At 42.4% G+C, this 142410-nt stretch overlaps 8 protein-coding genes, 1 long non-coding RNA gene and 1 other non-coding gene across 14 annotated transcripts; 4 read left to right on the top strand and 6 right to left on the bottom strand.

The window, feature by feature from the left end:
- Nucleotides 1-23764: 23764 nt before the first annotated feature.
- On the bottom strand, nucleotides 23765-36752 carry tspan11 (tetraspanin 11). Of its 3 annotated transcripts, none has more exons than XM_046379352.1 (9): nucleotides 36598-36752; nucleotides 34620-34727; nucleotides 32509-32700; nucleotides 30866-30940; nucleotides 29162-29266; nucleotides 28493-28651; nucleotides 28041-28127; nucleotides 26798-26918; nucleotides 23765-25230 (listed from the first exon to the last, which is right to left on the bottom strand). In XM_046379352.1, the coding sequence occupies exons 2-8, from the start codon at nucleotides 34704-34706 to the stop codon at nucleotides 26844-26846; spliced, it is 780 nt and encodes a 259-aa protein (XP_046235308.1). In that variant the 5' UTR covers nucleotides 34707-34727; nucleotides 36598-36752; the 3' UTR covers nucleotides 23765-25230; nucleotides 26798-26843. The 3 variants fall into 3 exon arrangements, with proteins under 3 accessions (XP_046235308.1, XP_046235309.1, XP_046235310.1); XM_046379353.1 differs by lacking the exon at nucleotides 36598-36752 and adding an exon at nucleotides 36543-36572; XM_046379354.1 differs by lacking the exon at nucleotides 26798-26918.
- Nucleotides 36753-39921: 3169 nt separating this feature from the next.
- Nucleotides 39922-42428, top strand: LOC124053922 (zinc finger protein RFP-like). Its single transcript, XM_046379516.1, has 2 exons — nucleotides 39922-40081; nucleotides 40434-42428. The coding sequence occupies exon 2, from the start codon at nucleotides 40436-40438 to the stop codon at nucleotides 42065-42067; it is 1632 nt and encodes a 543-aa protein (XP_046235472.1). The 5' UTR covers nucleotides 39922-40081; nucleotides 40434-40435; the 3' UTR covers nucleotides 42068-42428.
- Nucleotides 42429-44493: 2065 nt separating this feature from the next.
- On the top strand, nucleotides 44494-56494 carry prmt8b (protein arginine methyltransferase 8b). The gene is made up of 10 exons (XM_046379009.1): nucleotides 44494-45368; nucleotides 46123-46347; nucleotides 47483-47638; nucleotides 48347-48410; nucleotides 49496-49638; nucleotides 49954-50041; nucleotides 51786-51901; nucleotides 53438-53588; nucleotides 54855-54976; nucleotides 55696-56494. Exons 1-10 carry the CDS (start codon nucleotides 45300-45302, stop codon nucleotides 55777-55779), a joined length of 1218 nt encoding a protein of 405 aa, XP_046234965.1. The 5' UTR covers nucleotides 44494-45299; the 3' UTR covers nucleotides 55780-56494.
- Nucleotides 48816-54601, bottom strand: LOC124053651. The gene is made up of 2 exons (XR_006842198.1): nucleotides 54224-54601; nucleotides 48816-49537 (listed from the first exon to the last, which is right to left on the bottom strand). It is a non-coding gene; the product is annotated as an uncharacterized LOC124053651 (long non-coding RNA).
- Nucleotides 56095-66379, bottom strand: cracr2ab (calcium release activated channel regulator 2Ab). 2 transcript variants are annotated; one of them, XM_046379005.1, is made up of 18 exons: nucleotides 66094-66379; nucleotides 64943-65326; nucleotides 63822-63933; nucleotides 63059-63248; nucleotides 62757-62903; nucleotides 61638-61728; nucleotides 61274-61369; nucleotides 60787-60974; nucleotides 60508-60579; nucleotides 60244-60292; nucleotides 60053-60135; nucleotides 59157-59799; nucleotides 58866-59004; nucleotides 58305-58386; nucleotides 57632-57746; nucleotides 57410-57511; nucleotides 57198-57274; nucleotides 56095-57029 (listed from the first exon to the last, which is right to left on the bottom strand). In XM_046379005.1, exons 2-18 carry the CDS (start codon nucleotides 65096-65098, stop codon nucleotides 56942-56944), a joined length of 2430 nt encoding a protein of 809 aa, XP_046234961.1. In that variant the 5' UTR covers nucleotides 65099-65326; nucleotides 66094-66379; the 3' UTR covers nucleotides 56095-56941. The 2 variants fall into 2 exon arrangements, with proteins under 2 accessions (XP_046234961.1, XP_046234962.1); XM_046379006.1 differs by having other exon boundaries at nucleotides 59157-59706; nucleotides 66094-66369.
- A 192-nt stretch (nucleotides 66380-66571) lies between these two features.
- On the bottom strand, nucleotides 66572-68446 carry ccdc59 (coiled-coil domain containing 59). The gene is made up of 4 exons (XM_046379010.1): nucleotides 68211-68446; nucleotides 67523-67883; nucleotides 67169-67277; nucleotides 66572-67025 (listed from the first exon to the last, which is right to left on the bottom strand). The coding sequence occupies exons 1-4, from the start codon at nucleotides 68356-68358 to the stop codon at nucleotides 66861-66863; spliced, it is 783 nt and encodes a 260-aa protein (XP_046234966.1). The 5' UTR covers nucleotides 68359-68446; the 3' UTR covers nucleotides 66572-66860.
- Nucleotides 68447-68587: 141 nt separating this feature from the next.
- mettl25 (methyltransferase like 25) lies at nucleotides 68588-79066 on the top strand. Of its 2 annotated transcripts, none has more exons than XM_046379008.1 (12): nucleotides 68588-68951; nucleotides 69404-69565; nucleotides 69693-69799; nucleotides 69941-70522; nucleotides 70747-70894; nucleotides 72820-72914; nucleotides 73178-73207; nucleotides 73677-73750; nucleotides 75113-75206; nucleotides 75552-75626; nucleotides 76106-76177; nucleotides 78232-79066. In XM_046379008.1, the coding sequence occupies exons 1-12, from the start codon at nucleotides 68735-68737 to the stop codon at nucleotides 78337-78339; spliced, it is 1764 nt and encodes a 587-aa protein (XP_046234964.1). In that variant the 5' UTR covers nucleotides 68588-68734; the 3' UTR covers nucleotides 78340-79066. The 2 variants fall into 2 exon arrangements, with proteins under 2 accessions (XP_046234964.1, XP_046234963.1); XM_046379007.1 differs by having other exon boundaries at nucleotides 69401-69565.
- A 4749-nt stretch (nucleotides 79067-83815) lies between these two features.
- On the top strand, nucleotides 83816-134443 carry tmtc2a (transmembrane O-mannosyltransferase targeting cadherins 2a). The gene is given in 13 exon segments (XM_046378929.1): nucleotides 83816-84282; nucleotides 107515-108115; nucleotides 118021-118855; nucleotides 119598-119712; nucleotides 120299-120384; nucleotides 120976-121160; nucleotides 121465-121543; nucleotides 122837-122958; nucleotides 125833-125914; nucleotides 127746-127860; nucleotides 130164-130227; nucleotides 133078-133243; nucleotides 133246-134443. Coding segments are annotated over 13 exon segments (2562 nt in total). The 5' UTR covers nucleotides 83816-84199; the 3' UTR covers nucleotides 133275-134443.
- Nucleotides 134444-137674: 3231 nt separating this feature from the next.
- On the bottom strand, nucleotides 137675-137747 carry trnaf-gaa. Its single transcript has one exon. It is a non-coding gene; the product is annotated as a tRNA-Phe (tRNA).
- Nucleotides 137748-137837: 90 nt separating this feature from the next.
- On the bottom strand, nucleotides 137838-142055 carry LOC124053356 (apoptosis facilitator Bcl-2-like protein 14). Its single transcript, XM_046378433.1, has 7 exons — nucleotides 141898-142055; nucleotides 140351-140775; nucleotides 139820-139927; nucleotides 139464-139525; nucleotides 139006-139164; nucleotides 138779-138892; nucleotides 137838-138691 (listed from the first exon to the last, which is right to left on the bottom strand). Exons 2-7 carry the CDS (start codon nucleotides 140757-140759, stop codon nucleotides 138650-138652), a joined length of 894 nt encoding a protein of 297 aa, XP_046234389.1. The 5' UTR covers nucleotides 140760-140775; nucleotides 141898-142055; the 3' UTR covers nucleotides 137838-138649.
- Between the last annotated feature and the right edge of the window lie 355 nt (nucleotides 142056-142410).

The raw sequence follows: 142410 nt of genomic DNA, 5'->3' as shown, positions 1-142410 counted from the left end.
GCCAATAACTGAATTCTCTAATACCACCCATGGTTGGTTACACATGGGTGTGCGTGTGTGTGTGTGTGTGTGTTTCAATCACCCCCTCAAGGGTGATCAAACAGGGATGCACCAATTTTATAATCAAGCAAAGAGCAAACAGAAAAAGCTTTCAACATCTTGGACAAAATGAGGATAAATCAAACAATACTCTTGCATTTTACCCGAGGACATGTGGAATAAAAGTGAAAAATGAATCTGACTGAAACACAGAGCAGACAGAAAATTAATTAGTACAGTTAAAACATTGTCTCAGTGTTGCTTTCACGCCATAATGTGGTAGAATACAGTACTGTCACCTCAGCAGCTCTTCCTCACATTTTCAAGTCTGTAACCCACTTTTGTTTCACAGCTAGCGGTGACTCTGCGGGCATTATCAGCTCCTTTTAGCACCAACACTCGCAGCACTAGAATCAGCACTGCAGGCACTTATTTTCACATGCTGGAGAGTAATTACAGAACACTCGCAACTCATTGGCGTTCTCCCTGTGCCATAGTGACTATAATTATCTATTCATGCAATGCATTCCTGGGGAAAAGTATATCGATTCCAGCTGTGATGGGGGCTCTCCACGGCTCAGAGCAATTAGGACCCAGCACAAGGAGACAGCGTGTTTTTATATTTGATTAACAGACTCATCATTAACCATTAAAGTCACTCAAACTATTTATGATCATCTTTGCATGAAATGTAAAACAAGCCATCAAAACAAGTGATTTAAATGCTTTCTTTTAATGAGTCTTTATTTACTTTTATAAAGTTTCAGAAGGCCGAATGAAGGTACCAAAGCAGGCGCACAAGTCCTGCAAAAGTTGTTCCATTCTGATTTCTCTTAAATATTTTTGATAATAACCTATATAGACAAAAGTTTCCAGACACACCTCCTTCTGCTGTTTTTCAGGGGTTGGGCTCGGACCCTGACTTCCGGTGAAGGGAAATCTTAATGCTTCAGCATATCAAAACATTTTGGACCATGCTGTGCTTCTAACTTCATCTATGTAGTGTATATGATAAAGGAATTGCATTTTTATTGAAGACTGGTTAGCTTCACTTATGTAACAGACACCAGAGACCAGAGGTTTGGTGAATTAGCATTTGAATTACTATACTTTCACAGTATACCATATTTTGAGCCATTGCAAACACATTGATCTTAAATTCTTTATTGAACTAGCTATTTTATAAATTACCGTTTGAGTGTTTGGAGCTTTGCAGATGGTGAGAGGGGATGCAGAGAGTCTGGAGAAGAGCCAGAAACAAAGATGATTTTTGTGATTATGTTCACTGTGCTACATTAATGAATTATTTATCAGAATCTGTATGTTTGTGAGCATGTATTCTTTGCTTTCTGTGTATCTGTGAGTGTAATTTATTATGTTATACTGTCTTGATCCCACCTAAACGGTGCCTTCCAACAACAGCAGAAAAAGTGTAAAATTCATCTCCAAATTCAGCTTTCAGCTCTTTGTACTCAGGATTTTCACAGCTTTGTTTCCTTTTGCCAATATAACAGATGATTCGTAGGTAATAATAGATATCAGATTAAAAGCTCTGTTAATATTTTCCAGTTTAAATATAGCAACAATCTGAACATGTTAAAGGTGAACTTTTTATCCAACATAAACTACTCATGATGTCAGAATAGTTTGTGCTTGGAATTAGATTAAACACGATCTGACAGGAGGAAACGATTTAAAGTTCTGGCTTAGAAGTTGTCTTGTTGTATAAAAGCAATGTGTTTACTTTTTCCATGGCTCATCACTGACTGTGATTGGTGAATCACACGAGGGGCATGAAATCAAACATTGGACGTCTCTGCTTCCAAATACCAAATCTCACCAACTGGAGACGTTATTCCGGGGCTGCCACAAGATTATTTGGATGCTCGTCAAGGCTTTAAATTGAAAACCGCAAGCATTCAGATTGCTTAGCCCAAAGCCTTGACTAATTAGTACAGTGAATGGTTTTCTCACAGGTACCGGAGCAGCATGAACCCCCCATAGTGGGTTTAACTCATTTCGAATTGGTCCTTTGCTACAAAATCAAACATCTGCCAAGAAGTATTCCAGTCACTGGCTTTCTGAATTTTTCCATACCATACTGTGCTGAAAATGAAGCCTTTTTGCCCAGTGTGGATGTGTTGCAAGTTTAGACTGACCACTGTGTGGCTGCTTAACTATGTTAAGAGAGTGATAAAAGAGAAAAGTCTGTCTTTGCAAGAGCAGCTCTACCCACACATAAAAACATCCACAAAAATGTTATGGGGTTATTGGGATGTCACATCGAAATATCAAATCATAACCTAGAAATAACTGTTGGATAATAAATAGAACTTATCATCTCCACTAATGTATCTAAAGATGGTCACAACAGACCAGATAAGCTTGTGAAGGCAAACAATGGACCTATAATAAGATCTGTGGGGACTTGTTTTATGTGTTTTAGGGAAGAAATGTTTACTCAGGCCAGAGAAGAAACATCCGGCTGACAGATGATTTGTGAAAACCACCAGTTCCAGTACTTGCTAGAACACTCCTGAGAAGTACCATGTAGTAACCATCCATTATATCAATAAAAAGGATGACCAACATGTAAACAAAAGGTAATAAATTCTGGACTTTGAAAACAGTTAAATAAATTAAGCCATTTTTGAAAATCAGCTAAACTTGAGTGCACGTCAACCCAGGCTACACAATGAAACTCTTTAAATATACTCTGATTTGCATTTATAAGTAGAGCATGTTCCTATGAATTCTTTTCTCTTGGTACTGCCGTAACCAAAGTGTTATAAATGAGTGAAGATTGACGTTCTCTGTGTTCTTGACATCTTGCTTGGTGTTCTTAATATGTGAAAATGAGCATTCTGCTATAATAGCATGGAAAGAGGAAATGACAAGGAAAGAGCTCTTACTGCAAAATCAGCCCAAAGTAGTTTTTTAAAAAATGCAGCCTTAAGGGAACACTGCATATTCTTTCCAGTGACAGAAACTGGAAATAATGATGATCATATGTGATACAGTTCAAGCTGAGCGCCTACTGCCCTTCACAGTTTAAATTGATAATGTGTCCTTTCAGGATAACGTAAGAAGTCCACAGACAAAATCTAGAATCAAAGACAAAACTAAGATAATAAATAATAAGCAGCATCTGCACAAGTGATTGTTGCAGGAACTCAGGCCGAGATCTCAGTTGATGCTGGCTTTTCTGTTTCTGCTATCTGGGCAGGAAATTTTCATGGCATCCAGCTGCACTGAGCCTGAAGGACAAACTGTGTCCCTTCGTTAAGTACATTGAAAATGAGCATGAATTACATCTTAAAATGTCTTTATCTTCTACTGGTTATCTTGTGTCTTAGATGTTGAAGCACGAAGCCCATTATTGTACTGCACTAACTAACACTGATCCTCCTGCCTCATCAGCCAAAACCACTAATTGGGCTACAACAGACACTCTTGCCAACATCCCAAAAACTAGCAATGAGCTGAACCCCCGAGAGTAATTCTGCCAAACAAGGACAACAGCCAACAATGTGTAGCTGCTGTCAGAGGTCATTGAAATTATCTGTCTACAAATTACTTTGTGGGCTCATGGTAATGTGAAGCCTCGAGCAGAGGGGGTGGGGCGCGGCAAATTCAAGTCTCATGGATAATGTCGAGTTGGTCTGAGCCCAGGAAAGCATCATCAGAGTTCAGATGATCTCTCTGCGATCCTAACCGCTGACATAGAGGAAAGACGCATCATTGCAAAACACCGGATACACAGCCACAGCTCTCGTATCAGATTCCTTACATAGTTTGTATTATTGAAACAAGGCCAGATGGAAATGATACAGCTGGTTCTTTTGTCATGTTGTGATTTAGGATAGATTTACACAAATTTTTGATTTATTTTCAAGCTGTGAACATCCAGGCAGCACTCACATGAACATTTAATGGCCTCCTACTGACAATATTTTGTCCTTGCGGCTTTATCAAACTGACACAGTAAAAAGTTTCTAAATCTGAACCTGTGGGTCTAACAAGTATTAATGTAGAAATCTACGCTATGTGATGTGCTCACTGACATGTCAGCACCTGTGTCATCGGCAAGTCGGCAGGTGTTTGCCCCATCTGTTCCCTGCATAACAAGACCAGCACTATTCTCCCACCAAAGACACTGACCTACAGTGAAAGTTCAACCATCCTAAGGCCTTAAGGCAGTTAAGGTCGCTGAAGTAGGGCACAAGTGGCAAAGTAATCACTATAAAGCAAGAACGGAGTCGGGAGGGGGAGGGCAGACGCAAGAGAAGAAGAACCAGTTTCTCCTCAGACAAACAGGGTCATTAGCACTTTCAGGGGGAGTCCCAGCAAGGGGTCGGCACTTTGGGAGTTTGATCTCAGTGAGAGTGTCTGAACCTATGAAATGCGAGGGCAAACCAAAACCATGGGGAAGGGCACAAATGGTAGAGCGATCACAGGATTGCAAGCGGAGCTCCTCTTTAAAAAGGGGTCAGATGGCTTTTTCATCTCCGGTAAAGGCGCTCGGCAAAAGTGACGTGATGCACAAAGGACGGGCGCTGTGTTGATTGACAGACACTAGAGGAACGGGGTTAACGCTATTCTACATACATTCATACAGCCTGAACAAAAGCGCAACAAAGCAGAAATAACAAGAGAAAGTAGAGTGGCCAGACTGAGTTCTGCCTGAGACAGGAGGATGAGAAATTGGAGACATTAAGTGATGGATGCTAAACTGTCAGTTCTAATAGGCAGCAGCGCAGTACTGTACTGCTGCTTCAGGAGTCCAGGAGAGAAAAGTCCAATGATCAACACAAGGGAGCCAATTAAAAACCAGACTTTGGCAGTAAACTGCATTACACCGACCCTCATGTGACGCTGGAAACACATCAGAATCCACAGAGAGGGCTTTTTATTTTAATTTTACTTTCTGCAAAAACCTACCCAGCATTTTCAGTCTTCACACTACAGGCTATTATCGATCTGTGGTCTTGTGTTAAATCACAGATCCTCCACTTTAATTATATCTAACTGACTGACTGCAGGAGAGTCTGGTTTCACCCCTTGTTATGGTGAAAAGGGATGAGCGCTGACATCATTCTCTCCTCTGATAAGCTGGAGAGCCAAATGACAAGGTCACTGAGGTGGAGGAGGTGAGGCTGCAGTCTATTCTAAAGATAACATGTTTCAGCAAAGCTTTCTTTATAGTGTTGCCTGCAGAGATCAAACACAGAGGCTGCTTTTTTTCTCTCTACGACTGAATTTGTCTCAGCTCTCTGAGTTAGGTTGTTTTTCTCTCACTAATTGGAGAGAAGACTCACAGGCGAATGCAGGAGATAGCTGGAGCTGAGGAAGGTCACTCACATGAAGTTCCGCTTCTTCTTTCAAATACTTTGAAAATTGTTTCAAAAGCGGCGTGTTTTGTTTAAAGACAAATCCCACAAGATAGCGAGGCATTATTGGACTGGGAGAAATCTGCCAGGTGACCATACGTAAGCAGCAAACATGCTGGCAAAAGAGATGTGTTCTAAATAGAGTGCAGTTATTTCTGTATGGGAACTTCGACACCAAAAGAGTAATTATGCTGGAAACAACTAATTATGTGTTGAGCAATCAATCTTGAGCCAATAAAAGCAAAGTAACAGCAAACAAACAGCTTTTTTGTATTTACAGTGCTTTACAGAGCAAAGGGAGTTAATCAAATTCAAACAATTACTGCAGCTTCATTAATTTATGAGAGGATATCACTAATGAAAAACACATCAGAGATAATGCTACACATATGGATGAGTGCTTGCGGAGCCTTGACAGAAATGCTGTCCTCACAACTCCTGCACTCACTCACTCTGAAATAAACCTGAACAAAACCTGACTCTGACTCTGAGCGTACCTGGGACAAATTGTGATGTCTGAGCAGCACACAAGAAACATTAGCAGACTTGGTGACAGAGATGATGAGTGCAGAGTGTCAAACATGTTCAAGGGTGTCCACCCGACCCTACATCGTAACCGCCAAGGAGGGCGAGGCCATCTGGAAATAGCACTTCTCAATAAGCCTTCGGTGGCTCCTCTTTTTACACTCATATGACCAACGGTTCCACCTGACTGACTTTCACAGACTGCTAATGTACACTAACTGAAAACAAATAAAAACTCAATGAGCTATTGAGTGGGTCAATGGTTTAAGGTCTTGTGGTTTTTACCATAAGGTGCCACAGTCAGTCATCCTTGACTTCTGGCAGAGGTGATTCCCTGCATTTCTGTGGTTTGTCAGCCAGGGAAAGCAGACAGTACATCTATCACCATCCCAATCCAATGGGCTTCCACTGTCGTGCCGTAACATCTGTCATGCAGTATGCCAAATATCTTAAAGAATTATAATATGTCATATGCAGCATTCATAATGACTATAACTCATCTGTTTGAAGATCAGCATGTGAAACATATGTCTGCCATTCAGCCCCCAGAGATGAAGAGAGTTACAACCTGTTGCCAAGGAGCTGGGATCAGCTGAGCTAAAATGCTGCTTCAATGAACACCTCCTGAAACTGAATGAAAAATACCAGTCTGCCCAAAAAAGGCAGCCAATGCTACTAAACCTAGTGATGTGGGAGGAGGAGGTCAAGGGCCAAAAGGTTGACGGGTCACTGTCAATCAACACATCTGTCAGGAAACGTTTTCGGTCTTTTACATCTTCATCTGGTGTTCTGAGTTACGAGGGTCTCTGGTACAGTGGAAACACAAACAAAGCCCACGTGCAACTCATTGGAATCCGAACAAAGGTTAGACTGGTTGTCGTGCCATTAAAGAGACTCTCAATCACCAGTCATAGAGATCAAAAATTTGGTAGTAAACATGCATGCAAATTTGTCCAGCAGACCCTTTCAAATGTTGACTACGCAGGACTGAAATGTTGGGTGTGTCTGAACCAAATTCCAACCTTGCAGTCCAGCTAAATCAAACACTGCTATGCAGCTGATTGGTGACCTTGTGCTTGTGGTCAAAACAGGACATGGTTTTAATCATGTGTATTAGTCTAAGTCTGGTTGAAGTTTTAGACTTATGGTCTGTAGATGGCGAGAAATGCCTGACCACACACTATTTTAGGATTGGTCTAAGATACCGTGCAGACAGAGTCATCTTTCCAGTTGTGGGAATGTCAGCCCGCTTGGGTGAATTCCATTCCCCCAGTTTGGCGGATGACTCCTTGCCCCTTGCACCACAAATCTTCGGATCCACAGGTCTTTAACTGTTGGGGTCCAAAATGGCCGTCCACTGGCGTCATGCCCCATTACAAGAGACAAAAAGGAGGCCCTACATTTTTCAGTCACATTCAAGTGTGATTTTTTTTTTTTTTTTTTTTTAAACTGTAACCTGTTGTTGTGCCAGTGAGGCACCTGTTTGTCATTATACCCCCTACTGGCCACCACAAAGAATTACAGGGTTTAAACATTTCAAATTTAATCACATGGGTCAAAATCAGCCTACATTTCTTAAAAAATATATCTAATGCAAACTATATAAAGCATATATTTTGCTCCAAAGTGAGTCCACCAGCTCCAGGAACAGCCATCAAAGCTGCCAACATCTACTGTTTTTTCCCTTGTTTCCTTTGGAGATGTCATCAAGGGTTGCAACTAATGATTATTTTCATTATTGAATTATCAAATGTCAGTGACCGTATTTGATTAATTGAGTAACTGCTTCTAAACTGTCAGAAAATGCCCTGTGAAAGTACAAAATGCCAATCAGACCCTGACAGAACCCAGGGCATCTTTGAATTGCTTCATTTGGCTGAACAACAAATGCTCACTTTTAAGATGCTAAACAAAATACACAGCAACCGTTAAAAAGTACTGAAACTGCTGATGAATTTATCTTTTTTCTTCTTTTAGGAACTCATAAATTGTTTGAGTGCTACATGGAAGTAACCTGTGAACCATCTGAATTGTTCTCTCTTATTTTAGTGTTGGTGCAGAGCCCCGAGTAGGCTCAATAAATCATGTGAGGAAAAAATAGCAACAAATACAGACAGAAAACAACCTGGTGGAAATACATCACACAACGGTACACTTTTGTGCAGAAATGATCTCTGCTTTGCTTTGTCAGTGTTGCCTCCTTTCACTTTTGTTGACATTTACATTTATCACTCCCAGTCTTTGGCTTTTTGTTCATACCTCTTACTCTCCCTCTCAATTTACCTCCTGCAATCCCTCCCACTCACACCCACTCATTCTATCAGTGTCTCCTCTCTCGCTGTCCCTCACATGCTGCTGCAGTCAAGAGGATGAAATCACTCCATCAGTGAGTGTAGCCTCCACTGTCACCGTCATCAGGCAGCTCCCGAGAAGGCCGTAATTAAACAACTCCTCAAGCTCTGGTAATTACCCTACAGTGGCTCTAATTACCCCATTCTCAGCGTGACTACAGCCTACAGGAGGAGGGGACCAACTACAAAAAGCCCTCCCTATCTGAGTGAAGGGGGGGTAGGGGACGACGGTAGTGCAGAAATCATGGGCCTTTAATCCTGTGTCATTGTGGAAATGGAGGAAATGAGGCAGTACCTTTAGACAAAAGGACTATCTTGTTCTTGAAGGGTTGAGGTGACGGAACAGTATGCGCACAGGAAAGGAAGCTGTGATTCATATTGGAGAGCAGGTAGAGTCAAAATAAACCACAGAATCCTTGAGAGTGTAAAAATGGCAGCAGGATGCAGCTGCAGAATAGAGGCTTTGTGCCCTCCACACAAAGATTACAACTGCAACAAGAGCCACACAACAAGATCGAAAGATGTTCACACTGATGTACCCGACACCTTGAAACTTTGCCAAAAGGTTACAGTCTATCGCGTCCATCATGCAGTGCTCAGGAGTGTATCTTACACAGATCAGCGCATCTCCTCTCTGTCTCAGCATTTTTAGTACAAGAGGGGCTATGCTGCTCTAAGCATATCGCGTTCTTCCCTCTCTCCTTTTCCCCCTGAGGACGTGCTGACTGGGAGAGGGATCGATGCTCCGCTCCAACAGACACTGGTGTGTCGATTCAGCACCTGGCCAGAGGGACAAGGTAAAAGGGAAAGAATAAAGTGACATCTCAACTAACTCTGAGGAACTTGTGGCCTCCTTTGTGAAGGTGAGTCATTTCGGTGCTTACACGGACCCTTGGGACCACCACATACTGGCCCACATCCTTTAGTGGAACAATGCAGTAAGGTGAGCCTTGTGTAGATACACGCTGCGCCACACAGACAAATGTATCTTAGCCTTCGGACGTTGACTTAGACTAAGCATAAATCTGCCGTTTAAGATGTATTGTACAAGATATTTGGAATAACTAATGATTACTCACAAATACAAAGTATGCCGAATGTTTGCCTACTCACCAACAACCCTCCAATTCTCAACAATCTGAGAACATGATTTGCATGGTCTTATTTGCCATAAGAGATGTAATAAAGCAAATTATTGTTTAAGGTACCTGGTGCAGGCATTTCACACTATTTCCTGATTTACCGGTGGCAAGGACACGCCAATGAATGCAGCAAGGTGCAAACAAGGCAAGATGAAGAGGACCGAATTCTTGAGTTCTTGTTAAACAGCAATGAACAGGATACAAGAACACGCCCAACACCTTGTAGCCATAAATCGGATTAGTTTTGTGAAAGCAACAGAGCAATGTCATTTGCATGCATTTGGCATTATATATGTCATATTCTGGAGGATCAGACTGGGACATCTGCTATGTGTTGAGTGAGTAAGGAGGGCCATTTGAGTGAGCACGCTGAGGACCCTGATTGATGTCACACACAGCAGAATGTCCCGGCGGTCCCATTAGCAGCTACAGTCTGCATTACTGTCACACCCATCAGCCAAGATGGAGGACTGCTCTGACACCGCAGCCATCAGTAACCTGCCCTGTCTGTGAAACAACACACAGGGACAAATGAATCGAATGCAACACTTCCCAAATGAACACTGGTTGAAACCAGAGACACGCAGTGCTTTAACACAGCCCTCAGCGCTTGTGAAATTGCTCCCATTTCCAGCGGCGTGCATTTGGAATTCATCAAAATCGATATCAGCTTTCATGCTCGTTGTTGTCTCTGTGGCCGGTACTCAGTCATAACAATTCACTTGGGATTAATATAAAAGTAATACTGTCGGATTACATGAAAATATTTACATGACAACACAATGTGGTATTATGTACGTGCAGCAGGCTCTGTGCTTTGTTTTGCAAAAATGGTCCAGATGCAGGTTTTCATTGCTTCCTTTTTCTCTTGAGTGAGTGATGACATTGGCCTTATACACAGGTGCAACATAGATAAGATATGAATCACCATGCTTCAAAGGTCACTGCAACATATATGTCATACAACAGTATGCCTCCCTGACTAGAAAAAAGTTCCATAGAGAAAATATGTCAGTGCTGAACATTCCTGATTGGCAATTCCCATAACCTCGGGCATGTCTGAATTACCCACAAAGCCCCGAGGATCATGCCATATGTCATACAAGTACATTTAAACTCAAATCAAATGTCTCTGGCTGTTTGACTAGCCCCATGTTGGACTAAACGAGACAATACTCTAAGCTTCTTGTAGCCAAGTAGTACGTCTCCTGCCCCCAAAACAATTACCGTCACACACGACAACAGCAGTCTGATGTGTTTGCAGAAAAATAATTTACCCTTTCAATCTAATTACCCTGATCCCTCCTGCCCCAGAGGTTTCCAACTCACAACAGAGCTGTTTGTAGAAAGCTGAACAGGGATTGTAGATGGCATAATTGTGATGCACTCAACCAGGACAAACAAGCATGGATATTTAGGATTCCACAATAACTGAATTAAGATATGATAAGATGCATCTTGTGTGTGGGCGTGTCTGATTACAGAAGCTCCAGTTATTGAAAATCAACAGACCAGGCTTCATAATGTGCATGCATGTGCACACGTGTGCACGACGCTGGTGTTTTATTTGCATCTGAACATCTGCAGGCTATACGAAGCCTTTTGTGTATATCCATATGTTCCTGGTCTGTGTGTATGCTGGGTGTATGTGGCTGTGCATGCATGCATGTGTACATCATAAGCAATTACTCACTATGTGACACAAATGACTTCATGGAATCTCTGGAAAACAGAATTTAATCAGCGCAACTCTGCTTACTTCAGACAACTTCAAAGAAGAAGAGGGAATGTTTGTTGTAGAGGGGATGATGATAATCTGAACTCCACAGGACTTCGCTGTGGAAGCACAAAAGGCCACTGAAGTCATGCCATTCATGCTCCTCTGCATGTTTTGGATGGAATTGCATACCCTGTCCTTCAAGTTTGCCCTGGTTTTCCAACACTCCTCTAAATGTAAACAGTTTGCAGAGACTGTGCAGCAATAACACAAAGACCTTCTTATAGTTAATGCATCATGCACAACACATATTTGGAAATGAACAGGCAATGGAAATGTGTCCTAGAATTAGTACAGTGAAAAGAAATGTACTGTAACAGGGACAAAGTTTTTATCCACAGTGATGCTTGTGCAAACACGAGTGCACAGGTTCATCATTACTTAAGTTCAGCCAAAGGCCGCACACTAAAAGTCCTAATCCCAATGCAAACAACATGGCAACTTAAAGCCTTCCTTCAACACTACTGCAAATCCACTCCACCAACGCTTCTAACTGCCTCCCGCCCTCAGCCTCTGGCGGACACAGAGGAAGTAGCAGCAGCAATGGACAACGACGTCAGTAATGAGAATGGATAGCAGCTCGGCTACGCTGCCTCGGCCCCATTGATAACATGACTGTGAAGAGTGATGGAGCACGGCGCGACGAGAGAACCGTGTGCGTGTTTCTTATTCTTGGCAGATCCATTCTAATTTGGCCCTATATTGATAACATCTCTCCCAGAATGCTTTGTGGCAATGTGCTGTGCATGTTAGTGAGCAGAAGAGAGTAAACACCCTTTAAAAGATATTGAGCAGTATTCATCATTCTGTGGAAGGCCGATTTAATTGGAGACATTTATGGATGCATTCATGACTGCCGTGTGTGTGCGCGTATGCACAGTGATCACTTCTAACTCAACTGAAGTCTATGTCGATACATGCTTTTAATGGTTACTCTGGGCAAAGGGCTGAGAAATGAATTATTTGATTAAGTTATTTGAACACTCGGCTGGCTTGGAGTTTGTCGTCATCGATCAGAATGCCCACCAACAAATGCAAGCGTTGCTCTTTGTGATGGTGACTTCATTTTACGCCCAGATGTGGCCTCTTTCTGCGTCCACCAAGCACCCTTTAGGCCTCATTATGTCTCTGAAAAGCCTTCTTTCTGAAGTGTGCGTCAGCAAAGGGTCGCATTTGCTATGACACCATTACCCAGTACCATTTTCCTTCTTCTATCCTCTTCTCCAGTCCATGCCTCATAAATGTCACCCCAGTCTGTCTCAGCATTAATCTCTATGAGGCTGGGGCCCAGTGACTCTTCAAAACAAACCAGTTTTGTTGAACCGCTCCCCTGCTGAACAGTAGAAGCTTGGCAGAGGGAGAGGAAATGGAGAAGTATGGATGATGTGGGGGGGGGGGGGGTCCGCCATCTCTCTCTCTCTCTTTTTTTTTTTTTTTTTTTTTAAACGGATGCTGGGGAGTGCAGCAGCAGCAACAGCAGCAACAGTGGGGTCTCCAGTGGGAAAAATTTCTGCAGCATTATGGAGTGGAGTTGAGCCTGCCATCACTATCAATGAGAGGAAGAGGCCTGTCAGAGCACACAAAGGGGAAAAAGACACAATTCCAAAGACAAAGACGAACAGGAGGGATGGAGGGAAGGAGAGAGGAAAAGAGGAAGAGAGGAAGAGAGGGTAACAATACACAAGGAGCCGAGGGAAGGACAAAGGGAAGGATTAAAAAGCATTCCAATTAGAGATGGAGGAGACAGGAAAGAACTAAAGAAAGCACTGATGAGAGACTTAGATAAACCACCACAAACATGCTGGCAAATTGAAAGAGATAGAGGAAAGATAAAGGGAGGAGAGGAAGACAAAGAGAGAAAGACAAAGAACAAGCAAGAGTGGAAAAAAAAAAAAACACAGGCCAAAAAGAAATTAATTAATGACTTTAAAGGATGAGGCGAAGAGGTACAACGGGGAAAAACAGACAATAGGAGACAAAATTAGATGAAAGGGAGAAAAACGTCCTGTCACAATGGCACATCAGAGCCCGCATGTGGCACCACTCGATAAGACGCCTTCCATGCTGGCACCCAAGTCCCCCCCTCCCTCCTCCTCCTCCTCCTGCTCCTCCTCCTTGCCCATCCCCAACCATCTGTGCCATACAAACACACCAAGCTGTCCGTCAGCGGCTCGAGCTCACGACAACGCCAGTTTTGTGACATCAGCCCGGAGTCCGGCTCTCGATGACAACGAGGGGCCCCCGGATCCATGGCATCACCAACCCACAAGTGAGAGGTGCCAAACGGTTAGCTCCCACAGAGGAGCATTTGAGTCATGTGAGCTGCAACTCCAACCACAGCGGCCTAATGGTTATTCTACAGAGAGAGAGAGAGAGAGACAGACAGAGAGACAGAAAGACGAAGAGAGGGCTTGAGGGGACTTTTGAGAAGCCAATTGATTGTCAAATTCCGCTCTCCTTTCTCTTTCCTCTCCCTCCACTTTTCCATCTAAAACGGCTGCGAACAGCTGTGGGCATTCGAGTTCAGCTTACACACCACCCAGCAGGGCATCGCAAGCTGGCCAGGAATGACTGACATCTGACAAAGAAGAGACAGGCATGGAACACAGCGTGGCAAAGTTCAACACGAGGATGAATGACAAGTAGAAATCCGCTCACCAAGAATAGAACTTTGAGCCCTCAGTGTTGCCCACGGACGCTTCGAAGGAAATGTGTGAACTTCTCACAAAGAACGGCGTTGTGTTACAGTCATTCAGTTCAGTAATGTAATTGCGGGCTGCAACACGGCCTTCGAGTTGAAAATCCAAAAATCTGATTATTTTCAAAAATCCAAAGATCTCCAGATTCTCACATTTAAGAAGCTGAAATTTTTATTTATTTATTTTTTTTTTGGGGGGGGGGGCGATGACACATTTCTGTCTATTAACTTGTCAATTAAATTACTAATTATTTCAGCCATGTCATCAAATGTGCCATTTATCCATATTTATTATGAAGAAATAATCTCAAACTCATTATTACAAGAGATTAATACAAGATACAAGAGAATACAGATGCAAGCATCACAACAGCTATTTATGCTCTATGATTTCAGTTCAACTAGCAGATGACTTGACACTCTCATCGAATCAGCCCTCAGCTGTATAATCATCCATCCTGAGAGAGTGAGAAAACACATTTTCAAAAAGTAAAAAGGGACAGAAAGCACTTTAATATCCACAGCAACAAGTCAATTACACGAAATGAAGAGCGAAAGGGGCGACAGGTAATGGAATAAGATTAAATGTCTACAAGATGTCCTCAATTGGCCAGAGTGACAGAGAATGACTACGCTTTGTCTTTCTCCCTCACACACACACACACACACACACACACACATTACATGACCTATCACTATGTTTCGATGTCTGCCGAAGTGGAGAGAGTTTGTGCACGGCCTGGCAGTATATAGGAGAAGCTGTAACAGTTCTTCCTTAGCCCGGGCATGTTTCCAAACAGCCTCTGCAGGCTTTGATGAAGTGTCCTGTCATGATGTCAGCCTCCATCGGTCTGTAGCTCACCTGGGACCTCCCTCACTCCTAACAACTTCTGGCTAAGAGGAGAGAAGGGAGAAAATGGGGGTATATAACTGGCCTCTTCATCTAAAGTCTCTGCTTCTCGCAGCTCCTTCATATACGTTCACTACAGCCAAATAACATTAAAAACCCAAGATATGGATTCATTAACCTCATATCTTTACTCCCCGTCATCTTCCTCTCCTTCCTCCTCCTCCTCCTCCTGCTTGCTGGCTGTCAGCAGGTTAAAAAATGGCTCGGCACAAGCGAGGGAGAAACAATTACTCATGGCGCAGGCTGCATAGACGTTAGAAGCTCTGTACTCCTCTGCGATCTCAGGGCCATGTGTTTCTAATTAAATTGTGCACTGGAGGAATTATCAAAGCTTAGGATTGCATAATGAGCACTGGCAGAAATCTGCAGCAGGCTGTGACACTCTTTGTCTCAAGAGGCTCACTGTGGTTATATTGAATTAAAATGGAAGCGTGTCTATAAGTGTCTGGGAGAAGCAATAGTTTTTTGGGGGGTTTTTTGCGAGAGGATTCCCAGATTGTATCTTAGATATGTTTGTCACTGAGTCGTCAGTTGGTAGAATCAGTTCAATACGAGTGGTCACAAACAACAAGCTTAAGGAATCGATTCAAGGGAGCTTTTGCGAGGCTGTTGCTATTCATGAAGACAATTCTGCCTTCAGATCTCATCTCTGTGCTTGCCTGATGATCACTAACACCTACCCTGTTTTTCTCCTCACCAGTGTTCTTCTATCATCACACAACACCAGTTGGCCAGAGACGCACATCGTTGATTTTAGCTCACCAAATGGAGGCATGTTAAGCAGAGAGACGCTTCTGTAATAGACAACGGGTCAGTTTTTGCGAAACATCACACATGTGCCTGTACATGCATGTGCTTACCACACAAAGCACACACACACACACACACTGAAATCCTGGTCTCCATGGTGATTGTTTTAGTGCCCATGTGAACTTGCCCCCTGCATCTGTTTCTGTTTGTTCCTTGTGGGAAAAAAAACCCACAATTACTTATTCATAACCACATGATTATTTTCATTTTCTACAGAGCATTCTCTGAGCACCATAAATGAGCACAATAAATACCATGGCCAGAAAAATCAAGTACAGAGAACAAACAGCTTCTAATTTCTTTAGATGCACAGGATGTTATGTGAAAGTCTGTTCTTGTTATATTGAGGACCGCTGAAGACATAATTCACATGTTTGCAAACGATGCACACTATCATCACAGCCATCAGTCCAAGTTGAAGGTTTGCACTTCCGACAGGGAGGGAGTCCTGCCTGCTCTATGCCAAAGCGGCCAATTTGAGCACAGAGTCCATCTGGTGGATAAAGGGAGAATTGCATGTGGGTTATGTTCAAGCCTTCAGCGTGTCAATTTACCGTATGTTAATCCTGTTATTTTAATGTCTAATGCTGTCTCCATCCGGCACTTTAGTCTAAGTAGCAAAGCAAATCGTATTCTCAGGGGATACGTCTCTCATGTGTGGACATGTGGATAGATAAGCCTGGAAACACAAAAACTTACACAACTCGCTATGAAAAGCAAGGAAGACGCCAGGAGTAATGCGAGGCATGTGTGTTCTGTGTTACGTGTAGTGTGGATCCTATTTTGGCAGAGGACAACAAGTGTGTATCTTTCTGTCTGAGTGTCTGTGCGATGGTTTAGAGTTTCCTTTACACGGACACACACACACACACACTCATCTGTGGTCACAGCATTGGTGAAACTTTCCTTGCCGCACAGAAGACACAGCTTACAAATGTCTGCTGAACTGTCTGTACACCAAACCACACACAAAGTTCAGACTGTCACCGATAAATCTTTTGCCCGTGTAGCTTACAAATCACCTGAGAGGGCAAACCAAAAGGAAGAGTCAACATCCAAAGGTCTTCGCTTTGAAACGTCTTCAGGTTTCAAAGATCAGCTCCATTAAGGCATGAAAGCTCAGACCATATTTTCTTATTATGATGTTCAAATAAAACATAAGGCAAACTACAGTGAGCATCAGATACAACATTTTGTGCAAATCAAAATGTAGGTAAAGAATGGGAATTTTATTATTTAAACCAAAGTCTTTTGAACTGAACAAAACCAGCTCTAGTGCAATACAGTACAAAGAATCACCACTCTTTATGAAATCAGGACAAATAATGTTGTTTTAGGATCACTAGAGTGTTGGCAGTGCAGATTTTACTAACATTTGTAAGACTTAATGGTGCATGCAGCTGAACGTTAGCCAACGTATTTTTCCTGCTCCCAACTGTCAGGTGGGTAAACTCAAAGTTCCCGACAGCCCTTCAGTAGTTGAATAAGGTATCCAGTACTGAGTTTCTTCATGCAGGCGTACTGGGGAGTTTTTTTTTTCCTTTACATGAGAACCGTGAACCTGAATCTATCTTTGCTTACAAATGACATCAGCTTGTAATCATTTTCTTCCCAGGCCTGTTTCACAGATGGGATGCAGCAGCCACGAAGACAGACGACTGCAACATTCAAAATCATGTTCGCTGGATAACTGGACAAATGTTGATTCATTGAGACATGTTTCATCCTAGCCTGTGTTGAAAAGGGTATCCGGATGTAAAGACTGTACAGCTGCACACCTTAAAGCCTGACATGCGCCTTCGGCTCCACAGTGAAGAAAAGTACGGTTGGTGCTTCTATAGCTGCATAAACGTCACACTCCCGTGAAATACAACACAGTGTTTATGTTTCCAAAACAGCTTCATAAATGTCAAAATTATACACACATTAAGGTTAACATAAAAATAAACACCCCAAGTGCACTGTTGCCATGAAACCGTCAATTAGAATATTAGCTTTAGTAAACACGTAATTTCCTGCTGAACCACGACAGGAGGAGATCCATATGCTTGGTTTACATTCTTCTGATTGGATCAGCTGGTAATTCACACAGTAATGGCTGATATGAGTGATGACAGATGCTGCAGAAGCTGAATGGATGAGATGGATGTGATGCACATCTGTATTAGGATTAACATAACAGGCAAAAGCTTTATGTGTCAAAATCTGACACAGACAGAAATTCAAACTAAGTGACACGATTTCATGACTTGCACAACACATTTAGATTTTGGTACGACTGGCAGAAGAGATTCCAGGTGATGTGAGACCTCACCAAGAAGTGTCTCGCCTCAGCAAGAAAACAAAAGTTTTAAAGTTCTGTACACCACAGAAAACAAGTAATAAACTTAGCAGGAATCTGGAAAACGGTTTCACAAGCTGCCTACAGTTTTGTGAAAACACCATTCGGCAAATGAGTCTGTTTTTCTGAAACAAAGAATGTGCATCACAGTATGATGCCTGTGCTCATTTAGTCTCAATCCTCTGTTGAATTTTGCACATTTCAAAGTCCAAACATCTTTCTCCTCCCTTTCATCCAATTTGCCATCTGTCTTCATTGCTTCTTTCTTACTTCTCAAGGCCTTGCGCTGTAATGGCACAGCACCACATTGTTTAAGTGTTTACTTCCCAAAGGGCACTGAGAGAGCCTGTTTACTGATTGCAAACTCTCTCTCTCGGATTCTTCCTCCGAGCTCACGCCACTCTCACGACCAAGTCAAGGTCGCTCCCATGCTCCCCTCCGTGCCATCAATCTCAGGAGAAGCAAAACTTCCTCTCACGCTATTTTCTTCTACCCTCTGCCTTTTCTTTGACTGTGATAAATACACTTTCCCTCCACATATCATATCCGCTTCTTCCTCTCCTATTCATCTTACAGCGTAAACAAACACAAATCGACAGGCTAATCTGCTTTCGTGCTAAAGTTGCATCCTTTCCAGCTCACAGCTCTGTGATTAAACCAACACCGCTGCTCTTCATTTCTGAAAAACTCTCATGTTTTCCACTGGACGGAAAGGTAGATGTTACTGATATCATGTGGAATTCTCACGAGCAAACGCAAGACTGCATACGTGGGTTGGATGTGTACACACACACACACACCACTTCCAAAAAGTGCATAAGCCAAACACATACAAACACAAAATACAGTCTTTTGTAATAAAACTATTTTTGCAAACAAATTGTTGCAGCTGTGCTCTGTTTAAGAGGCTTTTTAATGCGTAAAACTCTACAAAGCAGAGTATGTTTGTCTTTTGTTTGTGCATGCTAACCACCTGACAGGACAATCTAAAGGCTGTAGGGACAGACTGCAGCCGGCCTGTAAAAGTTTACAGACTCCAACCGTCGCTTTGAACAGAAACACAACACAGCCCACACAGATTAAAGTTTAACATCGCCATAGAAGCCACGTTTAAGTCCGGGGCTCCTGACATACTTGAAGCATGAAACTTCATAGCCTTGTTGGCCCACTTTACCACATATAAGCAACACCACATCCATCACTTTGAAACACATTCTTTTGACCCGACAGACACTTCTCGTTGACTCACGCTGGGGAAACAAGCACAGCCGTAATGTAAGCAAATCTGATCACGTACCACAAATCGCAATTTATCCAGCACAAAGAATGGGTGTTACACAAACACACTGATACACAAACTGAGATTATGTAAGCACGCTAATTTAACTGTCAGTATCTATCAAAGTGGTTGATGCTGGTCAAGTACACAATATGACATCACTCCTGACTTCATATTTCACAAGAGGTTTCAGTCAGAGGGCACAGACAGGGGACATCATTCTCACATTTCCATTTCTATACAAATTCCTGCTTTATCGCCGTTTCACCAGGTACCGTTACGGTACCTGCGCAATACATCACAAAGCGGTTGTGTAATTTTGCCATCACTCGACCATCTGCTCAGTATCAGTCAACACCCTCATCAACATGACACTCATCATCATTATCAGACAGCAGGCTTTTGACACGCTGCCTTGAAACACTTTCCGAACACTTTTGTTTCCATCTAAACTCATTCTCCCATGGACAAAGACCCTCCCACACACACACACACACACACACACACAAACACACACACAGACCTCAGAAACCACAGCTTTCTCAACTGTGGGGGTACTGGAAATTAGTGAGAAACATTTAAGGGTCTGGGCGATGCACTCTCAGGCGTCATTTCAAATCACGAGGTGACATGATGTGGTTCACAACTGGGACTGGGTCTTATTAAATTAACATGTTCTCCATCTTAAGCAAGACAAGCGTTAAACTTAAAGTTGTCATGTCTTCTTTCCACACCCTTAAGTTTTAAAGGGGACATTTAATAAACTGCCAAACAATGGGTTTAGTTGACCAATTGGCATTCATCACAGCAGATCAGTCATTCAAGACAAACACAGTCAAACATATACTCCGCTTCAAGACAGCAGCTCCCAACTCTTTTGGCTTATGACCCCTTAAAGTTTTGTCTGCTTTCAGCCGCTAGTCACAGATAGCATGATACATCAAGTATATAGACAAAAGTATCCAGACACACATCTTTATGGGGCTGTTTTTCAGGGGTTGGCCTCGGCCCCTGACTTCCACTGAAGGGAAATCTTAATGCTTCAGTATCCCAAGACATTATGGACAATGCTATGCTTCCAACTTTGTGGCAACAGTTTGGGGAAGGTCATTTTTTTATTATAGCATGATAGTGAACAAAGCAAGGCTCCATAAAGACTTATTTGGATCAGGTTGGTGTGGAAGAACTTGACTGGCCCACACAGAGTCCTGACCTGAACCCCATCCAACACCTTTGGGATGAACTGAAACAGAGATTGTGAGCCAGGCCTTTTGGTCCAACATCAGTGCCTGACCTCACAAGTGCTCCACTGCATGAATGGATAAAAATTCCCACAGAAACATTCTAAAATCTTGTGGAAAGCCTTTCTGGAAGAGTAGAAGCTGCTATAGCTGCAAAACTGTCTGTGTATTTAGAATGTGATGTCACTCAAGTCCCTGATGGTGTCATAGTCAGCTCCAAGGTTGGAAACTACTGCTTTAAGATTTAAAGTTCTCCTGAAACAACTATCAAAACACACACTGGAAGAAATCAGCTACTGGCACCCTAACTTAACGTGGAACAGCAGTGTTGGCTGCATTTGCAGGGGTTTCCAGTTGATTTAGTGCATAATGAGACCTTTGCATCTGAAGGCACGGACACACATACAGATACTGAATGGATGGACAGACAGAGTACTTTATTAATCCCAAAGGGAACTTGAACTAGAACAAAGTCACACAAAATGCCACAAATCTTAGGAGGTAGATGGGCAATTAAACGCAGAATAAAACACCCATGTTGGTAAATACGTTCATTTCTACATGCCAAAAGTATGGACAGATATTACGTTTCAATTTATGCCGGCATGCAGGTCTTAAGGCTCTTGAGCCTGGACGTCCAGTGCTGAGGCTGCTGCTGATGCCTACGCACGCCACCTCCTTCCAAACACCTTTGATCCACGTAGAAATCTGTCAAACACATTTATGGCCAGAGCTAATGCTTTGCAGGCCAGACTCCAACTGGTTGAGTGGTGAAACAGAGCATGAAGGTAATTAAGGTATTTCAAAAATAGTTCTGATGAACTATTTGTTCTGCTTTGGACCAAACACAGCCTGGACTTGAATTACCACATTTTTGGAGCTACTAGATGTGTGAGCAGTTAAATGTTGGCAACACTGGACAGATAATCTCTGTCATAGTGTTAATTTAAATTCAGCTATTGTGTAATTCTGTAGCTTTGTTTTTTCCTAGCAAATGCAGCTGAACTTTGCATACAAAATTCAGCCACTCTGAGACCTTGGATGACTGTCACGTTGCTTTGAAGTTCATTTCCAGACCCCCTTTAATAGATGACAAATGCTAAGTGACGTTGAACCTAATCTGGCCCACCTTTGTAGCGGAGTCTGTAATTGTGATGGACTTAACTTCAAAGTCATTCTGCACTAAGTGTTTACATGCACGCAGGTGTAGTCAGCTCCAATGGCCAAACAAAAACACAATGCTCGGACACTGATGTAATCCTGGTTTCAGAACAACACACTTATTGTCCTCCTGATCTCAACACAAGATGTGTGGACTGAAGCGCTTTCAAGAACCATGCTGACACAGTTTCTTAACCACACTTGTGAACCTTCAGGCTTGTTACATTCAGCACAAAATGTCTTACAAAATCCTTTCCCATACATCTATTTGGCTACAAGCACTGCACTATTCCATCACCACAACTGAAGCCTTAAGTATTACTGCGCATATTAAATACAGGTGCACTTACTGAGACAATAGCGTGTTGCTATGCCAGAATCCGTTTTATGAGAGCTAAACATATGCCTTATAGACACAGAAAACCCATAACTCAAGTGTATGATAGCACACTGACATGCAAAGGGAAATATACAGCGCTGTACAGAAGTAAACGGCTTCATTTAGAATTTAGAGGAACCTTTAGTACATTTTGTTTCTGCTCAGTCATGGAACAAGTTGTGCAGTCCTTCGGGTAAATCTGCACGAATTCCTGTGTGTTGTACCTGGTGTCTGCACATGCAAACAGACGTTCACAGTCAACAGATAAATGATACTCTAACATGTGTTCTTGTGTTGTCCTATTGAAATAGTACCCTTACGGCTAGAATGTGATGAGAAAGGAGGGTGTTAAGCAGTGTGTGTTTGTGTGTGTGTGAGAGGCCTCCACACATGGGAGTGCTGAATCTCCAGCTGCTCCTAATTCTCCCTCATTGGTTTCCTCTGGCAAAGGGTGTTAACCGCATGCTAATGTGCGCAACCTGTGTGTGTCTCTGTCTTGTCAATGTCAGTGTGCCCTTTTTCTGGCTCCTAACATGGGTGACATCTGCAGGAAATGAGAGCCATCCTCCTATAGCTGATGAAGACAAAGGGACTGACAGACTCTGCAGCCTCGCTCAAGCCGAAATGCTGGAAAACATCCAAACTCTTTTAAAACTTTCTGCCTTTTTCCCTAAATGGGTGACTATGATAGATCGCTCTGAACCGACACATTGTCTTGTAAGTAATCTGGAGATGCGGGGAAACAAAGAAGAAGGGAAAAAGTTGTGCTTCAAAGACAAATAGTTAGGTCATATGGGAACAATACAGCACAAACAGTCAAGCACAATCTATGTGCATGGCATAGTATTTGATATATAGAGGCTCTGCCTCAACAAGACCCTAAAACCACACAAAACTCCACTGCATCATGAATAAGTGTGGTTTGAACTGGGAGCCCTACAAGATTTTCCGATGTGGAACTGTGGGGAGACCCCACACATAACAAGAGCTTTCAAAATGTTCTCCCAAACTGGAGCCCACACACTCCATGAAAATGCAACCAGTATCTGTCAAGACTTTGACACTGCTTATTCTGTACTGAGTAAATACAGGGCGAGACAGCTTAAAAAAAAGAGATTTACATGAAACTTGAGCCGTAAACACGGGTCGAGAATAGTTATTTCAAAGAGCAAACTGATTTTAACACGTGTGTGCAATCAGAAGGCAAAGTTTATCAAGAACAGACAAGTGAATTGCTTTTATCAAATAAATCATTTCAGTTGAAGTGCAATGCTAAGCTTGTCTTACAGTAAGTAGAAGAGCAGAGTTTGGTTCTAAAAGGTAAAAAGAAGACACATGCAGGTTATCTGAGACAGGATCTCTAAACACATCAGCTGTTTCAAAACTGATCCTTTACAAACATGACAAAACAATCAGGCTCCTTCTGCTGTTAGTGAATGTCACCATTAACTGGTTTCCAAGCCTACACTGCTGCAAAAGGCAAATCACTGTCTCCCTCTAGTGGTTCACTTCGCAAGCTGTAGAGATGTCACATGCCGCACGAGCTGTGAAGCCCTCTGGGACAAACTTGTGATGCTGGCCGTGATACAAAAACTGACTTGACATAAAGCCCCCCCCCAAACAAAAGGATTATAATCTCATCAGATAGAGCCCTGACAAACAGCAATCGCAACATCATAGCAAACTGTTTCATTATCACAGTGAAATTTTCTTAGTCCAGCAATGTTTTAATACATTTATTTATGAAGTTTCATATCAATAAATTGAACAGCAGTAGTCAGTAGTTGGAGCACATGTCCATGTTACATCAGTATCTCATCAAAAACCATCAACATACTTTAGCACCCTTCATTAGTAACTTAATCAGTGAGGGGAGAAAAAAAACATAAACTCTAAGTCCCTTTACAGCATACCGAGTTTTGGCAATGATTTTGTATTGTTTCAAAGGATTTCAAAAATGTCAAATGGATCATTCACTTTATGATCTTTGAAACAGAACCAAGCGTATCCAGAGAAAATGTATTCCTCTTAATGATAAACAACAGCCAAGGCAAGAATTATCACCTCTACAGCGTCCATATTTTAATGTCTACGGGGAAAACCTATTGCAGTTGATGAATTAGGCCATGAAAACAGCAGTTTTCTTTGGCTCTCACAGATGTCAGTTTCTTCCCTGTAGAGGATTAAACCTCAGTATGTCAAGGAAAGTGAGAAAATAAAACTAAAATTCACAGGAGGTAATGTGTATCTTTAATGTCTTTTGTGAGGCATATACTGTAGTTAAAGCACACTTTGTATGGTATGTGACCAGTGCCAGCCACTAGGTGGAGTTACAAATTCAGGGATTTGGCAACCATTTGAGAAAATGGCATTCACTTCTTCCTTTACTTATTAGAATGCCTGTATTAATATTTTGATGTTTGCAGACATATGGTTGAGTATTACCACTGGTGTTCAGTTCAACATTCAGTGATGCTATTTTCTGGAACAGACATAAACATAAATATAAATATAAATACAGTAGATTACAAATGCTGCTGTTTGTCAAAGTGTATTGTCAGCTCCCTGTTAAGCATTTCAGGCATAGAATTAATACATAATCATTTACCAGCAGAGGTGTGAAAGAGGCACATTGTGTTCATATTACCATAAATTAACTTTCTTCATTGTCAACGGTGACACCAGCGTGTGTCAGCTTACTCAGGTAATGCAATGACCAAAAACAGTTTAAACATGTCAAATAATTTAGGATCATTATGTATGAATGTCCCCTTTTTAATCCTGCCCAAACTGAAGCATGCATCTAAGCCAAGGCAATGATGCAAACAAATAAGACATGTGGTCTCAGTAGATTAGAGTCATTTATCAGAGATGAGATAAGCCTGGGTCAAAGCACATCGTAACATATGTGCAACACAGTACAACAGAACCAAAAATCAGCCTAGCTGGTCAAAAGCACAATTTCACTTCATAAATCTGACTTCTGTAGACCTAAAATGTGTCTGTGCGCTTGGCTTAGATCGCCAGGTCAGAGTTCAGACTCAGATTCAGAGGTTGAAATTTAGCTGTCAGTAGGTCAATGCTCCATGTGACTGTTGAGGGTGGTGTGTTGGGGGGCCCGGCGTGCTCAGTAAGGGTCCATCTTGATCCTTCTGTACAAGCAGCTGGTGAACACCATCCCACAGATCTGAAAACAGGAAGTGTTAGGTCAAAAAGCACTGCTTAGTCACCATGGGAGGCTGCAGGAACCCTGAATGCTACTGACTGTGTGGACAGAGAGGGGTTAAAGCTGATGGGGTGTGGAGCTGGTTACCATGGGAGTGTCAGGGGTCACACAGCAGTTACTGCAGCAGTATGTGTGTGCGCACAGGCTTGCTCAAGCAGATGCAAAATGCGGTGATGATAATGGGTTAAAAAAGAAAACACACGCACGAATACCAACATTAACAACAAAACTAAAAAAAGGGGTCAAGTCTTTAACGTCTAAATGAGTTTCCAATATGAGGTCCTATTAAACAAAACAGTGTCAGTTATATAAACTGACACTGCTGTTTTAAATTCATCTGGTGGTTTCTACGTCTCTAAAGGCAAATGATCTAATGCTGTAATCTCTTGGCACCAGGGTGTGTTCATAGATGTACGCCAAACCTGACAGAACCAACAAAACATGATTTACAGAAGCAGTCTGCTCTGCACTACTATAGAAAGGGAGGAAAATAAAGTAAGAACAGCAGGGATAGGTATTGACTTCAGCCACTGGGCCTGCACGGCTTGATGGATCAACAGGCAAGTGCCCAGATTCAATCTTTGAGTCTCTAAAAGCCCTGTGAGAAAGCATTATCGAGCCATAGCGTATCGACTCGTCACAATCTCCTGGCAGGTTTTTAAATCCCCCCCCCCTCTCCAGCACAACCAGTGACAGATATGTAGAAGCACAACATTTTGGCTCAAGAACCATGATATGAGAGGAAAGGTGAGAAAAAAAACAGCGTGAATTTCTGCTTTCTTGAAGCCTAATTTCAGAGGACATTGATACAAAAGTGAGTGATGTAACCGTGTAAAACAAGAGAGAAAATACTTTTTCTCCCCAGATGGATGGCAGGTGTCTATTAAAATTGCATATGTGGGCAACGGAGCTCCAGTCAATCATTTCTCCTCGAATCACTCTTCATAAGACACAATGATCACCATAGCCTAATTTATCATTGATGCACGTAACTATAGCAACAACACCAATGCTATTCGTGAAGGATAAACTATGAGGAGGTGTATGTTATACCCCCACTTACCATCTTACTACAAAAATGCAGAGAATCCTGATGTTAATGTTAATTTAAAGGAAAACTTCCATTAGGAATATAAAGCAAAAGCTTTATATATATATTGTAAAAGAACATCTCATTGTGGTCGTTTTCTTGCCAGCATAGGTGTTTCACAGAATGAAGCACTGCTGTATAAAAGATACAGAACTGGACTCTTGCTCAACATCATTGTGCAGAAGCAGTTTTGATTAATCAAGACTTTCCCGTGATGCGTTTCACCGTTATCACAGCCCATTATCACAGCATGCAGAGCAACAATCTGCAATATGCAGCCAAAGCCAGGCAGTTGCATGCTTCACACCAGGCAAAAGATAATGTCAGAACTGGAAAATGTTCATTTAGCACACATGCAGCCCACAGAGTTCACAGAGCAGACAGTTACACAAGGACAAACATGCAGTCAGATATGAAATTTCCACAGGGCTCTCCAACCTTGTCTCTCCAGGTGATTAAACCACAAAGCTGCTCTAGAGCTAAATCACAACGTACTGAAGTCCTCCTCTTCTTTATAGAGCAGATAGATAAAGCAGGCTGTCAAGACTGCCCCGACCAGCTACAGTGACACCATATACACATATACACACACACACACACACACACACACACACACACACACACACACACACACACACACACACACACACACACACACACACAGACAAAAAGACATACAGTGCAGTTCACCATAGATTGGTTAGTGTGGTATACAAGACACACATGTAATCTTGTAATTTGTGCCATACATTAATGAAGAAAACTACAACTAGTCTGAGTTAATATGAATTTCAACAAATCAAATCTACATTATTTCAGTGAGTTAAAGTTACTAGAGACAGGAAAGCATACTAGCATCAAAACAGACTGGAATAGTTGACAAAGACAAGACATAAAGTGCACCTACAGTACTAAAGGAAAGGAAACATATGCTGGAGTAGGGGCAACCTGATGATTTCACATCGTGATTGAATGTGTCCACAATTTACTTTTCAGGTGAGTCGTAAAGACTGAGAAATTTAATGGTCTCTTATTTTTATTTCCCAAACTTTACATGACTTCAGTGTCGAGCAGATCACGCCATGAGAACAAAACAGTACAGTGATGCAGCCAACGAAACTGTTACGCTGCTGAAAGCTGCTCAGTTTGGCCAGCATGTGAAATGGTTTGTATTAAAGGGGATATCTGGCTTACAAACACTGCTGAGATGAATCAATGCTGGTCTGGTTGGTTTCAAGTTTCCCTCAAGTTAATTTACAAAGAGGTGGTGCAGAGCTGTAAGAGGACTGTCATCCAGCACAGAACTGTAGAAAAGCAACCCTTTAAAAAGGCTTAAAAGCTCCGGTCCATCTCAGACTGGGATGAATCAAATAACAGTAATGAAAAAAAAAAAATCTGATAATGACAACAGAAAGACTATGGTGAGATGAAAAGAAGGGTACATTTAGAGGTTGCTGACCTGCAGCTATGGTACATTTTCAGTAATGGAAGTATAAAAACTCATCTGTCTGGGGTTTAGTAAGGTTTTAATCAACAAAAGGGCAGCTTTTCATTCAAAACGGTACAAGCAGTATCTCATTTTTAGATAAAATGATTATTGGGCTTATATACAGTACAGTTTACTCAGGATGAAGACAGCAGAATAGCATGCTGCTTCTTCAACAACTAATATTTTACTTACCTGCAGACAAGCCACTCCGATTCCCACAGCTCCAATGACCAACAGGTGGTCAGCCAGAAACTGCTCCAGCTTTGTGATGCAACCACCCTGCAGCAGAGCGAAAGGCTGAAAGTTAGAATATAATAGACCATACGTACCACTACAGATGTCCATCAGCCTCACCATATCCAGCATGGCTAATTTTAAAACTGCAAACATCCGGCAGGCAACATGTGGGTTTATTATAGCTGGTATACTCCAACCTCATGAAGAAATGTTTTTGCTCTGAGGGTGTATCCTCATCATTACACAGGTGGTGCACTGTGAGCAACAAGAAGAAACCGAGGGGCTTCTAAAACTCCACCTAAGCGTTCAAAGCTATACAAGTGATATTGTCTCATGGTGGCAATCAGACTGACTATGGTGCTCGTCATTTAGCGTTTCTACTTCCCAGCAGCGTGCAGTTCACTGACCTCCACCTTGTAGATGTTGGAGGGGTGGTCCCTCTTGCCACAGTGAGGGGTGATGGTTTTGCAGCAGGTGTCGGGCACCACCCTGCCTTCTGCTGAACCTGATGAAATGTACGTGCTCGCCATCCAGTCGTGGGAGTTGTTGCTGCCACAGCATTTGAACTGGGAGACAGAAAGAGGAAAGCAAATGGGTTTGGATACATGATGTCATGCACTTATCATGCATTGTCATGCGTTAGAAAAGCACAAATCTCGCTTTTTTTCATAATGGCTAGGCCAGTTTTGAAAAGTTTGAAAACTCAGATTAATATACTGGGCTCAAACCACCTCCTCATTAGTATTCTGTAAACTTTGACAATTCTTGCACCTCAACCGAGTGCCGTTCATTCCTCTCAGGGACATTTGCAAAATTACTTGAGCTGTGGCTATTTAACCAGTCATTTCTGGAACAATACTTTGAGCAAACCCCAACGGATCACACAGAGCTATGAGCAATTTCTCCTCCTGAATTTCAGCATAATTTAAAAACTACTTCACATATGGTAGCTGCAGACTGAGCTGTGGAGGGAAACTTTATAACACCAACTCTACTTGAACATACAAGCTGAAGAAAACCTCAGCATATAATCTTACATAAACCAAACAAGAGGCTTTTGTAAATACAGTCCATACATCCTGTTGTAGTCTGTCCACAGCTACTGTGATGGCCTCCTTCCCTGGTTGGTTGTAGTTGTCTGTCATAGTCTGGTTGAGATGCTGCTTCAGCTCCTCACTCAGCTGGATGTGAAGAACAAAGAGAAAGACAGCAGACACACAGTTAGGAACAGAGAAGGTGGGGGGCTGTTTATAGGAAAGAACAGAATTTGTTTTCTAGCCACGAACTGCTTCGTTTATCACACATCAAATACCTAAAGAATAGAAATGAAAAATGCACAGGGGCAGGGACTATAAGGTGAGGCAGTCTTGAAGTGATAAGCTGATAAGATAAAGAAAAAGACTGGAGGATCAGGGCAAGACAGACAGATAGCGACTCCCACGCACCTGTGAGTGTTGTGACTGAAAACACACTGCAAAAAATAGACTTTAAATACGGCTTTTCATGTGTGTGTATATGTCTGCGCACACACATGCGCACACGCAGAAGAGACAAGACGCAGAGAGAAAATGAGTAGTCTTATCTTTAAAGTGATTCTATCCTGTTGAGAGCCCTTTTCCATCACAATAACTCTCTGAGCTTGCCCACAGATAGCAAGGTGCTCTTTGCAGTCTTAGCTGACGGTAGGACGTTTGTGAGATAACAAGATCCTAAGAACTGTGTGTGTGTGTGTGTATGTGTTAGATGAACTCCAGATGCTGAACATAATGCTTAGTGCAGGTGGCAAACAGTGACAACACACATTCACAGAGAAAAAGGAAAAGGAAAAGCAAAGCTAAAAGATCTACTGTAGATTCTCCTGTGACTCATCGTCCATGTCCTATGAGACAGAACAAAGGCCACTGGGGAGAAAAGAAAAAATGATGAATGGCAATGAATCTACCACTAGTGGACAAATGGCATTGCCAACATCCTCAGAGAATATAATGATGGCTCTGAGGTCCGTGTCCAAGCAGCTTGATGAATTCAGTCATCAAAAAAAATCACAGACAGATTACAAGGTAATCGAGAGGCAATTTAACACCTGCCTGAAGAAGAGCAGCGAGGTGGCTGAAGAACAGTGGAAATCAAACATCTTAGCTGATCATCAGCCTCAGTGTGATTTTTAAGCATAAGCACCAAAATAAGTGAGTCGGAGAGATACCACACATTCAGAGCATGCACCCAGGGAGAGCATACAAAAAGAAGAAAAAAAACAGGAAAAATGACTGTATTATAAGGATTTTTCAGAAATCATTATGCGTATTACTTTCGAGGATAAACTTCTTTCTTGCCCCGGTCTGATTTCTCTAGTATCTGCCATCTTGTCAAATGAGTATGTTCAGAAGTATCTTCACTGCAGGGCCTTGAACTTGCAATTTTTAACAAAGTGTTGGTCTTCGATGCGAACCAAGAGGCCAAACACAATCCGTAACACTCAAACCTGAAATGCAATTACATCCTTTCAGGAAAACACACTCGCTGCACATTTATTGTGATGTGACTGCACACTGCAAGTCACATCACAATAAATTGGTCCGACGGCTGCATATGGACAGCAACATTAAGGTTTTTAACTCTTTCATCCAGTGCAGTAAACCACGAAACAAGTAAATCAAAAAAATGTAAGTGAGTTAATATTAAAAAATGCTGCAGGTAAACACTCAGGTGCACAGGTAAATACAGTGATCATCGTTCATCATTCCAAACTAATAGTTTTAACCTAAGCAGTGACCACTTACCCTCTGGTAGTAGACATAAGCCAGTACGCCAGCCACCAGTTCAATCAAGAAGATCAACAGCAGGAAGCAGAAATACTGTGGATAAGAGGACAGAGTCAGTGAGAGTAGTATAACCCATCTGAAGCTGTCTACACTCGTGACGGCTCAATAAAAACTTTTCATCAACTGCCATTGTGCTGCATCTGTTACTTCTAACACAGATGGCGATGTCACACAATAAACACAACCAGAAATCTATTTGACAGGCCGTGGAATCAGATTTCTCTCGGGTATCAAAGAAGTCTCCATGCTGCTTTAAAGCAGCTCTGCTTTGGATCATAATTAACTTCAAAACACCATCTTGGCAAAACACTGAATTACGGTGATTCAAGTATTAATCATCCCAAACTGCATAAACATTCATTTTAAAACAAGGAATATAACGAAACAGATCAGTGTAATTGACTAAAACTACAAACAAATCAGCAGCTAAAAACAAAAATGACAATAAAAAAAAATAAACACTGGTGGCTCTAATTGTAGGCCTTGCCCGCAATGGTATAATAAGCACTATTGTATGTACCGAAATGCAGAGCACAGTTATATAAACTGTGCAGTCAACAGATCACCCACACATTCAGAGTGCTCACACACACAGCTGCGGAATAAGCAAGATCATAGCTACACTTTTCTCAGCTTAAAATAACACGAGCACAAACTTGTGACTTTTCATAAAATGATTCAGATCCCCCCCACAAACATGCTGCGTAATGCAAACACACACACACAGCTAATTGGCCCCACCTGTCGCAGAGCGGGACACGACATTGTGACAGCGACAACAGTGCTGCTTCACTCAAGATCATTATGGAGAGACACATGCTGCAACGCACTCAGCGCGACACGGGAAACCGACAAACCACTGGTCAAACAAACAGCCGCAGGGGAGCAACGATCTCACAGAATGAATATGACACTTAGGCAAACATTCTCTTTTGTTTTGCAGTTATCACAGTAATAACAGGCAGAAACACAGACTGCTCTGTATCTCCTGGTTACAAAATTAAATAAAAAAAAAATCCAGTTAGTGAGCCTGCTGCCCACACAAAATGCTAACTTCACCCCTTCTCTAGCATCTCTCATTAATCTCCCAGAACTAATCTATAAATATATACAGCTGATCATCCAAAATGGACGACAGATTCTGAATCCTCTACGCATCTACCTCGTCACTCCTGCAAGCCTGTTTCTTTTTCCTATTGCTCCATCCATCAACAGTAGATAGATAGACCTATAAATAGTACTGCGGCAGTGAAGGTTCACCTCCTGCCTGCCTCTCTCCCGCTGGGCCCTGTCTCTGTAAAATAATGAGGACAGTAAGGGTCCTGTCAGAGCCATTTGTCAGCATCCAGGGACAGAACTTCAGACCAGGGAGAGAACAGATGAATTCCACGTTGTGAGGTTGTATGTAGTTGTGCACAGAAAGCAAAGAAGTCTTCAAGCATCGAGCTTCTCAGCACGGACGCAAAAATCTAGGACCAGAAAATCTGATTTTAAATACGCACTCTTGCTAAAACTGTGCTAAAATTCACATTCCTTCATCACGTACAAACACAAAGGTGGAGACCTGAGTACAAATCCCCTCCACGAGTCCCCGGTCTCACCGTGGACAGACAGCTTCTCTGCTCCCGGATGACAGCACAGCACCCCAAGAAGCCCGTAACCACCACCAGGCCGCCGGCCAGGATGAGGATGTATGCAGAGATGGCGAAAGTGCTGGATGCCAGCAGACTCAAGTAGTCACTCTTCTCCACCAGTGTCCAGACTCCTACACCCAAAACAGCTGCTCCACCCACCTAAAAGAAAGGGATGAGAAGAGGTGGAGGGGTAAAAAAAATATATATATATACACATTAGAGTACAAGTGTAAACAAACAATGTGAAACTAAATACGGGTGTAGCAGAGGGATTCAAAGAATAAAAACAGATGCAAAGACCCGATAAAAGCTTGGTGAAAAGGTTATACGAGAAAGGATCGATAGATGACTTGAACTTATTGTGAAAACATTGAGTGTGTCCAATTTGTCCGCTCAATCTTACAGAAAAACAAATACCAGACAAAAACAAAAAAAAAGCATAGCACTTCGAAGGACAGGAAGTGTCAAGTGAGGAAGTGAGTTTAATGCTACTGGATGAGTCACAAAAAGGCAACAATACAAGAGGACAACAGTGGGAGGGAGTGAAAAGGGGCACAAGATGGGGCCGAAAGAAAAGACAGGAAACAGAAAGAGAAACAGGGACAAGTGGCCGGACACAAACACACATAACAGCTACAGCAGGGGTGTAACGTCAGAGGTCGAATCAGGGCATAATGACCACTTCCTTACAAGCAGTCCTGGATAACAGACCAAGGGTGGCGTCCAGATCTGTTCCTCTCATCAGTTTCAAAGGCACACAGATAGGAAATGCCTCACAGAGCGTCTCCTCCTTCATCCTCCCATTCCATTTCCGTCAAAAACGACATTCACAAACTCACAACGACACACGGCCAACCAAAGAGGCACCAGTTGGATACACGCAGGGCCAACAGGGAGACGACTGTGCCCAAATGACAGCATATTTAAGACTTAAGTAGACTTCAGTAAGATTAAAACATAAGTGCAACTGGATTATAAAAACCTCAATTTATACTTAAACTGTTTTAAACTATTGCGCCAAGCGTGGGCCACGGTGTTCGCAAAAATGTGTTTTAAACTAACATGGCTTTGGAAAAGCTTGGGGCTCAATAGTAACTTATTCAATCTGAATCCAGTATCAACATTTACTGAATACATATCCCTTACAATCCCCGACACAAGCTATTTACCAGGGCTGCATCAATCTCATCCACAGCGTCCATACCAAAGTGGATAGTTTTGATATTTTTAGATAGATTTGTTTATTTATTTATAGATTTGACATTTTTGATGATGAACTAAATGTTTTTGCACAAAAAGCCAGCAACATTTTGCAAAAGATGCTCTTAAAACTTAAGTCTAAATAGGTGATGTGATGAAAAACATGCCAAAGGAGTGTGTTAGATCATTTGAAGGTGGTCAGCGTTAACCCCGAGCCTGATGATAAAGCTTGCTCCTCTCTCACACACAGATCTGTGTCTCTGGCTCTCTCACACTTTAAAAATGTTTCAAAGTGACCGCAGACACTCTTTTTGCAGTGAATTTCAGTATCATAAAGTGTGGTGCCAGAGAGCAGGTGTGACACACTGTTCCCCACGGCACACTCACAAGCCCTAAATAATCTATGACTCACTTTGGGCCAAGTCCATAAGTCAGCCATTTCAGAGAATCAGAGCTCTGCTTAATCTTCTCCCTCTTCCTACACAGCTCCTACAATGTCTCTCCGTCTGCAGCTTCAAAAGGAGCATTAAAGCGTTTTTACTATGTCTGAAAGTAAACAAAAATATGATTTCTCATGTTCTAAAGCATATCTAGTGAAAATTAACTGGAACTACTCTCTTTTAGTTCTTTAAAAACTTGATTACACATGATACTTAGTCATTTTGAGACCTGAGGAATGAATTCACGGGTATATTCACACTTGGCTTGGAGCAGTTGTTTCAAAACTGGGAGCGTTTGGAATATCAATGTGAACATCATGCATGTGTGTTGCACTCAGATAAAGTCCTGTGCTGATTGCCCTCACATGGGTCCTGCATGATGATAACTGCCAAAATTATCCAGTCAACAAGAGGGCAACATTTACCGCTCTCACTTACCCAGAAGAGAAAGTTGAAAACAAAGAGCAGGTACTTGAGACACACGGTCAGCCAGTCCTCCTGGTCATCTTTATAAACCGCCGACATCTTCTTTGCTCCAGATCAGCTCTGAAAGGACAGGATTTATTTTCCTCAATGTAAGAAGAGGAAACAAAATTTTAATCCTATGCTGCTAAGCAAAAACAAAGAAAAATACTGTCTCAGTTTGGTTTCCGCAAACCAAATGCAATAGATCCAAGGAAAATGAGAGGATAATGCAGCTGACACACAAATACTGAGACTGACAGGTAACTGGTGCAGGTCCAAATTAGTTCAGCACGACAAACCCACACATGTCAAGGCTCAGCTTATTGTCTTTTGACAGCTCTGCTTAAAATGTGTGCCACAGAAAGTGAGAGCAATCACGGTGACTGTGTTTGCAAAGGGATACAGCTGCCTATCAAATGTCACAACATGAACTACATCTCAGCTGCAACGTCGAGTCCCCTTTCCAGCACGTGCAGTTTGTATACTTTACCTTTTCAAATAAGCTACAAATACACAGCTGATCACACAGTAGTACACCTGAGTATGACAGAAAAAAAAAACTTACTAGCAAGCTAAAAATCACATTTCTGTCACAACACTGCAAATTCAGACTTTTAATTTGAACAATTTGCTCACTGAAACGTCTTCTGCAAGACTTCATTCAAGTTCATCTTAGCAGTCGTTCAGTGATGCATCATCCGAGTTCACAATATCATCTCCTCTTGTTATATCCACAAACCACATCTTTAAATTATTCATCACTCTGAACAGACCATAAAGCTCTGAATCGTCAATTGAGCTGAGCACAGTTCCAGTTCTGTAAATAAAAGGCCATGAGGTGGGAAGCACTTAGACCCATAAAACTGATCCGCACAGTATCCCTCTGTGGATAAGCACCAAAGCAAACAGTGCAGGTTTAATGTTTGTTGACCAGGGACTGTCATATTTGGGTCACATTTGTCTGGGCAGAAAAATGTTGAATTACTCATAACATTTAACCAGGCTTAAACATCAGCATTGAACATAAACAACCTAGAGACCTTGTTATTGTTGAGTACTGAAGCCCTATTTCTACAAAGACACATTATTGCTGACCTTTAAAATACAATTTCCCAATGTGGTAAATAACCAGAAAATAAATAAGATTACAAAACTAATTTAAAAGGAGTAAAAGCAGAAACTTCAGAGATGGATGTCTCCAGACCCTGACACATAAAGCCAAGCTATTTGCACTGTTAATGTGAAAGGAAATGCTTTTAATTTGTTGTGATTTGGGTAGACCCACAATTTTAATTTATTTTCATAATAATAATAACTCCATATCTCCAAGATCAAAACCCATGCATATGAGCATTTAGACTGAGGGAGAAGAATTGAAAAATTACACTTAAATAAATGCTATACAGGACATCCCACTAACTCATACATGAACTGTCAATATGAAAGTTACAGCTAATAGCTTCTCGTCTTGTCCTCACCTAATTAAATTCACCTGTGACAGCTCCTAGCTTCTTTAAATGTGCAATTATAGTGGAATATGTGCAATTTAAATATAACCTACATCTTTTAAACCACGTAGCTAATGTAGCTAAGATAAGCTAGCGGTTTACTTGGGATGTCCACTTCTCTTAATTCATGTGTCGACTGCCAACGTCAGATACCCGCTAAAATGCTTCCTTCTGGGATGAAATGCTCTGCCTCGGAGATTTCGGGCTGTAACCACTGCGGGTCTCCACAACCGTAAGAACCAGGACATAAAATCAAGCACATTACGCCCGTAAGCCAAACTTTCTTGCCTCCCTTTTGCAGGACAGGGTGTAACGTTAAGCTAGAGCATCCCCAAAAACAAAAAACACCTGCGTGGCTGATGCGCAGGACAAAGTTTCACTGAATTACCTTGCCGTTGCATCGACAAACCAACGTTTTCGTGTCCAGCCAAGAACATACTCACCAGAAGGCCGTTTAATGAGGACAAACAACCCCCGTTTGGGTGCTACGTTCCCGTCAGATCACAGTGTACGGCACTGCACCAGTGAGCGTCTCGTCCAGCCGAGCTTGTTGCTTTCAGGGTGTCCGGCAGGAGGTTTGTGCTGATGCTGCCTTCGAGTGAGGCTCGAATTTCTGAAGTTCATGAGTTTTATCTGACTTTTATATGTTTATATTCAGCTCAAAAATAATACCCTGACAAAGACCCAAGAGAAAACCTGTTTCAGATAAGACAATAGTATGTCTTTATTAGATGTATTTCTGTGGAAACGCGCATACCATTGTCATTCAAAAAGAAGATATGCTTTGATTTTCTTTCTACCTACCAGATCTATTCAGGTCTGCTACTGTTATGAAACTTTCCTTTTGCAGCCACTGTGCAGGTGGACACAAGCACTATTAAAACAATCAATACAAGGTCAAAACGTAATAGATATTAACAGTAATGTACATCGAGTTCCATTTAAATGCCTTATGCAACATAAACATGCTTCTCTCTCCCTGTGTGTCTCTCTTTCTCACTCACACACTCAAAATAACTTCATGAAGGTAGACAGACAAAGTTGTGGTACATTTTGCGGTTATAAAAAAATATAAATGCTGACACTGTGTTCTATTTTAATTGTAAATGTATTAACTATCAATAAGATGTACAATTATTGGGCTATATACAATACTGAAAACAATACAATTGTTCGTTTTAACATTTCTGAAATTCCTTGAAGGCAGCGCAGTGTGAACTTGTGGAAAGGGTCACACTTGACAGAGTCAACCACAAGATAGGCTGAATAGCAGCGTGCCATTAACGGCACAACCTTGGTTACAGTGTAACCACATATCCCCTGAAGAATTTCACAATGAGGTGGTCATGAATGAACAAAGGTAAAGAAGGAAAAAGCACAGACTGCAGTGAACATAGCCTCAAACTTAGTGTGAAACCGTTTTCTTTGCAAGGCCAGTGAATGGATGTTCGTGCAGCAGAAGCTTTTGCTGTTGACTTGGATACATCTTATTGTGGATTCCAGTCAAGCAAGTGAGACTAACAATTCGTTTTCTGGTTGCTCTTCTTTATGTAAAGACTACGAAATGACAGAACAGAGCGCCTCTGGGACCCCAAAGGAGAAGATGGTAATGTGGTATTTCAGCAGTGAGCAGATCAACACTAGATGTATTCACTTTTTTTTTTTCTTAAGTCAAACATCATTTAATCACCAAAAAAATGCAGCTATATATGAAACTCATAATACTTTAGGTGATTTTAAAAAATGGAAAGAACAAGAACAAAACATACAGACATCATACTCTTGAGAAATAATGAATCATGACAGACATGTGTATTCATGACATTAAAGCCAAAAATGTCTTATAAAGTAACTGATCTCTGGTCAGTGTCCCTCAACCATCCCCAGCCAAATGTGCTCAGCGAATCTTTTTCACGTATTCATGGTTTTTCATCACAAGCAAGACCCTCTCTCTTAGAACAGACTCTTCACCATGTATTCACCTCTTTTTCCACTTCAGTAATTCAATAAGCTTGCAGCCTGTTAGGAGTAAAATGATGGCTGCAGGGGGAGGAACTCTGCAGCGGCCACCTGGACTGGCGACAAGCAGTCTACCAAAGCAACATTACTTAGCAGAGGATGTCTTCCGTTGGGTCAAGTTTTCCTCGACGAACCAGAACGTAAAAATACTACAGGACACCATCGTAGGAGTGCGTGTCCGTTTGCCATTTTCCTCATATTAACACAGGTGACACATGGTAGAACAAAGAAAAATGTGGTTTTCCCTGAAAGCCAGCTCATTTCTATGCCTGGCCAGTGTCTCTGTGTCCAGTCTCATTCTGCTGTAGTTTGTTTATCGTCACTCATCCTTTGTAGTCTGCTAAGCCCTCTAATGCTTTCTCCCACTGGGGGTTAGAAGCAGGGCATGACTGAGCATGCATGTCAAACACAAACTGATTAAGGCGAAAGCAAACATAATGTGCATTGGTGTGTGGATATGCAGTTGTATGAGTGACAAAGAGGAAAGAGGTTTAGAGAGAGAGAGAAAGTAGCAGGAAGACTACTTGCTACTGCAGTGTTATGCATCCATTCATTTAAATTTCACATTATGTTTGCCAAGTTTGGTCATCTGTTTGTTTGGATGTGTGCCTGTTCAGTTTGGTAGACAGCTGGGTGTTTGTCCCACGGTTAAACTGCGCACAGAGAAGATGACAATTGCTTAAGATGTGCGAACATAATGAGCGAATACAAGAAAATTAATATGAATAGGTGGAGAAAAAAAAAGTCTCGCTTGAGAGATATTTTTAAATGACGAATGAGACTAAGTTACACAGAGGATTAATACCATTTTGAAGCATTTTGTTTGTTCTTTGCATACTTTAGTGAGTAGTTTGATATAGTTTTGTGTAGGCCAAAGGTTCAGTTCACAGCAGTGCCCTGTAAAAGTGCATTGGAGCAAAGACTGAGCCACTCAACCTGCTTGTCGTGCCTGACCTCTTGTGGTCAGACTCACCTGGAAGCCACATGGCCTCTTCAAAGAGAGAGAGACAAGTTCTAGTTTTCAAAATACATAACAGACACCTTCAAGAACCTTGAGAACTATCAGACTGTGCTTTCTCTTTTGTTTGCTGGAGCAGGAAAAGCCAGGATGGATTTCTTGGAAGTGAACCAACAGCCCTTTTTACCAGGAAAGCAGGAAATTGCCACAGTAAAAGCTCACGGGCATCGTGTCAAGAAAACCCTTCTGTTTTCATTCTTTTAAGGTTCATTGTAACTGATAGTGATCATATTAATAGTGTAATGCCATATACCGTGATACCCTGAAAAACGTGATATTTTCTCAGATGGCTGGCTCTGGAAATCTTATTGGCTACTATTGCAACCTTGTCTCCAGAATTAGTGACATTAGCTTAGACACTAACATATCTACAAGAGGAAACGCAAGAAACACACTCTGCATGACTACTTCTGACGCTTTAAGTAGCCTACATTTTGCTCATAACACTTACATACTTTAAAGATAAAAGTTTGAAGGACTTTTATCTGTAACACAGCATTTTCTTTTCATTGTGTTTCAGCAGGTCTCACAGGATCTTCAACCACTGCATGTGTTCGCATCAAAGGAGTTAAAGTAGGTTTTCTTTTTTAACCAGGAAGTGTAACTTAAAGAGGCTATCGGGGCTCACGCAGCAGCTATAGGTGTGTCGTGTAATGGAGTGGGCGTGCCTTACAGTCAAGTGACGCCTGCGAGACTGCAGCTGGATGAGACCCTCCTGCTCGCAGCCGCAGAGCGCGCGCGCGGAGGGGGGCGTGGTCTGTCGTGACGTGTTCCGTGCGACAACACGCTGAAACGAAACTCAGTCAAGAAAACTTCTGAACCAGGCGCCTTCAAGCTCCAAGTGTAGTTTGCGTTGGGTTTTTTTTCTCATAAAAGTTGATACATTACAGGTAAGAATGATAATATAGTTCAGTTGTTCGCTTTTCTTTATGTGTGTCTTTTCAGAATCAGAATCAGATTTGTCTTTATTGCCATGTAAGTGAAGAGGTTTCACAATACTAGGAATTTCTCCTGGTGATTGGTACATACGTAGAACATAAGAACGAGTAACATATAATAATAGAATAAAATAAAATAGAATAAGGTAAAACAAAATAAAATAAGATAAGTAAAATAAATATGGTTCTGGAGGTAGTACAAAAGTGAGGTACATATGATAAAAACAAAACGCTTTTTTCACCCTTTACAGTTGTATTGTATGAGTTGTTGTAAGTGTAATTTTACTTATTAATTCTTGCCCAGATATGGCATCTGCCAGCAGTCTGCTGTCAGAGGAGAAGTTCCTGTGTCCCATCTGTCTGGAAGTGTTCACTGAGCCAGTCTCAACGCCATGTGGACATAACTTCTGCAGCGCATGTATCCAGAAGTATTGGGACAGCAGTGACGTTTGCCAGTGTCCATTTTGCAAAAAGACGTTTTCTCCGAGGCCCGAGCTGCAAGTCAACACTGTCCTCTCTGAGTTAGCTGCTGGGTTCAAGACGTTAGTTCAAGTCAAAGCCTCAACTCCAGACCCAGAACTTCTTGAAACAGCAGCTGTTCTTTGTGATATCTGCTCTGAGATAAAGGAAAAGGCCGTTAAGTCTTGCCTGACGTGCCTGGTGTCTTTCTGTGAAGTGCACTTTGAACCACATCGCAGAGTTGCTATTCTCAAAAGCCACACATTATTAGACCCGGTGAAGGATCTTGATGACAGGATGTGCAAGACCCATAACAAGATAACAGAACTGTACTGTACGACTGACCGGGCCTGCATTTGTGCCCTGTGTTTCAAAACCGATCACAAGGGTCACTGCATTGTCCCACTTGAGGAAGAATATGAATCAATGATGGCAAAAAAAGATGATACAGTAGCAAATATCTTAAAGATGATACAGTCGCGGTCTGAGAAGATTGTCGAAATTGAAAACGTTGTTGATGTCAAGCAGAGAGAAGCTGAGAAAGAAAAAGAAGCCAGTGTGCAGGTCTTCACTGACTTGATCAACTTCATTCAGAGAAACCAGGCCGAGCTTGTTGAGGTGATTGACGAGAGGTACAGAGCAGAAAAACAAAAGGCTGAAGGTTTTCTCACCGAACTGAAGGCAGAAATTGCTGAGCTTGAAAGCAGAAGCAACCAGCTGGAGCGGCTGTCGCAGTCAGAGGATCACCATCTTTTTCTCAAGAGTTTCCCAACCTTGTGCGCTCCTTTGAACAAGGACTGGACCAGCACTCATGTTCACAGTAATCTGTCTTTTGAGGAAGTCAGAGATGATGTTAATCAGCTCAAACAGAGAATTGACGAAATAATGGAAAAGCTTCCTGAGATCAAAATGAAAAGGATGAGAGAACATGCGGTGGACTTGTCTCTTGACCCTGACACAGCATACTGCTCACTTGTCATTAGCCAGGATGGAAAACAAGTACAATGTGGAGAAAAAAAACAGAATCTTTCCCCTAATCCAAAGAGGTTTGAAATATATTCAGATGTTTTGGCAAAAGAGGGGTTCACAGCAGGGAAGTTTTACTATGAGGTGCAAGTGAAAGGAAAGACTGACTGGATGGTTGGACTGGTCAGAGAGTCAGTCGAAAGAAAGAAGGACACACGTCTCTCACCGAAGACTGGTGCCTGGATCATCGGGCTTGATGATGGTATATATAGCGCATATGCAAATCCAAGTGTTAAAATCACAGTGAAAGAAAAGCTTGAGAAGGTGGGCATCTTTGTGGACTATGAAAAGGGAATCGTTTCTTTCTATGATGTGAATTCTAAATCACATATCTATTCTTTCACTTGCTGCTACTTTAGAGAGAAAATTTATCCATACTTTGGCCTTCAGGATAACATAAGTGGAAAAAACTCTGCACCTCTCATCATAATGCCTGTACCTCAAACACAATGAGCTTGTTCCTTGACCTTTGGCACTTCTTTGAACGCCAGGGAAAAATTAACTTTCTCCTAATACGCTTAGCAAGCCTGCTTGAAGTCTTCACAGCAAATACCAAATGGTGTATTGTAGTCAAACAGATTCTTTAGTATCTGAAATGTTTTCTATGACATTTTGTGCATTTGATCCTTTGTCAAGATATTCTCTTGCTCTGCCATGCTACAGTATGTGTCATGTTCATGAAGATAAATCGCAGTCAGGGTGTATCAGGTGGAGATCTGCAGAGAGAGAAAGCTGTTCTTGTAATTCACAGTGGCTTGAAAATGAAGAGCTTTTTTTTTATGAGTGTGTATAAATAAACTACACATCTATACGACTTCATCGTGTCATTCCTACACAGAATCTCTTCCACAATGTTAAACACACAGCTGTGAAGTGTCTGAGCAACTCTGGTATGTAGAATGTGGGCGGAACAATAAAGTAAAGAGGACTCTGACTCCCTCCCTGGGCCATTTTTGAAAATGAAGTAAAAAAAATAATACATTGCTGATTTTTCACAAGACTTAAGGCATTTGATTGCTCCAACTCCTCTCTTTTCTACACTTTTTAAACCAATGTAATGCCTGTACACATATCACTACACGATGTCCAAGACAAATACACATCAAAGTCTGTGAAATTGTGATATTTAGGTCTCCTAAGCTACATTTCACTGCAAGACCACCGTTATAAGTCAGTCTCGGTGAACCCTGGCTCTTTGCATTATTCGGCATTTTAGGTGGATGATGGAAGTCAACGCCTCTTTAAGTCTTGGTCATGTTACCTGCTTTGTGAGGCTTCTAAATCATCAATCAATAGTGGTCTGCCCACTGCTTTCACTCCTCGCTCCTGCCTATGGGCTCCTGCCCCCACAATGATTATGTGTGTGTGTGTACATGTGATAGAGGAGATGCACACATTATCCTCAAGTGTGATGCGTGGGCCGATGTTCTTGAGCACCACTGATGGAGCTCATCCATAACTGTGACTAAAACCTGCTGTGTTTCATTGTACTTGGATTTCATTAATGGGACACGAGCCCATTTTTCTTTAGTGACAGATATCTTGCAGTATTATTCAAAGTACCTTCTACTACTACTGAATTTGATAAGAGTATGGGGGGGTAGCCTTGGTTAATGAAAGAGGTATGGATGCAGACATTAGTATGGAGTATGAAATCTAACTTCCCATGAAAATCGTTTGTCATGTCTTAAATCTTTTTCTTCCAGTGATACAGGCTATTGAGAGTCAGCAGGAATCAGCTGGAAAATTGAGTGTTTTAGACTCAACCTAATATAAGGTTGATTTTAAATATGAGTGAAAGTGAGGGTTCCCTGGTAACTCACCTGACAGAGTGTGTACGTCATGTACTCAGTCCTCAGTACCTGGCTTGAAGGGAATAGGGGATATTGGGAAAAGTGTCAATCATCACGACTCCCTCCGTGGATCCAAAATACAAGCATGTTGTTGTCACAGGCGCACCACAATCAGTGCCGACACAGCAGGTGTTATGCCTTTAGCAGCCAATGAAAAGCACCTGCTGTGACTTCACTGATTGGGATGCGGAAAAGAGGGAAAGAGGCCTGAAAGATTCAAGAGGAGTGATACACTTTCAACAAGTTGTCAGGGTGTATAGTTACTTTATTTTAGTGATTATGTTTTTTTGGGGGGGGGGGTACAGGTTAAAGTTATGTGGATGAACACTGTAAAAGTAAAAAAAAATATATATAAAGGTATAAGCAACAGAATGTAGCCTTCTTAAAGTATCAAGAATAAAAGTACTCCTTATGCAGAATGGCCCCTGTCAGTGTTATATTGTTATAACATTGGGTCAGGACTGTTGTTGCATTAATAGCAACTGAAATGCTACATTTAGCCTGCTGCTACGTAATCTATAATAATGCATTAAATCTTAATCTGATGTATACGTGTATTAGAGGAAAAAGAAATATTCATTCTCACTGATATAGTAAGTAGCCTGGAATTTTATTTATATTTACTGTGTTTTTTGTATTTATAGTTACTTTTCACCACTGGGCAAATTACAGTTAAGCTTTAACAACCGCTGTGTTTACATCCACATAGTGAACAGTAAGTTACATAGAAACTAGTTAATAAAGCAATTGAACAATTGTACAATGCTGTCAAAATGTCTGCTCTTCAAGTTACTGTAGCCTACCACAATTTACTTTCTGTAATTCTCGCTGGTTCTTGACGTTGTCCAGATAATCCTGGTAAAGGGGGTTTCTTCTGATTGGCTGAGAACAGCACACCTTACAGCCTTACATTTGATTTAAATATTAATGTACCACCGGAAACGCTCAGCAGTGGATACTGTAGGCTAAATGTTCGAAGACTATAGCCTACTTCATTTATACATGGCTCAAAAACAGTATCACCAGTCAGAAATAACTGTGGAGTATGAAACACCTGTGTTACATAAGCGCGCGGCTGAGGAGCGGACTGGTTGCCAGAGAGCTGGGAATCTGCTTCTGTGGGAAAGCCGGGTGTTAGGAGGCATCCGGCTTTGAGAAGCACAAATTTAGTCACGATTCTTTTCAGGGTTTCGCGTGTAACGAGAGCACAGTGTCACAGTTTGAACCCCCTTGAACTTTTTCGCTCCGGGAACCCCTTCGGGATTACGCAAAGGACTTTCCACAGCGCGAACGGAAGCAGGATAAGCGACTTTCTGTCTGCGAGTCCCAAATGCTGAGGATGTTTCCAGGACAAGCGGAGTGAGAAGAAGCTCTTCTAAGGAGTTTTAGTTATACTGCGCAACTGAGTACCCTTTTTTATATATTCGTGGGCGACACTTTACATTTTCTCTGGATTTAAAACGCCTAAACGTTCATGGACACAGTGACTCCTACCGGGATCAAACCTGCAACCTTTCAGTCGCAGCGCAGCCTCTCCAACCAATAGACGGCTCTGCCACCCAGAGTCCTCCCACTAAAACAACCTGTTATCACATCTACAGTATGGACAACTGTACGTTGCACCTCCAGCAAACCCATCTAACAACTTTTCCCGGGGAATGGATTTAATTGTGTCAAAACGGGGATGCCTGCGTCTCCCATCATGACTGTCGTCTTTACACATTTTCCTGCCATACATCCAGTGGCTTACTGTTATTTTTGACACGTTTCTATTAAGAATTCAGATCCTCCGTACACTTAAAAGAGTTGTAGCCTAAATCTCGCCGGCTCTCATGGGACTGAGGCATTCGTCGCGTTGTTTGCTGCTACGGCGGAAGATGGCGGAGGCGGACAGCTCGGAGGTAGGGACCTTGTGGTGTCCTGCAGCCGGTGATAGCGGGACCGGGACACTCTCAGCATGGTTATTTTGATGGCGTGACAACACTTATGACTTAAATACTTTGTGTGCATCTGTTGTTTTTTCTTATCACCGTCGCATCCGCATTTAAGAATCGGCGTTGCACTACGGTGGCGTGCAAGCTAAGGAAAAGTGCATTTTCTCAGAGTCCTGCAGATGTTACGGACGATCTGAGCCCCGACCCCCTGTATTTACAATAATGGTGATAATGCATGCAGATGGTTTGCAGTTAGGTTAAGATCCGCTCCGGATGCATGGACGTCTTAAACGTCCCCTTGTCCGCTGTCCTTGGTGCTGAAACGGAACCTGCGTCTTCTGCCGGCTCTTCTGAGTCTGCTGTCTGTGTGGTATTATATTAATAGCTTGTGTTTTTAAGAATTTTTGACCGCTTATTATATAATTTGTCTTTGGCTTGAAGTTGATGGACTATGAATCTGTATCTGCCGCCGTATTAAAGTACAGGCAGGTCCAGTAAGTTAGCATTTTGCCGAAAACGCCAGGCTAAATAAATACAGTGCACCTGGTGCTTGTGTTTAATTGTATTTTGCAGTTCGAATGCTGCTCTGTTACATGCATGTCAAATGAACTTAAATTCGTGGTTCTGTTATTTCCTTCCATGAAATTCTTAAACCCTTTTTGACTCCTTCTTGTAAATCCTTGTAAATCCCTCCCCTTTTTTTCTTATTCCTCCTTAACAGCGGCAACAGTCTGTCTCGTCCCCCCTCTCCCAGTCAGCCCAGCCCTCCCCACTGCCTAAACCAGTGCCTACTGCCCACCATGTGCCCTGCATCCCCCATACGCCTCATGTAGCGGCCCTGGCCACCTGTCCTGGCCGAGGCAAGATTGCCAAGTTCATCAGCCCAGAGGAAATGACATCACGGGACTACTACTTCGACTCGTACGCCCACTTTGGCATCCATGAGGTAGGCAGGCCTGGCTGACAAATGGCAGCTTGGTATGGCCAGGGTGAAGGAATGACACCAGTGACTTCTGTCTAACCTGATACTCCTCAGCTTGCCAAAAAGTTTCAGTCCTGTTGGTCAGGTCTTCTGGCAGTAGGATGTGTCAAAAACTTTGGCTGAGTTAACACCAACAAATTTCCATGGGTGGACATGCTTTGGTTTTGGTAGCGATAGTAAGAGTAAAGTAAGTACAAAATAAGAGGAATCCCCTCCTCTAGTACTACATGAGTTTTAAGAAATTATGAAACCAAACACAATCAAAAACCTAAAGTTTAAAGCAAAACTGGGCTCAAACATAAACTTCAGAGCCACTGTCTGCTTACAAACAACCTAACTTAAAGTTTTAAGAATGATATGTTGCAAGGAGATTGAAAGTTCCTGAATTATCAGCGTTGATGGATGGTGTCACCATGCTGGAAAAAGAACAGCCTGTTCCGTTACCATCTGGCACAGAAGGCACCAGATGCATGTTAACAGTCTACACGCAGAGCTCCATAAATGTAAACAATCTGTGTCTTGTCTTTTACAGTCATCTACACTGAACTGCTGAATAAGGTTGTCGAGCTGCATCCCAGCTAGTGACCTTGATGTGCGGCTATGGTGGAAAAGTTCGGGGACATATAGACCTTCTTTAAATGTTCATATTTAGCATGTGGGTCAGGGTTTTGTCTCCTCCCAGACAAAGAGAGTGTCCTGATTAGAAAGCAAAGCAAGAAAGACCAGAAGTGGGATGTGTGAATGGGCTCAGGGAGATGGATATCAGTCGGTCCCCAAAGGCTTTGTGTTGTACTCCTGTCTATTTCAAGAAGCTCTTCCACTGTCACAGAGGCTTTTGGCCTAAATACTGCTACAGCTACCTCATTATACATGAGAAAATGTAAATGTATAATATAACTCACAGGATGAGGAAAATAGGCAACTGCCCATTTTTAATATAATGCATACACATATATTTGTTATGTAACATTATGTGTTTTATGTATTCCTTTGAGCTTTGGTCTATACCAGTTCCATATAGAAACTATAGCGGTTTGCGTGTTATTCAAGACCACAAAAATTATGCATCACAGCTTTACTTTATCTCTAATTTACACAGGAGATGCTGAAAGACGAGGTGCGGACGCTGACCTACAGGAACGCCATGTACCACAACAAGCATGTGTTCAAAGATAAAATCGTCCTGGATGTGGGTAGTGGCACTGGGATCCTTTCTATGTTTGCTGCCAATGCCGGCGCTAAACACGTGTATGGGGTGAGGCAGATAGATGTGCCCTTTGACCACAACCAAAGCCCGGACAGTGTAAAATTCTCATCATAATCGTCTAACAGCTTCTGTTTGTGTCAGAATGTGTGCATTTTCACTGGCCAATTTCATATCATATCTGGCTTCATTATCTTTCATACGTAGCCCCACTCCCTGTCCTCTTCCACCCTCCCCCACAGTCATGCACACACATACCCTGTCTTTTTAAAATTCATCTGAAGTAGCTAGCATCTTGTGTTTGGTCTAGAAAGGGGTAATCTCTCTCAAACAATCTTACACGTAGCAGCGAGGGAAACTGGCTTCCCACAGAGCCAGTCTGTAAGTCACAGGTTATACATTATCAACAGTGTCTCCCCAGTTATGTATGATTCATACACTGTATTACACTTATGGGATGGGAGAGAAAAGGATGTATTAGTTTTCATGCTGCTCGAGGTCTAAGATAAGCAACCAGGCACATTACAATTTAGATGGATTAGCAGTGTTTGATTAAATTTGTCTTTCCAATATCACCCCAAAGGTTAACCTACTGTGCATGTTAAGGGAAAACCACACTGATGAAGAAATAATGGGGTTTTTTTTCCAATTAAGGAAGATTAAATATTTTTTCTGCATTCTTAAAATAATGAAATGTCATGTTGTGTCATTGTGACAAACAACAAATAGTTTCTTGTGGTTTTATCCTCGTGTCCGCAGATTGAATGTTCGAGTATATCCGAATATTCAGAGAAGATCATCAAGTCAAATCACCTACACAACGGTGAGTTGAAGTGGTTTTTCTATTGCTGTAAAATGTGTTATATCTATCTGTCTGAGTGCCCGACAGTGTGATGACATCTGGATTAGAAGTAGTGTGAAAAATCTGCATATTTCCATCACTGCCTTCACACTTGACAATATTAGTCACAGTTTCGACGGTTAACTGGCAGCTCGCCTCTAATGTCAAATAGCCCTAATCTCTGCCATCAATCAGAATCCCCTCAGTGGTGCTGATTACCATTGTAAAATGCCACCATGAACTTCACAGATGGAGGACTGACAACAGATGGTGGCTTTCGTATCCTGTACATTTGATACAGAGCCGGTTTTTGTTTCATCTGTTTGCATTTCAGGCATTTCAACCTGATGTTCTTAGTTATGCATACATGAATGAACACCAGTGTATGTTAATAGTAAGTCTTTATTGTGTATTTATACAGTGATGGCTGCAAATAGTAATCATTGATAAGTATCCAAAGAAATTCTGTGCAGTAGTGGTTATTAATAATGATAAAAAAAAACATTGGAAAACACAGTTATTGCATCAACTAAAATACAATTTCCCACATTTTTTTAAGGTGTTGCAGTTTAAGAAAGAGTTTACAAAGAAAGCGTCTGCACATTATTCATCTTTAAGGCAGAAGAAATTATATGTGACACAAGCCAAACCCATCTGAGCATATTACACATTTTTTCTTTACAAGTTAGTTCATCATTTTCCTTACAGTCCTTTTCTAAGTTTCCAAAAATACGCAGTAGCTCCATTTATTTCACACAGTTACAGACTCTGTACTGCGTTACATCCATTTTACTTTGCCATGTAGTACATCCATATCATGGGTCAAAAGGGCACAAATGGAAAACAAACAAGACAAATCAAATTCATGCATGAATCACAGAGGCATGTGATGAGAGTTGTAATTAAGCTGTGCTCATTTGTACCAAAGGGTAAGGCAAAGAATAAAAAAGGAAAAGAAAAAAAACAATGTCATCTGAGAAGAGAATCATTGTTCGATTTGTATTAATGTGATGAAGATGCCGTGTGTTCATTTGTTGCCTGCTGTTTTGTGGCTCTCCGTACCGCAGTCATTACCATCTTCAAGGGCAAGGTGGAGGAGGTGGAGCTGCCTGTGGAGAAGGTGGACATTATCATCTCAGAGTGGATGGGCTATTGCCTCTTCTATGAATCCATGCTCAACACTGTCATCTTCGCCAGGGACAAGTGGCTGGTAAGATGGTGCTGCTGGAGGCTTGAGGCCGGTGGGCTGGACTTGTGTGTGTGTCCGGCTGGACAAATAAGGCTTTGACACATACAGTAAACACACCAGACAATGATGAAGTAGAGGGTTTACTGCACACTTGTGTCTGGTGCTCAGATGCTGAAGTCATATGCGAACAGGCTGAAGTCTTACTTCGGTAGCTGCCTGCAAGCTTGAAACTCGGCACGTGATGTCATATTACATGCCGGGTGTGAGAATAATAAAGATGATGGATGGCCCTGTGCGTGTGTGTGCAGTGATTCCTGAAGCTTTTCTCGTATTCAGAAACCTGGAGGCCTGATGTTTCCTGACAGAGCTGCACTCTATGTTGTGGCCATCGAAGACCGGCAGTACAAGGACTTCAAGATTCATTGTGAGTAACCATGGCAAATCTGTTCACTTTTTCTCTCACGTTTTTGCTAAGTCATTGCTTTTTCTCTGTCTCTCTGTACAGAGGGTAATTAATAACCACTGAGCAGATGAAGTGAAATCACATTCACACTTAGTTAAAACTTAACCAAAAGATTGCATTAATTGGCATGTTTTTGCCTCCCAGGGACAGCTGACATATGATAAGCATATGAAGTTAAAGTTAGCATGGCAGTTTACACATACAGAGGAGACACAGAGCAGCATTAGCATTTATTTGAAGTTGTGTTTCTGTTCACCTCATACATATTACAAGTCCAGTATTTACTCTCCTATTAGCTCTGTTTTTCTCTCCACAACTCCTGAAGGAAAACGAAGCTCTTCAGCTAAATGCTAAATGCTCCAATAAGTTCATTTGCTAGTCACAAAAATCTGTCTGCTGTTTCGTGTGATGTGAGCATTGAGACTAATTAAAACAATACAGCTGCATGATGTAAAATCAAAACTGAAAGTCAAAAATGCTCCGTAGAGCTGAAAGGAACTGCAGAATGAGTTCATGACTGTGTTCCATTACGTTACACACAGTCATTTAATCCATTGTTAATATGAAAATATCAATTAGAGCAGCATGAGCATAAACAAAAGGTCTTGGGTTTGTCACATTTTAATGAACCATCGGGTCTGTAATTATAATTATTAGTTAGTCATTAATAAGGAATTTCTCCACCACAGAGCCCATCAGGTTGGAGTCTGAAGCGTTGATCAATGGATTTAAGTCAGCAGTTTTTTTATAGACGTGGTCAATATGTCAACTTAAGCTCACTGAGTTAAAGTTAGAAAGTTATGTTATGCATTTGTGCAGCCTAGCATATATTTTAGCATAAAGTTAAAGCAAGTTATGCTGAATTATACAACAGTATAAAGGATTTTCCTAAACCTGGCAACCCGCTTTATATGTACAAATGGCTTTTTACTGATTACTAATCAAAAGTATTGATTAGCCATTATTAAAGCCATTACTTCCAATATAGAAACACTATTTAAAATGTGCCTTAGGCTATTAGAAAGTAGTACCAAAGGTATTTCACCCTGCGTGGGGCGTTTAGCTCACAATACATTCTCTGCTCTAGTTGTGTTTCAATAACTATCATAGCAGGAGTTCTGAGCTTAACATTGTGATTGAGATGAAAGCACCAATATTAAAAGGCACCATTCGCACTTGTACTTAGACACCAAATCTGGGTTAATAACTCCTACAGAGTTTCCTTTTAGTGCACAGGTGGTCTTGTCTGTTTTATTACATACATACTTTCACATAAATCCCAAAAGAATTCAGTCAACCCAAACCCTCGCACTCTTATTTATAGTTTCTCTCTGCGTTGGTGGCACATTCCACCTTCTCGTCATTCAGATTTAGTGTTTGGCCCCCTGACAAAGAAAGGTGGAGTGAAGGGACAGAGGGAATGGGGGAGGAAAATGCCTGCTTGGTGTGTTTTCTGTCCAAATTATTATAATAATAATAAAAAAAGACTGCCAGACATGGTGGAGGAGGTGGAGGAGGAGGCCCGAGTCTATTTTCAGGAGGGCTTGTCTTTCTCAGCATAGGGCTGGATAGACAGAAAGACAGTGTCAAAGCTGGACTGTCTCTGTCTGTCTCGCTTTAGTCTTACTTTCTCTGCTACCTTTTTTCCCCTGATAATAAGTGTATGAAAATTCAGAAATGATTTTTATGTTGTGTTTATGCACAGGGTGGGAGAACGTGTATGGCTTCGACATGAGCTGCATTCGCAATGTGGCCATCAAAGAGCCTCTGGTGGATGTGGTAGACCCCAAGCAGGTGGTGACTAATGCCTGCCTCCTGAAGGTTAGTCCATGTCATTTGTCTCTCATGCCACATTGTTTTGTACTTTGAAAAAAAAAACAGCGTGTTCAAGGCACACATCCCAGCAAGCAAAGTTTTTAAATCTGTTTTGTCTGAGACAGCTATCAATACCTGAGCCAACCTGAACATCCAGCTGAGACTGTTTTCTAGCACACTATACAGGTTCCTGGAGAGCTGTAATAGACTGTGGCCCTGTTTTCAATCTTGAAGATACAACAGTGGCTTGTCTTTCATCTCGCAAATGAACAGAGGATAAGAGCATTCAGAGAGGCAATAGTCTCTTTCTTTGTCCCCTTCACCTTTCTTTTCATTGCCTTTCCTCTTTCACTGTTCCTTGTCTGCTTCAGTTTTTTCTTCCAATTCTGAGCATCCAATATCTTCAGTCCTATTTCTCCCTCTTTTTTTGTCTCATATCATGTTGTAGTCTCATTTCTCCTTCTGTCGTTCCTCCACACTTCCTCTTACCCTTCATCTTCTGTCACATTCTCTGATTTAAACAATGTCAGGCCTCACTAGTCTGAGTGAATAGGGAGGTCTCGCTCCGGCTCTCCCTCAGTGCGATGGTGAAATGTCACACAAGAGCAGGCATTGAGTCACCGGTGGGGCTGAGACAGGCTCTCCCATCACTTGAATAAGCACCAGCCCTCCTTTTGTGTTCAAGAAGGTGATTTATGTGTCAGGTTGGAGGGTGGTTAGTAGTCAGTGACATGCTGGTCTGAAGATTAATTCTCACCGTCTGTATCTCTTTCACATGCATGTATTCACCCCAAGCCCATCTTAAATCAAACTGCCACTCATTCCTCACACGCTAAAATTACAAAGTTGCTCCCAGGGACTCCCCCCAACTCCTCCGCCTCCTCCCACAATTTGCTGTATATGAACAATGATTGTATCATTGGAAAGGACAGAGGTGTTAAATCGTAATCTGTCATGCTGACGCCACATGGCCGGGCGATCCGTAGCCCAGTAGGCTGGGCAAGATGAACACATCCTCTTAAATACAACATCATCTACATGCAAAGCAGACACACCTGCTCCACTCCTATTTTCAGACCCACAGTGATGCCTGCCAGGTAACAAAATGTGATAGTTGAATTTGTGACCATATTCATAAGGCAATGCTTGATATAGATGCACACACACACACACACACACACACGCACAGCCTCCCTCTCTTGTGGACTTGAGGGAGCACACCCACACAGCATGTGTACTGTGAGCAGGCTTCGTTTGCCAGCCGTGATTCAACCTGTGGGCTTTCACAAACATGCACTCACTCACACATGCACAACGATGGTGAATAATCAAGAAAGATTGACATATACATGATCCACAAGTGTGTGTGAAGTGGCAGGTGGGTGTGACAACTTGTGTGTGTGTGCCTGCGCTTGTGCACGTGGTGTCCTGTTGCTGCTACTCACTCATGACATTTAATGAACTGAATAGTGATATCTCTTGAAAGCAGTATTTGAAAAAGTATGTTTTTCTTTTTTTTTTTTTTTTTTTGAATACCCACAGGAAGTGGACATCTACACTGTGAAGCCAGAGGACCTGTCCTTCACGTCCGCCTTCTGTCTCCAGATCCAGCGCAACGATTACGTCCACGCTTTGGTCACCTATTTCAACATCGAATTCACCAAATGTCACAAGAAGACTGGCTTCTCCACCGGTGAGCGTGATTAGTTCATAGTGCTATGTTGCAGCACAGTTTCATTGGCTCACATCTTGACATTTTCTGACTCCACCAGAGGCAGAAGAAAATTTGTGGTTTATATAGGATTTAAAAATTACTTTTACTGTTCTGTTAATGTCTGTTTGAACAGACATTAACAGAACAGTAAAAGTAAGGTGGAGTGAAGCTCATATACATACATACGTAATACTAAAAGAATAAAGAAAGGTCTAAGCGTGGACAACTGTAAAATAAGGCTAGAGGTAAATAAGAAAATATTTCTATTATTTGCGTTGAGTCGTGCTTTAAGCTTTTGGTTAAAATGCAAGAAGTCAGAAAATACTTCATAAAAGTTGATGAGGTTTTCGCACTCCATCTGCCCTACACTGAAATAACCAACAAGCATTCCTAAAGCTGTTTTGAGCAGTAAAGTCAATGTAACGAAGCTACTGCATGTCAGCATCGCAGCTCTTGGCTACACTCTGCTGGTGTTGCATGAGCTGACCCGCTGTTTGCACCAGTGGACTCACCGAGCACTCGTGGTAACGTGGCGTCGAGGATGCCTGTTATAGAGAGGGTGGCTAAGCTGTTATGTAAGCTTATGTTAATACATTCATGCATCCAGTACTTACATAATGCTGTGTAGAGGAGGTTCTATGTTTGGCTGAGTCTGTCGGGCCTGAGGCTCGGCATGACTGAAGGAGCTCCTCTCCTGTTGTCCACTGGATTTTCTCCCACAGGGAGAGTGAGTTTCTGCCGCTTTCCTGTTAAAAATCCTCCGAGGGAGCCGAGTACCCATTGGAACCAGTGCATTTTGTAAAATTTAATAATGTCTCATGCTGTCCTTAACTCCTCTTCCCTGCCTCTGCTTTAACTGTTTCCTCATCAACCTCCAGATGCTTTACCTTCCTTCCCCTCTATATCACATTCTTGTTACTTTCAGTTAAAAAAATAAAAAAATAAAAAAAAGGTTCCAAAATTCATATATGGGCACCAGGGGTAAAATTAGAAGAGGACTAAATCCACTAAGGAGGGAGAGCAAATGAGGACCAGGTGAAACTCATCAGGGCAACACAAAGACAAAGACAGGAAATGTGCAGGAATACGTGACACAAGAGGTGAAAACTACAAAATAAAACAGGAACTAACTGTACTGAATCTTCAAACCATGACAGTTCTTCTTTTTTCATTCCTTGTCCTGTTTCCCCTTTTTGTTCATGTGCGTATATTCTTCACTTCCACTCTTCCTTTCCACTACCTCAGCTCCAGATGCTGCCAGCACACACTGGAAGCAGACTGTGTTTTACTTAGAGGACTACCTAACTGTCAAGAAGGGAGAGGAGATCTTTGGAAGCATTGCTGTCAGGCCCAATGAGAAGAACGTGGTAAGGCTCAGGAGAAATAAGCACTGAATAGTCTGGGATTTTGTCACCTTTACACAGCAAGGCTAGCACATTCCCTGGTTGTTAGTGGGAAGTTCATATTTAGCTACAGGCATGAGAGAAAGGGTTGCTAGCAGAATATACACTATATGGAAGAATTATTGGGACACCAGCAGGGACTTTAATGACATTACTTTCTAAATACATCAACAGCTTTGCAGCTGTAACAGCTTCAACTCCCCTGAGAAGGCCTTCCACAAGATTTTAGAGTGTGTCTGTTTCTGCCTATTTGTGCAGTACAGCATTTGTGAGGTCAGACACTGATGTTGGACCAAAAGGCCTGGCTCACAATCTCCATTCCAGTTCATCCCAAAGGTGTTGGATGGGGTTGAGGTCAGGACTCTGTGTGGGCCAGTCAAGTTCTTCCACACCAACCTCATCATCTATGTCTTTATGGAGCTTTGCTTTGTGCACTGGGGCACAGTCACACTTGAATAGAAAAGGGCCTTCAACAAACTGTTGCCACAAAGTTGGAAGCATACCCCTGAAAAACAGCCCCATGTGAATACTTTAGTCTATATAGTGGACCTTTAAAGAGCATTTTTGTATGTGTGTGTGCATGTGTGTGTGAAAGTCTTGTGTGGCTGCTTTCTTACCAAGTGTTTATTCTTTGCCTTTAATTTCTCAATTAATTGATTAAAAAAATCTGTTATGTTCTGCAGCGGGACCTGGAGTTCACCCTGGAGCTGGACTTCAAAGGACAGCTGTGTGAGGCTGCCATTTCCCACGACTATAAAATGCGTTAGGAACAGCCTCCGACCTAACAGCGACCCTCGGCCCTTCGAGACCCACTTGGAGAAGAGAGGGGGAGGGCAGGGCACAGGCTCTCCAACAAGGAGTCCAGTTGACCAGCGAGGGCGACCAGACGCATCGGATTGGATGCCATCATGCCAGCGCCTAAGTGATGTCATCAGAGCAGTCTATCAGCAATAGTGCCATCTTCTCCTGTACCAACTTGACCAACTCGGGCACATCGTTGAATGTAACATCCCAAATGAACTTGATTTTTTTCTTCTTTCACTGGTTTCTGGAGATTTTTGTTATTCTGAGTGTAAAGTGAAGAGTGTTTTTAATATTAGTGCAGCTAATTGAAAAGCATTGATCTGCGTGATGTGGAGAGGGTTACAGCACAGTCACCATCAGTCTTTCCTTTAGTCATTTGTTAAGATTTATAATAGAGGGTACCGTAACTGATTGTGTCTTACTTTATTATTTATTGTTTGCATGTAAAAGTTTTTTGCTTCATTGATTTCAGAAAGATGTGAAATGTTATTTATTTGTTTATAGGAGGATAATCCAGAGCAACTGTACTTTGGTGCAGGAATAAGACAGAGCCTCAGAACAGTAACAAACACGATGCAATATGTCAAAATGTACCATTTTGTTTTGGAGATCAGACAAACACAGAGTATGGAAAAAAAAAAGATGAACACGATGATGAATAAAATGTCAAAGAATCAAGTCTGATTTTCATCACATGATTTTACCGCCACTGTAATGAATTCCAAATAATTTCACTTTCAGCTTCAACACAGAACACGACTATATTAAAAATCACTACCCCAGACAAACAGAGAGAAATCAAGACTTGAAAGCTAACATTCAGTTTTGAAAAAGCTATGATTTATCTCTTGGGTGACGGTTATCGAAAGTTATTATGATACAGTTTCTGGTTTAAAACTTGCAGACAGATCTACTGTGATCTGGCCACATTATTTACAGGAAATGACACAGCAGTTTATCATTTGAGCTTGACAACATGTGGTGCATTTCTGGGCCAAAATAAACTCTGCTTGTTAAAAGACACCATTTTACTCTATAATAAAGGCCCAAGGGTGATTTCGCTGTTGTCTTTGAAACACCACATATTCAATGTCCAAGAGGAACTCAGTGAATCGAGTGTACACTTCACTTGCAGCAGGCTTTCTTCTTTATGGGCTGAGCACTGAGGATGACTGTTGTGTCTCTCACCGTGTCTTCCTGTTCCATTAACACTCTGAGTAAAGACAGACAGAGAACACAGTGTGAGCCGGTTAGATCAATCTCCTGACAGAGTAAGCACAAAAGGCCATCTGCTCCTCACTCGTTACAACATACATATGATGACTGGTGTGTGTGTGTTGGGGGGTGTTGTTACTCATTTGATTCATAGACTTGATCTTACCTGGCCAGGTGTGTCAGCGACTCTGTCACATTCTTGGAGGTGTAGGCACTGACCTCGAAGAACATCACCTTGTTTTCCTACAGGATATTGAGAGGATGGTAACAGTATGAGCGGTTTAAGTGGGGTTGCAGTCACTTTTCTTTTTGAGAATGAACATGGAGCTGCCTCAGTGCACAAAAATAAATGATAGATGAACTTTGAATTCAGCTCACATAAGCCAGCTGCTCGGCTTCTTTGAATGACACCTCCCTGTCTCCATCCATATCCATCTTGTTGCCCAAAAGGAGGATGGGGATCCCTTCTCCTGCTGCTTCCTAAAAAAAGCCATCCACAGCTTTTTCTTATATGGGAGGTTGTGACATATGATTTTCCAAGACAAGCTAAAATTAAACTAAGCTAACACGCAGAGGATTTCCCAGAGTCAAAGGTCGGACCTGAACGTTGGTGAGCCACGGCTTCACAGCCTTGAAGCTCTCCTCCACAGTGACGTCGTACATCACCACCACACCGTCCGCCTTGCGAAAGAACTGCTTGGTTATGCTGCGGAACCTGTGACGATGAGAGGGTTGGACTGTGACTGCGTTTTCCCGAGCGTCCACAATGATTAGTACCTGGATACTACAGTACTTTTGCAATATTATATCAAAAAGATATTTTAAGGAATGTAACAAAACTCAGTCAATCCTAATCAAACTCTACTTTTAAGTAATATGCTAATTGTACACTATTACATTACTGAGGGAAAAATACAATAATGTACTCTTGAAGTAGTATTCCTTATTAGTATACTTAAGTAGTACAGTGAAACACACAAATTCAGGACCAGAAATTTTCAAGTATATTACAATGTACTTAATTGCTATCCAGCACTGCAGAAGGACTTTGAGGTACTATAATAATGTAAAAACTGTCCAAAAAACTGACATATTTTCATACTCAGGTATGGTAAGTAGCAATGGGTAAACAACAACACAAATTTCAATATTATGTCTATTGATTAGATGTTTATTTTGACTTTATTTTCTCACTTGCGAATCCAAGTTGTGCTTTGGATAAAAGTTTTCTTTTGGCTTCACTTTCTTTTGTGCCCAAAAAATAAATACTGACCTTTCTTGACCTGCCGTGTCCCAAAGCTGCACGGCTATCTGCATATTGTCCAGGGTTAGTGTCTTCACGCTGTAGTCAATACCTGATCAGAGGCAACATTGTATAACCAGGATATATAAATCACTTCTTACACTACACCGCTCATGTGAAGTTAAAATTCATTGTTTTTTGCACAGAGCAATAAAGACAAAAAAATGGCCACTAGGGGGTTTTGCGAGGTGTGACAGGTGCCACTGTTCAGAGGAGAAATCGGGGGAACAGAGTGGAGATAACGAGGCTCTAGTGAGGGTTGGGAAAAGATGAAAGGGAAGAAAAATTCATCAGAAGTGACATAATCTGCAGTACAATGTGTGCCGGGGCTCTTAGACAGGCAGTGTGACTTCACAAGCCCTTTCATGTGATGCTAAGGCGCAGTCCGATCTTCTGTATTAGCATCCACAAACACACACATACACACACACACACACACACGTGTCATCTGAATTCGTTCAAAACAGCCTCTGATGCTTTTGTGCATACATACAATATTGTTACAACGTCTCTCTCTCTCTCTCTTCTCACCCACAGTAGCAGTTGTGGAAGGGTGGAAACGGCCCTCGCAGAAGGAGCGTAGCAGGGATGTTTTGCCTACACTCGAGTTGCCAACCAGGACCACTTTGAACAGACGGTCTGGGGCAAACAGAGCTCCTTCTTTTGCCTTCTGAGGATAATAAAACAGCCAAAGGTTAATTAATGTTAATCTCGTTCATTTTATCTGATTCATTACCTCTGCAGGAACTCTATGAGTAGCTTCTACCACATTTTTGCTAAATTAAAAAAGACCTATTTGAAGTTCTTAATCAGAGGACATACTTGCTGGGTCTCCTTCCCAACAGGCTGTCCTCTTGGAGACAATGTGAAGCGGGACTTCCTTGCCAGGGGAGCTTCTCTTGACACAGGGGCTAGTGGGTCGTTGGAGGGTGGGGTGGCAGCCATGGCAACACTTGTTTCAATCTCACTCTGAACTTCCTCTTCCTCCTCATTGTCCAACTCGTCCTCCTCCTCACTGAGCTGGTGCAGCAGAGGTTGAGGCCCTCCTTGGAGCAGGTGGGGAAGGTGGTCCTCCTCGATGGAGATGACTCGACGGAGGGGCCACCCATCTGGCGGGGCATCCAGGACCTCCTCTTCTACCCCTGTCTTCTTCTCAGTTTCCACTTTCTTCACTCTTACCCTGTCTTTCCCTGTCACCCTCTTAGTGGGGGTTGTCTTGCTGGGTGATTTTTTGGCCTTCACCTTCGCATCGTGCACTTTGGATGGAGCAGGGTTGGCGTAACCGTTGGCTAAGTTTTTCTTTGCCGCTGGGCGTTGTTGACATGTGGGCGTTGTGGTAGCGGAGGAAGGGATGGAGGAGGTGTCATCCTCACTGCAGGAGGAGGAAGCAACAAACACGATTTGAAGGTGCTCTATAGGCAAGGCCTCTAGAGACTGGTAGGACCCGTCCACCAACAGTGGGGCTCTTTAAAAAACAAAGGGGAAACAGAGGATATGCTGGATCAGTTCAGATGCAAATCTGGTCTGATTTTAGTCTAAAAACCAAAATGTTAATTTAATTGATTGTTGGAAGCATAAAGAATCAGATATCCTCTGTTTTTCCTCCTTTGATACATGATTTTCCACATCACACTGAGCCTGGAATCCCTCACTGTCACACAGGGAGCACACAGACAGAGGTGATTTGTGTTAAAAGAGTAGGAAGAGAAATGAATCACCTTTTCGCCGGCTGGTTGGTGTCATCGAATATGTTGGCGAGGCCCGCTCTCTGCTTTTGCTTCTTTCTGAGTGAGGTTCGAGGCTTATTTGAACAGAGGGGATGCATGCTTGTGTTACAGAGGTATTTAATCGATCAAGTATTGCCATGACAGACGCTGCCCCACTGCAATCAGGTCAAATGCCTACTCACCACACCACAGCATATGTCTCGCTCGTCTTTTAAATGTTTGTTCATCTCTCTGGGCAGATGGAAAAAGGGATGTTAACGAGAAAGATTTCATCGGCTGCAGAGAAGAATACACTGAAGCTTAAAAAAAGCACCCACCAAAGTCTTTAGCTCACTTTGCAGCCAGATTTGTGAGGTTTGCCAATTAGGACTGAACCAGAAGCCAAAAAGATTAAAACCAACTACTGCACCGGTTTGATATGTTCTCATGGGATGTTCTTATCGTACCTGAGGAGGTCGAGCTGCTTCATGAGACTTTGCTTCTCTCTCTGCAGTCCCTCAGTGACTCTGTACATTTCCCTGAGACGAGAATGACAAACACAAATTCAGTATGTGTGTTCGTAGTCTCGATGTCCTTACTTACTTAACAGTAACTCAAGGTCAGGCTTGGTTTAGGTTAAATAAGACTTAGGCATGTCTTGGGCATAGCTGGAAATTAATTACAGGAAGGAATCGTTCTTAAACAATACTTAAATATGTGTAATAGATGTGTGTGTGTGCGCGCACATCTCTTTCTCCTGGTGAAGACGGGCAGCCTGCTCCTGCAGCATAGCCAGCTGTTCCTGGGCCAGCGCCAGCTCCTGGCTGGTGCTCTCCAGCGCTCGGGACAGCTCGTCGTTGGTCATCTTCAGCTTGACGTTCTCCACGAAGCTCTCCTGCCTCTCACTGTTCAGCTCGTGGCACTGGAGCTCCAACTGGAGGAAGAGGGAAGCACACGCAGGAGTGAAACACACCAATACTGAGCGAGTGTACATGCCCAGTGGAAAGTGACCTCTCTCCCCTTCAAGTATTAATACCATCCACCCACACTGCCATATTCACACACATTCTGAATAAGATTATCTACATTGTGTTGTGTTGTGTTGTTAACTTATAGGTAAATGTGTGAGGAGTTATTTCTTCATTAAATACAGTGTCAATAATTCCAAGCGGATGTTTAACGTCTAAACATTGTGTGAACGAACGCTGTTGATTTGGCTCGGGTCTTGTAAACCTTTTTCTGCTTCTGGAAAAGATGTTCCAGCTCTTTTTCTTTTGAAGACAGTTGGTACTCCAGGTCATGGCTGCGCAGCTGGAGACGCTCAGAGTCCTGCATGGCCACATCAAGCGACATATGATTTCAGGTTAAAGTTCCCCTTCATACATACATATTTTCATATTTTCAGAATAATACTTAAAGTTTTCTATCCTCATGATGCACATTGAACATCCATGTAAAGTAACAAAACAGAAAAAATGCATATTTGAGTGGAAGGGGACAAAAGCAGGAGCAGGAAATGGATTCTCTGACAGCTGTTATTTTGTTGCTCAAAGAGGTGCTGCTTCAGTCGGTTTTGTTTGTGTTGACGCTCTCGTACCTTCAGTAGCAGCCTGTCTTTCTCGTTTTTGATCTGCGCCTCCATCTCTTCATATAAATGACGGATCTCACTGTCGTGTGTTGCAGCTTTCCTGCAAAGAGGAACAATATTGGGTATTCGAGATATTGCAGTCATTAAGGGTAATGGTGAATCAATGAAAGACACAATGACATCATGTAACACCTGGGAACAGAACAGCATTTATTTCTAGGTTTAGCTTAAGGTTGTATTTTTCCCTCTGTAGCTGTTAACACACATGTGCCTGCACACACACAGCAGCTGAGCTTCATTTTCAAAAGAATACAGAGTGGTATTTACATTCCCTCTGACATCTGTTAAGACCCAAACAGCCAATTAGTAAAGTCTAGGGGAATAACAAGCTGTTGTACCATGCAGTGCCATGGGAAAACTACCATGTGCACTAAATCACACTGATTTAAGCTGCAATTTGGCATTCAAACATGTTTCTCTACGTATCGTGGGAGTAAATCTATGAAACATACTGACCAACATATATAGTGCTATATAAGTTTTACTGCTTTTCATGTCCCCATCATGCAAAACATTCATGGTCTTCCACACCAGCAGAAGGTGGTCAGACTGCAGAGTGTGCCTCCAGATTAGTGGTCATTTGACACGGATAAACGGGTTGTTCTATAGAGAATTACAGGTAAATCCATGCAAACACTTGCAGACTGTGGGCCCGGCATGGAGCAGTAATGTAAACACACACACACACACAGTTATGTCACTGTTTCCTTAGATGGCTAATGACACAGAAGAGAAAGAACGTTTGCTTCATGTGGTACATAAAGTACAGCTCTTAACACTTCAAGTGTGGCAACCAATTGAGAAATGTAGCCTTTTTATCCCAAGATCCACACTCACTGCTGCAGCAGCAAATAAACACCACATTTCTTTCATCCCTGCATACCATATGTTAACGTTTCCCTTCCCTATTCGTTCCCTCCCTTCATCTTGTCCTTTGTTTTGCTTTGTTTTTTCTATGTCCCACCCAGGCAAGAAGAATCTTATGAGTGAAACTCCATAGCTGGAGTGAGCACAGTCTCTTTTTCAGCCATCAGTGTGTGTATGTGTGTGTGTGTCCTGTCTGACTACCTCTGGAGGGCAGTCTCCATCTCCTTTTTCTCCTGGTGAGCCTCTTTGATTTGGTGGGTGACCCTGGCCAGGAACTCCTCAAAATTGGACAGGAGGTGAGGCTCATCTCGCCTGAGCTGTGTCCAAAGAGTGCGCACCTCTCCCGGACTGGAGAGAGGGAAGAGCAAAGACACAATGAGGGTGATTAGTCTTATCTTCATCTCAAGTGTGGATTATATCAGTCACACACCATGTTTTCACGTGTAAAACACACCGGAAAAAATCCATATACACACACAAGGGTTTGCAGCGATTACACTCACTCCTCAAACACATTACTGGCCCCCAGGCTGTCCAGCAGCATACAGAAGTGTTTCTCCTCCTCGTCTTCGACTCCTGACAGCTTGGCCTCCCATTGGCTTTGATAAAGGGCCTCCTTTGCCCTAAAGACTGGGCTGAGAGCCTGGTTTTGGTCGTCAGCCACAGAGATCCTCCGGCCATGCAGGAACTGACCTGAGAAAAACACGCAGAGGGTGGCAGCAGCATTTTGTGATGATGCCACCACACATTAGCTTTGGCTAACTTTTCAAAACATAACATGCCATCATCTTTCCCATTTATCACTTGTGCCTGAAAGGTAAAGATAAAGATACTGAATAAAGCAGGAGAGCCAGACTTTGTAACTACTGAAAGAAGAAATAATGCAGTTTTCTTCATACAAATGAAAATGAGAATTCATAAGTATTAAATAATGCGTTTGCTGGGTTCAATACACTCTGGAGTTTTCCTGCCACAGCCTTACTTGCTCCAGTGTGGCTGGTAGCTTGTGATGGCTAACGTTAGAAAACATTTGGCAGAGTGGCCTCTGTTTAGCTAAAATTACATAGTCTAGCTTTAAGCATTTATTGGCTTCAAACAAGCATATTATTTTCCATGAAAGAGTCCATTGTTGCTTTTTTGTACAGATTCTACTCAAAGCCATATTTGTCTGTCATTTGTTCCAGATGTATTAGCTGACAGAATTCAGTTCACATCAGAGTTAGCTGCATGGAGGAAGCCACAGGCCTCCGAAGGCAGGACACCTACTGAAACCAGAGGAGAATGCCTCCAGCGTGAGGTAACCAGTGTGGTCTATATCCAGGGAGTCAAACACATCCTCCAGCTCCTCTGCAGACAGAGGCAGCTCTCTGTGGAGCCTCTGCCAAGAAAACACAAACAGCACACACACAGCACATTTAAACGCCGTTTCATCGAGCTGAACTGAGCAGGGATTATCAGCAATGCCAAACATGGTGCACAGTGTGTTTAGGAGTTAATAAGAAAGAATTTAAAGAAACGATAACTAAAACTGTGGAGCCTTAAATCAGCCATATCTGTCTCTGTATTGCACAAAGGGTCTGTTTTATGTGTCACTGTACACAGCTGTTCTTGGAAACCCTTGACACAAACAGCAGCAACAAAAAGGCACGGCACTGACGAGGGCCCGTCCTAATTAACAGACAGCGCAGCCCGAGCATTGTTGGCGCTTTGAAGAGGCTTGTGTGCATTGTTCCTGCCTGTTTTCCTGTGTTCGGTTTAAGCCAGAGAAACAATGTGTGTGTGTGTGTGTGTGTGTGAGCTGAACCAATACTCCATCAATGGTGCTACTCTGCCACTTCACCAGCTGTTCGAGTGTGCCGAGTAGGTGAAGTGCTTCTTAAACAACGGTGATATAACAAAAAACCCATCTCATTCACTGTCATTACTGCGCCACGTGACGCTGCATATGCCACAGGTAAAAGCGTGTCCTCTTCACCTTTTCTTCTTCTCAGCGGGGGCTTAATGCATTCACTGAGCATGCATGCATTTTAAAAGACAGCGAGACATTAAAGGAGTGTGTGCGGGAAAAACAAACCTCAAGAGGAACAACAAAGACAAAAATACAACAGCAACTATTTTGTTAATAGATTAGAAGAAAATATGAAAATTCCAGACCTTAAAATGTGAACATTCATGCTATTTATGGCCTTACATGACAGTTAACTAAATATCTTTGAGTTTAGCTTGGACAATAAAAGCATTTTCAAGGCTCAAAGAACCTGCGAAGGTCTCCTGATCTCCAGCAGTGTGGAGACTTTACAAATACACTCTTAAGACACTCAGCCTCCACGTCCATCTAATACACACACACTTCAGCAACACACACGCGCACAGCCTCCTTCTCTAACCCTCATATCTGTACGGGTGATGAAGCCTTTGCCCTCCACATCGCAGGTCCGGAAGAACTCCTTGGTCTTGTCCAGCAGGGAGATTGGACCCCAGTCTGACCCTGTCCTCCCCTGGCTCAGTCCACAGCCATTCACCCTGCTGTCCTCCTCCTCCATGTCTGGGGCTCCTCTTTAGGGACACTCCAGCAGGTCTGTGTATAAGTAGCATGTATTTCAGCGGCAGTCAGGAGTGGAATCAGACATCAGCCCTCCTCACTGGCCCTGTCTCCAGTGCTCTGGGGCTCTTACAGTCACCACGACGACAGAGGCAGGAAGTCGCATCAGATGATTAAGTCGCTGATAACTTTGAAGCTTGTGCATAAACTCAGAACTGTTTGCAGGCTCCTGTGAGACAGAGAGAAACAGCATGAATACTAAAGTGTTGGGAAAGGTGTGGGAAAATGTTACATGAGTGATTAATGCAACTTTTGTTACAGCTAAACACTATTTCCCTTTTTTTAAAAAATAAAAAAAGCCAAGAACAAGAAACTCACAAAGGTAAGTAAACACAGTGTAAAGGATTATCTTAATACCCAGCCATACAGAACACATGACAGTGTAATGCCTGCAAGACTGTAAGAGCTGTAATGTTTCCCCTCAACCGTTTCTTTCTTTCAGCTAAACTTTATGACTCAAACAACACTTTTAAATACGAGGGTGTCAGAGATTCTGAGCAAGCAGCAGAAAGTGAAATATGGGAGACAGACATCCGATTTATAAGTCATGATGTGTCAGCGAAACTCCTGTAAAGTAAAAGTTCGTTTTAATTAATGAGTGAGACGTTGGTTTCATGTTTAAAAACTGAAAATCAGACATTAAATACATTAGACTCATTTCAGTATCCCCATGACTTTTAGAACACAAATAAATCCTATTTATCCACAAGTCTCATTTATGTGATCCTCTGCAGTCTAACTGTCAAAAACTCTTCTAGATCTTAAGTATGATGGATTAGAAAATCTTCGGGTTTTTCTTTACAACAAACGCAAACCCTGTAGCAAATTCTCTCTGCTCCTGACCTTAGTTCACACTTTACCACAGCTTTAACATACTTCACAGTGAATCCTGAGTCACACTTCTCAATAGACCAGAACCAGAAGAAAAGCTCTTACCTTTTTCAAATGACATGCACAAGACGCCGAAGCCGCTCTAAGTATCAACGGAGCAGCGGCTGCACTCTGTGTTTAGGAAGTGTTGCCTCACTGATGAATGTTAGAGAAGTCATTCTGCAACCATGTGATGTCATGAGGAAGCAGCCTGAGGCTTTGCAGTCTGCGTCTGCACGCTGACCCCACAGAGCCAGAGAGAGAGGGACAGGGTTGTAAGGTAAACTCTTCGTCTCTCTTCACGCAGCATGTTTACATCAGCTGTAACTATGGCAACAGCAGCCCCTTGACCTCCACTTGGCAAGAGTAGAGGCTGCTTTGCATTATCAAAATAAAACCAGAAAATAAAAGAGTTTGAGTTCATTTTAAAGAGTTTGTAATGGTGAAACTAATTGTTGCAAAATTACCGATAACTGAATGATTGTTTTGTGTCATGGCAATTAGGTACAACTGGGATGTGCTGGTGATTTGAAAATAACACCACTTTACAGGAAACTCCAACATTTATTGACTAAAAATGAGCATCTTTTCACATCTCTTCATATCTCACAGCGCCCTCTTGTGGTTCAGCAATTAAAATAAGCCACAGTATTAGATTTTCAGAAAAAAGGAAAGAAAAAAGAATGTTTTAGTCTGCCACTCTAAATGTAAAACACCACTGAAAAGAGTGGTTTTAATTTGAATAGCACATTCCTGATTGTCCATCAGGTAATCGTTTACAACACAGCACAGTTAGATACAAACACGGTCCAGTAGCAGCTCTGATTTAGGAGTCATTTCCCGGATCCTTCTATCTTTTGAAGCAAATATTCCATTTGGAGGTTCAGATTGGGTTGTCCTTTCTTGGTCTTTTTGCTCAGCATCTGAAACGCCTCCAGCTTTTTCTGTTTGTATTTCCGAATGGCTTCTTCTCTCTGCTGCTTGTTCTTCAGGTACTCCTGGAATTTAACCAAAGAAATAAATGCAAAAGAAGAAGACAAGGCCTGTCAGACGGAAGTCAGACTGCAGTTTCATCTGAAAAAACAACCTTATTTTTTCATGGGTAATAATCAATGATGAAAAAATAAGACTACAATGTCACCTCTTTCTTTTTTCTTCGTTTTTCTCTGACTGCCTCAAACTCCTCTTTTGTCTTCTGATAGGATGTCTTCTTCTGCATTTTTTTCCTCATCCGGTTGCTCATTGGAAGACTGGAAGAGAATATTATGAAGGCAATTTTACTCTGCATTGCCGCGAGCAAAGCAAATATTGAACTAATTTAGACGATTTTCAAGTTTCCAATTAAACTAACAATTTTCTCTCTTTTGATTGAAAACATTTATGGTGCTTTTTACAGTTTTAGCTAGTAATTTATCTTCTCTATTTCCTAAAGGCCAATCTGTTCAGCTCATGTGAGAATTACATTTTAGAGCTGCACGTCCAAGGGTTTCCTCACCTTTCCTTCTCTGAAGCTGCTGCTGGTTCATTGTTTCCAGCAACAGTCTCTGTCAGCTCAGCTCCATCGGTACCTTCTGGCACTGCATCAGCAGCTTCACTCTGGTTTGCAGCAGCATCATTGTCGCCTTCCTCTTCTTCCGTCTCTCGTCCTTTCATCCTCTGCTTACTCCTGTTAATTCTATTGGTCCAGGCCTCTTGCTTCAGTTTCTGTGCCTCTGCAATGTATAGATGTCTGAGGTGTTCGGGGTATTCCTCCTTGTACAGAGCTTTGGGCTCAGCCATCTTCTTCTTCTCCTTGCGCAGCAGCTTGTTGTACTCATGTTTGACTTTTTCCTTCCTTTTAAAAGCAAACCCTTGACCTAAAGACAAAGGCAAACCATGATATAATAAGGTCATATTTTATTTGAACAGCAGGATTTTGATGGACCATTGTAAGCCGAATTTGTGAAAACAGCCAGTTATCTTCTATGATACATGAAAAAGGACTCCGGCTGGGATAAAACTTAGTTACATACGAATGCCAGTTTAAATTGAGAGTTCTGTTAGTTCAGCCTGGCATCACAGATTCATTCTTGGCTGTCTTTAATTGCAGCTGGATAAGTGAACCAAACTCTCATCAACTTTCTAACTGCTGATCATAGCTTCTTAAACAGGGAGGCTTTTGGTTGGGTTGAGCAGAAACTCACCTTCTTTAATATTTCCTTTGAATACTTTGTGCTCGGGGATCCATTTCTTCTTCTTTTTAACACCCTGTACGTTATTTATGGATTTTTTCCTGTTGCCATCTTTGGCTGCAAATTCCCTTTTCTTTGTTTTTTGATCTGTCGGTGCCATTTGAGCCAAACCTTGTATTTACACCGCTCACGCTTGGACCAGCCTGCGTGCCACTTCCGTACAGACGCGGGATGATGACGTAAGCGGGAAGACGTAAAAAGTTGATTATCGAGCATGTAATCTTGAAAAAAATATTTGAAAGTTTCTAGCTTGGTTCATTTAACAAGAAGACATTTACATTCGAAATGCCTCCTACTGTACACATGCTGTCGTATATTTTGTTAACAGCATTATTTTATTTCATTATTCTATTAGTAGCAGAATATATCGTGAATCGAACGGTATTTTCGACTGATAATGCCTATCATCGTACATCAACAGTGGACTGCTTCTTTCATGCCTTTTTTTTCAGGTCCTCTTTAGAGAGCTTTTTAACATGGTATCCCCCTCAAACAGCCTCACAGAAATTCAACGGCGGATAGATGAAGTCAAGGGGTTTCTCTCTATAGCTCTGAGCATCGCCAATGCTCACACTGTGGAGTTTTACACTCACGACGTGTGGAACCGGTTCATGGCCGTGCCACCTCAGGAGGTCCTGTCAACGGTTAGTTCATGTAGTGGCCAGCAGAGGGCGCCAGAGTGCAAAGCAAAAGGTAAATACATTTAGCTCGTCTCGGGGAATGTGACAGTCATATAAGTTTGTTCAGCTGCATTGTCGGTACCTCTTCCTAGTAAGCTATCCTGCATAAAGGTAGTAATTACCAGGATTAAGAAATGATTTTCAGTCCTTTACAGATGAATTAGGAGTTATTAGAACAGCTTTTGGGTGTCTGGGTTGGAAGAAATAAAGCAGTAGAGAATCTGGACCAAAATCCATGTATTTATTAATCGATTACCAAGATTTATTACTGCAGTCTAACCAAATGGAAAGCATAAGTACCTGCCAAAAGCAACTTGCTGGCAACCCAGACGCTGTCCTACTTTATTAAAGTAGTCTCAATGAAAACTGTTCATAGTGAGGTCTGTGGCTTCAGTTTGCTGAATTTTTAAAATGCGATTTGATTGTTTTATGTGCAACTTTGCCATCATTGCTCTTCCCAAGCAGAGAAATCTACAACCACATTCGGGTTTTGTAATGTCACAAACCGGCTGCTTGATACCTGTGAACTGCTGCTGGCGGCCAAGGCCCACTCTCTGCCTGGCCTTGGAGTCTGTATGAGCAGAGATGAGCTACTGCAGGCCTTGAGAGAGAAGAGGGAAGACACAGGTAGGGGAGAAGAAAAGATGATCTTAATGCACTGTTTCATGCTGAGAGTCGGAAACCAGTCAAGGATTGTCTCTGAATGTCCAGCTGAATTAATAAGACATGCGTTTTTTTGTTCCGTCTAACTCAGGTGCTGAGTTGCAATCAGATGAGTTTATGAACTCCAAGAAATCTCATGAGGTCCAGTCCATGTCTGAGGTGGTGGCCTGTCTGGCCCAGCGCTGTGGAGTCAAACAGGTACAGGAACATTTTTGAAGTTGCAGTGAATACCTTGAAGGCTCTATTTAGGAGAGACTTGGTACAACCGTAAACTGAAGGAAATTTGTCCTTCATAAGCTGATTTTGAATTTAATTTTTCCTCCCATCTCTCCCGTCCAGGTGATAGATGTGGGCTCAGGGAAGGGCTACCTGAGCTCCTTCCTGTCGCTGCAGTACGGCCTCCGGGTCTACGGCATCGACTCCTCCAGCACCAACACTCATGGAGCCCAGGAGAGGAACAGGAAGCTAAAGAAGTTCTCCAAGGCTTACCAGAAACACAGCAAGACAGCGAGAGCACAGAGTGGAGCGACGCCTTCACCTCAGGAGGAGTTAGTCGACGTAAAGCCTGGACTGAACAGAGATGAGAATATTTCACATGGTGGTGGAGCAGGAGTTGTGTCACAGGAGGAGGGGGTGTTGATTGGCTTATCAGATGTCGACACTGCAGTGGAAATGCAGTCGGAGGCCAACCCAGATACAGAGGAGCTCTACCTTAGTGCCCTGTCAGTGGATGTGATACAGACCATGTCCCCCAGAGTTCCCCCCAGCCAACTGAGTGCTGAGGAGAGGGAGAGGAGGAAGAGAGAGAACCTGGAGAGGAAAGCTCAGAACAGAACCGATGGCGCCAGCACTGTGTTTTCTCCCCTCACGTCTTACATTACTGCAGAAACAGAGCTCAGAGAGCTCATCAATGAGCTGGAGGTGAGCAAATCCAAATGTTGTAGCGGAGTGCAATTCCCACAGCAGCTCCTGAAAGTCCGTGGCAGCGGCTGGAGTTTGCATTACTGGAGCAAGTGCGAGATGTTATCGCAGCTCCAAATCTGCAGCGCGTCATCATCAATAAATTTTGCCATCGATCTCAAACCCCCTCAGCTTTTTCCCTCCTCTGTTCTCTCTTTTCTCTCCGTGCTTTCTTCGAATTCCAGGATGCGGTCATGGTCGGCCTGCACACATGTGGCGACTTGGCTCCCAGCACCTTGAGGATGTTTGTGGCTAAACCGGAGTTGGCCGCAGTCTGCAGCGTGGGCTGCTGCTATCACCTGCTGTCTGAGGAGTTTGACCCTGCCGGACAGGGTAACCGCACCGGCACACACACGCACTACCTGTTTTTTTCTTCTTTTTTTTTTTGTGAACATATGGTTTTTGTTCTGCCCAGAGCCCACAGTCAGTATCTCTGTTCTTAACTCTTTTTCATTCTCACATGTCCCTTAATCCCACCTCAGACACCTGCAACTTTCACTTCATCACTCTGATCCACATCACCATCTTCCCACATAAAACCACATAAACCCTTATATTCATATTTTATAGTAAACAAGTTAAATGTTCCGCTGAGAGTCTGGAAAACTCGGCCAAGTTACCCTTCTGGAGTCTGCGTTGAGCTCAGAACGCTGCTGTTTGAGCCATTAGAGTGGATTTATGGATTTAGGATGGCTGTTTAAGGCTGCTGAAAGCAGGTCTTTTTTTGACCTTTTAATTTAGCAGGGGATCAATGGGAAGTGATTGATTCTGTAACTAGTGTGTAGTATTAAATCTTGGTTTAGTAAGACTGTGATTTAGACTTTGCACGCTAAGGAGCTTGTATGTGATCCTTTACAACCGCCTCACCTCAGAGGTTAATTCAGGTGAAAAAAAATGCAGGATAACAGACTGATATCATCCTCGTTTCACGCTCCTTCACTGTTCAGTTTATGAGGTATGAAATCGACTACATGTGTCCTCTGCTGTGACTGTATGCTCTGCATATCCATAAGAAAGAGTCTTCGCTACGGTCGATACAGTATCGCGTCATCTCTTGTTAACGGTGTGACCTTCGACCCTCACGTCACGAGGGCCCCGCCTCAGCTTCAGCCAAGAGCGGAAAATGATATCACGGCAGCTGATTGAAAACACTCTTTTCCACGCTTTTTTCTTGAACTTGGTCTTTTAAAGAAGTGAACAAAGGCACACACACACTTCCCTGTTGGGTTACAGTGCAGTCTGGGATGGAGTCCAACTCCTGTGGTGGCCGACCTCACCCTAAAAAGGAGTTAAAGAGCTGAAAAACTTCATTATAGAAGGCAGTTACACATTTGGGAATTCAGCAGTTCCTTAAATGCATCATCCATGTTTAGTATCCTCAGTGACTCACAACAACTGCTCGGAGATGAGTACGTTCAGGCGTCTGGAGTCTGGAGCCGGTGTGTCTCCTCACAGTGTGTTTGCAAAGTGTACAACTGCTCTCCAAGCACATCAGAAATGTTTGTCTGTCTGAATGGCGGTGGCTGTGCGTGGTCACTTCAGATGTGAACTCTGTGGCTAACATAGCTGCTGTAAACAGCTCTGTGTACAGACTGTAATCCACCCTGCTGAAACACAGCAGCGGCCTCCGAGGGCCTCTGTCAGCAGGTCACGTGTTGGACAGAACGAGGCGAACCTGTTTGCTAACATCTTAGCGTGTTTAGCGTCTGCACGGCATTACTGCTTCTTTTGAGCGTATCCCTGTGGATTCACTGGACTGTGGCTTCAGTGTCTGACCCTTTTTGAAATGACATGAAAGTGATGGCAGGCTGTCAAGTCTTCACACTCAGTGCTTTTCCACTGGGAGTCAGTGTGTGTGTGCAGCATGCTAAGCTACTGTTAGCGGTTCTTCTTCTCTCCTCTCTCTCCTCTGCCACAACTCTGACTTTTTCAGACTAAATATATTTTATGTTTTATCTTAATTCATCTGTTCATAGGCCTGCTTTAAAGGAATAGTTTGGGAAATATCTTTACTGACTTTACTGCTTCAACCCGCTCTCAGTCTCTATGCTACGCTAAGCTAACATTCTTATTATTTTACTAGTCATTCAGATCAAGTTTAAATGATCTAAGACAGGCACACAAAATTCAAATGTTTCCTACGCCTGCTAGTATGAAGTTTCCCTGGCAAATACTTAAAATTCATGCCCACTGATTGCACTTGTTTAAAAATCAGTCACTCAGTTTATCTCCATTATCTCTGTGTGTTCCCCTCACAGGGTGTTCGAGCGGTGTGTGTGGTTTCCCTCTGAGTCAGTACCTCCGCGACCAGTCGTGGTTCTGCGGCAGAAACGCCAGGATGTCTGCTTGCCTGGTGAGTTTGAACGACACCAGGAGAAACGTGCACTTGAGCCTCTTTACTGCACAAACCGATGATCCTCAGACTGTAACTGCTATTGTCAGGAATGACTCAGTGTGCAACAAAAACATCTGCATGAACTGACAGTCAAGCATTACTTTTATTTACTGTAGGCTAAAAGCAGGACATGTGGGTGAAGTGGTTTGTAATGAGTATTTTAATAGTGTCAGGAGTTGTTTTTTCTTTACCAAAGAAATACTTTTCCTCTACAAAAACAGGCACTTGAGAGAGTTTCACTCGGCCAAGGGGTAAGTGGAGCAAACCGTCATTACATCACAGCCATCTAAACAAATCTCTCAGTTTATTTCAGTGCACAAATATGTGTGTTCACAGTCACTCACGTTTGTATTATCTTCTTCGTAAATCACTTACATGCGCTCAAACAATCAACTCATTAATTCTTGGTATTGTTGTAAGTCTGTGATTGACTACAGTGTATTTATTTGAAATGTAGAGCTCGGGGCTGCAGGCCAAAGCTGATACACAATACCACCAGCCATTAATGTGGAATGTTTATAAATATTAATGCAATCACGGTAAGATCGATTGCTCGTTAGAACTGGGGCCGGCTTGATTGCTCGCTAGTCTTGCGTCAGGCTTGGAAAGATTCATTCGTACACATGCTGGATGAGTCACAAGAGAATAAAGTTTTTTCATGTGGAATGTACAGTTAATTTGCATTACGCTGAATCAAGTTATGTTTGACCTTTTCTGCAGATTCAGATGGAGTCTCTGTTCTACCGTGCGGTGCTTCACGTCATCCTGAGGGATCATTACAGCTCCTTTAAAAGGTAACACACAGCAGTTTACATCTGGCATCGCTTTAATGGGAGACATTATACAGCAAATGTCTACAAGATTAAATATTTTCTGGGTATTTTTCTTTATTTCACAGAATCCACATACAGTAACACGTGTGCTTTGCAGGCACTTCAGTAGCAGTCTGAAGGGAAAAAAAAAGCTCGCTCTCTGGTCTTTTTTCCTCTGAACCACAGAAAGGTTTTGGTTCTGGTTTATTTAGGTTCTAAATGAACCAAATCCTGCAAACAAACATCACATGGACTCGGTGGTAGACCAGGTTTTGTGTGACACACTGAAACAAAGTGGTCAATTAAGATAAGGATTAGTCTGTCTACAGGTAATTTATTGGATCATTTTAAGTTAAAATTCTAAGTAGATCATCTTTAGTTCTTGTTGTTGTTGTTTTTAGTTTTTTATGTTGTACAATTAAGACACAACTGGAGCAAGAAAAAGAAAAAAGAAAAAAAACTGCGTACAAATGCAGGAGATCCATCCATCCATTTTCTATACCGCTTATCCATCAGGGTCGCGGGGGGGCTGGAGCCTATCCCAGCCGACTACGGGCGAGAGGCGGGGTTCACCCTGGACTGGTCGCCAAGCAGGAGATCAGATTTTGATATTTTATCGACCAAACATTTTTAAGAAAAATAAACAGCACATTCTTGATAATGAAATAAAACCCTAATTGCTACCCTTAATGGACTTGTCAGATTTTTTATTTATAAAAATGAACCATTTCTGCTCATGCGGTACTGAATAACACGAGGAAAAGGCAGAATAGACTTTAGTTTGGCCTGGGATCAGTTTGCTGTACTTTGCTTTCCAAACATGAGTTAACTGTTGGCTCTTAAAAGTCAAAACCTGCTGGTTTACACCCATAAAATCGCAGGTTCTGGGGTCATTTGTGGTTGTTATTTTGCATTCCTAATGACTGAGGATTTTTCAGGCATTTCCAGATCTTTGGTGGATGGTGATCATTGCTCTTCTCTACATAAGTAAACTAAATATGGAAGCAAGTGCTGCACATTTCAATTAGCTTTTATCGAATGTGCTCGCTGCAGACACTGATCAAAGACACTGATCTGTGCCTGGTCCCCGCTGGTCTGTGACCTTCAGTTTAATGACTAACATCAGATCTGGACCACATACCCCTTACTTTTCTCCAAGCATCATCTATTCATCACTGTGTAGACCTTAGGAAGTGTTTAACAGTTTGCTTCTGGTTGCTAAGATGTGCTTTGAAAAAGAAAAACACATGAGACTAAAAGGAGCAAATGTTTATTTCATCGGGCAGAAATGAGATGTTCAGGGACTGAGAACTGATGGATGTACTCTTTGTGTTTGCTCTGCAGCGAAAAGCGAGTTGGAAATGTCTACTCCAAGGCTAAATCATTCGTGGACTATGTTCGTCGAGCTCTGCGCAGGCTGGAGCTGGATGAATCAAAGGTCGGGACCAGAATATTACAGTCGTTTTACAGAACACCTTCCAGAAACAAACTGTGAGAAGTGCAGTGAAAAAAAAAAACCCAGACACAGCACCGTAGGAGAAGTGCTCATGATTTTGGCAGGACTGAAGGGAAAATGTTTCCTCGCGGTGTATTTAAATATTCCATTTCATGTCAGATTAGTGAACCAAACAGGTGGTTGCGATGTTCGTGCTGTTGGCTCAGGATGTTGAGGAGTGGGTATCCTTAGGAATAAGGATGATGCATTTCTGTCACACCTTCCTCCACACTCCCTTGTATCCATATTCAAATCCCTCATAATGTGACGCCTTACTCTCCTTCGCAGCTTTCTGACAGCAAAATCCAGGATTACCACGACACATACTGGCCGCGTATGGACGAGATGCACGCCTTTAACATGGTAGGATCTTCCCAGCATTTGTAATAAATCTTTATCCTTTACGTCTAGCCACAATGACCTGTTTAAACTGTTGAAGCTTTGTGTGAACTGTTTTTACTCCTGTGCAGTGAGGTGCATAAAGCCCATAAATTGCACACCATTAAGCAAGATCATTGCATTCTGTGCGGAAGTAATACAGGAACGATTGTACAGATTGGGAAGAAAACCAGCCTCTAGTTTTAGCTAAGGCCACTAATTGTGGTGTCAGCTAACATACCAATTTTCCTTCATGACATAAAGCAGTAAAATGGTTTTGGGGGATCGCCCACCAGCTACTGGGAAGACTCTAGTCATGGTGGGTTTTCTTGGGAGTAGCCTTCAAGAGACAAGTTGTGACAAAAGTGCCATTTTGCAGCAGACATGTTGGATAGATTCCCTGTGAAAAGCACAAACAAATATAATCTTTAAAGCCATCTCAAATACATCTTTCTTCTGTGTAGTTGAAGGTGACCCTGGCTCCATGTATTGAAGGTTTGATTCTCCTTGATCGCCTCTGCTACCTGAAAGAACAGGTAAAACCCTTTCAGTCTTCAGCCTCATTAATCATTCATTGCGAAAATACTATGAATACATTGCTGAGGTGTGGCTGTGCACCCACAGTGCTTCAGAACACATCAGTTAGATTTATCTGTGAGCTTACAGAACCCCACTGGCAGAGCTTCAAATAAAAAATTTGAATGAAGTTAAGTTGTCAGGAAGCAGGAAGTGGTGTAGCAGCAAAGGTGTGTGAAGAGTTAAAAATGTGGAGTGTGGAGTAATAGAAGGCATATGGAACATTTGACTTAGTTTAAATTTGGACTTTGTTAAAAACTGAACTGAATCATTGTTTTGGCCACATTAGTAAAACAGAAATGGCAATAATAAATATTTATTATATCACATATGATGAATATCTAAGAGGATTAAATGTGAATGGTCTATAAAATATCAGTAAATAGTAAAAATGCCAAAAACCAGCAGATATTCATATTTTCTTTGCTTAAAGACAGTGAAAGTGCATTCGTAGTTCACAGCAATTTAAACCAGCAGCCACGTGACACACACAGGTCGCTGAGCCTCCGGTTTCAGCTGGACTCATCTTCATAATTTGCTTATACAGTTTGTTGATAAGGATTTGAAATTTGCTTCCCCAGATGATGAAAGCTGAAACACAGTTGAGTCTCAGTTGAAATCTGGAAACCTTTTGTTGTCAATAATATAGGTGTCGGCTAAATTAAATCCAGCCTGCAGTTTAACGTCTTGTGCTTCTGCGGCCAAGCACAACACGCTAATCTTTGGTCTGAGTCATGGCGATGAGATATGTACAAGCCATGAGCTTTGAAGCTGTGGTTACATGTGTCAGATGGACTTCCTTAATAGGGTCGTGTAATCAAACTATATAACATCAAGCGTGCTGGTCAGCTTTGCGAGGTCTCCCTGGAGGAGGAGGAGGAAATGGAGAGAGGGGTAATGACTGTATGGGAATATGATCCATATGATGATAAGTGTGCTGAAGCAAGTTCAGCTTTAAAACAGGGATTTAAGACACACACACACACACACACACACACACACATACACACAGATAGATCAAGTTGTTTAGGTTGTGAGTTTGAGCTGCAGTCGTCACCCAGAAACACACTGTGAGTTTGTGTACATTTCCAGAGGGTCTTCAGGACGTGGCTCAAGTGTTGATGGTCAAACAATGAAGTATTTATTAAGCTGCATATACACACTGTGACTCGGCGTGGACTTGGTGTCTGCTGAAAGGCCAAAGGGCCTAAATGTGTACAGTAAAATATGCACTGATGAGTTTGTGTTCCATTCAATTTGATCAATTGCCATGAAATGTTGCATAGTTATTCATGGTCCCCAGGGGAGTGAGCCAGTGTAAAGATTTTCAAACTGGTTTAAGTCTAACTGCAGACTGGATTGGACTGATATACCGAATTTTACCAACAAACACAGTGACCGTGGTAAATATTACACCTGCAAAACATCAGCATGTTAGCGTTGTCTTTTAGTGCATGTTAGCGTGCTAACATTAGCCTGATGCTGCGTTCACATCACAATGATCAGACAGTACTTATGAGAAAAGCCGCAAAATCTAAATAAATATTATGAACCCTGATTTCAGTTGATCCTTCTAATTCACTGGCGGCTTTACACTTGTGTCTGAATTGTGAATGTTTATCACAGCAAAAGTCGCTCATAGGCTCATTTCTGTGACTAAAAGGCTAACATGGAATAACAAGTGAGCCCTCCGTATGAATGCAGCAAAAGTACATCCTCATAAAGCTGCAGACTGAGTCTTCTTTCTGTTTCAAAATTAACCAAACGGCCATCATGGAAGACAAACTTGCTTTACACATGAACAGCAGTCCACCTGACACAATATTTGTACAGATGTTTCTTCTCTGGGGATTTAATAGAGAACTCTTTAATAGTGAGAACATTGTACAGCAAGAGGATGCCAGGGGTCGCAAAGTCCAGACTGGGAGGACAATCAAAATTTCCATCTCCTTGTCTTGTTTTTTTCTTAATTCAGTTTGTGTCTCATTGTTTTGTGTGTCTTTGTGTCCTGCAGGAGGATTTATCTCTCTCTGCACTGGTGCAACTCTTTGATCCCCTGCTGTCACCAAGAAGTTACGCTGTTGTTGGACTGAAGAGTTTCGAAAGCAGAACTTCAAGCTGATGAACTTATACATATGCACATGATTACGACGTGCTGCTCATGATTGTACGTGATTATATCAGCAGTCATACTTCAGGAGTGATTGTATGATGACTGTATTCTTTTATGCTTGTTTTAATTATATGAATGATTTAATCTAAATTTTGTTGGTTTTTTTTTTTTGTATCCTTGCAGTCTCTGCATCACTTTCAGTCACATCTTGTTTTGTTTTATGTAACTGTTTTTGATGAAAAATAAATCTTCAATATTTTATGTCTTGACCTTGTGCCCCTCGTGAAGCTCCATGCTTAAAAACACCTGGAAAAACCGTCAGGCCTGTCTGATTGATCCGGATTCTATCCACCTCAGCGCTTTTTGTCTTTATGTTTAGTGACTCTGGAGAACACTTGTTTTTAAGGGCTGTTCAGGGAGCCAGCGGTATTGTGGGATTTAGAGAAGCTTGGATCCCCTCTGCTGACAGGTCTGGAAACCCCATTTCCAGACTCCCAAACCAGTGTACGTAAGGGAAAAGATAGGCAAGAGCCCTTGCCTTGACCGCCCTTTAATCTTTACTTCTGTTTTCCTCTGTGTTTTGTCATTCAATAAATCACAGTCTTTTTACATGTTTGCTAACAAATGTTTTAGGCCTGAGTGCACAAATGCATTGTAGTAGGAATTAAACTGAAACAGTGTCAGTGAAAGTGAGTGCATGAGCCCATCTGACACAATAAAAGCTTGTGAGCCACTGGCCAAGGTTATATTCTTCATATCAAACTTTATTTCTGTCATATTGGGTGCAGTGTGTCGCACAGGACCCACCCACTGAGTCAGTAAAAGTCACAGTAGCTGCACATGTGAACAACGTTGATTAAAACTCTGCAGGAACAACCATTTCCAAAAATCTACAGACTATCTTGAACAAAAGTGGCATGAAACAATAGTAATATAACTGCTCCTATCACATCTTCCACACGCTTCAATTATCTGTCGCTGAGGCTGCAGCAGCCCGCACATCTGTGGACCATCTATACGTCTGTCAGCGTCGCTGCGGTGAAACCCCATCCCAGAGCTTTATTTTTATCTCGGTAAAGACAGATGGCGAGGCTCTCTGCTGCGTCTGGACCATGTTTGGATCGGGCTCCATGTTTTGTCCTGACTCTAGTTGCCAAACCAGATTGACACGAATGCAAGAAATTCAAGATGTGTGTGAGGTTTGTTTTGGGATACAACAGTTGCTGGGTTTTATTGTGGCCGAGTGAGTCACATCCTGTTAACCTGTCCCGTCCCTGATGCTTGCGCACATCTATGTATATATAAACACACCTTGTCTTTCATGTGCCCACACTGAAGACAAGAAACATGAAAGGCCTGCTTCCAATACACGCAAACAAACACAAATTTGTTGGGAAAAAAAAACATCTAAAGTTATCTGTGCAACAAAGTAGATTAACCACAATCCTTTGATTTTGTACTTAACAGATGACAGGAAAAACACTAACAGGATGTGATGAAGGCTGGGAGACAGAAATAATCTGCGTGGAGAATCGTGCAAGGTAATCCCACCTCGGATGGCTTTTTATTGCGAGGCAGGAATGAGAGGAAATGGCGGGGAAGTGAGGGGAGTGCGTCAAACACTTTGCTCTGATCATTTTCTCACGGTCCTGTTTGGAAATGAGTCAAGTTCCTGCTATCCTCCTTGATTTGAAAAATCATAATGGGGTCCCTCCAACTTCACAGACAGGCAAGGAGCAACATTTGCAGTTTGTACACTTCAACCAGTAATATTTATACAATTAGTTCTCAGTCGGTCAACGTTGTCTCGTGAACTTTCTTGTAAATGACTCCTCATTAAAATTTGGAAGGGACGTGGCAGCATTTATCAAGCATCAACACAATTATTTGAGGTGATCATTTGTTAAACGTCAAGAAGCATTGCAACGGTGAAAAAGCCATTTAAAGACCTGTTAAAGCGTCACATACCCACACATGCACCCAATCCTTAAAGTCTTTTATCTGACCCTAATCATCATGTTGCCCTCTTTTAACCGTCACAAACACAAACTGGGATAATTTTTTTTTCTTTTGCCTGGGCAGATAGCCATCAGGGAGACCAGGGAGTGCCGAGTGCCAGGAAGTGGTTCTGGCTGCCATCGTCATGCCCCTCCAGTGAGGAACAGATGACATTTCTCTGCCAGATACCCTACTTGTGAGAAAGAGTTGGCCGGGCACACACTGCTTGTTTTAGATTAAAATCAATGTTATCACCTCAGGTGATTGCAGATTTATTCTCTGAGGAGCCACATGGACTTAAATGCATTTCACACCTGTCAGAAATGAATCTATAGATGTGTAGTCATTAAGCTGTATAAATGTTTGACTCTGAGCCCAAGTCACCCCCAAGAAACACTTAAGAAACGAACAACTGCTGTTTTCAATCTGAAACAGCCATCACGTATTTACAATAACAAAACCCGTCCCTCTGATTCATCCTTTCCATTCATCTTGCCCATTCTTTTGCAATGTTAGGCAGATTAATATCAAATTAAATCAATCTAAAACATCTGCCAAGTCAGACAAAATGAAACACACTTAATGTGTGGCGTGTAGAAACGCCAGACTGCTTTGTTTGTACGTTTCTTAAACTTAATGATCTATTTGAAGAATTTAATTCCTAACTATCTTAAGTGAGCTGTGATTTCAGGGCTCTTGAGATTCTTACCATAACTTCATATTGTAAAGTACATTCCATAGTATTTACATCGGCACAAACTTCATGGATGTGACACAAGAAAGTTTTTCCTGCCGTGCATTTGTACCATCACCGGATTTAAAGACTTTTCAGAGGGAAGAAAATGCTTTGGCACTTTTGGTACTCAGAAAGCACAGTATCCATAAAGCAGATTTAGTATCATTCCTATTTTATTCCAGCAGTGTCACAGCCCAAAACAAAAGAAAAATCCAACAACCATCACATCCCATTTTTTCCCCCAGTCAGTGATATTTCTGCTCTTCCTGACCAGAATGAGGAGGTGACACCCTTACAAATGTTCCACAAACCAGGGTGGATTTGATTTGGTGTGTGAGATCTCCTGATTTTAGGTTGCTTGGCTTCACTGTTGATATCAATATTATGAATGTGCTATTTCTGTGAGAGCAGGGCTGGGCCCCGGTCCCTCCAGCTGTGATTGTCTGTTTCCTGTGTGATGTTTATCTGCTGGGGTGAAGAAGCAGTAGTTCCGGAGTGTATGGCACAGGGAAATTAACATTACCCTTTGTTCGGCTTAAAGGCGAGCGGAAATCTCTCAATAACAGCATCAAAGCAAGTAGACTTTGGTAGAAAAGACTGTTCTGTTTGGTCAGTTTTTTCTTTTGTCTCTGTCTCTCAAAAAAAAGAAAAAGAAAAAGAAGACTATAACAAATCTTTGCACAACACATAAGGACGCTTAGAAGAATAGTTTACCTTTTCATGAAATATGCATATTTTCACAGGATGGTGCAAACAGATGAGAAGACAAGGTTAAAAACGTTAACATTTTAGTGACAAATTCACATCCCCAGCCTGTTGAATCTGCTTCAAAACATACAAAGATACAAAGACAGACGTTTGGACTGAGCTGGAAGTGGTGTTTCGCTCCGTTTCCAGTCGTTGTGTTGGGCTAAGCTAACTGGCTGCTAATGCTTAGTTAAAGCTCCTGGGCCCATTCTGAAGCCCTCAACAAGGAAGAAGAGTTTGAACACTTGTCAAGTAAAATATGTAAACGTTTGATGTTGACGAGCAGGACAAAATATGGTTTCAATGAGAAACCCCATGTGTCTCAGATTACATGCTCGATTAATGATTGTCACTTCCTGAACAAGAAGAAAGCAGATAGGAAATGCAAGAAAAAAATACATTGATCAAATGTGACAAATATTTGGACTTTTTTCCTGAAATGGAGGAATTAAAGAAACAAACACCGCACACATGCTGAATGATTACTTGTCATCTGTTTGAGCCCTCAGCTGCTGTTTTTATTTAGGACTGCCGCCTGTTTACACCCCAAAGAGCAAGCAGTATATTCATTACGCTCCGTCACAGTGAGGACATAACAGGTAATCAGTCAGAGGGAGTAAACACTTCTTCTCCTGCAATGTGTTTGTTTTGCCCTGGGCCTGTTTACACTCTCTGCAGGAATATTTTCCCCTCTTTTCTTCAGCTAATCCTTTAATCACTTGTGACGACTGCTACAGAGAGCAGCCCTTGTCCCCATGGGGCAGAGTGAGGGCACAGTGTGCATCTTGTAGGCCTTGCCTGTGAGTCAGGGTTTGTTTGGGTATATGCACTCAAGATGTTCTCCTAATATAACATAACTAACAACAAGAAGGTCATATTTTAAAGTTGTCTTATGACATCAAGAGTCAGATGTCTCCCTGCGGTCCAAACACAGATTCTCAAATGGTACCTCTCGACACTAATGAATGTTTCGGAAGAGGAAGAGCTTCGACATAAGTCTCGGGTACGAAAACACAACAGTATGCCTCTCTAAACATTTTGGCAGGTTCCCCAAGGTCAAGGTCAAGTCTTGTTCAGCCTCAGGGTCACCGGGAGCCACTGTCACAAATGTCTCTCTATCATCACCCCGTCATGCTCCGTCACCGTCTCACCCATCATCAGCTGACAACCATACACGCTTTACATCCTTCAACCAACCATCTGCTGTTCTGTCTCCGCTGCTCTGCTCTGGATTTTTGTGCTCAGAGCCCCAACTGAGGGACAGGCGTCGGTCCAGCTGGTAGTCAGCAGGACCAGGCTGCACATTTCCAAACTGACGCCCATATGCATCCTTAACCATAGGGTGAGGTGCACCAGTTCACCAATCATGGCTACTCCCCCAGCTTAGCCTCTTCATGGAGCAAATAAATCAATATTTTTAATTTGATATCAACTCTAGCAGCAGCCTCTTGTCACATGTTTAGCGGGACACCTCAGCTTTCATTTGTAACTGAATATCAAGCTTAAAGTGCCAGCTGTGAAATATCTGACAGAGGGTTTACAGTATAATACTGGGTGCTGGGTGCAATAAAATTACTGTGATACAACAGTCTGTTGCTGCTTAATTACTGTATTCAACAAAAATCAGGGCACCTAAGGTTTTTTTCTAATTTGTTCAGAATTAGACAAACATCTTTTTAAAAGAACTTCAAACTCTGTTCTATGCCTTTTACTGCATAATCACACGCATTTTGTAAATTGTTAATACTACTTTCATTTTTTTCAGTTGAGGCATTGAATCAGTTGCTTTTAAGTTCTTAGACTTTAATTATTTTGTTCATGTCAATGTTTTTATATAAGATGATAAAATACAACAAAAATGTGAAGTTGCTATATTATTTAGTGATAAAAATAAAAGGTGAGTTCGTCTGTAGCTGTTAAAACGTCATCATGAAAACTTCTTGCACACGGCCGATTCGTGTTGTAGTCCAGCAGTGTTGAATAAAGCACACCTCAAACACCAGCTTTTAACTCCACTGCACCGCCAGTGCGCATGCTCAGCCTCCTTGAAAACCACATGCGTCTCCCCGTTCTGCTCTCTCCCGTGCCAAGGCGGAGAGATGCGCACACCGAGGACACCGCAGCACAGAAATGCGCACAGCTCCGAGCCAGAGCCGGCGGTAGCTTCACCTCCCAACACCCCTGACCCGCCTGTCAACGCAGTGGGTTAGAGGGAATATGGCAAACTTTGACACACTTTGCATGTCATGGGAAATGCCCTGCGTTGTCTGGAGAGCTGTGCTGCCGAGCGGCTGAACTGAGAGCACAAAAACACAGAGACTTGATAGAGCTGGGGACCCGATTCCAGTCATTTCCATTCCAGTCCCTCTCCTGCTTTGGCTTTGAGAGATGATCACGGAGCTGGTGTGCACCGCCGTGGCTGTGGGTCTCTATCTGAACACGCTGGACGCAGATTTCTGCTACGATGACAGGTAGGTTTCGCCCACAGAGCACAGCAGCGCCGCTGCCAGCAACATCACCGCCATCCGCTCCTTCCACTTGTCATCTCCTCTTGTTACCTCCGCACGGAAGCGGAGCGGGGTGGGTGGGTTGTGGGAGGCGGGACGGGTCGCTGCGTCTCCCCGCATGTTTAGATGTGCGTTGGTCCGTAGCTTGTAATAAATCACTGCTTATTTTCCAGCTGCAGTTAAAGGCACAAAGACGGAGAGGAGGAGGGTGTGTACTGAAACCGTGACTGTAAAATTGTAGTATTATTACCAGAATTTGCCTGCAGAGGTGTATTCCTATAACTTGGACTAAGCTTGTTCTGCTTATTGAGTTCAAATCGCTGAACTGCTCTTCACTGTCCCGTATCTGACTGGAATATTCATTAAGGGAATGACCCCCCCCCAAAAAAGAATATGATCGACAAAAGAAAGCAACACAACATGCCCCATAATAACAACAAAAGAAGTTCAACACATTGTGAAGTGAGAGCATCCATATGCTGCACACATGAAGTGGCTCAGATGCTCTTTGTGTAGATGAGGCGGCTCATGCCTGTTAGAACAATGCCCTGCACCCGGGGGAGTTCAGGCTAATTTAAACCGGGAGTTTCATTTTGCAAACAGCTGAACAAACATGTCAACACCGTCATGCTGTTGGAGCGTCGATCCGACCTGTGCAGCTCTGCAGACGGGAAGGTACTGCAGAGGTAACGGGAAACACGACTTTAAGAAGAAACTGCAAACAGAAGTCTGTTTGCAGTATCAACTGCTGTGAATACACATCACGAGATGATAAAAGAGAGGAAAAACAAAACAAAGCATGCAGCTGACCATCATTTTCATCATCAGTTCTTTCAATTTGGTGAAACTGCAATTAGAGAATGTTTGGCATTTTTCGCATAAAATCATTAATTGTTGATCAATATTTCTTCTCTCCATAAACTCACCTTTTCATCTACTTTTATCTCTCTCTCATAAGCCTGCTATGTTACACTCAGAAAAAGAAAAAATATGCTGTTAAATAGTTTTTTTAGGTGATCGTGCCTGTCACACATCTGTGCTCGTAAGAATAATCCTCCTTCGTGTAAATGTTCAGTAGCTGCACCACAGCTGGTCCCTTCTTACAGAAGAGCAACAGGACACGTGGTTCTTCACTCACTCTCGCATACTGAAAATGTGCTTCAGGGGTTTTTGGCTGCTGCAAAAGTTCTGTCAAAAGTGATATTAATTAGTCTTCCATTATCAAGTATTAAATCACAGGGCGAAACGACTGATATGCAAGGTATGTGGTAGGTTTCACTGGGAATAAAGACAATGTACAGACAGCTCAGTCGGTGGTTTCTGTCTGGTATGGATCTACAGACACCCCTTAAAGGTCAGACACCCCCCTCCCCACCCACCCACTTTACTTCTCAAGCTCCAGCAGTGACCCCGCTGTGCGTTATGCGTGAGCAAGACAGAGTGTGTGTGCGTGTGGAGGTGAAGGAGGAGGTACATAGAGGTGGTAGAAACGAGCTCCGTATGCCGTCTTCAGTTCATCACACCTCGACATGTATCCCTGTAAAAAGCGCCCGGCGGCTGCTCATCCATCAGTGTCGTCTGTACATGTGACCGTGACACCGCGAGGTTGTCAGAAAAAGCCCTTTGGTGACATATTACCTGCTGCACTGCCCTGCCTGCTGCAGCCTGTATGCACACACGCCATCCCCTCAGTGAAAGTTCAGTATCTACCACCGCTGTGTATCTGTCAACGTCACTGTGGTAATTTGCTCTCTGAGGGTGGGGTGGGGCGGGGGGGCTCACGCTGGCGTTTTGGTTCAGCGCCCTCAGATGGAGGAGGTTGAATACCAATCAGAAGTGTGACCTTCCCTGGTCATTCATCAAACGGCGTCGTCTCTGGGGGTCAAGAGTCGTGTGCTCCCGGTCTCATCCCTTGGGGATTTGAAGAGAATTATGAGCAAAAGGTTAAGGCGAGAGGAGGACTGAAGTGGAGGAGTGTTGTTCTGATCATTCTGGTGTGGAAATGTCTATAAAAGATTGTCTTGGGTGGAGACCAATTTGTTTCTTCCTCATTTGTCTTTTGAATCTGCACTGTTGCGAGCTGAGGTGACGACCTTATCCGACCTTTCACCCTGTAATTAAATTCTGGTTGCACGTCACATGGAAGACGAGATGGCGAGGCAGATAATTCCTCTGTGTGGAGGCCCTCCAAGTTGTGGGGATGTTCTGGGCCCGTCTCTCTGCTTTTTCAATCATGTCAAGTGTTTTTCCTGGGCACTGCTCTGGGCCCAGCCAAGCGCTCTCTTGGCTAATGGTAATCCCAATGAAAAGCCTCTGCGTGTGAAATGACTACGTTTTATGGGAGATGAGAGAGAACTTGAGCCAGGCTACTTTTGATTCGAGGGGGAAAAAAATTCAAGATGGGATCTGTTGGTTCACAGTCAGGATTTTTTTGGGGGTTTAGCCAAATGTTTTCACAACGTTGATAAGTTTGTACAGGCCATTACGCTGATTGTTATGAGGGCTGTGGTTATAGATAGATAAAATATATTTATGCCTAAATATATACCTCTTGACATGACAACAAATGAGGCTCCACGTGATGCAGATATTTCAGTGATACTGGTTTTATTGGTCTTTACTAAGAAGAGAGATAAAGAAAAGCGAAACGAAATGCTTCTTAAGTGGCTTTCAGCATTCAGAGTCATGTATCACAAAACATCTGTGACCCCAGTCGCATCACAGTCCCTCTGACCAGCTCAGAAATGCCTCAGGGAAATGAAGTGAAGACATCTTGTCTCTTTGTTTCAGACGGGTAAAGCAATTTAATCTCCGAGTGAGAGGCTGGGTTTGGTGAGGTTTGGGATTTACTGACTGGCACATTCCCGTTTCCCCCTAATTACAGTTTAATTCTCTACATGAAATATCCTCACCATCAAGACTGAAAATGCTCATCCCACACAACAAACATGCCACAGAAAATAACACAGAGGTGACACAGAGCAGTGACTCTAGAGAGGACAGAAGATCACAGAGTCTGTTGGCTGCAACATCTGTTCCTTTTCTAGCTCGGTTTCTGAGGTTGACAGATAAATGCATCAATATGGGATTGTCTTTAAGAAGTGCCCTTTCATCATGGTTCAAACCACCATGCTTTGAGCTGAACTGCCTTTGTGTGTATTATTGATAGACATATTGTTTAACCCCCTGGATCACCTGGAAATTTGATCGATATATCCGTGGAAAAACATGGAAAGGCATGATTTTTTTTGTTTCCATCTTTTCTTCCTTCATGTAGCTGCCAGTTGTCCCATCTGTGAATCTCTCTGTAGCGAGTATATGGAAGTATGCTGAGTTAATAAGAAGCATTGTGTGTTGTGTCGGGAATGTTCATGTGCTTGTATCAACTGAGATAAGCAGTAAATCCAGTTTCAGGCAGGATGCCAGGTTTCATTATGTGCTACTGGTTGTTTCTTTGCTACTGGCTATTAACTTAGATTTACTGTACCACAACCAGCGTTGGCCAGGTTACATGAGATATCTGATCAATCCGTTATTGCTTACTAAAAAGTCAACTGAACAGTTACTCAGCCATTAAAAAGGGGTCCTCCTAAACTACAATGCCCACATGTTGGCTCTGTTTTTTAATCTGCTCTAATCAATGGTCTTATGTTACATTATGATATTTTAACTATGTGGTTCCCCTCCGCAACTTCTGGATCAGTCTAGAGCTGCAATGATTAGCCAATCAGTCGATTAGTCATACATTGAAGCGTTGGTCGTTTTCCAACACAAGCGGTCGTATCATCTCTGAGTCATCTCTGTTTCTGATAACTGCTCGTAATTTTTTAAACTCTTATGGGTTGGCACTCCCAAGGCTCACTGCACTGCCAGGAATATCTGTTCCCTCTAGTGGAATAATTATCTAAAACACGCGCCCTAGATGTGTTGAGGCTGTTTAAGTTACAGCATGCGCTCGAAGCAGACAAATATTGAGGGAAGATGTGGGCTAATGAAATGAGTGAGCGAAATCTCTTTGACTAAGTTGGAAGTAACACAGCTGAGGTGAAACCGGCTGGTGACTGTCAGGAGGAATTTTCACTGTAAGGGATTTGGAAATGAGTAACATTGCCTAAAGGCAAGTAGAGAGAAAAAAATGTGATGCATAAAACTAATTTGAGATAGTTTTCAGGCCTTTAACTAGATTTGCGTACATAAAGGATTATGTGTTTAACAGGAGAGACAGGAAAACATCATAAAATGTGTGGTTTGGTGCTGGAAAAAAAAAAAGATGTTGCCATCTAATGCACTGTCCCCACGTACTGAAGCGTTAACATTTTTACTCACTGACCATAAAAAAAGAGTTTTGTATGTTTTGTTTTTGCAGCCTGTAGCCTCGTTAGATTTGGTGGTGGAGGACCGGGACTATCAGTCAGACAATAGGAAGGCGGGAGCAGAGGGTCTCATTTTGATTACTAGCAGATTTTATTCACGAAAAGCACTTAGTGGTCAACTCTGCAGATGTTGTGGCTTTGAAACTGCTTTAAAGCCACAAATGAAGGCCTGAATGTAGTATGTCGAATGGGGTGAATTAGAATTTCCTTCGGGTTTATAATGGTGTCCAGTTCAGGGAAGAAATGCCAGCTGATGGGCTGAAGACATGGGGATGAAATGTTAAAGCCTATCATCTTGTGCTGGGATGTGCTCCAGCTTTTACAATCCATAAAGGGGCAGGAAAAACAGACAAGCTTGCATGGCTTGTTCTTTATAATGAAAGGGTGCTGAGGCATGCACGAGGCAGATTTTTTGTTTTTAATAAGAAACATTTTATGAAAGGTTTTGTCATAATAAATAAAATCTCCTTCATCTGCAGTTCTCTTGTCTGCCAAACTAACTTCTGGCTTTAGAACATGCTGGAGAGTGGAGGTTTCCTCCCATCTCAGTGTCCTTGCTGTTTGACATCTTAAGTGATTCAGAGGATGGGCTCTCATTTGATTTGAGGCCACATCTTCTGTAGCACGCAGTGTAGTAAACTTTAGGGAGCTTTAACAGTTTTGAAGCAGTCAGATCATCACAGTACCTGCTTGCCATGTGTCAGAGTTTGGAGCATTTCTCTACAAAAAGGCATGAAAACCCCTGAATTTGTCTGTTCTTGATGGCTGTTAACTCAGTACAAAGCCATGCAGGTTTATTTAAACTCTAAATCACCCATAAATGCGAATGTGAATGTGAATGTTTGGTGCATCCTGCACAGGCCCTGCGCACCTCCAAAGAATAAGGATGGATAGTTTTATTTTATTTGCACGTGATTAATTCAGTCATAGTTTTAGAGAGGCAGTCTGTTAAGTATGCATGCAGTGCATACTTAACAGACTGACAGAAAATTATTCAAGTAATCACTTTGTATATTATGAATTCAACAAAAGTAATACTTGAAGACATCATTGTGGGATTTGGGATCACTATTTTCTGATGTTTTTTTTTTTTAGGCAAATTCCACAATGTTGTAAAGAAAAATAACCAAATATTTCATAATGAGAGTCATTGTTCTTTGCAGCCCCATAATATTAATTTAGACAGATCTTGTCATACAACTGTCAACTTGATGTATGAAAGACAGCATGTACAAAAGACCAGGAATGTCCTAAAACAAATATCATACATAGCTATTCTCTGCAAGTAGCAAGCATACATGACTGGCTTAATAACATTATTACTCATGCCACCATAGCCTCTGGGTCCACCTCTCATGAGACAGGAAGGAGAAACTAGTTTGTTTATTTTTAGGTCGTCCCTCTTGTCCCATTAGGTCCCAGCGATGCATGATGCTGGTTGCTGTTGCTAACCCTTGGATGGCCCTCATGCCTCGCAGGCCACAGTCGACCCGCCCATCTGCCAAGACATGACCGCCAAACCTCAGTCCCACGACCCTCCCTGTATACGCACCATATGTGGATCCCAAAACACTGGTATCCATGGACAACAGGGCTTACAAGTTTGCCAGCACCCGGCAAGATTCACATGGCAAAGCTATGCATTTGTCATGTAACACCCATGCTAGATTTGGGAGGATGACAACCTCAAACCATAGATAAAGGGGTGAAAGCATCTCACAAGCTTCTTATCTGACTAACTGCATGCATGTTCATCATGCTTTTCCCTAACTGCGACCTTTCACAAGTGTTCTCAGCAGCACAGGGTTAAATTTCTACCTCAGCACATTAAACACACTTTGTAAGCAAAGCTTCTCTTTGTGGCGTTAGATTACACTTAGAAGACGGCATCCGCTTTCTCTCTTTAAACCACGAGGTGGACTTCTAAAACAACTTACAGCAGTTGTGGCGTAATACAAAACCAAACCCAAGCAGGGGATCACACAAATCGCAAGCAGTTACCCTTTCTACCTTTTGTAATCAATAGCATTAGGTATCGGTTTTCAGTGACTTGACTTTTTTTTTTTTTTTGTCTGGAGCCTAGAACAGCTGTGAGAACAGAAAATTAGATGTGTGGTGTTTTTTTTGTTTGGGGGAGGGGGGTGCATTTGACAAATTGCTCACATTTCTATACGGCCTATGAAAACATCTCTAAAGTGAGTTTGATTTTCTATCAGTCAGTTCCTCTGAACCTGAAGGGGTCTATTTGTACATGTGGATTGGGGTTTTCAGGTGCACTGACAGCTGTCAGTAGTTGAGGGTGTCAGCGATCAGAGTCATTGCAGCAGTGTTGCCAGACTGGGAGGTTTTCCACCCAATGGGGCTACTATTTATTTAATTGGGTTGGTAAGAATTGATTTTGGCAGGCTTTTATTATTTGGGCTACCAGTTTGAGAGTTTCCATCAGCACATCAGGCCAACAAATATGCCCCTTCTCTCGTCCCAGTAGTAGGATGCCACTATATGAGGAGACAGTGCATGCAGGTTTTTTGAATTCATGGAAGGTGTTAGTTGAAAGGAAGTTGAAAGTTGAAAGGGTCTGAGTTCCTACAGACAGTATCTGACATGTGATGCCGATGTGTTTTCATTAGTTGAACTTGATGTTGTTGAACAGCATGTTAATTAGTAAGCTTTAGATGCAGTATTTATATAATTTATGTAAGTATTTATTTATTTAGTATTTATAGATCAATAAATGTTAATTTGTTAGCTTTGCAGGTGCTGTTATTTAGCCAAGCTAAGTTTTCTTATTCCAGTCTTGATGCTAAGCTAATCTGGTTGTAGCTTTATTTTTTACCATAGATATGACAGTTATGTCCATCTTATGTCAAATAAGGATATTCCCCAAAATCCTGAACCGCTCCTTTAATGTGCAAATGCTTACCATATTCAAAGATTTGCAGATGAAAACCTCAGCTACAGCTACAGCCTTTTGAATTCTTTGAACTCTGGCGTGCCCATAAAGTACACACATAACAGCTGTTAGAAATGAGTGGCTGTAACATTTTAAGCTGCCTGCTGTTATCATCACCTGAAGCAATAACGTTTTCCCCCCAAGCCTCATGCATTTAGCTGAGGTGGGAGAAATTGCTTCTAAAGATCAAGTGAGACGTAAATGTTTGTATGCTGCAGAACAAGATAGTTGTTTGACAAATACCCACAATGTGATGATGTAAAAGTCATTGTGCCGTGCAAGCTGCGATGAAACTCCCATCCATCTCAGCGTGGGACACTAACATTGTGCTGTGCCTTGATTATAATATAAGTGCCGCGCGCTTCACAAAACCAACAGGGATTCATTAGCTCGGCAACCTTGGCACTGAACTCTAAAGCTGAGCACTGCACAAACTCTTTCCATCTTCATGCATGGCTACTCCAAGTAACTCTTGTAAAATAAACTAATATGCATAAGGCTTTCTGGGTCAGGACTGGGCCAACTGCAGGGGAAAATCGGTTTGTGCTTCTCACCTCGTAAAAACCTGAGAAGAGGCAACTGAGAGAGTTGGTGTGAGGGCCTGAGAGATTTAAGGCTCAGGAGAGCTCATATGACCGTCCCGCTACCTTTACTCTAGGACACAGTTATAGTGTTTGGCATTGAGATGTAGGAGGAGTGAAGTGAGGCTTTGTTGCTCAGGTGTGCAACAGTTGGTATTTGTTTGCCTTCAGTGTCTTTGTAGCCTAACATCAGAGACACTGAAGCAACTCAGTATGTAGGAGGTCATCATGAAAGTATTGTAAGGGACTTCACATGGCTATGCAGTAATTTATCAGTGAATTTATGACAGTATATTCATATGTACACGCATAAAACATGTTTCAAGTTTAAATTCCCCATATGACATATATCCTTGTCCTAACCCTATGTCATCCACCCAAATCCAGTTCACACTTCGTGGATTTATAAATGTTTAGAAGGAATAAAGTTTGTTCATATTTCATTCCCATCCACATGATTTACTCTGCGGAAGGAGATACCCTTTCTCCTCTTCCTGTTTCCTTCTGATAAGCGCCTAAAAGTGGAGGCCTCCAGACAGAGGAAGCGTGGAAGCCTCAGTGCAGCTGTGTTGTTTAGAGGTTCTCTCATTGCGACACAAAGGAAGGCTATTTAAAGCAGTGAAGAGTGATGATAATGATTATTGTGGATAGTTGTAGGGCATTGGCGAGTGTGGTTGGAACAATGTTGATTTGTTCAGAAAATGGAAATCTGCGTGGCTTTTTGCTAAGCTGTTCAGAACTGGAAATGATCTTGTAATTTCCTGCTTCACCATATAGTGCTGTGTAATTTCCAGCCCAATCGAAACACCAATCCACTCCGGGTTGGCTCAGTGGGAAGGTAATTATTCCTTGTTTGGATCCATAAAGCACATCATCCTTCAAATTAACCATCCTCCTTAATTTTCTGTGCAGGCTCAGGAAATATTTAAGCCAATTTCCCCATCTTGATGGACTGCCCTTTTAAGCATTGCTCAATAGTCAGCTCGCCCATCTCATGGCGGGGAAGTGAACTCCTCATTTCTGCAGATGGGATCAGCAGCTTGTTTTTCAGGTACTCGGAGCTGGAGATAAGGTGATTCGCTATTTAAGTAAACATGGAAGTCCTGACTGCGAGCAAGCTGTGGTGGAAGGTTGCCTTGATGAATGGGAGAAATCTGAATTTAGTAATGGCTGTTTTCCTACCTCAGCCAGTCTGACATGAACCAGCCACCATATTTATCCTTCTGCAGAGTGTAATTTGTTTGTCACCATCGTTCTGATATTCATGGATCAATGGCTATGGGAAAAACTGTATGGTTATCGTGCTTTCATAATGAGCCATGACAACACTGTAATCTATTTTTGATGTGTTTTGGGGGAAATCTACCACACAGTGCAGATTTATCTCCCCCACAGCTCACCCCTTCAATTTATTATTTTCATCTTTTAATCTGGCGGACTGGACTGAAGGTCACTGAATTATGCATGTTTTTTTCCTGCTAGTTTATATGAGCTCTGTGATGCATTTACACTTTCATTTCGAAGAGACACGCAGCAGGGAGCTTGGCCTCTGTCAATACTTTGATTGGTTGGCCCCTGACTAAAAGAAATTTGGTATCCAAGGCAACCAATCTCTTTTTTCATGTGAATTTGGGCTTCCAAAGGCGCTGTCCTGTTGTAGATGCCTATCTCTGCTCTGTAGATGTGGAGGGAAGACAGATTAGAGGTCACCACTGAGTGAGAAGGTGCCAGTTCATCCACCACGCTGTGCATTTCATCAAGAAACCCACACAGACATTTTCCCCCAAGGCTCACTCATTACCGTGATACCACATCCAGTCAATCCATTACAGAGGCAGCTGACAACGACAGTTTAATCTACACACTGTGGCCTCGCTGGTTTTTCCCTGCTATGACCAGCAGCATCTACTCACTGATAGTGTTATCAGCACTGGAAATATACCATGTGACCTCTCTGTTGCAGGCAGGAAAGATGCTTATCTGGGAAGTGAAAGGAACCCATCCTGGTATATTTTTGTTCTCCCCGATACGCACAGACATGGAGATGCATGCTGTCTTTAGCATCGTGTGTCAGTGCATCAACGGTTTTTTGTGTTTCAGCTGTAGAACAGGAAGGTTTTGGGGAAATATACTCATTTGCGTTCTTGCCAAGAGTCAGATGAGATGCCACTCGCATCTTTTATATGGAGTTACCACCAGAGGCAGCTAAGTTAGCTCAGCACGAAGACTGGAAACAGCTATTGAAGGCAACAAAATACCAGCACCTGTAACCCTCACTAATTAACATTTTATGTCAGGTTTGTTTCATTTGTACAAAACAACAAAGTGTAAAAGAGACAGTTCACTGTTATATCAGGGTGGGGGTGGGGGGTGTACTTGTTGATGTTTAACATTTCCTTTTTCACATGTATTAAACAAACTGTACGACTTAATTGACGAGCTTTAGATGTTCCTCTGGGTGGATTTTATTACCCTCAGACTGAGCCAGTCTATGCTAAGCTAAACTGGCTGTTGAACTGTTCCTTATATGTATGTCAGTCATTTCTAACTGGGGGAAATGAGGGAGAAGTGTTCAGTTTCTTTCCATCAGGGATTTGTATTGTTGCCATTTATATGTATATATTGAATAACAAAAAAGAACAGCTTGGCCGCAGTCACTTGTAACCCAGTCTTCCGCACAAATGTCGTGACGGTGTAGCATGACATCATGTCTGCTTGTCCCTCCAGTCCATCTCAGATGGGAATACGGTACTTTTATGATGTTATACGATGCGTTTTATGGTTTCATAATGGAGTTTCCTGCAGCATTTTAAACAGGACCATATATTATGGAACCCCTGCTGATAGTTTGACAAACTTGGATAATATTAAACCTCCTGTGGGGAAATGAATCTGACATGCTTTATTATTGCACTTAATTCTGCTTCATAATTCAAAGGGCTATATAATTATTTGCCTTCAGAGCATCGATAGAATTTGCAAAGGTGTGTCAAAGATATAGGAAAATGTGGTGGACTTAAAGTACCTTTGAACAACTTTAACTTTTTCTTTGTCTTTTAAGGGTCAAGCAGATGGGGTTTGCACTTCAGCAATGACTTCATTGGTTCCAGTGTGAGTGTGAGTCGAGTTTGGGCAAATGGTTTTGTTGTACCAGCCGTGTTCAACAGATCACAGATCAGGATTTGAAAAGATCTTAGATAATTAGCACAGGTCCTTGAAAAGAAGACAGATTTGGTTGGGGCTGGCCCCTGTGGTACTCCTCTATAGCCACCGTCTCTCTCTTGCTAATGCTGGAATGTGACAACTGGTCACGGCTGAAGAAAGGAAGCCCTATTCTGGATTGGATACAGTCCTGTATGGTCGGTTAGTGTAGCAGGCATACTTGGCTATTACAAATGCTGCATGCGAATCGGACCAGTGAAAGCTGTCAAAGCAGAAAAAAGCCTGACAGTGACACTGCATGGAGTTTTGTTTCCTATATATTAACAACACTCACACATCCTTTACATACATACATTCTCAACATACTCGCATTTTTTAATTTGCAATCAGATTGCACACCAATTCTGATAGATCATTAAAGTGTTTTTTATTTAATCAGAGACAGAAGGCTTTTGAGCAGAAACAGAATGTGGCTTTGTTTCTCCAGCTGCTCCCTTGGCAACACAGCAGCACTCAAATCCTCCATTGGCTCCATGATTTGTCATCAGCAATTAAAGTTGTCTTCATTATAATCTCGACGGCAGATCAAAAATGATCCGGTTCCTTCAAGGAACTCCAAAGTTGGAACAAAAGTTTGGTCTCCACAGAACAGACCTGTAGGACAAACTGTGAACTCAGCTTCAAATCCACGTTTGATCAGCCTCCAAAGCACTTTAAAGTCTTTATTCCTGTGTGATATTTTGTAGGAGTATAAGTGTCAGGGGAACGCAAACGGTCAGTGCTTAAAGTTCCAGTGGTTTTCAGGTTCTGATACAGACTAGAGAAAAAGATTTTTTTTCCTTGGCAAGGGACAGTAGACCAAAATCTGCCAAAGTCTGTCACGCTGTTGATTCTAGTGAATATGCAGCACTTTGGAGAGGGTATGGCTGGGTATTATTGATGCATTGTGTTCACACCTGGTACTCTGCATGCACACATGCAAATCATACAGCTGAACTATAGGTGAAAAGGGAGCCGAGAACATGACCCTTCATGAGCCGTCAACGTTCATCTGCTCCCTGTAGAGACAAATCAGTGCCAGACAACAGATTTGTTCTCCGTGTTCAAATCTCTCTTTTCTATTCAAGAGTGGAAGGGCGGTGAGGAGGGGGGCCTCCATCATGATGTGTTCAGGTGGCTCGAGGTGCACGTTTTTATAGGTCACTGTGCCAACGCCCGCAGCTTTAATGGAAGTAGGCCAGTGGAATTGATTGTAGAAGCAGAAGGTACAATGAATAAAAGAGGTAAGGGAGAAGGAAAAAAAAAGACATGATTACGTGCTGGTGATAGTGAAATAGTCATGCCAAAGGAGATCTAATGGTAACCATAGTAACAGACAGAATATTTGTTCTTTAGTCACAAGAAAATCTAACAAAAGAGAGATAATATGTTTTGAAATTGCTTGCATTAATTCAAACACAACACATGTAACACGATGCTAAACTATGGCTGTGTCCACTCCCAGTTCACTATACAGAGCACTAGAATTATCCGAGTGTGTGAATTATAAGTGACATGTACATTACTTTCTATTAACAATCCCATGATGCAATCTGCTGCATGTAGTAGATTATAGAAACTGCAATTGTGCAAAATGATGGCCATTTCTAATCCAAAGTCTTAATTTAGTGCTTGCTATTAAGTGGACCACTGAGCATCCATTATGCAGGGAGTAGTGAGTGAGTGAATGAGGGAGTGATTTTGTGTCCGTGAACTACATTACTCTAAAAAATTTCAGTCATGTATTTAACTTGATGATAATAATCCTGCAATGCATTTTATGAATGACAAAATGAAGCTGACCGAGTCCAGGAAATTTCCATTTACGCTCACTATAGCGAACATCCATTACCCAGAGAAGATTATTTAAGTTCCCACATGAAATTGCTCACAACAAGGTGTGTGGATTATCTTCAACAACCAGGTCTGAAAAGATGCACGGCCGTTCAGTTTTTCAATTCTATTTTTTGAGCATAACAATCAAAGCGCCGTCTAGTTAGACATCTCTACAGCCAGTCTCTGCCACTCACAAGAAAACAACTTGGATGGATAAATAGAAGTACAGCTAAGGGGAAAAATATGTGTTTTTGATATTGGCACGAACCGTTTCCGAATTAAAATTGGCAAGCAGCAAATAACAGCCCAGTAAAATAGCGTTACTTGTATTAATTGTTGTGAAAGCTACAGTGTTGTAACTGCCACAGAAAACTGCATACAGAAACATCTGTGAGGTGTTTTAAATCACATCCCTGGCTTGCACACTGTCATGATCTGTATATTGTTTGGCTAACTGAGGGAGCAGCACTCAGTTTGTTTTTAATCATGCTTCACATTTATCACTGTGGGTGCAGGCAGCTCGGGGAGGCCACCCTAATTACTCTTCTGCAGTCAGACACTGTAATCAACTGTGTGCTGAATGAAGGACTTGGACAGACTGATTGGCTGCCCGTTTGTGTTCTCGCAACGCGCTGGAGGTGGTTTTTCTGGTTGAACTGAAGGTGTTAAAGTTGGCCACCGTTTCACTGATAAGAGCTCGATGTGTGTGGAAAGCCAAGGACTTTTTAGAAACCCTATAAAACTCTCAGCTGCAGAACTCCTGGACATGGGCTCATTTAAATGTGTTTCTCATTGTGAATACTGTTGGGCACAGTACCATACTGTAGGCATCTGGCATTTATTGGGTGAGATGTTTTTTAAAATGCCTGTGAATTTCACATTAAAAGCTCCTATCTTAATGTGTACAGGAGAAACAAAACTATATAAAGAAGGGAAGTTGCTGGTGGTCTTTGGGGTGTTCATGAAGGTGTGAAATTGTAATTCACTGTTGAACTGAACTGTACACTCCCCAAACACCAGTTTCAAGAGTTTTTCCAATTTGACTGCATTCACACAGTCTGCCTTTACAGTACAAATACTCAATGTGGCAGGTCTGCTTGGCTAAACACGTTTCAGCAAGCTTCTGATCTGCAAGGACTGACAGCTACAAAGACTTCCTGTGAACCTGTAGCTGTACACTGAGTTGTCATCTTCATCATACTGGACAAGAATTCGCTCATTCCACAGCTGTTTTCAGGCATGAGTTTTAACCCCCTTAAATCCCAACCCACTCTTTCCCTACACTGTATTTATACCCTGGGGGAGAGTAAAGCATTAGTTTTATTAGCCATTGATTTCCCATATCCTTTCTCCCTGGTGAGGCAGAGGATCCATCACAGCATTTTATTGACGCCATCACTCAGGGAACGCCGCGGTGGGCTCAGCCTTCTTTTTAGCTGAGGTGGCAGTCGCGGCATTGTTGTCACATCACCTCTGTTTTGTGCGACCAGCGAATGGGAAGTGATCAATCAATCACTTAGATGGAGATAAAGACTCAGCAATCAATCTGCTGAAAAATAGATGAAGGAGTCGCACTTTCAGGGATGAGAAATATAGGCAATTGATGAATTCCTGCGCAATATATGCTCTGATCAAACCAAAGTTGTTTCTGCACTTGTAAGGTATGCAGCCAAGATTCATTTCAGTTGATCAGACAAAATGGCGATGGATGGCATACCTGTGTCTGTCCGTTAAGTATGAAGCTACAGCCAGGAGGCGGTTAGCTTAGATTAACATAAAGACAGCAGGAGGAAGCGTATTTCTGAGGTGGTGTTGTTGTGTTAGAGCCGTGGCAGCTGTTTGTCTGTGCTTCCAGCCTTTTTAAGCAAAGCCTGCACACGTTGTAGTAGCTTTAATGAAGAGTGGTATACTGATTTCAAGCAAATAAGTGTATTTCCCAATATTTCTAACTATTACTTTAAGATTTGTCCTTGCACAACAAGTGTGCAAATTTTGCTTCGCACGAAAGGTTAATATCAGTCATCACTGGGTGTAAAACGGGACTAATTTGCAACTCTGACTTTAACCAAATAACAGATGATTGCAGAGTGCTCTGTTTTTAAAATTTCAAGGCAGACTCTTCCTGAATTTGACAAGATGCACATGCCAACGGATATGCTGATTGTTTGCTTCACATTTTGAAATGGGAAAAACATGGCAACCTTTCTGAAAATCAAGTATCACCAGAAGTTTAACTGTGCCAGATTTTTAGATTTATAATAACTATTTGGACCAGTCATGATAGTTAGAAGTTCAGAGATGTCAGTCAACAGTCATTATAGACTGAAAATACAGCACCAGGTGTCTCCAAACCTTTTTGGCTTCCAGCTGCCAAAACCCACTGGCTCTCAGTCATTGCTTTTGAGACTAATATCCTGAAGATGTCTAAGGTTGTCTGAGGTTGTCTAAGTGAGGCAAAATTTCATATTCTCATAAGGAACATAGCAACTTAGAAATTTGTATATATTGTCAAGTCTATTCATGTGCACATCCATGTTACGAAGAATTTGTTGACCCTGGCCTATTTGGAGTTAGCCGTTTCACCAATCAGGAAACCGACATCACAGGGGACATGAAAGCAAGTCCTTGGCCTGACAAAAGAGAGACTTCCAACTTCCTGACGCTTAGCTCAGACCCTTTCAGCCCCTTTGAAGCTGGACCCCCGGAAGAAATCTGTTTCTCCTGATTGGCTGCTTGGACAGAATGAGGATGTCAGGGACTTTATCTTAATCAGGTATGAATTGACTGTTTGGCCAGCTTGGTGATGAAGCTTAAACAGCTGGACCTCAACACACCAATTAAATTCATGAATACTTACATTACTTTGTTGGCAAATATTGATGTTGGTGGAACATAACAGATTGTGATTATCGTCAGTCTTTCATCGAGATTAAATCTTGCCTTTTTTGGTGCGTTGTTCTTTGTTTGCCTGTGAATTAGTGGGAATGTCAGTCTTTGTCAGTGTTCTTCATAGAACGTGTTTACCGGACTTCATGTCTGTGTTCTAGGGATGTAAACAAATACAAATGTTTGTATAGGAATCAGTACATACCGTACAGATAGGAGCTTTCCCGAATGCAAGAGTGAGTACATGCACATGTGTGTGAATGCGTCAGCTAGCTCAATAAACATTGTCTCAGAGTAAACATACATCCACTGTATGGATTTACTACCAACAAATAAAATAACTAAATATTCACTGCATTACACAGACCGTATTAGTGTAAGACAGACTGCTTTGTGTAATTTGCTGCGCTTTCACATTTATCTCTGCAGGAAATAAGTTGAAATAAGTCATTTAACTGGCTTTTTCATGCCTCCACACTTCTGGCTGGTTATTCTGCACCCTTGGGAAAAGTGCTAGAAGGTACAGGATGGGCTATTTTTAATCAATGAAAAGACAGATCCAGTGAACTGTGCAGGAGAGAAAAAAATGTAGGCTAGTGCCTTGAATACAAAGTAAGCTCCATCCTCTGTGTCTCAGGTTTATTTTCGGTAATGTATTTATAAAAGATGAAAATCTTGCCAGTTTTCTTTTTTCCATCTCTTTTTCACGTCATCAGTGCCCAGCTATTATTGAACACCATCCAGCAGCAGTTTATCACTGTGCGCACATTTCAGATGATGGAAAGAAATATGGAAACATAAAGTATGCCAAATTAAAGTCAAATTTTGTCTTAACAAACCGGGGATGGGAAGAGCCCCCAAAAGCAAAAACCTCTCGCAGCTGGGCCACTGGCTGTCTGAGTATGAATTTCATGAATGCTATCAGGACGTTTATACACTTTCTTTCCTCTCCTCTCATATTTGTGCCAGTTTGGGACGGAGTGTGGGAAAGTAGCAGTGCCACTTCTGGTCACCGTATTGTTCTGCCAGGGGTGTCGTTGACGTATGTTTGAACACACCCTTATTGCATCATATCCTGACCTTTCCGCCTGCAGATATGTAAACTAAACAGTTTTTAGGAGTTGATCAAAGAACAGCCATTTAGTGAGAAGAAATCCAACTGAAATAGGAGAAAGTATCTTTATTAAGGTTGGAAGAATATTCACAGGGAGTTCGATGTAGTGTCTCCCTCCCCCTCAGCATCTTTCATCTTCATTTCTATCTGTGATGTACGTGGCCACATACTGACAGGATTATGGCAGCTGATAATCAGCTAATGAAAGAATCACTCAGGCCCAGCCAGCAAGCGTGATGGCTTTACGCATGATCGTTCAGCCTCACATCGTGATGGATGTCAGGCACCTACAGGATTTAAAGAAAAAAAAGATCACATCACCATCTCCACGTGTTCAGTTGCCACATGTGGTGCGACACAATACGCTCCCCATTGGAGTGACCATTGAGGTAAAATTTATTGGATTTTCATCCCCGACCAGCTGTGGCGCTCGTTGGGAACAAAGACGTGAACAGTGTTTTCCTGCCAACTGTAACACCGCACTGTTTCATATGGATTACATATGGTGTCAGTCTACATGCATGGGTGTGGGGCCTCAAGCACACACACACACACACACACACACACAATCACTCTCTTTAATCAGATTATTGGTTGACCCCCGACCTGCGTGCTTGTCTCAGAAACTCTATGCACTCTATGATCACTTTCTAATCCTGTTAGTGTTTGATTAACACAGAGGTGATCTGGACCATGACACACACACACACACACACACACACACTCTGTAACTCACTGCTTCTTATCCCACTCCAGTGCATGCCAGACTGACAGTCAAACAGAATGTAAATGAAGATAAAATCAATATTCTGTGGTGGATGCAGTGAGAGCCTCATTTTCCAGTGCAAATTGTTTTGAGGACTCAAAAACTTGATGTTTAAATCAATTCATTCGATTTATTGTCAGTAAATTATCCAGCACTTGTTCCTAACTTAATCAGGGTCAATGAAAGCATGATTACAGATTAGCAGGAAGAAACCATAAAGGACAAAGGGGCTGACACATGGCTTTAAATGACACTTTTAAAAAGTCTCCATTTTCTTTTGTATTTGTTTCTATGAACATTTCAGGGCTGCAAAAACAACTATTTTCATTACCAATAAATCTGCAAAATAGAGAGAAAATTTTGTCCAAACAACAAACAACAAAAATTTATTATATTCAGTTTTCAATCATACAGATAAAAGATGCAGAAAACCAACAAATCCTCACATTGGAGAACCTGCGAGAAAAGAATATTTGGTGATGTAAAAGCCTTTACATGATCCTGTTTCAAGTTTTGAGGAAGACAGTGCAGACAGGAAAGCGGCAGCTAATGATCAGTGCTTCGTTTTTGCTGTGTTTTGTGTACAGACACGGACTGTGATCAAGGATTTGTTAGGTTCACATCTCACACTGTGATGTGCAAAAGGACCCGAGAGATCCCTGTTATGGCATCAGACAGGAAACGTGAAGAAAGACAGTTACATGTCGTGCCACAGAAGCAAGCCGGCGACGCTGCTGTTCATGCAAAACAGCCATCAGGACGGCCTTTAACTCTTCATTACTGAGGAGCAAAATGGGCAAATCCATGTTGATCCTGGCATGTTTCTCTTGTTTATAAAAGGTGGCAGCCCCGTAATCACGCTGCTCTTTCATGGCTGCACCTCAACACATATTCCTTTGCGCTGCTGTGATTCGGATTTGTTTTGTCCCCTCAGCACGGGGGCCTTTTCTTCACACACAGTCTCAATCATTTGTGTTACTGCTGCACAAAGACAGCAGCATCAGTGTCGTGTTTACTTCAGCGGTGCGCCAGCCCGAGATTAGCATTGTGTGAATGGGCCTGTATTCTGCAGCTCGCTCTCTGTGTGTTTAATTAGCACGAGAGCCGTGAGTAAAGAGATGGAAATTTAATACATGTTGGCCAGACAAGGGGTACTGAAAAGCTCTTGGTAACAAAGTAGACCAGTTCACAGGAGATGTTAAGGGAGAGCGGAAAAGATATAAACGTTAAAAGGAAGACATGGATGAAATTATGTTAACTTTCAGATAGTAGAAATGAAGATAATAGATGGAGGTGGAGAAGTGGGCGGAAGGAAACATAATGGCTGCAAACGGAAAAGAGAAAAAAAAGAAAATGAAGAAAGGGGTGATGATATCCGTGAAATAATGCCAGACCAGTATCCATTAACAGCGCTGTTTTCATGATGATTGGCCAATCCATCTCATTACTGCCATCAGGGAGCAGGAGGATGCACTCTGCTACAAAAGGCTGTAATTCAGTCCTGATTACGTTAAGTGATGGCAGTTTATACTGCAGATGTTTATTGGAGTGGAGCAGGCCAGTCAGTGCTCATGCTGCAGACAGACAGGCTGGACCAGAGCCCAAATATTTAAAAGAGACTCAAGTGTAGTGCTTTGCAATGCAGCTAATACTGCTGTTTTTGCACATGAAAACAGCAATAGGGAGATGCCAGAGTGTGCTGCGTTTGTGCACAAACTTGTCACCCGAAATGTGTAAACTGAACCTTATGAGGAAGAAGCAGCTCTTTTTACAGGATGCAGTTTCTCACTCTGAGTCACTGAAACTTGTGGCAGGGAGAGGTCAGTTCGCCGAGTTCGGATCCCTCCACAGCCCCCCTGCCTCATGAGAGCTGTTCAGAAAGGATCAGCAGGGCACGAGCGACTGAAACTGGAGCTGGAGTACAGGCTAAATAACTTTGACAGAGAGGCAAGAGGAGATTTTTAGTTCTACACCGATGTTCACTGAGAGACACGTGCACACTTGAATTTATTGGAAAAACAAAAATTAGAAAAGAAGATGGCTGGTATTGTGATTTGACTTTCCACAGATAATGTTAGGGTCAGTTGTTCACATGGAAATGCATGAGTACTGATGGTGGTATTCTCACAAAGAAACATATCTTCTTGCATAGAGTATTTTTTGCAAATGTTTCATGAAAAAGAAAATACATTCCACACAGACATGCGACAAGGCTTGGCTGTCCTGTATGTTTTATTCCTTTGTGCTGACCACAGAAACTAAATACTCCTAATTAAAAAGAGTATTCTGATAGATTAGTGCATCCCAACTCTTTTTATTGTTGCTGCACAGCAAATACTGCAAACTGCTCAAATATCTGTTGATAGTTTCTGCTTGAGCTTAGCTGTATTTTTTGGAAGACGCAACAGTTTCCACTCCTCCCACACATCATGGAGTCATCTTAAAAAAGCAAAAACCCTCTGTAACTCCTCTTCCTCTTTTTACCGTCATGAGTAACGGCTTTCACTTGGATTCACTTCAGCGTACACAAAGTGTCGGTTACATTTTTGCACTTGTGCTGTATCTTAGCCTGCTGTCTGAAAAAGAGGCCTACTGTGTGCGTCTGCAGGCAGCACATGAAAAAGCAAATCGCTGGTGCTCAGATCACTGCTGGGGAGGTGGTGGAGGTCCGCATTTGCATATTTAAAAGACACAAACCCAAACACAGAACGACAGCCTGTTTTCTCTTCACTAAAAGCAGTGGACAGGTGAAAGAAGACCTCAACCTTTTCCAAAAAAATCCTTACCCACCTAATGTCTCTTTTCAGCCCCTGATGGAAATCCCTCAGATTTTATCCCCCCCACCCCACAAAGAAAAAGAAAATTGAAAAGACCAAACCCGTCCTGTACTTTGAGGATTGTGAATAGAGTGCCCCACAGCCTGCCTGCCTGCCTGCCCCACATACGGTGGCTGAATACAAAAGACCCCCACCACCACCACCACCACCACCTCCACCTCCCTGTAAGAGCAATCTCTACAGGAGACCACTCCATCTCCACGGCTGCAGCGACAGGTCTCAATGAAGCCATCAGTGCACGCTCTCATGCATGTGCGCACACTCGTAAACACAAAGACAGACACTTTTGCATGTAGCTGTTTATTCCTTTAGGCCTTAGAGTCTCTCTCTCTCACACACACACACACACACACCAGTGCTTTCAACCCATTCCCAAACCATCATGGCTAATGCATTCTTTTCATCCCCAGTGGTGGGCAGGGGCAGGGAGGGAGGGAGATGAGTGGTTGGCGCTGATTTGAATATTTAAATTATTTATCGCCAGAGAGTACTGAGATCCAAGCCATGCCAAAGGACACGAGGGAGCCTGGTGAGGGCGAATCCGGCCATGTTTGGATTCGACAGTGTGCTGTTAATGCCTGAGAGGGACTGGAAAGTGGGGAGGAACATGCAAGACACAGTCGCTGACTTTGTTGGTCATGTTGCTTATTCTGTTTCAGTAATGTGAGATTTCTGCAGCCCATTTCTGCTCTCAGGACATTAGTGTAATTTGCAGCATCAATAAAACCTTCAGTGTCAATAATCTTTACATTTCAATACATGTTTATTGCTCTGAAATCCTGAGTCCTCCCACTGTTGTACCTCTGCACTGTACTGTGACTGTAAAAGTTTTTAAATATATATATATATAAATAATAGCTCACTGTGGAAGTACAGTGTAAAAAAGGAAGTTAGCTGAGTGATGTAATGCACTGGGTCTTAATATCAGACAAGGGAGAGTTCCACTTTGGCTTGTTGCAGCTCAGAGCCTGAGAAACACACACATGCCTTTCCCTGTCGCAGAACAATCCTGGGAAATGGAGGAATTTACTATACAGCTCACGCGACGACAGAACTGTAGGCTTGAAGGAAAAACACTGAAGTTAGGGTTGACACAATGAGCAGTTTATTGCCTGGACACCGGATTTGTAGGCTGATGTGCCATTCGGACCTTTTAATTTTGCCTCCCCCCTCCCGTTATGATTGAATCTTTTCCCTTTCACCTCGTCTGCTCTGACGCTGCGCAGGCTGGCAGCTCGATCTCCCTCATGCTCTGCCTCCCTCTTCTTTATGCACTCAGCACTAAGTTACAGTCTGCAGACAAAGGAAGTCCTCAGCTGGCCCCCCCACGTCGCTGTCCTCTTCGTTCTCTGGTGCACCACGCACAAGCGCAGAAATGGCTCTCATCGAGCCCCGACAAAGAAGATAGTCAGTAGACATTCATTCTCTCATGTCCCATACTTATCCTTATCACTCTGCTTATTGTCTTATTTTTTTTGATCTTCTGAAGTAATTGCAGTCAATTAAAGGACACGACCTCTGCAATGCACAGGCTAGAATGGGTTTCTTTTATAATTATTTATATACCCTCACCATAAAATAATTTTCTTCTGTCATTTTCTTCATTTGCGCCAGTATTTGAGCCAGCTTGTAGGTATTTGTTCTGACTGATTGTATAACTCAAACAGCCTCCATTCACTTTGCTCAAATAAGCTATGAATTGTTTGAAAGTGCTTAGGGAAAAGGCAGGCTTTAATTGTAACATTTAAAAACAGCATTAATAATTTATAGGAAAGACTGGTGTTACCCCTGTGACCTTCCTTTTGCTTTGTTCTGTTGGTGTTTGTTAGTTTTCTTCTTGGCAACTGCTTCCGACGGGCTGCCCAGAGGCAGGAAAATAAAATTTGTGCAGATATTCTTATTATTCACAGCCTGTGTGTGATTCTGTGCCAGCTTTAACTTTAAAAGCTCAGATATTTTAACATTTTTATCATCCTTTCTTATGTGTGGGGGAAGATTTTCCCTCTCTGAGTTGTTGTGTCCTCCTTCATCACTCATAATCCCTGTGGTGAACCTCATTTGCTGCAGTCTGGGTGTACACAGTTGCAGCTCGTGTCCTCAGTAATGATCCCCTAATTATGGGAATCCACAGCAGCCTCGGGGGTGTGAAACCACCTGCCTGTGTGTGTGTGTGTGTGTGCACGTTTACCTGTGACATATGTACATCCTGTGTGCGAGACACAACGCAACAGTGCACACAAGTCGGAGTATTTAATCAAACACTCTGTGGCGTTTTTATTGTATTTGTCTATTGAATTTCACTGATGACTGGATTTGTCAGCAGTGTGGAAAACATTATTCCACACAAGGGCATCCCGTGTGGAATAATAACAGCATTTGTCTCAAGATGCAGGGGGACGGGTTGAATATTAAGTTCTTTTTCCCCAGAAGTGTCCAACAAAAGCCTTAAATGTTTTATTCATGTTAAAATACTTTTGTTTTTAGTGAGATTAAAGCTATTAGCCATTTTTCATATGAACAAGTAAGTGTGTAAGTATGTGAAAGAGGTCACCTGAAGGGGTGTTTGTAGTAAGTAGATGTTCGATTTTCAAAAAATATGGTATCACCAAAAACGGGGTCAAAAGTAATTATTTCTTCTGCTCCTTTTAGTCGAGCCATCAAGACCAACCAGGACCTTCTTCCAGAGACTCCGTGGACCAACATCCTGTATGATGACTTCTGGGGCACCCTGCTCACTCACAGCGGTAGCCACAAGTCCTTCCGCCCACTCTGCACCCTCTCCTTCCGCCTCAACTACACCCTGCATGGTCTGCATCCCTGGGGCTACCACTTGCTGAACGTGGTACTTCACGGGCTGGTCACCGCCCTCTTCACGGCCTTCAGTCGCCCCCTTCTCGGCCGAGGACTGTGGAGCCTGCTGGCGGGCCTTCTCTTTGCTTCTCATCCGGTTCATACTGAAGCGGTCGCCGGCGTGGTTGGGAGGGCGGATGTTGGCGCTGCCCTGTTTTTCTTGCTGTCTCTTCTCTGCTACACGAGACACTGTGGACTTCGCAGGGACCCATGTGGGACGTTTCAGAGCAGCTCAGTCAGCCGGTGCTGGGGCTGGATGCTGGGCAGCCTGGGGTGTGCAGCAGCCAGCATGCTGTGGAAGGAGCAGGGGGTGACGGTGCTGGCCGTGTCGGCTGTGTATGACCTCTTCGTGTTCCAGAGGCTCCGGTTTCGCCAGGCACTTCTCCTCCTGTTAGGAAAGGTAAATTACTGAATGCCACAGGGGCCGGTGTGTTCGCTGGCTCTTGCCTCGGCGTCTCTACATATCCAGTTTCCTCTTCCTTCCCTCAGAGGCAAACCTCATCCAGCCAGCTGTTAATGGTTCCTGCATGGTGGATTAGGTTGTGTGTGTGTGTGTGGAAATTGTGCGTGTCGCATGCTGTTTGCTTTTCATAAGGAGTGTAATTAGGAGAGCTGTTTGCCGGTGCACAGTTGGTGCATGAAAAGTAAGCTGTTCTCATTTGTCATCTGCTAAACAGGAAGAAACTCAATGCGGAGGAAGAAGTTTTCCACTTCCCTGCAACTTCAGTTTGCTGCAGTAAATAGATACACATTAACGCGAGGAAATTTAGATTAGGATCTCAGCCTCATTGTGTGTGTGTGTGTGTGTTTTGTTTTTTTTGTTTTTTTACAAAGAAGCAGTTGTAGAGGAAAAGCTATTTTCGGGGTGAGTTGGTTTTTTGTTTGTTTTTTTTTTCCCTCCAATTTAAAGTGACAAAAGGTATGTTTAGGGAAACAACACATCCAACTCTGGTCAGTGATTTGGTCCATTTGGTGTGTAAGCTGTACAAACACATGCACAAGATCAGAATGCTTCCTCTGCAAGACTCCATTTTTCCCCTCCAAACTCAAGCTGTCTGACGGGACAACCTTGACGCAGCGACTCATCTGATTATGGGAAGCAGCGTTTGACTGGAAAGCCTGCTCTCACTCTCCATTTGATTAGAGAAACTGCTCCTTAGCCAGCATGATGGCCCTCATAAAACCCATAACTGGCATAATAAAAAATCCCCTTGGGTTTGAGCAGCAAGGGCAGACTGGCTCTCAGTGTGGAGAGTGAGAGTGTGTGAGTGTGTGTGAGAATCTTTTAACGGTGGTTTGTTCTTGAGGAAACGTCTAGAAACACTTCTGTTTGTTGCAAGGTTTGTGATGCAGTCTAGTACATCACAAACGTCTTCTGGAACCTTCTGTCGTATATACAAACTCCAGCCCTTCGCAAGGGCTGACGTGACTGACTGTCTTATTTTACACAGCCAGCGTTCAAATGAAAACATGTTCTGCTCTCGAGTGCGTGAGGCTTTAGCGTACCTGTGGGCCAGCTTCCCTAGTAGTCGTTTCTGGCAGAATGATAACCCACAACTGTTATTAGAGGGCTTGTGGTGAGCAGCCAGGGAGATCAGAGAGAGGAGGGAGGGAATATGATGCTTTTTCTCCGCAGAGCTTGGCAGGAGTGACTTGTGTGTGTGCTTTCATGATTCTTAGACCTTTGCAGATGCAAAACAACACCTGCCTTTCAAATTGGTCATCTATTAAAGCTGCTGAATCATGTTCGAGAGGCAGCAGGAAAGTAGGATGCAGCTCATTTGTAAATGATGAGCAAGTGCAGAGTAACAAAGTACAAAGTACTTTGAGTACATAGCGGAGACGAAAGAGAAAAATAATACAAAGCAAAACAATGCAGACGACGGATTAGCCTCTTAAAATCCATTTTTTTACACTTAACAGCTGACATAAAGCAGTGGAAAAGTCATGACTTACAAGAGGCCACAAATGCATATACGTTTTCAGAATTAGTGTGGTTCAGAGTGCTTTATATACACATTTTCAAACTGTGCTACCAAAAAATACGTTGAAAAACTTTCACAGATCCTCACACTTTTATTCTCTACAATTTCCCCACTGCGGGATCAATAAAGTTCATCCTATCTTATCTTACAACAAAATGTATAAATCAAGATAAAGATTATTAAGTATACAGTAGTGGAGCAGTCAGAGTAAATACTGGTGGAATCCTGCCTTCTTTTGGAGAGCTTTGAGATGAACTTAAAACATCAAAATTAAACCCCCCCCCATGAGATTTTGATCATGTGTACACCAGAAGCGGTTTTGTTGAGCTAATTCATGGCATGTCAGTCGGTCAGTTTTCCTCCGGCCAACCTCAGTGGCCTGAGGAAGTTCTCAGTTGCCAGTTCTCAGCTCTCTAACAAACTTTTGTTTAATTAATGTTCATCTTTACAAACTTTTTCATTTTGGTCAAAAAATGTAAATGCTGTTGCCACAGGGGTCAGTGGGTTTGTTAAAATTAAAAGTTCTTTGAGCCTGAATAAAGTAACTTTGACCTGAAATGATATTTTTTTTTAAAAAAAAAAAGAAAAGAAAGAAATGTTGAAAGAAAAAAAAAATCTGATTTTTGTTAATCTGCTCCTGTATGAAAGGAGACAATGGAAACAGAGCCTTGGAAATGAAACCACCACCTGAAAGACATGGAGCGCTGCTTGTTCCAGTCGGTTGCATTACAGGCTGAAAGATTTCATCACCCTCAGTGTTTGTCAGAAGCCGTTCTGAAAAGCCACATTCTCCTGTGTATTTATCACACAGGAGAGACAGCATCAGCAGCTTCCAGCTCTCTGCCCAGACACAATAGCCCCGTGCCAGCCCGTCTGCTCCTGGTGCCAACTGCCCGCCACCACCAGCACATCTGGCTCGTTTATCACTCTGGCAATGCCCTCCTCTGTTGCCCCAGCCACGGTTATCTTGGCAGGGAGCTCGTTACGTGCTGGGGCCAGCCACAGGGGCTGTCGTTTCCTCGATTATGAGCCAGACGTCTTGGGACGCATGGGAACACAAAAGGGGAGAGGGACAGAGAGAGAATAAGCCAGAGAGAGGGAAACTATGCTCTCACTTCCTGTCCTTTATCTGTTCTCGGTCTTTCTCACCTAAAAATCACTTGGGAATGGACGACTCGCCTTCTGCTACTCAGACACAGTGAATTGGATGGAGGGCACTCGTGGTGGAGAACAATGCAGCGTGTGGTGTTTTCCATTCAATCAAAAGTGTTCAATTTCTTCCACAATGAAGAAATAGATTGAAAAATCCCCCACTTCACCCTGACCGCTGCCTCACACCAGTCACAAACAATGAGGGGATGCAAATCAGCTGCAGTGTGGCAGAGGAGACAGAAACCCTTTGGCCAGAACGCCGTTTCTCATCCTATTAAGTCCCTCATCAGACTGACATGAGACTTCAAATGAGACAAGGTAGGATGGAGGAGGGAGAGTTAGAGAGTGATAGATGGAGACAAAGGAAGGTGTGGTGTTGCCGTTGGGTCTAACAGGCCAGGATCTTATGAACATAATGTCTTTGTTCTTTCCACTCTGTCAGTGGCTAAAACAAACATTTTGAAGAATGGGGCTCCAGGCTGTAGACAGGGAGCAGTGAAATGGTTTGCTTTTGTTGGTCGGAGGAAAAGTCAGGAGATGTCTCAGCTGAGCCTGACGTAAACTGTCAAGCGTTAGCAGACAAGAATGAGGTCATTAAATGTGTCTGTTTAAATGTTTGAAGCATTTACTTGACTGACTAACAAAAGACACCAGTGATTGTATCTTTCAGATGTAAATCAAAGGCATGAAATTAAATGCAGCTCTTTAAATAAGAATGAAGCTGGACTAGATAGGAGGGCTTTTTCTTCATGCTGCCTGACTCTCCACAAGCTGCACCTTCTTCAACGTGTGCACCTACAGTCAAATGGAGACATGTGTTTGTGTCCTTGCATTTGAAGTGTTGCAGCCTCCTCCTCCTCGTTTGTCTCGATGAGCACTGCAGGCTCGCAGATGAAGTTCAGCTGACGGCTTGATTAACGTTGTGTCAATTATCTTGATGGCAGAGCACTCGGCTGCGACATGATGCCTTCTGTTGCGAGTTCTGCAGTTTCTGTTGCTCTTTATTTAATTTCCTTTCATGGGTAACTCAAAAAACAAATTGTGCATGTTTAGATTTTCTGGTACATCTAGTCATTGTACCTCAAGCAAGAACACTTCTTTTTTTTATCCCTTAACCTGTTGGACAATAAAAATAAGACTTGCTCAAATAAGTGATCCTGTGCTGGATTCACAAAGCCACTTAAACTGTCCAAACTTGCTGTAAATTGCTTAGTTCTGTTTGATGAATGACATCTAAAATACTTTGAAATGTTTAATGGAAGAGAGGAGATGGATGAGAACTTTTAAGTTTTTCATTTTAGTTTTATGTAAAATATTTAGCTCCAAATTCGTGTTGATCAAGGAAATATATCCTCATAAGGCTGTACGACAGTCCAGTCATGAATTTAATTTGTCCTAAAGAACAAATTATACTTACCCTCACGCTAAGTTGTGGTAACTAAAACCAAAAGGTTGAAGCTTACAGTTTATTTTTCTTCTGGTGTATTTCCACTGCACCCTCAATTGATTTGCATGAATCGTGATTAAACCAATCCAGATTTCATATAAGATTTCTAGCCAGTGGTGACATTTATGTGGCCAAGTCACATCTTAAATTTGCACATGGATTTAGTCTGGATAAAAGACATTTGAAGTGTAAATGGGGCTTTAAATCACTTGCACTGCACATGTCAATTAAGAACTAATCCACATGAATGATTCTTAATGAGGCCTCTTATATTTCAGTACTGCATTTAAGCTGTCCATAATTATCTTCTCTAGTGCAAATCAGCTGATGAAAGTCTTCAGATTAAATAAGTAAGAAATGGGGCCAACAAGGCTAAATCAGATGCATGACATCCCATCAAGAATCCCTCTGTTGCACTAAATCCCCTTTGACTCTGGTGTCCCGCCGTTACTCTAACATGAAGCTCTTTAAATGTCAGCTTTTGATCAGCTGGTGGGCAGCATGCGAGGCTTCAGACCGTGACCCATCCCATCACAGGTCCGTGCGCCAGCAGCGGCAGCAGCCGAGCTTTCATTGAGAGCACTACGGGGGTAATTAGGTCACTCTATCAAAGTCAGCACCTCTCAATGCCAGCCTCAGTGCAGCTGCCTGACGACTTGGGTGAATTGCGCCAAGTCAGCAGAATCCAGAGCACATTAGAGAACTGGATGCATGCCTCATTGTACCGTTCATCACAGTTTAGCACGTCACTGCCAATGCATCAAATATGAGCGCCATGTGCGTCCAAAACTTTGAAGGTCCTCCCCTGCACATGTCAATGAGAAAGAATTGCTCCACAGTGGGGTGATGAAGCTCCCAGCTCAACTGTTTGAAAACCTTCTGATTCGAAAAATATACCTTCAGTACTTAGGTAGGCTTTCAAAGAATAGCTGGCAAACAAGTGAGTTTAGTTTTGTTTGTGTTTTAGAGAAAACTGAGGTAATTGTGCCAATCGACTTTTTTTTTTTTACCAAAATAGACTTAAAATAACAAGATGACATTTTAATTTACATTTGTCAAACTCGTAGAAGAAGAAAAAAAAACTCATGCATGATCAGTCCAGAGTTATGAGACGTATAAATTGGACATGACTGTAACAAGGTAAGTTCAGAAGATTGATCCTGTGCTGTCTTGCATCAGTCCATGGCAGCTTTAAATGGCGCTCCCATGAAGTCAGCCGTATCCCGCTGTTTCGATGTCAACAGGCAGACCACACCCTTCTGAGATTAATAAAAAAAGAGCTAATAATGAATGGTGCACTTAAAGGATGAAGGCTTGGGAGCTTTAATACTGCTATATTTATGTGCGGCAAGAGAGAGATGGAGAGAATGAGAGGAGGGTTAATTCAGGAAAGAGAGAGGATAGTAAACTGGAAGAGAATAAGGAGGGAAAGCCACTAAAATCAACGCCAAGTTTCCAAATGAAGATCCAGAGTGGAGGAGATATGTAGACGTCAGCTGGGTTCACAGGCTTGGAGTGAGCAGAATGTTACGTCTGACAGTTGGCAGGGGGATTAAACCAGCCGTCCTCCGTGGAGACTCACAGATCTGATGAAGACCAGTCAGTCAGCACCAGAAGCAGTTCCCACGAATTTGAGATACACAGCAGGGAACAATGGAAAAAAAGATGTTAAAAAAAGTATCATCACTAGTCTGTTTTCAGAAGTTACAAGAGTTTGTGGGTTTTAGCAGAAAATATTTTCTCACATGCAGGCATCCAAGACCCTGCACTCATTTGAGACGCATAAAATTCCAGTAAAACAACATGGTTAGCTTCTGCTGTTAGCCACAAAAGCTAATCCAGGGAACTATACTTCCTGTGCTTACTTTTAAGGGCTTCAGAAATCCCTGTGTTGTCTTAAACCCCCTTTCCACCACTGAGGTTGCTGAAACAGGAGACTCTTTAAATGTCAAGTTAACACCACTGGCACCCCCTGCTTTGATCACCGGGCTTCAACAAGCTCATTACTCATTTCAGTGCCAGCAGAAGCTGAATGGGTGATGTTAATTTTGCAGTTTGCCTCGTATGTTGTGGAGGACCTCATAACTTTCCAAATAAAATTTAATTTTGCCAAAAATCCTCTCAAATGCTTGGCTTTGTGTCTAACTTAAAGTAAACAGCTTTTCTGTGTTTGGATTTAAGTCCAAGGCACCATGCCGTGAAGTTTTCTTTGCATGTTTTTGTCATAAGTCATAAATAAGACCAAACGGAAAAAATACCGGGATTTTACTTGACCTGAGTTCTCTCTTTGAAGCCAAGAAATCAGCTTGATCTTATGAGGCCAGTGTGAAAGGATAAGTTGCTATGATGACTTTACAAAAAAGTAGTTTACTGTTTTTTTTATTGAGTTCGTAGAAAAAAAAAACTCAGCTTTGATGGAATTTACTAGATTTTCTTCTTCACACACGCGGAGTAGACCTTTCTTGCAGTGGCTTGTCAACCACAGGTGTAACTCATAACATTAATGAGGTCTGCTCCGGTGTTGAGCAGGCTACCTTACTGGCACACCTGAATGTGGCAGAGCCATCGTCACTGATTAGCTGTGCTTCTCATGCCACCATTAGAATGATTCGGGAATTCATTTTAGGCTATTTCTTACAGAAAAAGGAAGTACAGTTAGAGAAACTTGTAGTTTTAAAATCACAAAACAGCTAATTTTAGGAGCTGTATTAGTCGACCATGACGGTGTAAACTGGAATTGTTAGGAAAGTCAATAAATCAACAGCTAAATCGAGAGGTTAAAGGGCTTTTCAGAGCAATTAGAGAGTGTAGCTGAGGAGGAAGTCATTCAGTTGTTAGAGGGAGATGATGAATTATTGAAGATCTTTTTTTCAACTGACCACAAAAGGCTACTGAGTGGAGAGTGAAGGTCACACCAGACAGTGTTGGTTACCACTCTTACGGGAAACTTCACGCCCTGCTTGAATAACCAGCCTGCAGCCTGTTGCTTCTAAAAAACAGACTAATTAGAGAGCGTGAGTTTTGTTGGCTGGAATCTGCAGTTGTTTGCTGCTGAGTTTGTGAAACCACTCTAGCGTGCTTGCAGTTTGAGTTGTGAGAGTGTGATTGATCGGGAAGTCAATTACAGAACGATTTAGAAACAGACAAGGCAGCGAGGGGTAAAATGAAGCTCATTCACCTAAATACCACAAATGACTCTCTCTCTCCCGCCAGAATTGGCTTATCTTCTGATACCAAGCAGAATTGGATTTCTCAGACATTTTCCTCCCTTGACAGCCAATACGGGCTCATCCATCAATAAGCTCAGTCGTCTTTTTGTGTAAAAGGCACTCTCGCTTATCCTTTGTGTACCACCTTTCAGCATTCAAATCAATATCCATTTTTTCCCCCAACTTCACTTCCTCTCAGAGTGCTCCAAAGTGTTGAACTCCTTGAACTGGCCCTTTTCCATCCTTACTATTGACAAGTGACTTTAGGTAACTAGCTGTGCCTACAGCTCCCTACCTCAGCTAAACTCTTCAAGGGACACGCCTTTCCATTTCAGATCCGGAGAAATAAACTGGAACCAGCAGGTCGGGCGAGTCAAAGCTAAACCTCTTACTCTAATCCTAACATGGGCCTGTTATAGATAACTTGTGTTTTCCATCACAGTTCATGAAGGTGCACACATGAGCTCATTCATGCATGCTGGCTGTAAGAGAGGGTAACAGTTCTCTTTAAAGTTTATAATCACACAAATGAAAGCTCATTTTGTGTAGCTTTTAGAAGGTTTTATGTGCTTGTTGTGCAATTCATTCAGAGTGAACCATACAGAGAGGCTAAATGATTGCTCTAGTGGAGCAAACTCACTTAATAGATAAAAACAAAAGTCCTGTGCAGTAATACTGCACGCTATAAAGAGCTTTAACTGTATGTAAGCATGCACGAGCTCTAATTCCCCACGGACAGGTTCAAATAGAGTTCATACTACAGTGGTGCTCAGAAATAATAAATGGGCTCAGAAAATAGGAAGTGAGCAGCATCTCTGTGGTCATCAATCATGTTGTTATGTCATATTTAGTCCACTAGGTAAAGAGGAACTGGAATAACAAGCTTTTTATCAGGGCTGAGCCAGGCCGTCTCTGTCAATAAGCCTTGGCCTCTGCGACATTCCAGTTTCATCAGTGTTTAATGAAAGACATGAAGTCAGATTGGTCTAATCTTGGCAAAAACACAAAACTAAATCAGATTTGAGCAGTAATTGATTTCAGAGAGCTTCATATCAGAATGTGGCATTGAGGAAAAATGACGTCCGACAGACCAAAAACATCGTCAGTCTTAGAGCTACGCCTTCTCGTTTCTCTCCCTGCTGTCACTGAGGAATAGCATTTAAGAAGCCAGCGATCAAACCGCCAGGAGTTTAAGGGTGTGATCATACAAGCTCGTCACGTCTTAGTAACTGTAACACAACTGTAGACCACTGTGAAGCAACTGAAATGAATTATACTTTGGGCCCTGGGGAGTATCACATAGTTCCTGTCTCTGGATTTGAATCTAATTTATGCATCAAAGACTAATTTCCTGATTTCTAAAGAATCACCAATTAAATGTCAACTCTATTTCCACCCAAGCTAAACATGATTTCAATTTATTTTTTTTTTACCCCCAATTTCAGTTTATAAAGGGACCATTCAGTGTGAGGCTGCAGCGAGCGCCCAGTTGGCGTGTGGCAGTTCATTTAAAGGTGTTGCGTGACAGAGGACCTAATGGTGATCATGGTGCAGAGTTAATGCTCTTATGAGATGTAAACAGCATCTACATACCAACACAATGAGTCCTAAGCTGATTAACGGTCACACTCACTGCAACCCTGACAGGCAACAAGGAAAGACTTTGAGAAAAAGACTCTCGTGCTTCAAATTTACTTCAAAGTTGACCCCAGCTTGGTCAGAACTGAGTGCAGTTTACTCATAAATGGAAATTTATAGAAATAAACTTTACTTCACATCTGTATGTTCACTTCTCATTGATTTGCACTTGTGCATTTGCCCAATATTTTCAATGAAATGTTCTCCACATGTCGCAACAAGACACCTTTCACCCATTTGAATATGACATACTCCATTAAAAATGATCATTTCTTCATTTAAACAGTCACAGTGTAGCTGACCGGCATTGACACGCATTACAGCGCACAGCTGTCCAAATCCCACTGCGTCTTTCACCAGTTTGAATATGTCATATTTCACTATTTTCATGTAAACAGAGCTGTGTTGATTCTGGCTATGGGCTTTTTTTAATTTTGAGAACTATGCTAATGTTACAAAGAACTGTATAATTGTACATGAGTGCGGTTTATGCCCCAGGCAGCTATCAAAAACATTCCAGAGATTGCTTTGCATAGTTTCTCCCTCTGTATGACAGTGGGATAATACAATTTGAAGATTTATGAATCAAACCCTAACAGCTCGTACTGAAAGGCTGGACCTTCTTTCTCAATAACTTTATTGTCCGCAGAGACTACAAATACATGACATACAGGACATTTGTTGCTCTGATTCAGGGCTGACCCAGACCTTGAGTAACTTGACAGGTATTAAAATAGTCTTCTAAAATGAAAACAAATTTAGTTGCTCTGGAACACAGACAAAATATTGTGGCTTTGACCAAGCCCTTCTGGACCAAAATGTTGATTTAGGTGTTTTCCTTTAGCATAAGTACTTTTTTCTCTCTCCCTTTCAGAAAAAGAACATCAGTGTTTTGCTGAGTCTTGGCGCTCTGGCTTCCTGGGGAGTGATTCTTCTGTCAGCTCGCCTCTACTGGATGGGCAATAAGCCTCCCAACTTTTCCAACTCTGACAATCCTGCAGCTGACTCGCCACATTTTCTCACTCGAACACTAACGTTCCTCCACCTGCCCGCTGCCAACGCCTGGCTCTTGTTCTGCCCCGACAAGCTCAGTTTCGATTGGTCCATGGACGCTCTGCCCTTGGTCAGGTCCTTGGCCGACTGGAGGAACCTTCACACTGTTGCCTTTTACGGTGGATTTATCCTCCTGGGTTTGTTTGGCCTTCGTGGCTCTCCATCCAAGGCCAAGGAGACCAATGGGAAAGCCTGTTTCGCCAACGGGAAATCAATCGCTAATGGGAATGGCTACCATGCCCTGGACACAAACCATAACACAGATCAGGGGCACCCAAAGACCAGCCTGAATGGGTCAGCTGGACTCCACCAATGCCCTTCACGGACGTCGCTGCCCCCTACAGAAAACCTTGCTCTGCTTTCATTAGGCATCCTATCGTTGCCTTTCATCCCAGCCACAAACCTATTCTTTTATGTAGGATTTGTAATTGCAGAGAGGGTACTGTACATCCCCAGTATGGGCTTCTGTTTACTGGTCGCTGCTGGTGCCAGAACCTTGTATATCAGACTGAGGACTAGAGGCTGCAAGGCCTTCCTGTTGTGTCTCTGTGCGGGACTCGTGCTGCTAAATGGACTCAGAACCGTTCAGAGAAACAGGGACTGGAGCAATGAAGAGAATCTCTACAAGTCTGGGATTATTGTGAATCCTGCTAAAGGTAAGAGAAGGCCACCAGCCAGCTGTCATCAGTGAAGGGTATTGACAGAAATCTGCACAGCACTGAGTATTAAAAATTGTCAAGCACCAACAGCTGATTTAAGCAAGACAGTTTAAAGCACAACATGATTCACATTCCTGGTGATGGATTTATATTTTTCCACTGACAGTTGGTGGCAGGAACGTGGATAGAAGCAATGACGCACCAACAAAGGCAGGGAAGAAGACTGCTAGCTAGTAAACATACTGTGGATGTGAACAATGTAGAATTTTAGATATTTTAAAAACACCAGCGCTGCAAATGTTATACGAGGAAGGAAATACATTCAATACCTTTTGTTGGACCTAAAGACACACTGAAAGTAAACAAAACTTTTGTGTGTTCTCCTGAAAACTCCACAGAGTACTTTTAAGACTGTATTTTCTTAAAATAACAACAAAGTTTGAGTTATTTTATGAAATGGAAAATGATGTGAGAAGGTATGAGAGAAACTTGTGGAACTGAAGTTAAGCCCACAGAGTAAACAGCAGCGTGACTCTCAGACTTCTTTTTGCATGATTTGGTTTAAATAATTACACTAATTTAGTGAAGTATTTCTAAATCACATCACATCAATGGACATAAGCATTGCACAGCTTATTAGAGCAAATCAATGGCAATGACACAATTTTTAAATGAACGTCAAGTTTCTGGTTTTCCTTTTCTGAAAGCGTAACTTTTGACTGACACGTGTCTCCTGCAGCCTGGGGAAACTTGGGGAACGTACTGAAGAACCAGGGCAAGATTGCAGAGGCGGAGAAGGCGTACAGAAACGCTCTGCACCACCGGGGGAACATGGCAGACATGCTGTATAACCTGTGAGTGTTAAAGATGCCAGTCCTCCCCCCTTCCCTCCCTCCCTCCCTCCCTCCCTTCCTCCCCTCCTCCTCCTCCTCCTCCTCATCCTGTCTGCGAAGCCTTGACACGAACCAGCTCTGATTCCACCCATCCATCACTTGAGATCGCAGCGGCAGAACAAGAAAGGTAGAATGACAGAGAGAGTGACAGACGGGAAGAATTTAAAGAAACTAAAGCAAAAAATAGATCTATTAGAGGAGAAAACGAAAGCAAGTAAGACAAGCGAGACACAGAGCTAAATATGATGCAAGAGTGTAACAAAGAAGAAATAAGTCGGTGTGTCCCCAGCGGCTCCTTGTACCTTCTGCCACTGATTTGATTAGTCGTGGTTTGTAGGACCTGTGGGAGATCATTTCCAATCCTGCAACGCAAAGTGTCAGAGGTGCCAAATCCTCACAGCAGAGCCACCACAGCTCTCACTCTCATGCTGACAGTGTTTTTCTCCCCTCTTCTCTGCTTCCTTCTCAGCTTCCAATGTGAGGAAGCTGGAGGTTAAACGTTTTCTTTACCTGCACAGATTAATTTTTTTTCTCTGTCGTCCTTTAGAGGCTTGCTGCTGCAGGAGAATGAGCGTTTCTCTGAAGCGTTGCATTATTACAGACTGGCCATTGGAAGCCGGCCAACACTGGCATGTAAGTAAAGGAGAGCGTCATTTTGTAGCCGACACATGATGACCAGAGTGGTCGTGATCAGGAGAAGCGTTATCGTTACAGTGATTTAGATGTTCTCATTTTGGCTGAGTCTTTGTTTGGATAAATTAGAGTCCAACTTTAATCTTGAATTGGATTGAATATGAGAGCCATATTCAGGCCACTTCAGCTCCACGGTGAAATGACGAGATTCATTCTCACACTTGAGTGCTCGCTCATGTGATGAGGGTCCTTCTCACTTACTTCTTACTTACTTTTCTTGAGGTAATTTTATCTGCCTTTGACCTCTGTCCTCTCTCCTTTTGACTTTATATATTACTGCTTGTCCTTCGTCCCCAATGAGCTTTGTAGATTCTCCGCATCTCCTCCACTCTTAAATACTGAATGAGTACGTTTTTCACAGTTTTTGATCTTGTTGGTTAGTGTGTCATATGCATGTCAAATTTGTGAATTAATCAGTATTTAAGTTTCTCGTCTGATCATAAATGAAAAGAAGCTTAGTGTAGTCATTGAATGTGTCAGTGACGGCAGGTCCTGTTGTGCTGTTGAATTCATTTTCTCTCCTCTTCGCAGCAGCCTACCTGAACACAGGAATCGTCCTGATGAACCAGGGCAACCTGGAAGAGGCCAAACGCACCTTTCTGACTTGTGCCGACATCCCAGATGAGAACCTGAAGGACCCCCACGCCCACAAGAGCTCCGTCACCAGCTGTCTGTACAACCTGGGCAAACTGCTCCATGAACAGGGCCAGCAGGAGGTCAGTTTGTGCTAAAAGAACCAAAGGAGTATCTTAGGAGCTGAACTGAACAATCAGACTAGGACCACAATGCTTGTTTTACTGCTTTTCAAAGCAACTTTACAATCATTCATGATTTAAACACTTAGCACTTTTCCTTAATGCAGCACTAAAAGCTCAACCGTTTAGAGCTGAACAGGAAACTGCAGTTACTTAATCCTGTTTTCCATCATCAACTACACGGCCTGCATTCTGCTGATCCAGAACAAAAACTGGTCTTGCTCAGTTTAATTTTCCTCCCTCCCGCCACCCCCCCACCCCACAGGAGGCCCTGACTGTTTATAAGGAAGCAGTACAAAAGATGCCGCGACAGTTTGCACCACACAGCCTTTTCAACATGATGGGTAAGTCACTGATTGACCCTGAGTCTTGGACTGAGATTCAGAAACTGAAATTGCAGGATTATAAAGTCTCTACTTTGGCAACACTTGCTTTGAAATATTAATAAGTGTGCTGACGCATGGGATTAAATGTGCATGAAGAGGCTTCATAATTGTTTTAGGACATGAGTTAAACTGTGCATTCGCCTGGCGATGAATTTTACACGTTGTCAGTTGTCCATTTTAGCTGAGCTTTGAGTGGAGTACAACAAGCTGACATTAACTGATTGGCCATAAAAAAACAGCTTTCAGAGGACTTGAACCACCTGTTTGATTCCAGCAGTGTAGCGCATAAGCATGTGTACAGACCCTGTGTCATCTTGCAGCAGACAGCTAATCCGCGAAATAAAACACATCCATCTCTTTGTTAATGTAACACTAATTACATTATTGGAAGCTCATCCTGACAGCATAGTTTAGATTGCAGGGAGATGTCTGCAAAAATTCCTTCCTTGGATAAGCTAAATGAGAACAGGGAGTGTGTTTTGTCAGGTGGAGGGAGGAGTTGTTTTAGTGTCATGTCCTCCAGGGGCTTCTTTGTTAAAACTGATGTCATTTTACTCCAGGGGCCAACAACATGTTCTCCAATCAAACAAAAATCTCATAGTTTTAAACAATGGTGTTTCTTTGAGAGAGTTTTCATGTGCAGGATCTATGGAAGCCATCTGGAATGGAACAATTTGTTGGAGAAGCAGTGTTAAGACTGACGTTTTAGCTCAGGAGTTGCAAATATTAAAAATCAGACGTGCAAGCATGAATAAATCAGACCTGCAAGCAGCAGGTGCACTGGGCAGCAAACACCAGGTTGACCAGGAAGATTAGAGCACTACAGACTGTGATTTAAACAGGTGGTTCAACTCTGCACGCTGTCACGATCTACTCGAGCCTAAAACCACGACGGCTGTTGACTCTGTGTCCCTGCCAAAACTTTTCACAGTAAATCAGTTTTAAATTGATAAAATTGCAGCATAGGCAGAAGAAACTGTTCTGTCAGGACCTGGAGTTCCAATAATAAAAGTAATACAGAATAAAACAGCCATATTTCATTTTAATCAGTCAAAATTAAATCATGTTTTAGATGGAAATGTGTTCGTTTCGTATTTGTTGATACTGTGCTTGAAATATACAGCAGATATGAAATGCATATGCTAAAAAGGCAAATGTTTTGTGTAAGAGGGTTGATACTTTAAATGTTTTTCAGTCACTATTTTTTATAAAATAAACTAACCTTCGCTGCTGATCTGTGTTCTGTCTTAGGAGAGGCTTACATGCGGCTGAACAGGCTGGAGGAAGCGGGTCACTGGTACAGAGAGTCCCTCAGGACCAAGCCTGACCACATCCCTGCCCACCTCACATATGGCAAACTCCTGTCCATCATTGTGAGTCCTTCCACTGGCGCGCGCACACACACACACACACACACACAGGAAGAACCTCAACACGAGCCAAAGCTTTATCTTACTAACGATCGCAGTGGTACCATCAGTGGTAACTACCTGGCACAGTGTAATTAAACGGGACCTGAAGTGGCCGAGTCCAGCGATGAATAATGCATATCGAGTGATTTACGGGACGTTGGACTGAGGTGAACCCACGCTATCGATTCCCCTGCAGAGCCTTAAGAAGTGTGACAATTGTTATGAGGTGTGAGCTTCTGACTCTGCGAGGTGCATCCTAAACACACTCCCCTGATTAGACGTCAACAAGAGGAGCTGAGACGCATTCATGAATATGGCGTTTGACCTCAAGCAGCGCTCGCTGGATGAAAAGAGGATCACGCAGTGTGAAAGATGGAATTAAGACAGAAATGTTATGACAAAAACCTTTCGGTGACCTTGGACTGACCCTGATCCAGGACCGGTGCCAAATAGCTTAAAAAAAAAAACAGCAGTATAGTAGCTGCATAAATTCATGTCTGATGCCTGAAGGTTACAGACGAGGGGAGTCTGGTGTTGATGAAAGCCATCCTTCTGTGACTGGATGAGTTCCAGATTATCTGTGTGATTTCGGTCCCTCGCTGTGAGAGTCATGTGAGAGTTGGAAGACGTCAAGGGCACACAAGTTTGCCCAACTTTTGTTTTTTTTTTTTCTTCTTCCAGGAACTCCACACTTCCTGTCCTCCCACCACGTAAACCAACACACACTTATGCGACAACAGATGTGTTCACAGCTGAGTCAAGTTTAGAGGCTGGGGTCAAGCTGTGTGTGTTCTCTGTAACCCCTCTAGAGATGCTTGACCTCCTCACTTCCACAGCCTTGGGTGCTGATAGAAGACACAACCAACCTGCAGTGCTTGACGCACTTGCAGCTGCAACCCTCACAGGCTTTAAACCTCAGTTCTGATCATTTCCCCTTTTTGTCGAAAGATTTGCAGATATACACAATACACACGCACAAACACACACCTAAAGCACAGGTTCAGATTAGAGTCGCCCACTGTGGCTGGACATCTGCTGTGCTCCCTCAGGCTCAGGGCAGCAGATCCATGCAGGCCCCCCTCCGCCACTACAGAGCTTTAGGAACAGGAGATTGGATGGACCCTGGACAATAGGTCAGTAGACAGGCTTATAATGCAATTACTCTCCTTCCTTATTGAATCACTCCATCAGCTACATTTTTGGCCGTCCTGCCGGAGTCAATCGACAACGCAGACATGGCGAGGAAAGGTCAAACTGAAGTCTTGTACTGTGGTTCACCCCAACATGTGCGGCAGAGTCGTTTTTCCCCTGAAAGCTGATGTATAGCACCATCTCACCCTTCTCTTAAAACCAAGTCTGCACAATTATAAGGCTGGAGCCTGATAATCTTGCACCCACCAGCGTTCCTCAGCGAATAACAAGTGCAACTCCTGAAGCCACTAATCTGCCTCATTCTTCCCAAGGTCAAAGTGCCGTCAAACAAGCCAAGTGTAACTTTAGAGGCCGGCTGTGGTCAGAGATCTCTTGCTGGAGTCAGAAGGGTGTGGTGCGCATTAGAGAAAGTCGCGGTCAGTCAGCGCCGAGCTGATTTATGACTTTAAATCGTGCATTTAGATGCCTTCAGCACTGATGCCAGCCACTTCCTCTCAGAGTGGAGGATCATTCGATAAAGCAGCAACAGATTGCATGCGGTAAAAAGATATTCAGTTATTCAGACTGGAGAAGTGCACAGCAATAAATCAGTTTTTTAAGAAAGCACACCACAAAATTATCGTTTGATAGTTGTTTAAAACTGTACATTTTTTTCCTGACCTGAAACTTTCATAAATCTGCATGATTCTCTCCAACCTTACTGGACTGAACCGCCCCACTTGCAGGTCTGATGGATGACTGTGGAGAAGGTTTAATTGAATGTAAAGAGCTAAGAGCCAAAGAAAATGTGAAATAAGCCATTCAGGCCCGATATTTGCTCCTTCATTTCGAGCGATTGCGGGCATGGGGAAGGAGCTAATGAAGCAAACCTAATACACCCGGTCTTCTCATTTCTTGTTGCATGGCAAGTCCGTTGGCAATATGGAAGCAATCAGTGCTGAAGCCTGAAACAAAAAGAGGTGGAGAAATCGAGCCTCAAACACACAGCAGAAATATCTTTCTCACACTGGCTGCATGCACACACACACTTAAGATTTCTCTTACACACCATGGGATACTGTGTTCTTTATGAGCATTGGTTTCCTGCTGAGACGTAGCAGCAGAGTTACATGCTTCAGCTCATGCATGTTAGAGCTCTAAAACAACAGCAAAATACAAGAGAAGTTTGTGTCATTCGTGTCCAGCTGTACAGCATGGATGTTATATATTTAGCATGTGTATATACATTCTTTCTCATATATTATCACTTTAAACCAATAAATAATATGGTAGTGATGTCACTCAGCTTCAAAAATGTCCCTCAATTTATACATTACACTCCATGATTTTAGTCTGATTTCTGCTCATATTATTTCACAATCACATTTCATTTTGCCCATAATAGAGTGTAATTCTATTTTGGAGACTCTCCATGTTTGAATGGGTTCTTTTTTGGCTTTATTTTTTTTCTTTTTTTATTGCCTGGAACAGTACCTAATGTAGGAGATAGTTAAAATGAGATTTGAGTGAGGCACAAAATGAAATGACTCCATGGTCCTTGTAGTGCACGGCTCAAGCACGCATGCAACCCTGCGTTAAAACTTCTCAGTCAAATTGTGTTTCATGATATTGCAAAAAAAAAATAATAATAATAATCAATCATTAAAAAAAAGCTATTAATATTTGCTTTACTCCTACTATTAGGGGCAGAAGACAGAAGCGGAGAAGTACTATCTGAGAGCTATTCAGCTAGACCCGACCAAAGGAAACTGCTACATGCACTATGGTAAGAAGAGATATCAAAGGTTTCAGTGCTGGGAGTGTTGGAGGTTTTGCAGATGGTGCACACACACACACACACACACACACACACACACACACACACACACAGAGGCACGTATCCTTTGTTTCTCTGAGTGAAGAGACAGGATCAGAATACACTGTTTACCATTCGTAACAGAGAGTAAAACACAATACCATGTTACGCCTGTGCTGCTGTTAATGCAGTATTTCATATCAGCTCGGAGGAACAGTCTCCGTGTCGCTATCTTTAGGATATTCATAGGAAATTAAATCTGGCCTGTCTCGCTGAAAGTGCTGTTGTGCTTAGTCCCTTTCCTCTCCCTTATCTCCCTCCACTCCTCCTGGTGTGTTCTCTGCTCTTCATATCTCGGGGTTCGAGTTTAGTTTGGTCCCTGGCGAGGGGTGCGTTGCTGTCTTTGGACCCAGCCGTTTCCCCTCACGCTCTTTGCTCCGTCTCAGCCTATCGGGCTGTTTGCTTTTTTCCTTTTTTTTCCCCCTCAATGTTATCTTGTAGCTTCTTGCTATAGGTGATGTTTATTTGGGCTTGGCCCTTCCTTTATCACAAATCTGGCCCTCCTGGTTTCACTGGATGAGCTCCAGGTGTGTGTAAGGACTGATGATATCTGGCCACATTATAGCACAACGCCACACCAAGACACGCATATTGGAGAATACAAGGAAGTGAGTAAACAGCGGACGATAGCATAGACAACCTCCCCAACTTCCTGCCATTGTTCACAGTGACACATTTTAATGCAAACTGTCCCTCATGTCCCCGCCACTGTAATGTCCAATAGCTGCTTGTTGGAAGCTGCACTCAGGCAGATTCGGTTAGCTTTGAGCAGCACCTCGGCGGAGCCTCCCCACATTCCCCTCTTCCTAACATCTGTGGCCGTTGATTTATAGCCTCCGCGGCAGGCACTTGTGGGTGCCGCACCAGGTGTCCAGACTCGCACAGGAAAAAGCCCATCTCGTGCGTGTTCTCCGTCGTCGCCAAACACAACAACAATCCTTTCGCCGTCCCACTTTTCTCTCACTGTCTCTGCCTCCTGCTTGCATTTCCTGTGGTGCTCTCTTTCACTGCCTCCATTCATCTTCCTTGGTTTTCCCATCGATCTCTATCTGTTTCTGTCAGAGCTTCGCTACAAGCTTCCTGTGTCTTTTTATTTTTTTTCCTCCCCCCAATACGTCCTCCTTCAGTTTGCCGACAGCAGGTTGCAGAAGCATAAACCAAATACAAGACAGAAAGAACTAATAAATAAAGTCAAACTCTCAGTTTGCAAGCAAACAAAAGAAAGAGTCTTCAGTTGGGATGCGAGACGTATTTTTTTAACCGATACCCATAACCGATCATAACCTGCTCCTAACTGCCAAAATGATGATTGAAATTCAGTGCAGTCAAAAGTCAGGGAATTGCCAAAGTCATGACAGTTCATTTCATCATCAGGGAAACATGAATATCCTTATAAAGCACCAAATAAATAAAAGATTGCCACATTTTGTGTGTATGTAGATAAGTGAAAACTGACTTGCTGGTGGATCACCAGATTTCATAGTAATCCATCACATAGTCACTGAGATATTTCACCAAAAACCAACAATGTCAGCTTGTTGGCCTTAGCGGAAAAAGGTCAACGAATCCCGAAGGTCACTGAGACTCGTCCTCTGGGGGGAGTTGGAGGGGGCGGGGGCCAGAGTCAGTCAGGCCAGAGTGATGACCTGACTGACTCTGACTGACCTATCAGCCAACTACAGAACTTCTACAACCCCTCTTGAAGTAAGTGCACTTCATCTGTCCTTCCCCTCCCCTGCAGGTCAGTTCCTGCTGGAGCAGTCCCGTCTGAGCGAGGCGGCGGAGATGGCGGAGAGAGCGGCGGAGCTGGACAGCTCGGAGTTTGATGTGGTCTTCAGTGCCGCTCACATGCTCAGGTTGGCTTCACTGCTGGCGTACGACAACAAGAGGCACCAAGTGCAGAAAACTGAATGAGCGTACAGATCTCTAGAAATGTTTTTAAAATACTGCATTTGCTGCTGCGCTGCTTCACTGCCTGTGGTTTTGTTTGGTGCTGCTGCCATTTTATAACCATATTTGAAATATAAATTATACGAATGTTATAGAATAGTAAATGTCCTCTCTATGGAAAAAGCTGCCGTAAAAAGCTATTATGTTTATTAATGTTTTACAAACAGCAGCGCAGTTTCAGTCCATCACAGCGAAGTTTCAGTCCAGGGCTTGTAAAGAAGCAATTGGAGAATTTTCCCCTTCAGAGTTTGGCAAGCGTGTGCACAGACGGCGTTATAAGTCTTAAAACGTGTCAAAAGGGACTGCAAAAGTCCTCTACTTCCAGCCACTCAAGGAAATACTGCAGCGATGTGCCCCCATTCCTTTTTTTTTGCTCTACATATCTGGAAAAGTCATCACTGCTCTCCAGCATCCATCTAAATACAACACCACAGAGGGTTTGTAAAAAGTTGAAAGGGTTTGGCAGAGTTTCGCTTTCGGTAAATCTAAATGACAGATCACTCTGCAGTGTTGTGGTCTAACTGGTTATTTTCTGTGACATAAATCCAGTCTGATTAGGATTTAATGATTGCCACACACACACACACACACACACACACACACACACCTGTCATTAGCTGGATGTAAAACTCAAGCTGCTCCGCGGATGCTAAAAAGTGAGCTCTGAATCTTCTCTTCTTTATGCACAAATAATGACTGACCATAACCAGGATAATAATAATAACCCGATAATTCAGTTTGATTGAAGGTCTTGCATATATTAGATCTACATTTCATTGCCGCAAACCACTCTTCAAATAATGGTAGTCTGGTATGTGACCTTGACAGTAGAGCAGTTTTTACATGTTTAAACTCCAAACTATGTCTCTTTGAAAATGGAAACCGATGCTCCTCTTCCTCAACCCAAACTTACTTTCCTTAAAGCCTGAACTTCCTGAGTCTTTATCTGTCTCCTTTAACGACTCTCCAGCACTTGACCAAACAAAACAAAGCACCAAGGTTACAAGATGATCACTGTGATAGTCGCTTATGAACTCCAGTGACCCCTGATAAAGTGTTGCATGTATTCTCAAGGCGTATTTTTTTTTTTTTTAATCGAGTCACAGTCTTATAAATATTAATTGGCCTGTCAGGAAAGAATGGTTTCCTTGATTTTATTAACTTTGGCACAGCGAAGTTCGGCTCATGAACTCTTTGGATAAGACTGGATGTATGGAGCACATTAACTGTTGCTATTTTATAAAGCCAGCAGTAACATGGCAAGCATATATATTTGAAGCATTAATATTCAGAGACAACTGAATGAACAAATGAGTCAGTTTTGAATTTAAACAATTAGCCAATCAGAATTTACTTCACTTACTGCAGTGAAAAGACAAAGTTCAAAGCATTCACAGGGAATTTGGATCCTGTGGAAAGGAGACCCAGGAAGAAAGAGGTGTCAAGATGACAAACAGGAGCCGAAAGCAGAAAAACCACATTTCAGCTACACAGTTATATCTTATAGTTGGTTATCTTTGCTTTTTTTCCTTTGAAATTTGAATTGTAAACTATAAAATTTCTTCATGATATACAACATGAGACGAGGGTTTCTTGTAGACCTTATTCTCGTCTCGGGGGGGTGGGGAACTGCATGGTGTGATCTGTGGTCTACCTGCCTTTTTATTTCACGCAGTCGAATGTTTAAACAGGTGTTCATTAGAAACATTAAAAACACAGATTTTTAGTTTCAGTCTTTGATATTGAAATCTTCCCGAGCTGATCTTCTGTTGCCGATGTTTAAGTGTGACCTGACATTATGATCGCTGCATTTAAATGTGTTTAGAGAGCAGAGGTGGTTAACGATGAACAGCGTGCAGTTTAACAATCCCGCCTTTTCACACGAGACATGATGATGAGTGAGAAGTGTTATCACCCGTGAAGAGGCAACCGGCTTTGAATGAATACACAGTTCTGTGTGATTAATGATGTCAGTAAGGTTAACATAACCCCAACATGGAACGAATCCGACTTTTCCGATGAAAATTACAAGAGAAATCAACGCTGAGGCAATTTCCAGCAATTTAAACAATTAATGAAGGGATGACTCCAATTACGCTAATTCATATGATTAGCTGAGTACAGTTTTAATCAGTAGCTTGTGTTATATATCAATAATATAAACTGTTATGTCACATTTTTACCTCTCCTTTCTCTGTGTGCTCTCCAGACAGGCCAGTCTGAACGAGGCAGCAGAGAGGCAGTACGAGCATGCAGCCAGCCTCAGACCAGATGTGAGTACCTGCACTGGTGGGCCTGTTAGCACTTATCATGGACACACACACAAACACACACACACACGCCTGTTCTGTAAATTCAATTTACAACACACCGTGTGTTGCCCATCATTCTGACATTATGTTACGAGACTGTTGTTCCTGGCAAACAGCAATACAGACGAATAGAAAATGGAAACTGTGTTCTGTTCACGGCTGAAAAGAGCATGTGCAAACACGAAAATCCCAAAGAGAGAAGATCATTGGTTGTTACTGCGGCCTTCTTACTGAATTCACACATTTCTCCTCAGGGTGATCGTCGCAGTGCAGCTAAAACGCGTCTTGTCAGTGTCAGCGCGTGCATTTGAGGAGGTTCAGGGCTGTTATATCCCGTTTCTGTCGAGTATGAATCAGTCACTTCAAAGGAAAAGGGTGCGCGGACCGGACTGCATGAGGGAACCCCGGAGTGTTTAGACCAGACCTCGAAGGAACTTCCTGCAGTCATTTGTCACGTTAGTCTGCTCAGTGACTTGTGTTAAGTTGAGTCGGGAGAGCAGGAGGAGGGTTAGACTTTCATCTTTATGCCCTTCACTGGAGTAACGGTCATATTGTCACAGCCCTTTTAGCAGAGTCTAACCCTAACCCTCACCTTCATTACCAGCAGGTCCTTTTAATTCTCTGAACTGTGTTGCGTTACCCCACCCAACTCAGTCTGACCATTCAGGCCACAGTGTGTAGGATTAAATGGTCCAAATCTGCAGACTGCAGCCACGTGTACTTTAGTATTTTCATCTGTTTCGTCATACGTTTAGCTGACTGCTTCAACAAAGTACTCCTTCTTGCACTACTTTACAAAGTACTTCTAGCTAACTTGTTTCACTCGGTGGAAACACATGTTGTGTCAGGGTCTTCTTTTGTAGATTTTTTTCAAATTAGCTGAACAATTTTCCATTGTAGCCTCTGGCAACTGCAGATCAACCCCACAGGGAACGAGGGCTGGCTGGGAATCACTCCTTTATGCCATCTGCCTCTTTTAAGATAAGGTCTGCCTGTCTGTTTATATCTTTTTTTAAGCCCAAAAAGTCAAATATAACCGCAGTCCATTTTAATTTGGGAAACCGTGCATTTATGTTTTATTCTGTAAAAAAAAAAAAATAACAGTTATCTCAAAGGCACATTCATTGTAATTCAGTCTGGAGGCCTTCATGTGCACATTCAGACATGCTTGAGGGCTTTTCTTGTCATTTGTCTGAAGTAAAGCACTTCTTGTCTCTGACATTTTGCCTGCACACGTCTGCTTAGTGAATGACAGCCTCTCTCAAATATCAGCCTAATCCAGTAGCTCACAGGTCATGGAAGATTCAGCGCTGGCTCTTCGCGCTAAGAAAGACAATGATTGTGTGCCCAAGAGACATTTGCAAAGTGGAGTGTTTTCATTTTGCGCACACGGACTGAACTGCTGTATTTACACTGTAATCCACACACTAAGTGTCAAAAAATATTTCCCAGTACAACAAACATTTGTTTGATTAATTATTATCCAGAACAAGGTATTTTTATGTCTTAAAGCATCTCTGCAGGGGCTCTTTAAAGGATTATCACTGTAGCTCACGGGGACGGATCATAAAAGCTAGAGAGCAAAAGTAGATCTTAAAAATACTGTATATCCAACTTGCTGAAGATTCCATCCTTTTCCTAATTTCAGAAATAATTGTTTCAACACAAAGAAATGCAAAAGGAAGTCATTTCTCTCTGGCTGCGTTTCTGTGCACAGAACACATGAAGCTGGAGCTCACGTTCCAATGATTTAGCCCAGTTTGAGCACTGAATATCACCCAGTTGTTTAGAATGACGGAGGGACCCTCATTTATCTGGCTTAGCGTGTCTCTAGCTGCTCACAGTGTTCCTCAGTGGTACAAAAAGCAGAACAGGAGGTTTGGAGCACTTTGAGATGCGACTGCTTAATACATTCATTTGTTGCGCTAAGTGAGAAAAACAAACCAACTGGAAAAAAAGGGGGTGGCAGCACTGCAGTTGCTAATTAATTCATTTTCAAGCATCTTCCAGGCCAGCACTTGAAACATTCCAGCTCCATAAGCATTCATTTGATGCATTAGGTGAGAAAAACAGGCTCCCACTCCCAACGCTGGTCTTTTAACGCTGCTTGAGAAGTGGAATGTAAACAAGTCGGCGCTGAGGAGAGACAAACATTTGTGTCAGGGAAGAGAAAATCTGAAAACTAATTGCCAAGTTACTAGCAATAAGTCATGCGGGGAGACTGGGAACAAGGCCAGGTCGCGGGGGTGTGAGGATGCCGACCACTTTTATGGTGAGATTTGAGTGTGTTTGTTAGTTATGGCTTGCTGAGAGTCATGTATATGACCTGGACTGTGTGGATATCCTCGACTGGTATACGATTCAGGTCCAGATGGTTTTCCTCCAAAAGATAGTACTTTAATTAAACTGGACTGCAGCAACACACCTCCCACTTGTAGCCACCCATTTTATCACTGTGACACTGTTAAAGGACACGCTTTTGTCTTTGGCCATGCTTGCTACAGTGCTGTGAGATTGCATTAGGGCCAATTTAAATGCATATTTGATTTTCTTAGCCTTAAGCAAATTTGTCCAGCGCCCTCGCCTTAATCCACTTCCATTAAAAAAAAAAAGACCCTGCAAGCTTCTTGTAATTTGTGTTTGGTATCACATATTAAAAACAGCCCTGAGAAAGGCAAAGTTTAAAATACCTTGTTCAAATAAGTGAATCCAAGGTTACTACAAGTTCAGTAATCCTGTAAGTCAACAGGCAATGTGCACCACTTTCTACTGTTTTGACCGTTTTCTCACTGTGTCTTTGCCTTCTTCTAGTACCCGGCTGCTCTGATGAACCTCGGCGCCATCCTCCACCTAAATGGGAAACTCCCCGAAGCGGAGGCCAACTACCTGCGTGCACTAGAGCTCAAACCTGACGATGTTATTACTCAGTCCAACCTGCGCAAGCTGTGGAACATCATGGAGAGGCAAGGACTCAGGACTAGGCATGGGCTCGGGATGCCGAAGAATGACGCGTGAAGTCACTGCACTGTTCCCTTAACGACGACCCAGTGTCCTCCAGAGACCCAAGCGGGACAGGATATGGACGAGCTGGAGGCCAAAGGCTCACTTTATGAGACAGGAAGTCAGACTCTTCAGAGCTGTGGCCTGTGAGGCTGGTGGAAGACGGCATGAGGGCTTGGCATGTCTGGGATGAAGGGCGTTCGGCCCAATAAACGCGTCACCAACAGTGCTGCGTGGTGGCTCGAACGACCAACACTAATGTCACCTTTTATTATTACATCTTATTAAAAGTGATGCTCATTTGCTAAGTGATGCACTGAAGTCAAAAGGCAAATAAGTGCGAATTCCAGGAGAAGAAATCTTGTGCGCAAAGGTCACAAAAATCAGCTTACTATTGTTATTTTGCTGTTATTATTACCTTGGGCATGTTTTAAAGCACTTAATTTGAATAAGGATGTAGCAAAAGTAAATAAATAATTTCAGCCATATGGACTTTAAGTTGTCAGCACTGTCACGAGCATACCAGCACCAAGACGTCATCAGGTTCCACCCTCTAAGACAGTGCTGTATGGTTAAACTGCTCCAACAAATTTAAAACAGGTTAAGTAATCCAACAACGTTAATAATTTACGATAATATTCTGTTGTTTGACTGTTTGCACCTCTCGTGACTGTAAAGATGACAGCAGATCATGGGAAGACTCCTCAGCGGTGCCAAAGCTTGTACCGAGTCTTTACGCCTCTCGTGCCAAGCAAGAACTCTTGTCACTTACATGTCGTGTTCCTCGTGTCAAGTGAAGATGTTTCACCTCATGCGATCAAACTTAATTTATTAATACAAGTTATTTCTTTTTGTGTGTGTGTGTGAAAAAGCAAACACTGTGCCGTCACAGTCTGATTTCTACATGTCGATAGGCTACACGTGGGCAACACGACAGCTACATTAAACTGTTTCTTTATACTTTTCGTCTCTCTGCTCAGGGCCATCAGCTCATGTTTCCTGTTTGTGACACAGAGAGAGCTCATTAAAGTGATGTTAGATGGGTTTTTATGGGATTTTTTTTCATGATTGTGATGTTTGGGTAAATTATAGAAAATGTGTAGCTGAAAATGTGTTGTGTTTTGTAAAGAAAAGAAGTGAACCTTTTTCCATAATAAAAAAAAAAACAACAACATGATTTTTGCTCTCAGCAGCGTGATGTCTTCCACTCAGTCAGCTCACATGTATTTTTATGTGAACAGGATTATGCAAAGAGTTGATATTTGGCTTTCGATCCCTCCACCTGCTGCTCACAGTGACAAAAGTCAAAGTATGCAACAAACAAGGAGGAAATGTGCCACAGCTCGAGTCCATAATACTCAAAACCCACATATAAAGTTACTTTTGTCACTGCAAAAATCTAGCACGAAAACATCACAAGCCACAAGTCAAAACGTCCCAGAGAAAATACGGCAGATTCAGCCTCGACAATCGGTTTGATGTGTCAGAGCAGGAAAATCACAGGTGTAACAGTGAAGATGGATTTGTAAATGTGCTTTTCCTGCCATGACAAGTCAAAATCTCTCCTGTACGCAAATGACCATAAAGAATTATTGTTACAGCACGCCAGGAAATATGTCACGTTTTACTCGTGCTATGAACAGTTAATAAAGCCAGTTGCTTAAGTTTGACAAAATTTGTCATTCACACCAACAAATGTTTGTAAGTACATAATATATGCATTGTAACAGAGTATTTCTACACTGTAGTATTGAAGAAGTAGAAGATTGGAGTACTTTTTCCACTACTGATTGGACCACAGAGAGGCAAAAGGGCAACATATTGCAACAATTCAAATTCACGTTAATAAGCAATTTTCATAAAACCAAGAAGAACTGTGAAATATCAAGCTGATAAAAGCTAAGCATGTTTTTGTTTTTGGATGACCAAAAAATGAGAAGAAACTGCCTTCCTTCCACTAGTTTGCAGACTTTGTTCCATTTAACTGACTGTGCCAGATATATTTTTGAGTGTTTGAAATGTTCATTGATTCAAAGAGGAAGTAATTGCCCTCCTGCGCCGTCGCCTCGCCGTGGTTGCACCACACTCGGTCTCTCACGCGCTGACGGCCTTCTGAGAGGAGCCACTAATTAGATTTTTCACAACATGTTGATCTCATCTGCACGAGCAGACATCAAAGAGGTTCTAATCACATGCCACATCCAGGCTGTGAATATTTAAGAAGATATCAAACTTGACTCGCTTATCGACCGGAAAGAACTCACGGCCCCAGTTTTCACACATTTCAAACTATGCCACAGAAGTCAAACTGTGAGGACAGATTGTGTTTTGTAATAATAACAACAGCAACACTGAATAAAGAGCGTGTTCCCTATGCATAGAAATAGCCTTATTTGGAACCACTTTTCTCACTCTGGCACCACATCTCCACTCTGTAGTTTCCAGGTCACACTAGCTTGACGCCCAAAGAGGAAGCTCTTCGATAACCTCTTAACCTCTGCTCCAGGAACTCACGTAAATCAGTTAAGTCAAGTATATCTTCCTATCTAATTACCCCTGAGTAACATCCTGTCCTTTCCTTCAGTCTGTGTCTTCGTCAGGGAGAAGTTGTTCATACATGACGGTTACATGCGTGTTCAGGGCTCACACATCCAGCAGCCTCTTGACAGCAGGAGTCACACCTGAGCCAACATAAAGCAGAAAAACTACACAATGGGGAATGAAGATCTCGTGCCTACTACAGACGACATGATTAATGGGGTGGGACAGAAAACATGTAATTCTACTGCACAAATCTGTATTCATTTTTATGGACTCTGTACTCTTTAGTTGCTCTTTAGTTGCTGATTGGAAACTGCATACTTTAAGTGCTTAACACACTGTAACCCATGACGGCCTGTGCCAAGAGCTCGTCTGCTATTTCTCAATTTTCGCATGTGACAACAGCGACCTCTTCTGACGATTTCCCTTAACTACAGCTGACTCAGTTTCCCCTCTTGTCCATCTGAAAAGCTGCTGCAAGAACCCCAGTGTGCCCAAATCCTATAAACAACGGAGAGGCAGACACACACATTCAAAATGGGAGACAGAATGGGGCTGTTGTTGCTGCATCACAGTGCACACGACCAACATCAACTGAAACCAGAGTTCAGCCACTTAAAGAAACAATTGGAACAACTGAGAGTGATGCACATCGATCATGGACGACGATGGAAGCAAATAAAGTGAAGTGCAGTGGTGCAGGCCGGGTTGACAAATCCACAGCCGGTGTGCGCCACAAACCAGTACTGTTTCCTCCACCAAGCCACCATAAAACATCACTTACCTGCAAGCAAGCCGCAGAGCCGAGGAGCAGGTGAGCTACAGTGGGCGGGGCATTAGTTTAAATAGCCCACCTTGAAACACACGGTGCGTTTATGCTTCAGCCATAGGAGGAAGTGTCATGTGTGAATGTAGCACAACACCTGGAACTGTTTGCAGGTTGAACCAGCATGCAGGTTTCACAAAGTTAACATTTTGAAACCCTAAAATTAGGCATCTTCTACAGTCATATAAGAAAATGATGTCTCTACGGGGATGGGGACTATTTGACGGATTTAACTTGTGTAGCTACAGAAGAGGCCTAATAACTGTGTTGATCCCACTTTTCCTCAGGAAGCTCACCTTAGTTACCCCTTAGCTTTTGACATTTGTCGCTTCTCTCGTGTTTTATTAATGTGTAGAAATTTCACACAGTCGCACAAATAAAAACACGGAAATGACAACAGAATAAATGCTGGAGGAGGGAAAACCTGTCAAGAGAGTATTCATCACCATTAAATAAATAATATAAAATATTATTTCCTCCTTGTGTGGAAATTTTGACTGTCTGTTGACTCCTACTATGACTTGGTGTGTTGGTATTGCAGATCCGCATGTGTGGTCCCCAGAATATGATTGGATTAACCTCTGGAGGCTCCGCCCATCACACGTTCTTGCATCCAGCTGACGGCCCTGATTGGAGCAGTACCCAGTGTAACCCTCCAATCCCGAGGAGGCACCTACGCACCAAACCCGGTTCACAGCTGCAGTGTTAACGATGTGTTTTGGTTCTGTGTGTGTGTGTCAGAGTGAAGAAAAATCGCTGCAACGGTTCAATGTGTACGAGCCGAAAAAATAATTTAATAATTTGCCACCTGGGGAAGAATTGGCAAAGTAATTCGAAAATTTAAAAAATGGAAAAAGTACTATAAATTTCTAAAAAAAATAAAATCGAATGGAGTTTAAGATCGCAGTTAGTGTAATGTATCTCTTCCTTTGACCACAGGGCAGCGCTGTTTCCACTTTAATTAGATTATCATTTAAGATAAGATAAAATTCCCTTTATTGCCCCACAATGGGGAAATTCACAAAAGCGCTGCATCGTAGCTGCCGAAACCCGGGATCGAACCAGGGACCTTTAGATCTTCAGTCTAACGCTCTCCCAACTGAGCTATTTCGGCTCACACAAGTATGAGACTCGGCAGGCGAAGTAAACCAGAGGATGTGAAAGGTTTAATGCAACTCTTAAACAATTCTGTCTACACAGGTAGCCAATTTTAACAATTAATTTATTTCTTGCTTCATTCATACAGGAAGTTTCTCCATTTACACTTCCAGCTTTGGTCTTCATGTGACATTCAAGTTTTCTTTAATTCCGCTATACAGACAAACCTTTAGCCGGACAGTAAAGGCATCCTTCTTTAGTCAGTTACTAAAACTTGCGTAGAAAAATGGACAAATTTACACAATACACACAAGATTTCTTTGGCACAATTACACTTTAAAAAATGCAAATGTAACAAGTACGTTACTATATGAAATACAAATAAGCAAAAATATATAAAATCAACCATTTATTCTCAAAAGATAATCATTTCTACTAAAAAAAAGTGCAAGTGCTGAAAAACATCTAAAAATGTATTTCATTATAATGCTTCATGAAATAACACTCAAAACACTTGATCATTCATTAGTGGTACAAAAATAATATTTTCTCAGAGCCCAGCTTGTCAGTAAGACTTTGACATCACATATTGAATGATAAATTGTTGGTTAATATTATTCCAATTCATACAAATATACTAAAAAGGTCTCAGTTGTTCAGCATGTAAACAGAAACGGTGCCCTGAGTCTTATTTTGGTCCTCATCCTATATTTAAAACCCCTGAAAAAATCTTCTCACTAAGAGTTCGGATTTCTACGCTGACAGTTATGTACAGTTGAGGTGTGATAACGGTGGGATCCTAAAGCTCTCCACTTCAAGTCAAACCACAGGACATGCTTTAAGTGGGTTAGCAGCTCTTGACAGGTGTGTCACGGCTGCAGGGGGCGCCGCTGAGTTCTAAAATCACTTCACTTCACTTCACTGGTCGTCGTCCTTGTCGTCACAGTCAAAAGCTTCCTCCTGCAGATGAGATTAAAATATCAGGATCAATTTGGAAAGGCTTATCAAACTTTTAAACGTCTAAAAGCGTGTGTTAGTTTCACGTACATATCCACCCTGCTGCTGTGCCCAGGATGAATAATGATCCTGCAGGTATCTGGCTCCATGGTAAAGCATTCGGCTCATGGGCAGCGTGTCCACTGCAGACAGACGACTGGTGACCTGCCGGGGGAACAGAGACACGTTGAGCTATGATTCATTTAAACCGGGACTACACGGTGCACTACTTTCAAAGCCTCTTATTTTGCTGAGGCTTTTCCTCAAATTGCCCCCACCTCGCAGCACACAGCGATCTGGGTTTTGGGTGATGCTGTTGGTCCCAGCCTGTCGGGTTCGGAGATCAGGCCCATCTTCACAAGGAGGGCTTCCATTAGCTTCTTAAAGAAACCGTAGTTCGAGAAAATCTCTGCAGTGATATTAACCTTCTTCAGCTCCTGGTGGAGACAAACATTTTGTGTTTAGACAACCAGAGAAAAAGACTGAGGAGCTAACTCACCATTTCACACACTAACAGAAATGATTTTAAATGGACACCATGGTTAGGAAATGTCATTTTAAAAAATGTGAAATGCAGCCATCTTTGGGATTGATAAACCTGCAGTAACTGTCTCATATAAGCTGGACAAATGCTACGATAAAATCTGTGTGTGTTGTAAATATGATGTTGTATAAACGGACAAAGAGACAACTTTCCTAAAACACGATCCCAAAGTTTAGAGGAAAAGCTTCTTACCTCCTCGTTCAGTTTGTCTCCCGCCTCCCTCAGCAACAGGCCGATCACTTTCTCCACATCATCTGCACAACAGAGCACGATTATCAATAAACATACAAAATAAAAAGAAAACACAGTGGCCAACAGGTCTATAGACTGCAGGGAGAGTAGCTTTTTAAGACCAGAATGTACAATAAGCAGCTAACAGCTTAACACGTTCAGGCTGGCTGAAGACAAGACAGCGTGGAGATCAAGTACAATCAGTCAGTCGCATGACAGCTCAACAATGAGGATGCAGATCCACACGTCTTTTTTGTTTTTTTTCCTTTAGTCACATTTATCTTTTTATTCATGCATCCCGTGAGGAGGAAACCAACCTGGAGCCGAGTCTTCCTCGATTTCCGGCGGAATGAATGGGATTTCATCGGCAATTTCTGTCAGCAGACTTGCCACATGCTCCACCTCATCCTTCGTTTCTACTTCATCTGAATGAGAAAAAAAAAGTTAAGAGACGCATAAAGCAACGAGTCCAGGCTCGTATCGCCACATCATTGTGAAAAAAGTCACGTCTGACAAGTCTGAGTCACGACACTTGAACCTCTCATCCTGCAAATACAAATACTTGTTGGGCTGTGACTAATTACTGACTAATCTGCTGATTAACAGGTTAAAAAGGTGCATGACTGTTTTAAATATTCAGGTTTTATTTCTTACTAAAGCTGCAGTGATGAATTGAGTCAGCAACAATGACTTTCAAGTTTTTCTTTGTCCTACAGGACAGTAAAACTGAATATCTTTCGTCTTTCGGTCATGAACAAAACAAAATGCATATTTTTCGCTACATTCTGACATTTTCTAGACACATTCGTACGGGAAACATGAACGTATGGGCTTATCTCAACATTTACCATCTGTTAATTGGCCACATCTGTTGTCAACATCAGGTTCTCTTGCTGGAGTCTGGACGGGTTCTTCGTCTTTTGTCCGAGGTTTGATGCAGCTGAAAATTCTCAACAGACGTTTTCCTTTGTTTTTCTTCTTGACCTCCTTGGGCTTCTCCTCGTCTTTTTCATTCCCGGCTGGCGTCTGAGGTGATGAAGGTGTGCTACCGTTTGGCTCGGTCGGGGTGTCCTGTTTAGTAGACTCGGCGTCCCTGGTCGTTCGTCTCCTCTTGGCATAGGCCATGAGGATTCTGAACTCCATCGTGTCCGCCATGTTGTCCATGTCTGAGGTAGATTTAGGGTCACAGTTTGTGCTGTCCGTCCGATTGTTCTCCTTGGATAAGACATCATGAATTTCCACGATTCCGTTAGCCATGTTGGTTTACTGACGACTAAAAACAAGATCATAGTCATAGTGTTAAAATTAAAAAAGGTGCAAAAGGTAAAACCTAAAATCATGAATTTGTATCTAAATATGTCCCAGATACTGATTTGTTCCTGTCTTTCTTTGCTGGCAGCTGCTCCTATTATTTTCTTTTGCTACATTTATTGTTGTTTTTAATGTCATCTTCCTTCATGTCGACTCCTCCATAGCTTTTTGTAGAACAAAACAATCAGTCTGAAGAGGTTAAGCTCAGTATTGGCTTGTTTGTGTTGTCAGTTAAATCCATACTTCAGTATTTAAACTGCAAAAACTTCAGAGGTATTCAAAGCATTCAAACATTTGAGAAAATGAAACCAGTCTTTTTTTTTTGCTGCTGCTGATGAATTACTCAAACAGCAAAATATTTGCAAATTAATTTTCTGTTGATTAATTTATTTTCTACTACTTACTCAACTAACTATTACAAGAAAGCCTGGCGTGTTTGCTTGTTATTGGGTTATTTATGTTTTGAAGTTGTACAAGATGTAGTCTCCAAAGCTAAATAAATAGTAAGACAAACACCGCCCCCTGGTGGCGGTGAGTGAATGGGACAGTAAGGGATATGTCGTGGCATGCATCTTCAGCAATAAAAAACAACCCAGTGTACTCGTCAATCCGCTACAAAAAACAGTACGGGATTCAAGGATAAGTTAATTCTCTGTAACACGACACGTTCATTTAATAAAAGATAAACTTCACAGTTATTTAAACTCAGTTTTGCTGCGCTACAACGGCTTGCATTCCGACGGTTAAACAGCGAAGTTCATCAGACTGTTTATGACCACTACGACCTCTGTAACTAAGAGGAATAGCTTCATAAGTTGCCACCTGTTAGCTTTGTCGTCAGTAAACGACGACCTGGTTCCTAAAAAGCAAAAAGTAAAACAAAAACAAACAACAACAGACCTGTAAGTTTACTTTAGGTGTCATTTGCCTGGTTCTCTGTTTAAGCAAATAAGCATTTAACATTAGCCAGTTAAATTCAGCTTTTTGCCCACAATAAAGCTAATTACTCAACTGCCAAAACGGACTTTACACCATTTATCAGCAAGCACTTCACACATAATATTTAAAAACATAAAATACTTACGATTCAAACGATTAAGACGGCGGTGAAAGAAAGTATAACACTCAGGTAGGCAACTTTCCTCTCAGTCTGCCGCTTGACACTCCGAGTCTTCCGCCCGGCTCAGCCTTTTTACAAGCGTCTTCGTTACGTAACACGTACAGATGACGCTAGGACGCAAACTACGTGCTTTTCTTCAGATTTTTCACGTAAATCAAGCGGCCAAACTAAAAATCTGTGATACGCAGCGAGAGCAGAGTAATACTGACTATAGGGAGGGCGTCAACTTTAAAAAGTTTATTCACTATTAAGAACTCTCTCGACCCAAACACAGACTGGAAAGGCAAACGGATGGAAAACGAAAGTAATAGTGAAAAACAGTGACTCAGCAAAAAAATAAATAAATAAATAAATAAAAGGCGAAATAATATCTTTGGTCATGACAAGAGAGGAGGGGAACTGACATACTTGAGTAAGAAAGACAAAGTTTACATTCTCACTGAAAATGATTATCTACAACACCTTTATTGTCTGAAA

Source organism: Scatophagus argus, chromosome 22 (genome assembly GCF_020382885.2).
Source record: "Scatophagus argus isolate fScaArg1 chromosome 22, fScaArg1.pri, whole genome shotgun sequence".
NCBI classification, from domain to species: domain Eukaryota; kingdom Metazoa; phylum Chordata; class Actinopteri; family Scatophagidae; genus Scatophagus; species Scatophagus argus.
Note: the sequence above shows the minus strand (reverse complement) of the source record. Positions and strands in the feature narration are given on the sequence as shown.

Coding starts and splice junctions, on each gene's coding strand:
- cracr2ab (XM_046379005.1), bottom strand. CDS start 65,098: ATGGAGGAGGAGGACAGCAGGGTGAATGGCTGTGGACTGAGCCAGGGG. Junction 59,800..60,052: donor ACCAACCAGCCGGCGAAAAG/GTGATTCATTTC, acceptor TGTTTTTTAAAG/AGCCCCACTGTTGGTGGACG. Junction 57,747..58,304: donor GACACGGCAGGTCAAGAAAG/GTCAGTATTTAT, acceptor TCATCGTCACAG/GTTCCGCAGCATAACCAAGC.
- prmt8b (XM_046379009.1), top strand. CDS start 45,300: ATGGGACTGAGGCATTCGTCGCGTTGTTTGCTGCTACGGCGGAAGATG. Junction 51,902..53,437: donor CTAATGCCTGCCTCCTGAAG/GTTAGTCCATGT, acceptor GAATACCCACAG/GAAGTGGACATCTACACTGT. Junction 54,977..55,695: donor GGCCCAATGAGAAGAACGTG/GTAAGGCTCAGG, acceptor TATGTTCTGCAG/CGGGACCTGGAGTTCACCCT.
- LOC124053356 (XM_046378433.1), bottom strand. CDS start 140,759: ATGGCTAACGGAATCGTGGAAATTCATGATGTCTTATCCAAGGAGAAC. Junction 138,893..139,005: donor AGATCGCTGTGTGCTGCGAG/GTGGGGGCAATT, acceptor TTCCCCCGGCAG/GTCACCAGTCGTCTGTCTGC. Junction 138,692..138,778: donor CACAGCAGCAGGGTGGATAT/GTACGTGAAACT, acceptor TCTCATCTGCAG/GAGGAAGCTTTTGACTGTGA.
- LOC124053922 (XM_046379516.1), top strand. CDS start 40,436: ATGGCATCTGCCAGCAGTCTGCTGTCAGAGGAGAAGTTCCTGTGTCCC.
- tspan11 (XM_046379352.1), bottom strand. CDS start 34,706: ATGTCGGCGGTTTATAAAGATGACCAGGAGGACTGGCTGACCGTGTGT. Junction 29,267..30,865: donor CTTATGTCTACTACCAGAGG/GTAAGTGGTCAC, acceptor CTTCACATCCAG/CTGAGTGAGGAGCTGAAGCA. Junction 28,128..28,492: donor CCAACATCTACAAGGTGGAG/GTCAGTGAACTG, acceptor GCTCTGCTGCAG/GGTGGTTGCATCACAAAGCT.
- mettl25 (XM_046379007.1), top strand. CDS start 68,735: ATGGTATCCCCCTCAAACAGCCTCACAGAAATTCAACGGCGGATAGAT. Junction 68,952..69,400: donor GCCAGAGTGCAAAGCAAAAG/GTAAATACATTT, acceptor GCTCTTCCCAAG/CAGAGAAATCTACAACCACA. Junction 70,895..72,819: donor GTTTGACCCTGCCGGACAGG/GTAACCGCACCG, acceptor TTCCCCTCACAG/GGTGTTCGAGCGGTGTGTGT.
- ccdc59 (XM_046379010.1), bottom strand. CDS start 68,358: ATGGCACCGACAGATCAAAAAACAAAGAAAAGGGAATTTGCAGCCAAA. Junction 67,884..68,210: donor CAAAGGAAATATTAAAGAAG/GTGAGTTTCTGC, acceptor CTTTGTCTTTAG/GTCAAGGGTTTGCTTTTAAA. Junction 67,026..67,168: donor AACGAAGAAAAAAGAAAGAG/GTGACATTGTAG, acceptor GTTAAATTCCAG/GAGTACCTGAAGAACAAGCA.